Source organism: Ambystoma mexicanum, chromosome 7q, assembly GCF_040938575.1.
Source record: "Ambystoma mexicanum isolate Mex_15411 chromosome 7q, UKY_AmexF1_1, whole genome shotgun sequence".
Classification (NCBI taxonomy): Eukaryota; Metazoa; Chordata; class Amphibia; order Caudata; family Ambystomatidae; genus Ambystoma; species Ambystoma mexicanum.
The window spans coordinates 307355197-307499375 of record NC_090941.1 but is presented as its reverse complement, the minus strand read 5'-3'; positions in this window follow the sequence as shown (position 1 = coordinate 307499375).

Genomic DNA, 144179 nt, shown 5'->3' with positions numbered 1-144179 from the left:
AGAAACCCAAATTTGAATGTGCAGACTAGTTGTTTGGTTGAATCACAAGTGTGCGGGACATTTAAAGATGGAATCCGCACTTCAAAAGGAAGCAGAAGGGGAGAGGACTGTGCTGAAAGAAGTTGAGAGAACAGGTACATCTATGCGCCAGCTCGTAAACGCAGGAATCACATACCGACTTGGTGAAAAGGAATGAGAGACACAGCAGGCACCTTTGGAGGACCGTTGGAGTACCAAGAGAAGCAGAAGATCTCTCACAGATACGGCCATGCTGAAAAGCAGCAGTCCCCAATCCAGGTCATGATGAGAAGCCGGAGGGAGAGCGCAGACCTGAAAGGAACACTAAGCGAAGGTCCGCAATGCACAGGTGGAAGCTTCCTCACAGAGAAACGCCACGGGTCGGGAATGCTGCAAAGTACCGATGAGACTGCCCAGAGGCATTGGGGACCCGGGGCGTACCTACAGGGATATGCACAAGCAAATGAATTAAGAGTATTTGAATACCGACAAGATAAAGTGCAATGGCAAAACTTGACAAGTCTCCATGTATGAGATGTCAATGTTGGGAAAGTTGGAACAAGTATTACCTTAAGCAAACAAACAGAAACACAGCAAAGTGAAACAACTGTGGCAATCTTAAAGGACAGTGACATTGAAAATAAGTCCTTTTGAAAGAAGTATACCAGGCAGTTGACATTTGGGGGGATACCTGGCAAAGAAGTGTACCAGGGGATCTTCAGGACCTCCCAGAAGGATTCCTGACAGGGGAGTATAGCAGGCAATCCACCAAAAGTATACAAAGTTGTAAGAAATTGTGGCAACATACCTGTCAGGGGGGCATACCAGGGGATATAAGAAAGCCATAAAGAAAGTCCTGGCAATCAAACATAACTGGCAGTTTGGAACTGAATACAACCTTTAGAATTGTGGGAAGATACATGGCAGGAGAGTACACCAGGGGATCTGACAAGCCCACCAAATGATTCCTGGCAGGGGTGCACCCCAGGAAATCTTAAGAGCCGTTGCAGAGTCAAAGCAGTCTCTGCAGCGAACACTCCTTCAGCTCTACTCCTGCTCTACTCTACAGTGACAGAGTATTTTCTTGCTTTCTATCAAGGGAAGGACTTTAAAACCCCTTCCTAGCCAAGGACCGGCCGCGGAGCCATCGCAGAGTCAAAGCAGTCTCTGCAGTGAACACTCCTTCAGCTCTACTCCTGCTTTACTCTACAGTGACAGAGTCTTTTCTTGCTTTCTATCAAGGGGAGGTCTTTAAAACCCCTTCCTGGCCGTGGAGCGGCCGCGGAGCCGTCGCAGAGTGAAAGCAGTCTCTGCAGTCTATGGCAGCGCCGGCAGGATGAAAGGCAAGTGCTGCAGACGCAGGAGACTTTGGCGCCGGAAGACTACTGCAAAGTTCAAAGGTACGTCCCCATGAGCCTTTCTCTTTGCCACCTCCATCTATGTGCCCTATTGCAACTCTTGGCCCTGAGTCATCACATTGTGCACCCGGCGAACAGTTGCCAAAAATACTCACAAGCCCGCCCCTACTTCCCCAATGACCGTGAATCACCAGCTAGCTGCTCATTCACCTCCTACTGAACAACCACCCGGTGCTGTAACACCACCCTTTCCAGCCAAATCACCAGCACCAGGTACTGGCCGGGAAACAGAGACGGGCAGTGATATGGACAAACTTGCTGCCCCCACAGGCCGCTCGCTGACAGCCGCACACAGTATCCAGTGCGGCCTACCGTTGGAGAGAGAAGGAACTCAGGAACAAGTACAAGGGGTGGATGTGCCATCCGCGCAGGAAAAGGAGCCTGCCGCAGATGCACCGCCTTTACTGTGGCCCCCCCCAAAGCACGACTCTCCCCAAATAGAAACCATGAGTGAACATTCCCACAATCAGGCGGACCCTCATCTCTCGTTTGCTAACGAGGTACCCCACCCTTCCATCTTGATTCAAGCCCAAGTGCACCTCAACAAAGACGCAGGCGTCTCCGTGCCTCCCGCGGAAGAGATTGCTATACTAGAGCCACAGCCACCAACCAGCTTACCTTTGAAATGCCTGGGAGGCGACGGTGGAGATCCAGCCCTCGCCGGGGTCTTCCTTACCCAGGCGCCGGCAGACGAAGCGTCTCTCTCCCCGCGGCTGATCGTAGGCGGTGGCCCCTCCCCTCTGGAAGTGTGCTCTCCTTCTGGTGAGCAGGCCGACTCAGGCGCGTTGGAGGGGACTCCCCCTGCTGGCCGGAACACGCACCAGCAGGAGGAAGACAGTGACAAATGCACAAAACCACCAGGCAAATTGCCGCACTCAAAGTAATAAAAAATGACTTTTAAAAGAAAAGTACGCCAAAATGCCCCCTACAAGAGAGGGCCTAAGACCTTAAAGTGTCCTCAGTCTCTCAATCCTCCACTATATAAGAAAAAAAAGTGGGATGGCCCCCGCCAAAAGACTTTACAGACGCTGAACTTTTGGCAATAATGGAAGATATAGCTATCCACTTGACCAACATTCAGACATCTTTGAGGGAGCCCTCTATTTCTATAAACCCGGCGCTGCCCATTCTGCTACCAACGCCGAATTCTGGCCAGGGTAAATGGCACATTGGCAGGCCCCCGGGGATACAAGATCAATCATCCGGACCACCGTTCATAGATGACCATAAGAACAAGAATGCTAAAAGCCCAACACCAGTTCCTCTGACTCCCCCCCCTCCATCCACCCAAGCCTCAGCCGAGTGTCAATTCTCCTGGAATGACAAGTGAGAATAAGGAACTTGTCCTTCTTATCACAACCCCTCCAAACAAGCCTGCAAAAGAGCAAACTCTGCGCATGAGAACATCAGAGAAGAGAGATATGATACCCTCGCCCGAATACCAAAATTCCACACTTCTCGCACTTAACTACAAAATCTGATGTGGTTCTGACAGACTTTGATGTGCTCTGCTTTCAAGAAACATGGTTAGTGACGCAACCACTTCTCGACGGCTTCGATTTAGCCCACTCACCTGCACTACAAGGCCTTAAAGGCAGACCCAGATCTGGGCTAATAACAGCAATAAAAATGGGCAGTGGGCTGTCCTTAAAGCAAGTATTACTGGTGTCAGAATTCATTCTGGCCACGATCATCGATTGGACTAGATATCCCACCCAGGATCAATCTATTCTGCCAGAGGAGATCTTACTACTCAACGTGTACTGGAACCCAGCAAGAGTAAAGACAACAACACTACTGAACTGCATTGACGCTCTGATTGACAGCACAATGGCTAGTAAGAAGCCCTCGAACATCATCATTATGGGTGACTTAAACGTGGATCTTTCTCTGCGTGCAAACTGTTCCACTGGGCGGGCACATGCATGGAATAGTCTAATGGACACAAGAGACCTACACAATCTCCAGTCAGCGGTCGCGGGAACCACCCCCCAGATACCTTCTTGGGAAAGAAATGGTGTCGAAGCAACCGTTGACTATATCCACACCTCTCAAAGCCTCTTGGCACTATTAGACTCTTTGCAGTGATTCACCCTAAATTCAGCGACCACAACATCTTGGCTGCGGTCTGGCATGCGAAAAAAACACTGGTGAGACATCTGAACGCAGTGTTAGAGCTAAACACTTCTGGCAATAGGATAAGGTTGTCAGACACCGCCATACTGCAGGTCACGAAAAGTTACACTGCCCAGGCGAGCACTGACAGGGCAACGCCTCCCGCAAATGCAGATTACTCCACTTTCTTGACGGTTCTTGTTTCCACAAAAGAAAAGGATTTCTAAGTACACAAAACCCACCGTACATGTCTATAATGCACTACTAGTGTAGAAAAGAAAAGACTTAAGGAAACTGCGATGCATAGCAGAAAAGTCACAAAGTGCCGGCTTATGGGAAGCAGTAAAACTTTCTAAGATCAACTACAAAGCCTGGTTACGGAACACCAAATATCAACAATATCAACATGATGCTGAACACATGCTACGTGTTATATGCAGCAAGAATTCTAGAGATTTTTGGCAGTTAATTAAGGATAACAACAATATCCCCACGTTACCTTTGATAAACACTGTGGGTGATGCGGCCTGGATAAATCACTTTGAAACTTTGTACAGCCCTTGCAGCAGATACGAAAGCCTGACCGTGGATCTCTCATCTACCAGATGGGATATCTCAGCTGACCAGGACACTATTCTAATGAAAATTAGAAAGCTTAACAACTCGCGGGCCGCCGGTCCCGATGGAATAACCAACTACGAAATAAAGCAACACACTGTTCCTTGGAGTCTTTTAATTCTGGAAGTATTTAAAAAATGTGAGGAAACAAGATCTATTCCCTTATCGTGGAAGCAGGCAATTGTGGTTCAAATTTTCAAAAAAGGGCCCAGGGATAACCCGAGCAACTACCGGCCCATTGCCCTTCTCAATTCCATAGGGAAATTATTCGGCTCCCTGTTACTGGACAAGTTTCTACATTGGACAATATCCGCGAAAACGGCTGACCCACTTCAAGCTGGCTTCGTAAAGAACCTGGGCACGTCAGTGAACATCCTGGCCCTGACTATACTTAAAGCAAAGGTCCTTGAAGGTCGGCCTAAAATTTACATCGCCTTTATCCATCTGGTTCAAGCATTTGACCAGATCGAACGATCAGTGCTTTGGGAAAAACTTGAACATCAGTCTTGAACGCTTCAAATCTTGAATCCCATCAAGGCGTTATATACAGGCACTTCGATGTGTGTGCGGCTAAATCAAACTGGTCTGCTCTCCCCATGGATTAAAACAGGCCGTGGTGTCAAACAAGGCTGACCACTGGCCGCGGCACTGTACAATGCTTATATCGCAGATTATGAGGGATGCGACAATAGAGTGAAGTCTTTCCCCCCGATATCTCGTCTACTTTACGCAACAATATAATACTCTTGGACCACATGCTGATAGGTCTCCAGAGGCAATTTGCCAACCTGGTCGTTTACCTGAAGAACAACTTCTTACAGATGAACAGAGAAAAAACTAAAATCATGGTACTAGATAAACATAAAACCACAAAGAAGACATTTACGTGGTCAATTGCCAACCAGCCGTTGGAGCTTGTGGAAACCTTTAAATACCTTGGAGTGACTTTGAATAAAAGCACCACCGAAGCTCCGATGCAGGACTGTCTACGGTCAAAGACACGCCTCCTAACAACCCAATCTGTTGCCATCAACAGAAAACATGGTTGTTTCACAATATACCCGCTTCTAACGTTTTACAGGTCGAAAGTTGTCCGTAGCCTCACATATGGAATTGAGGCAATGCTCTACCTCCCAGGAACACTATGGCAAAAGTTAAAGGGTCAATACTGGAAGAACGTCTTGAACCTTCCAGCTTCTCTGCCAATTTCTTTAATCAGGGGGAAGCTAATTCTTCCATCTTTAAGCTTTATTGTAGCAAGGAATGAGCTGATGTTATGTAGAAAAACCTTGTTACCAACACTGCCTCTCATCCTAAAGGCGATCAATAAGGAAATTCAAGCCGGGCATTGCAAAAGGTTGGGAATCTGGACTAGTAAGAACAAACTCCTGCTGGCTAAGATCGACAGCTCAGAAGCTGAACTCATCCAGAATCCAGAAAAGGTAAAGAAAAAGATTCTGTAAAATGACTGGATTCAAACTCTGGACGAAACAAGTCACCTCAAATCATCACTGGAGCTCCCCCTGGATGTAAGAAAGATCAATGAAACCAGCAGTTATCTGATAGAAAGCCCGGATAGGGAACTGCGAGAATACTTTATGAGGATTCGCTTAAACATCATGCATACCAACGAAACATTGATAAGATGGAAATTGACCGATTCAGCAATGTGCCGTTTCTGTACACAAAAGGAAAATATAGAAACCACTCGTCATCTCCTTATGAACTGCCGTGGGCTGACAGCCACTCATTCTTGTCACTTGGGCCCATTACTCAAACACTTGCAGTTCTATGACGAAGAGGAATGGTGGCATCGGCTGATGAGCGGGGAAAAAACTTCCTGGGTGATTGCTGTAGTCAGCTTCTTCCAAGAGTCAGGTCTGCTCACTAGAGTCAAAATCGAAAAGACTGTGGCCCAGATTGATAAATAACAACTTAAGCTCTGTGGAATAAAATGGAGATTCAGGTTCCTGAAGAACCTGTACTTGAAATTAGAAGATTGGGATCTATATGGATTTGGAACCTATTGGAAAGACGCACAGTGAAAATCCTTGTAAAAATTGTTTAAAATTCAATTGAAATAAGAATAAAAAATAAGAAGTCTTGTAACTCCTACATAAAGAAACCAAGGAGAAGCTGAAAGTTATGACACGCATTTGTCAATCCAGTACAAAGAATAAAGAAAGAGTTGAATATTATGCCATGTATTTTTTGCACAAGAACTTTCTGAACCTAATTTAAAGAGGCAAAGACATTGTTGTTTGAAATAGACTATTTTACCATCCTACCTGAACATCAAAAAACTGTTGTTTGAAAGAGGCACTTTTTCAAGCCTACCTGAACTTCAGGAAATTGTTATTTGAAAGAGATACTTTTGCCATTTCACCTAAAAATCCAGGGGAATGGAACCACCCTCTGGATCCAGGGGTTCCTCCTTGGAAAATACTTTTCTGATGGATTTACTCATTTATTTTGATTATAAACATTGTGTATTGCCAACTCTGAGTCAGAGACGTTTCCTTACACTCTTAGTTGTTCATTTCTAGTGTGAGGGTCAGATTAGAATGTTTTGGACACAAGGACAGTTTTAGAAGTTTAATGACGTGACACAGACTGATCTTTAGTTTTAGTTTCGTAGGCTGGGAAACTCTCCTTATGATAGGGATAGAGAGGCGTTCATCCAACCCATTTCTGTTTAAAAAACATGTCTGAAACTAAGAAAACTATACCTTTTTGTCCACCTCTCATTTCTGATCCCTCACACAGACCATCTGAAAAAGAGGGAAAATTGAGAGGAGGTTGGAGGCGGATTGATCCCATATACAGATTGTGTGGCAATGTTGTTGGAGATATTAAGTTAGATAGGAAGGAGGAAAATACTGAGAAAGCATCTTGGACACGGAAGTGAGAGATATTAACTAGGAGAGCAATAAGGGAGACAGCCATTTAAAGAGACTAGAGGAGAGGGAGGCAGAATTGAAATGTTGCCTTGGGGAGGTGAAGAAGAGTCCAGATATAGGGACAGTGTATTGCTGTTGAAAGGAGGAAGAAGTCGACTTGGAGTTAAGGGATGATTACAGTGTGAAAGAGAGACACCATCAGAGGAGGAAGTATTGGCTGGAGACTGCAAAGATATAACATCTGTAGACAGAGAAATACACCAAATCACTAGTGTACCTAGTGTTGTGTCTAGGTTTTAGACATGAACACACATGTTCAAAGAGGTGTCAGTTGTGATTGAATCTCTGGATGCTTAGATAGATATTTGGTGTTTTGATCTGTCTCTTTTTACATTGTTGTATTAAACCTACCATGAGGCATAGTAAGGCGGCTGTTCATCTGTTTCAATGTAATCTTACATATGGATGCACATGGGAGTTTGCTGTTCTAAGGGACGTCTCTATTCTAGTTGAGTCTGGATCCCCTCAACCCTCATATCTTACTTGTGGAACTTTATTCTCTCAGACTGGGCCAATTTTCTTTGATGTATCTCTAGTTGTTGTTTTTTTTCTGCTCATGATAAATGTTTTGTGGAAATAATTATCTGTTTTGCTCTCCCATCACAGTTTATCTATGCAACTGTAAGACATCTCCTAGAAGGTAATATCTAGATTTCATTGGCACTTGAATTTGGAGCCCTTGTTTTTCTCTTATTGCATTCCAACATCATTCCTTTATTTTATGGGCACTTAACTCCCCAAATAACTGTGTGCATCTTTTACTATCGTTAAGTCGAGAAAGAGCTGATGTAATTTGCTTATGATAATACATTTAATGATAAAAGACACTATTCGTTTGTCATTTAAGACATTTCCAGTTCAGTTGTTTGCCTCAGCTAAAGATGAAAAGAAAAGGGTGGCAATTTTTTTTAGTGCCAATGTTTGCTTCGTGGCTATGGGTAGCAGAGCAGACAAAGATGGTATATACCTTTTTCTCTCAGTGTGGGTCTGAATGCAGGGTATAATTTGGCTTCAAATGAATTGAAGCAGGCTACAAGATGGGAGTCTATTTGATGTCTGATGCCTGGAAGCACTACAATGCTGAAGATAACGAATGCACTTTCTCTTCAAACTTGCATAGATCATATTCTAGGTTTGATTATTTTTTACTGGACTCCCAAATAAAAATTGTAACACATGATGTCGACATAGAAAACATTACCTGGTCAGTTCACGGCCCTACCTCTTGCTGATTAGATTTATCCTCCACTGAAAAAGGACCCAGATACAGCAAAAAGAACATAGGATTGCTCATTAGGGAGGAAAGAGTATTGAGAAGTAAGGGGTGATCGACAGTGTGGAATGCACCAGAGAGGTCAAGGAGGATGAGGATAGAGGATTGCTTAGAATAGCGAGCAGTAAGGAGAGAGATAAGGACATAGGTAAGAGCAGACTCAGTGGAGTGTTTGGGGCGGAAGCCAGATTGAGAAGGGGGAAGGAGAGAGTGGGTAGTGACAAAAGTTGAGAGTTGAAAATAGGCTAAGTGTTCGAGTATTTTAGACAGAAAAGGTAGAAGTGATATTGGGCGAAAGTTAGAAGTGAGAAGAGGATTAGCAGAAGGCTTCTTCAATATCGGGCTGATAGTGGCATGCTTGAAGGAAGATGGGAAGTGGGCCGTAGAGAGATAAGTATTGAAGAAGGAGGTTCCATAGGGTTTGAGAGGGGCGTAAATCTCAGGAATAAGAAGGGTTAGGATAGGATCGGAAGGAGAGGCGGTGGGGTGAGATTTAGTTAAGGGGATAGAGACATCAGAACGAGTGATAGGAGAAAATGTAGACATGCGAGCCGAAGGGGGGTGTATGGAGGGGAGAGGAAAGGAATAAGGAGAACAGACAATTTTTTGGCGAAGAGAAATAATTTTTTCAGATAAGAATTTAGCAAAGTCAGAAGGAGAAGTGGAAGAGATGTCAGGAGGGGAGAGGACAGGAGAGAGGGTTTGAAAGATACAACGAGGATAAGAGACTTGGGAGTGAAGGAGGTTAGAAAAGTATGTGCGTTTGGCAGAGTTAAGGCAGGAATCATGGAGCAGGAGCAGATGAGTATGTAGAGTACATCAGTATGGAAGCGCGGAGAGTGTGTAGATCACTGGAGCAGATGAATGCACAGACCTACCGAATGTATAGAGCGTATGAGGGTATAGAGCGGAGGTGTGTATAGAGCGGAGGTGTGTATGAAGCGGAGGTGTGTATGGAGCAGAGGTGTGTATGGAGTGGAGGAGTGTATGGAGCGGAGGAGTGTATGGAGCGGAGGAGTGTATATACACTGAGTGTATAGAGCGGATGAGCGTATAGAGCGGATGAGCGGATAGAGCGGATAGACCGGATGTGTGGATAGAGTGGATAGAGTGGATAGAGTGGATGGAGCGGATGAGTGGATGGAGCAGATGAGTGGATAGAGTGGATAGAGTGGATAGAACGGATGAGTGGATGAGTGGATAAGTGTACAGAATCGATGAAGATATAGAACAGATGAGTGTAGAGAGGAATATATAGCAAGGATATTGCTGTTGATTGCGTGAAAAGCACGAGTGCTTAAAGCAGATGAGTATGTGGAGCAGATGAGTGCGTGGAGCAGATGAGTGCGTAGAGGGGATGAGTGTGTAGAGGGGATGAGTGCATAGAGGGGATGAGTGTCTAGAGGGGATGAGTGCGCAGAGGGGGTGTGTGCACAGAGGGGGTGTGTGCGCGGAGGGTGTGTGTGCGAAGAGGGTGTGTGTGCCCAGAGGAGGTGCGTGCGTAGAGGAGGCGCATGTGTAGAGGGAGTGAGTGCGTAGAGGGGGTGGGTGCGTAGAAGGGGTGGGTGCGTAGAAGGGGTGGGTGCCTAGAGGGGGTGGGTGCGTAGAGGGGGTGAGTGCGTAGTACATGTGAGAGCATAAAGCGGATGAATGCCAAGCGAACGAGTGCCTGGAGCGAACGAGTGCCCAGAGTGAACGGACGTGTTGCGTAAAGCAGACGAGTACGTAGAACGAACAAGCACAGATTGCATCCAATACTGATGAGTGCGTAGAATGGATGAATACGTAGAGATACCGAATGCATAGAGCATGGGGCAGACAGACTTAGGGTAATCGTTGGGTATATTTTATTGGCATGGGAGGTGAGGGGATCTGTGCCCCTACGCCTGGTTTCGGTATACTTCGGGGCAGACAGGTGCGCATGCGTGGGGAAGACAGGTGTGCATGCGTGGGACAGACAGGAGTATATACTTGGGGCAGACAAGAACGCATGCTTGGAGCAGACAAGAGTACACGCGTGGGGCAGACAAGAGTGGATAGGAGGGCATGGAATGGACTGGAGTGCATAGAATTGCGTGACATATATAGTATGGTTTGGAATACAGAGAACGCTCGAAAGAGCATATAACCCGTCTTGACTAGAGTACGCATAACAAACTGGAGCGCGCGGAGCGACTCGAACGCACGCGGCAATCCAGAATGCATGAATGCGTGGAACGGACCAGAGTGTATGGAGCAGACTGGGATGCATGGAGTGGATATGAGTGCATGGAACGGACTGGAGCGCATATAGTAAGATTTGGTGAGGTATATAGTAAGGTTTGGAATGCAGAGAACGTCGGAAAGAACATATAGCCCATCATAGCTCACCAGCATGCTTACTCTGTCCTTACATCACCACTCAACTAGAACACAGAGATACTATGACACCATTCGGTATAACTGTTCTCATACCAACATCCGCTGCTCACTCCACATCATTCTAAGTAATCACTGCTGGTTACACACCCCCAGCCAGTCGTTCTCCTCAGGCCTAACGCAGCCACATCCGGTCTGGATAAATCCCGCCAGAACGAACACATACTCCTGATCTCTCAACCATCACACCTACCGCTAAAAGCAGCTATTACACGGATACCGCACAAGCTGCGCACATACCCAGTGCTCACACGCACCTTTTGACTCTCTCTACTCTCTCTACTGATCTGAACTTTGGTTCCTGAGGGCGTTCAACCTACCAGTGCCTTCAGACCATACCAATGGTATATACGGCGCTATATAAATGCAAAATAACAATAAAAACAATAACAATTAACCCCATCCTAGGGAAAGAAATAGTGGCAAACATCAGTTGCTTCTTTGAAGGGAAGGCCGGCTTGGAGGGCAAGATGGCCTCACTATGGGAAGCCTTGAAATCCTTCACCAAAGGTCATCTAATATGAAATGTGTCTAGATCACAAATGATAAGAGCAAACGTATTTGTGGAGCAAACCCATGACCCAGCTATACTTAAAAGGAAATATTGCCATACAGGTTCTAGGCAAGACTTGTGAAGTCTTCAATTCATTAAAAAAAAAAATTATCTTTACTAATAAAACAGAACTTTCCCTGATCAAAACCAAACAAGGGTACTATGAATGTGGAAATGAAGTAAACAAGCTAGAATGGATAATTAAAAGGAAGCATATTAAATGAATCCAAAGGAAAAACAGTTCCATTGCTCACAAAGGTAGCCACAAACTCTTAGAGTTTAGGGATTTGTATGGCCTGTTGTACACCTAAAAGGTAGATAACAGTCAAGAACTCTCTCATTTTTTTAGGAATTGCTCTCTACTGTGCATACAAGAAGGCGACAGACTTTAAATATGCCACCATATTTTAAGAAAAGACAGTATTTTGGCTGTGAAGACACTTAACATCAATAAGGATCTAAGCCTGAATCGGTTCCCAGCTGTCTTAACTGAGGGAGTGGTAGAGCCTACAGTGAGTTCTTATGGGATATCAGGATGAGCGCAGATGTTTTTAGCACTTAAGGGGTTAAGGCCTTTTCAAAATAATTTCTACTCTTTTGTGAACCATATTCGGTCTGTAAGAGCCGCCTCTAAAACAATGGCAGAACAAAAAAATAAAGTCCATAGTGCATACACCATGCATAGTGTTAAGATGGATTTCCAACGTCAGCCCTTGAAGGAATATTTTGGGAATCCACCATAATATGGTGAGCAGTGAAGACACTGAGAGGTTAGCCAAACCCAGGCAAAGTCGGTAGCAGAGTGGTAAAGCTTAGTTTTAGGGAGAGGGGGTGATTTAAGGCTACCATGAGTCCACAGAAAGCAACACCAGTAGTTCCGATAAGACAGGTAATTATATGAATATACAAATTTGTTTTGGGCCTTCAGTTTACACACCAACCAAATAAAAATATGAGGGCAATTATGTCACACAAATACCTTATAAAACAGATACATATATTCACCCTTAGGAGAGATAGATTAGCATTTCACCACCACAACACATGAGTAGTTCAGATGCATAAAGAGAGTTAGAACTCTTGGAATCAACAAAAAACAGCTTCCCCACTTCTTGATATAGTCCAACCCTAAGATGGTTTTGGGCATTGTGCCCAAAAGTACCCAGTTCCAAAGCATGTACTTCTTCAAGTATGTTTCTACCTCCTCACCTCTGAGTTACCCCCTTAAACAGCCTCTCAACTGCCTTCTAGCTAGCATTTCCCCCTGCCTCTAGTCTGCCTCTGTCCCTCACTGTCTCTGCCTCCACTCGAGCACTTCATCCATCATAGTCACATCCCTAACACAACTGGCTGCACTGCCTACCTGCACCTAAACATGTCTAATGTTGATTGTCCTTAATCTGTGTAAGTCCACCCATGTATTGTTCCCGATGACTTTTCCATTTACTCACCTCCGCTACCTGGTCAGAATATCACTTGAAATCACCCCATTGTAAGAAGCTCAGTGCTTCCCGTCAAATCTGATTCCTTACCTATTGTATGTTCTTTTGTGATCAAAAGAGCATTGTCCTTCCTATTTATATAAACAAATAAAATGAATAAATAAATAGAATATAAATGCCGGTGGTTATGATTAACAAAAGAGCTTCAACGTTAGATCAAAGTTCCAGTAAAGTTCAAGTAAGTACTCAACTCAATCACACCCTAGGATAGGCCTAGAGAAGGATCCTTAAACCAGGTTCCACCACAAAAATACAGGTAAGAGTGAGTTAGAGCCAGGACTTTACACACAATATAACCCTATGGAGGATAGGCAGGAGGTTACATTTAGGGGGTACTTTTCTAATCCCTGAGTGCAAAGGTAAAGCATACCTGTAACAGCGCCTTAAAAATGTAAAATAAATTTTAAAAAAATACAAGCAAGGTGACAGTCGTTTATGCCTCACTATTGCACTTTAGTAGATTTTGATGGTATTTGGAGATGGCGTATGGGCACAAAATGGAGGTCTCATTTTCTCTGGGCCTTCCATTACAAATGCTTCCGGACTTTATGCCAGAATAGGATTTCTGTGCTGTTGAATGGCTTCTTGAGTTAGTAACTGCTAAAAGCAGGTGTATTGGATAGGAGGCCATTGTAAATTCAGTCTGTCATGCATTAATGACAGGCAGCATTTACACTTACTTGCAAAACGGAGTGTAAAATCGAGGTTTAAGTGCGATTTTTGCTTTTTCCCTCAATTTTTCAAACGTGGAAAATTTCACAGAGGTGCCAACGAGCTCATAAGTACTAACATTGGCAGTCTCCTCAATGCATTTACCACATCTTACAAAATTACCCCTCATGTGTCTTTATCTAAGTATCTTCACATTATTTTTGTCAACATAAAGCCGTAGGAATTGATCTTCCAAAGAAAGGTTTTACAATTTGTGTATGCCGATGAAAAGTTTTAGAAATCTTTTTAGGAAAGAGAGTGCATTCAGTTGCTGTAATTGAAAATGTTGCCATGATTGAAATCATTTTCCCAATGAAAGTTCTTAGAAATGTTTATAGGAAACCAAATGCATTCCGTGGATGTTACTAAGAGTGTTTTTGTTTTGTGGCTAGTCCACACACTTCCATAGAAAGGTTTTTGAAGTCTTTGGTGGCAGGAGTAGATCATTTTATAACCATCATGTGTGCAAACAGGTGTGGGACACCTCAATATTCAAAGGGAAGCCACGTGGCTAGATGGCATTGTACATAAACCACTGCAGTCTCCACTGCTGTGATCAGTGTTCTCATGGAAAATTAAAAGCATACATGTTGCATCTGCTGCACATCTGCTGCACAAGAGATAGTAGTAGATGCTTAGGTATGGCAGTCAGAGGATAAGGAAGAGGTTCAGTGCACTGTGTCTGGGGCAGTGGTGGTGGCGGGGGGTACAGATACCAATGAACCAGGATAAACTCTGGACAGAGTAGAGCAGAATAATGAGCTAGTACAAACAAAGCGAAACTCTAAAGGAGTTTGATGATCCAGGAGACAAATCACACAGTGTAGATAAATACAATGAACAGCCCCCCACAAACCAATCACTAATTTACCCCTAGCCCTTACTGTCATCAAATAAATTATAGATGAAGTACCAACTTTGTTCCTGACACCACGCCGCAACTCTGCACCCCTCAGCGACATTATTACATTATCTCTAATCTCCATCTTAGTGTGGTGAAGAAAATCAATGTGTTGTGGACAAAAACATAACAGGGCACTGTGAGAAACCTGAAGGTGTCTCCCTAACTAGTTCCTGGGGATCTGTCATCCAGGTGGCCAGGACACAGCCATCACTATTGGATCCAGTTGCTGGGGGTGGATCAGTGAGAGAGGATTACCTGGATGGGGGTCCTTGGGGAGTGGAAGTGGGACACTGTCATGGGTTTTGACCCATGTTGAATCAATAGACTGGGTAGATGTGGGGATGAGCTGTCGCCGCCCATTATTCTATGCCAGAACAAACTAAATCAATAGACTGGGTGGATGTGGGGATGAGCTTTCGCCGCCCACATTCACGCCAGAATAGGAGAACTGCGCAGTTGGCACGAGACCACTCCAAAGATACAAACTTCTTGTGGGGAATTCATTTTCTTAATCCCAAAAATGGTTGCATTACCAGTACTCACCACTATCAGAAAGCCGGCGTTTTAAAACCACCAGACTTTTGTGTAAAACTGAACAAATGAAACAAAACCAGACCAAGGAAAGACTTGCTAAGAGGTGGATACAATGTAAAACTATATTCTGAAATGACTTGAAGGGAGTAATTATTTAATGTATAGGTAAAAATTGTCAGTTTGATTTGAATGTAGAAAACTGGGAACAAAAAGTGACATTTAGCTGAAACCTGGCTTAATGAAACTGAATTCTTCCTGACAACTACCCCCGACAGGAGTTGATACTGGATCAACAGCTGTGTTCCCAGGCCTGGCTGCCAGGCCTGGCTGCATCCTGAGGTCACAAAGCCCTGTTGATTAGATTAGGGGTGGAGCAGCTGGGGACTACAACGAGTTGAACAAAGGCCTGTCCTGGACTATATTGGGGGGCCATAAAGTGGCTTCCTCTTAGGGGAAACTGGGAGGGGCAGTGCCTCTGCTAGCAGCTGAGCTTGGGGGAAGTGGATAAACCAGTTATTCCACCCTGTGATGTGGGAAGCCACACCCCTTTTTGACCAGGGCATAATTTTAAAAAGATAGATAACTCATAGTGCGGACTTGTCAGAATTATATAAGTAATATCGGCTTATAGTGATAATTTCGACAACAAAAATGTCGAAAGTCAAAATTTCGAAAAAAAAATGTCGAAAAAAAAAATGTCGACTTTTTTTTTCAATGCATTTTTTTTTTTTAATGGGGGGGTTCCCCCCCCAACCCCCTTTTTTTTTTATTTTTTTTTATTTTTCCCTTTTTTTTAACTCCCGAACCCCTAAAATGAATATATAATTTAAAAAAACGAAAGTCGACATTTTTTTTTCGACATTTTTTTGTCGACGTTTTTGTCTGTCGACATTTTTTTTCAAAATTATGACTGCCCACCGTAATATCATTATTTTTGTGATTTTTCTCTGAACATTTTGAGATGCGTTAGGACCCTGTGATGTATTCTGGGGGGTTGCTAGCGGAAAATAGGGTCTCACTCCAAATGTCTGCATGTTAAAAATCTGACACTTCATCAATTAATGTCCATACTCCTTGCGCACATGTGTGTAATTTTGGGTAAATGTCCGATATTGCAAAACCAGTTAAAAAGCGCAAAATGTTGTCATTTTTGAATGCAAGGCCCCAGGAAGATCAGAGGCGGACAAGCATGGACCATAAGGAATATATAATGTGCACATGTAATTTCAACAAATTGTATATCTGGGAAGGATGTATTTGAATCAAATATAGATTTGTGTGCAATCTGACCAGGGGAGGTTCCTCTGACCATAAAACCTACAGCATCACTCTGACTCACATTTCCTTCCCCCAATCATGGGAGAGGGGAGAATTGGGCCAATGACAAGTAGAGAGGGGCAGGCTTAGCTAGGCCCAGGCACACACCCATTTTCAAAACACATAAAAAGAGACTGCTGGGACAGGTAGGGACATTCAATTCCATTTGCTGCGGAGCATGCTGACCGACGACTTCACATCCAGAGATCCAGACTGCAAATCCATCAATCTCCAGAACCTGTAGCAGTACCCAGAAAGCAGTGTTACATCCAGAATCCAGAGAGGTTAGACCAGCAGAGCAGAGCTGACCCAGATCACTGTGAAGTGCCGAGACCAGAACCGGAGTCCAGTCCAAAACCTGACCAGATCCGTGGCGAGGCCTATTTCAAATTTATATTGTGAGTACCTAGCAGAACTGTGCAGAACCAATCTCTTAGTTAAAATAATCTGATCCAAACTATTTTAACCTAAGTAGAACTGCCTCCTAGAAATCGTATCATCTGTCATTTTTAAAGCTGCACAACTGTCACCTGTCAATTCTGCAGCTGCAAGCTGTCACCTGTCATTTTGAGTTTACTTTAAATCCGAAAAACTACCTTTATTTAATCGTCCGTATCTCTGGAACCGTTTGGGCTAGGAACGAAATTCAAGTTTCATCTGAAAGCCTAGAATCTAGGCTTTCCAACGAACCGACTTCCTACTCCCTATACTTTTTCCACAATCGCGAGACACGCACTAGCGAAATTTACAGCGATTTGCGATTTTGGCTCAATTTCTCCACTTGTCAAAATAGCAGCTCCATTCTTTCTTTTGTTAAAATCCGTTTGCAACTTGGTAATAACTCATAGAGCATTGCTAAAGGGAGCCTGAGCTCATCCCAAGTATCTCTCACTCACCCTGAACCTCCTAAAGGGAATTAAAAGCATTTTCAGCATATTTCTCACTTCATTGCCACCACATTCAAGGCACTTGGGCCTGTGTTTAAAACTCATACCTGTTTTCTCTAAGCTTGCTGGGGTGGGTATTGAATTTCGTATTGTCTTTGATTGCATTCCTGAGAACTGTGTGCTCCTCTTTCCATCTCCTTCCATTTATTACATTGCATAGGGGAGGGGGGTGAATTGCCAGAGAAAAAGTGATTATCTTATCTTTTGCTAAAATCATATCAAGTATTTCTGTACTGCATTTTATTCCTCATTGCTTTTCCCTTGAAACCATAAAAGTATTTTTGCTACTTTATCCATCCTATACTAACTCCTCATTGATTGTAAAGAAGTGTGCTAGTGCCAGAGTACCCATTGTTGATCAACATCATATGTCTAAGTGTACTGTCAGATATTAATTTATTATAAAGTGTGATATACATATATTGTTTAAATTCTCAAATAAACCTTTTAAACTTTCAAAACAGAACTACTTCTTGGCTCAGTCTTGTCAGGGGAATTCTAAGAGAGGGGTGTTATATAGGGGTAGTCATCCAGAACTCATGAACTGGACGTAAAGATATATCAATAAGGGTTTCCATTCAGTATCCCAGACTAGGCATTGACTTAGCGGTAGTGTTGAATTGAATCCTCTTACAACACTAACGGGTGAGATGCGGTATCCCTCTTCTTCTAACACCTTTTCCCCATCCTGCCACATAGGATACTCAGATACTCTACCCCCACCCTTTTCCGACATGAACACTTTCGCACACACACCCCCCAGGGAGATTGTCTAAGATTGTCTAAGACCGGAGCATGGTTGCCGAGGGGGGGGCAAGACCATGATAGGGCTTTATTTCTAGATTAACACACGAAAGACAATGGACTAATACCAGAGCCATTTACCTGACATGTCCCAACACAAGGGTCAGGCAAAGTCAGGCAATTGACCAGAATCACACACACCTGAAGGCCCTTTCCTTTCCCCACATGGATAAAAGGTGGAGCACAAAAGCACCCTATGAGCAAGGCAAACCGCACAACGAGACATCTATCCCAGGGCAACAGTTCAAGAGGTGGAGGAGAAAGGCGGCAAGAACCGAAAGGGTGACAAGGAGGGAAGCAACCTTGGCCTTTTCAAACCAGACCCGCGAAGCCTCCGTGGAGGAAATTGTAAGACCGCGCGCGAACAATAGCCAGCGTGTGTTGCAGCAGATGTCAACGGTACACAGATCACACCTACACTGATAATCATGACGGGGAGAGACGCTTGCTACAGGTGGTACCATCCTTCACTCCAGAGACAAGAAAAGCCAAGTGGTTCATCACAGCCGGTGAGTCGAAGGGAGAACTGATAAGAAACCGAACTGTGTTGAACAAAAGATGAAAATGGTAAATTAAAGGGAAATCAAAGAACTGTTAACTCTTCAGGGGAAAACCAGCTGCACAGGGGTCCGGCACCACGTGGGTGCTCACTTGGGATACTCTGGTTAATTCCCCTACTGTTGAAACTACCGAAACCAGAAGACCATAGGAGAGCCACAAGGAAAAGGTCAAAGTGGTCAGACAGGGTCTAGCAAAACCCCTTCTACAGTAGAATGTCTTTGACTGACACGCAATTGGAGAGATGAATCCTGCATAGTGAGAAAGAAAAAGAACTGTGTGATTGGCAAGAGTGAACCCGACGGAGGGATGCCGATAGAAAGGGGCAAAGCCTGATCCCCAATGAACATTGTGTTGACAAAAGTGAACCCGACAGAGGGATGTTCACAGTGAACTGTTTAAAAAGACCTTAAGGCTTATGAATGCCATAGGTGAAATTGATCTGGGAAAAGCCATAGTGAACCCGACGGAGAGAGGTAAACATCCCAGAAGGGTCTAAGCCCGAAGAAGGGTATCCAGGGGCGAAAAGCCATCACCCACCGGCACATGAATGTAACAGATAAAATTGTTTAAATACAGGCCGTTGTGAACCGGACAGAGGGAGGTTGATATTCTTGAGGGGTCTGAGCCTGGAAGAGTGGGACCCAGAGGTGAAGAAAATAAAAGCCATAGTGAACCCGACAGAGGGAGGCTGATATTTGAGAGGGGTCTGGGCCCGGAAGAGGGTGACCTAGGGGTGAAGAATCCTCACCCCCAGGTACCATCAAATACAAGCCATAGTGAACTTGATGGAGGGAGGCTGATATTTGAGAGGGGTCTGAACCAGGAAGAGGGGGACCCAGGGGTGAAGAATCATTACCCCAAGTGCAATCAGAAAGGAACTTTTGTTTATTATTTTGAATAAAATAATCAGGCCCTCAGAAGCAAGAAACGTAACCACTGAAGGTCTTGAGATTGCTAGAAATTTCTGTGGATCTGAGCCTGAAATAGCAGGATCCAGTGGGTGAAAAATCATCACCCAATGTACATGTGGAAAGGAACCTTTTGTGTGTTATTTTGAACACATCAGGTCCTCAGAGGCAAGAGACTTTTTGTAGAAAAGAGACTTAACCACCGGAGGTCCTGATACCAGAGAACAGAACTGTAGTCTCGTGCTGGGAAAGCTTGAGAGTGTGCTGTGCTCGTTGGCCCCGCCTTGTCCTGTGCTCAAAACGCGGGGAAGGTAGACCCCCAGCTACCACATCCTGACTTATCATTTGTGAACATCTCTTTCTTTCTTGTGAATCTTATGCCACACTCTTTTTGTATTTAGTTATAAGGATTGGCAATATTTATTTTTTAGTATAAGCCCTTTTATTTGACAAGACGCCACTAGGACTGTCTTATTATTATTTCATGGTCGTAGCTTGATCCCTTCTTAGATTTAGGTTTAGATTAGGCGTTCTTCCATCCTACTAAATACCCTTGAACTGTGATCACTTGTGTCTGTCTTTACTGTTGCCACCATGAGTTCCTTACAGCACATGGCAGAGTGAGGTACCATGCTGCTAACATGGTGATGATGTTAGCTAGTGACCTTTAGCTACAATCCTGGTTTCTGGTAGCTCATGGGTAAAGTCAACAATCCCTGGCAATTTCCCAATTGACATTACCTCTCCTGCAAGGCTGTACTAGAATTGCACAATGAGGTAGTTTATCCAATGGGTTAGGCACCAGATCAGTCGGAGAGACAAAAGTTCAAGTTAATCAAGAACTCTAGTGGGTGGCTGGGCCCTCTAAAAGAGCATGAGAACCCCAGTGGGTGGCTAGGTCCCGTGAAAGAGCCAGAAACCCTCAGTGGCTTGATGCACCCTTTGAAAGAGCCAGAGAACCCTAGTGGGTGGCTGCACCCTGTGAAAAAGTGAGAGAGTTTATTTGGTGGGAGGGCACTGGGAAAGAGTGCTTAGTGGTTTCCTGCACCATGTGAAAGAGACTGAAAACCTAAGTGGGGGGCTGCACCATGTGAAAGAGACTGCAAACCTTAGTATGTGGCTACACCCTGTGAAAAAGCCTTAGAAACCTAGTTGCCAGCTGTGCCTTTTGAAAGAGCAGAGAATCCTAATGAGTGGCCATACCTGTGGGAAAACATGCGAACATTTAACAAGTGTGTGATCAGGATTCGAAAACATTACTATAGTCAACTCAACCGGATGTGTAAAACAACAATGGGCCAGGGCCTCTCACTCACAGTCAGTAGTACTACATCTAACAGTTTCCCAAACACTTGCACCACAAAACAACCGAGCTTCACTTTTCAGTTACTGCCATCTAATGGGTAACAAATCATCATTATCATCTTTGGAGCTGCTGTGTTGGCTATGGGTAGGTGATGTGCAACCGCAATTAAGTGCTTGCTCATTTTTTCTAATACACATTTTCATTATTCAGCAATGCAAGGCCCCTCCTGCAGTTAGAGACAATAGCCCCAGTTGTACTTTAAAATCTCTTGGACATCACACTGGTGGGGGCGGCTTAATGATTCTAAAGCAACTTGTACAGGTGTTGCTGCCCAGATGGATCTCTTGCTGTACCAACACTGTATTGTGTTATCACCTTTTCCGATGGGTGAATAGTCCAGTGGACAGGTATCAAGTATCTTTGTGGCTGATTTTACATGTCTGGTGTTGATGACCCATACGTATTCAAGATGTCCAAGGAGGGTAACCCACATATTGTCCCACTGTTTGCTGTGCTTGCACTTCTTCAAAAGCTTTCAATAGAAACAAGGGATGTAATGCCAATTAATGTCACTGTCATCCATGAGCTTGGCATGCCAAATGCAGTTGGCACATTTTGAGCGGTTGGTGTTCTTCCTGCTCCTGAATTCTTTCTCCAATTGATGTTACAAGCAATGCAGCCAAGCATTCTTGCACATTTGCATAGTATCTCTTCCTTGTGATGTTTGCTGTGAGACCCCATACCTGAGACATGCAGGTGACAAGCAGACACTTTTAATTTGAAACGTGACTCCACAAAGAATTCAGACGGTTCTCAATGTACCTTTAAATCCATCTACGCATGGATCATCATGCAAAGTTGAAAGCAGGTGCCTCATTAGCTGTGCCACATCCACAATACTTGCCAAGGCACAGACCCTCACCATGATGGTCAGATTTAGCTCTATCAGGTGCATGAGATGGAGAACCTCATTCAGGCATGCATGTTGATGGCTAACCAGTTCAGACATAGAAAGATTGCAGGACAGAGCAGACATTAGGCAGCCGTCTCCACTGACACAGTGTTCAGAATAACACATCGAGAGCTCTGCTGTGAGTGTTCCACTATCTGTGATAGCATTGCACTGTGAATAAGCCTGTCTAACATATGTGATGTAGAGTTCCAAAAGGTGGCCACTGAGGTCCACAGGTTGTGCAGTGATAACTTGAGGCACACTTAAAGTTGGTGGAATGGATTTTTGTTATGGTAAGTCTGGCTGAAATAGGAGCTGATCTTTTGGGTCGCTGAGACCATTTATTTCACAAGCTCACAATTGCTGATAGGCATGTGACCATGAGGTGATGGATATGCGTTGAGCAGGGGATGTTCATCGTCTGCCAATTCATAAGGTGACAAGGACATTTGACCCATTGTATGCTCTTCAAATACCAAATGCGAACTACAAGGCTTTAGCCACTCTCCTTCCTCCTCCATATATCCTGTTGTTTCTGCCCTAAAACCTTTGCATGCACAACTTTTCCTGGCATTGAATTGTCTACATCAGCTCCCCCATCAAAATACTCTTGGACCTCCCTTGGCCATCGTAGGAAGGAAATGCCACCCAATGTGCTCTGACAAACATGTAGTCAATGCTCCGAGCACTGGTCCACTTGTCCACAGTAAAGATGACTTCATGCCCCATGAACTGCTGTAGTATATGCCCCACTTTATCCATAACCTCATGGTACAATTTGTGTAACACTTTGCAGGAAGAAACCTCAGTCAGGAACTACCAACTGGTAACTGACTATTCCCACTAAGCACCAGAATCAAAGGTTATCCAGAGATGAGTAGGACTTGAGATCTAATACCAACATCAAAGTCATGTTAGCATTGAGCAGGTGCTGACTGTCATGGGACTTGGGATATTTTTGGCCACACTCAAACATTTCCATGTACCTGCTCTGATGCTGTGGGATATCATTGCTATGCACCACTGGTGTACAGTGGGTAGCACTTGATGTCCTACTACCAAGCAGCGATATAGCTAAAGTCTTTGCAGGAGTAGTTGTGGAGCCTGGTGGAGGTATGCTGTTTGTCCGATGTCTGAAAGTATGGGGGAGATGCAACTTAGATCTTTAGACTTTTTCCCTGTCTGTCCATGTTGTCACTGTTCCTGGTGCCGCATAGATGTGGTATCAAAATTGGTCACGGCCTTCCCTTGGCGCACCATTTTCTGCAAGAGGGAGTAAGTGCACACATTTTGTTGCATTTATTATCTGCGAAGAACTGTCACACCTTTGACTTTTCTGTTGGGCTAGCACATACGCTGGGTTTATGTAGGTGTTATGGTGATGCTGATGGTGGTACTGATGGTGGTACTGATGGTGCTCTGGATGCCATGGAAAAAGGTGATGTGCTTTCTAATCTGCAATGCTAATGCTGTTTCTTAAACACACAGTATACAGGTGGGGTTAAGCTTCTATTAATAACAGCGGGTAATAAGAGCGGATAAGCCCTTCCTCTCTAACGACAGCTGCTTGATTCTGGCTAGAGCTCTAATTCTATCCAGACTCGATTACTGTAATGCCCTTCACAGTGGTGCTAGCAAAGCTACCATCCAGAGGATACAAATCCTACAAAATAATGCCCTAAGAGCCGCGCTTGGCATAAATAAGAGTATGTATCTCTTCCATCAGACGCCAACATAAATGGCTCTCCACTGACAATAAAATACAGTAAAAAATGATCTCCTTGACACACAAAGCTCTTAATAACGCTGCCCCTAGCTACCTCATGGATAAATTAACTAGAAGAACCTCCACCAGACCGGCAAGAACGGCAAACACCAACTGCCTTGTAGTACCAAGATTCAGACTAACTAAGATTGGAGGTAACAACTTTCCTGTGAAGGTTGCTAAACTGTGGAATGCCTTGCCTTATAAGTTAAGAGTAGACCAACCTTGCCTACTCCTTACAAAGAACTACATTAACTATATCAATGCCAATGATCCCTAGACACCTCCTCCACGCCCAGCACCAACGCTGTTTTAGACTACTAGTCAAAGCTTCAATTGTATATTTCTTGTATAGTTTGTATATTTCCTGTATAGCTTGAATTTGCATAGTAGCACTGCTACACTGCCCTGTAATAGTATTGTAATATCAACGTTGACTGTAAATTAATTTGTATTGCTGTGCATTATTCTGTAACGTGTACAAATTTGCAACTTGCAAACCTTGCATCTTCTTACTGCTGAGCCCTCATACCTCCGGGTTTGGTGCGCATTAAAAAATAAATAAACAAACAAACAACCTCTGCATCTGTGGTGCCCTTCACCTCTTGCTCCTCTGTCTCACTGCTTTCCAATAGCAATGATTGTTTCTATCTAAAGTGTAATCTTTGTTTTGATCATCATACATCTTGTCATCATTACCATTTGACCCAGTGAATGGTGGTGGTGGAGATAGGGAGCCAGGATTTTCAAACTCCTCCAGATGCTCAAGCATACGGTCTGTTGTACTTTCCATATGTTCAGTTGATTAGGCGTGCACAACTCGGAGTTCTGCCCCCTGAGATATTAGACAGAACTCAAAGTTTATTCTCCTCTGTTGGTCTCGATGAATGTTCATTGTCATGATGCAAAACCTGTGCATTTTCTTGTATTTATGCATGTACCCCAGAGTGACTTGTGATGGGGCATGTGGATAAAAAGTTGGATGATGCCTTCAATTGACAAATTGCAATTCTGGCCTCCCGACTGCAGACAGCAAAAGGTACTGCAGGAGAGAAATTACCAGCAGTAGCTTATCTCCCCTGCCTCTCACTCTTTTAAGTGTTGACATGTTGTTACAACTACATCCAATTGTGTATCATCTACCTCTGTTAATCTCTGCTGCTCCCTCCTTGCAAAATCAGGTGAGCATGTCTTTCCCAGAAGCTATCCTAATGGTTTCTTGGCTACTCCGACTCTTCATCCCAGATATCCCCAATGGAACATGCCCCATTGACTTCCTTCAACACACGGACACTGACTAGTGTGTCACCAGACTCCCCAAATCTCTGTTGCTCTCTTCTAGAAGCATCAGATGATTGTGCTCCTACCACAAGATGCTCTCAAGGCTTCCTGATTCTGCACATGTCTAATCTCAGGTGTTACCCAATTGTGCATTTCTTGTCCACTCGCTTCAAGAGATGGACACTGACTAGTGTGTCACCTACCTTCCGTGATCTCTGCTGCTTCCTCACTGCAAAATAAGATGAGCATGCCTCCCCCTCTAGCTGCCATTGTTTTATTAAAGCTCCTCCCACTCCACTGGAAAATGTCTCGTACACTCACTGCAAGATACGGACAGTGACTTGTGTGTCAACCATCTCCCCGAATGTTTGCTGCTCCCACCCAGCAGAATCAAGCGAGCATGCCTCAACCACAAGCTGCCATCACGGTTCTGGGGCTCCTTCCACTCCTCCTCCCATGTGTTATCCCGATGACACAACTCTCATCCACTGTATTAAATAGAAGGGCACTGATTGGTTGGCCACCCACCACACTGACTCTGTGATACTCCCTCCCAGAAAAATCAGGTGACTGTGTCTCTGCTTCAAACTTCCCCCAGGGACTACCAGCTCCACCCACTCCTCCCCCCAGGTGCCCCGCAACGGTCCTGTCCAGTGGCTACAATAGGTGGACACTGTCTTGGGTGTCACCAACCATTCCAAATCTCTATTGATGGTACTTGTATTGTTCACCCAGTCTAAGTAATTCAATGTGTCAGATAGCACTGGATAAGCAAAAGCACCTCCAAATATTACTCTCCGACTGGGTCCTAGTCACACACCACCTCTCTATATCCTTTTCCTACAACTAATCTAAATGCACTCCAATTTATGGAGCCTTCCCTATATATCCAAATCCTCCCTCAAGCAATGACTTACTGCCTCTCTGAAAGTTACCTCAGACTGAATAGTGCCCCTTTGAACCATGTGCCCCTATTCAAGCCCTGTGGTTGAACTTCCGGAGACATTTTCTAAACATTTGTCCAATGTTCACTCTTGACGAATAGCCCAAAATGTGGTTGATTCAACTGTATTGTGGGAAAGTTCATCCATGCCTACTCATAAGTCACTTGCATGAAACGTGCTTCAGTGGAAAGCTTGTAACCCCATTAGAATGAGAGTTTTAGTACAAGTTTTTGCAAAAGATATTCCCACTAGAAAGCACATTACATGCTCTTGAGAATTACATGTGGTCATGGCATGCAAAGAATTACATTTTGAATTGTTTAAAAGAAAGAGAAACACCATGAACAACTCAGTGCCCACTACATACAGTTTAAAGGCGTGAGGCCTGTCTTCGCCGACATCACCTGCACTACTTTTCGAATGTGTACTTTCATTTCTCATGTCAAGTTTTGAAAGAATTCTTCTCAATTATTCATTAACTATGCACAGAGGGGTGTAACTGCCACGACCTTACAACACAGTGGGGATACTCTCATGGACAAACCACAGGGGTTCAGGATGCAGTTTTGAAGAAATTGCTTTCATCGAAAGAAGAGGCGGCGGCATACCAAGTGGCTGGTGCAGTTTGGTTGATGACACATCCACCGAGAACCTCACAACGTCCCTTGTTCACAATGGCAGCTATGCAATGAAACCAAAAACTAAAGTATTGTGCAGTTAAGATAGATAAATGGACACCCTTGAATTCGCATTTAAGACTAACATAATAATAATAGATATATTGATCTATCTTTATTGTACTTTTTTGATGTAGCACTACACACACTCACATATATGATAATGTGAGTATAAAATACTCGAAAATAATAATAAAGCGCAAGGTTACAAACCAATCATGCTGGAAAGAGAATTATACCACTAGCCTAATAAAAATTAGGTAAATTCTCCAGCACGTCAATTCTTTTCGATCAATTCACATTAATCCAAACTATTCACTTGCTACCGGTACTTTAGTGTATTTCAATTAGCCCAGTTTGGGGTCACAACCAGTGCACTTAATCACAGGCTCATTTGCTAAATGAATTCCCATTTTCCTGAATGGATGATAGAGTTCTAAGTCAGCATCACAAGGCTAGTGATAGATTGCACAACCTGTTTTTCTCATCTCTACAGAGAAAGTCTGAAAAGCAAACTCTATTCGAAGCACGAATGTTCTATTATACATACATGTCACTTTCTCCCTGAGAACTCAGTGCCATGAGCGTGATATAGACACTCTCAGAAGTGGATGCATGCATTCATTCCTTTTAATTCTTTACCAATGTCGATCCATCGGCTGGCCCTAACGTCATCTAATTTGACTAATGCTTGGCGCTCTGAAATCTCAAACCATCCTCGATAGACTGTTAGGGGCAGGAGAGGTATGAGACGCAGATGGATTGTTTAACGGCGTGTTGCGGGATGGATTGCGGGGGATGAGAGATGCATGATACGTGGATGGGCTGTTGGTGACCTGAAGTGTATCGCACTTGGATGGGGTGTTGAGGGTGGGAAGAGTGTCTCACTTGGATGGACGGTTAGGGGCCGGAGATGTATCACACTCAGATGGACTGCCAGGAGTGAAAAATGCATTACATTTAGAGGGATTGGCTTGGGGCAAAAACCGTGCAGCACTTGGATGGAATGTTGGAGACAAGGAATGTTTCTCACCTGGATGTACTGCTTGGGGTAGTAAATGCATCACACTAGAATAAACGGTTGGGTGTAGGAAATGTGTTGCCACTTACTAACCGTACTAAAAACTCACCTTTCTGCATACACACCCTCAAATTCTAAACTAAAACACAACCATACCTCTACTGGACCACAAACCACATGCACTACACAACACTGAATATGGAAGCAAACCATACACAATCACACCTCAACACCACATGACAGCTACCAACAAAAAATGCTCCAAAGATCAGCAACTGGTTTCTCCGAACTGAAGCTGCTAACAGCACATCAAAGCTCCCTTACTCTTCACCCTCTCAATCCCCCTAACAAACCTTGCAACCATCCTTCCTTTGCAGATCCACCAGAGCACCAAGTGACCACGCAAGTGGCAACACTGTGCAGTACAAAACCCATTAATAGTAACATTAACCTATCAGTCCACTTCCCCCCTGTGCTACCTCTCGCTTTTGCTTCTTCACACTACATTCTACGCACGACTGTAACTCCCTAACCATGACATCAAATCATCAAATGCGTTGCCAGTATATCTGACTTCAAGCTAGAATGTCTTGAAAAAGCACCTCCTTTCCCTGAAAGGAGCACCTGGGCTGGACATTGTGCCTCTCTATCCAAATAAATACAAAACGCTGAGCAAGGGCAGAAACATTGGTTTATCTCCAATAGGTAATTTATATATATATATTTTATATCCTGCTCTATGGATTACAAAGCTTGCCTTCCATTTTCAGTTTTGACTATTGTATGTTGCTGCAGCACTACCTAGAAACCAAAATTATTGCCACAGAGGTACCACAAGGAGAGCAAATGGATGTGGGTTTTGTTGACATTTTTACCCACCCATTGCTATGCCAATCCCTATGGCCGTTTACAACCACTGCATAATGATATATTTTGTTCATGTAAATTCCACACTCTGACGTGTTCCATGAGATTGTTCCATTCGTTCTGGTTTTTAAAGTCTTTTTTTCTGTGGCATGCAAATTCTTGCTTCAACTCCACCCTTGCCTTTTCTTCCTCTGTCACCTCCAATTTCTTATTTCTGCCCTCCTTCCTCTACCCTCTCAACTTCTGTCTCTTTCTTTCAAACTACACCTCCCACCCATTTATTCCTGTTTGCCACCCAGGGTTGAGATTGGTAGAACAATATTTTTCTGGTTAATAAAGCGTAATTCTTGAATTCTTGATGTATTTACATAAGTTGGTGTTTCCATAGGAAGAGCACTTTTTGGGCGGCTTATAACTTCGCTCCCCCTGGACGAATCCTCATCAAACTTTGCAAAAGTGCTTGGCCCACTCTGAATTTTTTTGCAAAGTTTGGTGAGGATTCGTCCAGGGGGGAAAAAGTTATGGGGGGGTCCCAAAACATTTGTTTTTTCCCATAGACTGAATGGGAAAACATTTTTGCTCGCGCCTACAGCCCAAACCGCTGGACGGATTTTCACCAAATTTGGACCAGGAGCAGCGGCTTGGTCCCGAAAGCGTGCTTTTGCAAATTTGGTGAAAATCCGTCCAGTAGTTTTTTTTTAAAATGACCAAAAAGTAGGTTAAAAAAAATTAGTGATATCTGTGTTCGGTCCGCGGACGGACTTCCCTGTTCGCTCCGCGGATGGTGTCCTGATTGACCGAGCGGCCTACGTCATGTCCGCGGATATGCGGTGTGTTCGCTGATTGAACGGTGTGAAGTGTGAAGTGCGTCAGATTTTCGGTAGCACCCGCCATCTTGGATTCACGGACGTCCGCGGACAGCGCGGTGAAAGTTTGTTCAAAATGTGTATTTAGTAGAGTGTGTTGGTGTGTAGAAGTGTTTGGGGAGGATCGGAGGGTATGAGATAGGTTAAATGTTGTGCTTTTTTATGTGGTAGACGCTTTTTTGTGTTCGATTTGTCTGCGGACATCACGGGTGTTCTGAAATGTTCTAAAGTGAATGGGGGTGTTCTGAGGACTCACTATGTGTCCATTTTGTTCGCAAGCAAGCTGAAACTGTTCTAAGAACACAATTGCTGTCCTGAAATGTTCGTAAATAAACGAAAATGGAGGTGTCCTGAAGAACTCTCTACCTGTCCGTACTGTTCGCTAGCAAGTTGAATGTGTTCTAAGAACACAAGCAGTGTCCTGAAATTTTCGTTTGCCGTGTGACGCACATTTAATTATTTCAGGACCCAAACAGTGTCTGTAGAACATCAACGCGCATGCGCAACCCAATGTCTGTTCTGGGGACGCTGTCCGTATTGGTATGTGGCAAGTTGAATGTGTTCTAAGAACACTCGAGGTGTCCTGAAATGTTCGCAAATAAACAAAATGGGGGTGTGTTCTAAGAACACAGGCGTTGTCCTGAAATGTTCGTAGGGGGTGTCCTGAGGATGCTGTCCGTATTGTTCGTTGTCGAGTTGAAAGTGTTCTAAGAACTCTCGCGTTGTCCTGAAATGTTCGCACGGGGTGTCCTGAAGACGCTGTCCGTATTGTTCGATGGCAAGTTAAAACTGTTCTAAGAACACAATTGGTGTCCTGAAATGTTCGTAAATAAACGAAAATGCAGGTGTCCTAAAGAACACTCTACCTGTCCGTACTGTTCGCTAGCAAGTTGAATCTGTTCTAAGAACACAATTGCTGTTCTGAAATGTTCGTTCGCTGTGTGACGCACTTTTAATTACTTCAGGACCCGAACAGTGTCCGTAGAACATCAATGGGCATGCGCAAACCAATGTCTGTGCATTTGGTGTCCTGCGAACAGGTGCTTCCTTCGCAGACATGTTCGTGAAGGTGTCATGTGACCGCGCCCACGCTGATCGTTCGTATTTCTTGAAAGTCCACGGACAGTTCGCGAACATAAAAAAAATTGGGGTGCTGCCCTATTGTAGCCATTGCATTTTTCTCTGGGAGGTAGTGGTGGCTCCGAAAAGAGCCTTTGGGAGGTGTTTGTATGTCAAAAATTATAAATACTTAACACCTACTTCAAAATGGATGCTGTATTTCTAAAAAAGGTTGCAATACATTTTGTACGTTTCTCAGAAAAATCTGATTGCCAGCATAAATAGGATGGACTACATCTCTGCGAAAAATGTATGTAGTACGAAACATAATATTTTCATTGTGAAAAGAGGACATGCCAAAATCTCTTAGAAATGCACAAACAGCCTTATTAACATTGCGCCTTGCTTTTTCCATTTGTGGACCACATGAAGAAGAACAAAGCCACATTTGTCTCTGCGCAATCCGTGAAAATATTACTTGAGAATTAGGAAACATGTCCATGACTTTCCCAAGTACTTCTTTCATAGCAAATTGCAAAGAAATTCCAGACACATGTCCTAAACTGTTCCCTCCACAATGAATTACAATTATGTCTGGATGTTGCTCTGTTTCCAAAGTAGCATAGAGAGGTAGCAAGTCCAACCACTTCATTCCACGTATTCCATGCCAGTGTACTTCCACATGTGGAAATCCAAGATCTATAGCTACTCCACAGCTTTGTGCATATGCACCTTCAACCAATGTATCCACGAATCTCCCAAAATCCAAACAATCTGTTTTCTGAAAGACACAGCCATAGCTATCTGTTGTTCTCTCAGCAAAAAGAGTATCTGAGAAACTCTCTCCTGGCACAACACACCCACTAAACTTTCTTGACCAATCCCTTTCAGTGCTCATTCTCATTTGCATGACTTCTGAACCCAAAAATCCCCGGATGTAACTCCCGATGTCTGCGAACTACCGCCATGTCCGCAGACATATCGTAACATGAACAGCCCTTCTACCATTTCCACTTCACTCTCTGTGCCATTCCCTTATTGGATGTAGCTAAGAAATCACATGACCATGCACCAATCACATTCAAGACCTCTACATCTAACTGCATCATCATAGATGAGCACTGCAAATGTACTGTGAATCTCTCTGAGTACAAGTGTCATATCATTGAAAAAGCACCATCTACAAGAAATACTGTACAAGTCTCCAAGATTTCTACTTGCAGCTCCATGCATATCCATATGCATGAACCCAAACTACAGGTATGCATATTTTCTGTACAGTACATGAACACATTTTTAAACTGACTTTTAGCTTGTGTAATCTGTAAAATGAATGTACTGTATTTTTTCCAATTTCCTAAAATCAACTATCACATATAAACCTTTATACTATTTACTTTCTTTATATACACACTATGAAATCATGGTAAACTAACATTTTTGAAATGAGATTTATAAACTACATATATTCAAACAAAATTGCATGCATGCACACTCTATGTTCAAATCTCAAAAAATAATACTTATACAATTACATATTTTTATTTGTTTATTTATTTGATTACATTAATTTAAGCATGACATTAAGGCACTATTACCTAGAACAGCTTAGTTACAGAAATAGTGGTATTCAGTGGTACATTATGAATTTCATAAGACATACTAAAGATATTTTGTTTGTTACAGCTACTCATTGCAATACAATTTGTTCATTAAGAACATATCATATGTATTGAAATGGTGCAACGTATTTTATGTGAATAAGATAGTTTTAATGGTTTTGAGGAAGGCGCTGAGGATTTCAATTAAAAAAATTAATATCTAAATTAAAAACAATGCTATATACAAACGAAATTACTAATTTGTTTCTTTTACAATTGCAGTGAAGACCATTCTCCTGAAAAGAAACAGACGAATTTGAAGAACAAAGAAGAACTAAGAATTACCCTGTTCATTTTAGAAAAAAAGTAAGTAGAATATCACCATAATATTTGTATTATTACTGAAACATAATGTAAAGGTAATTCATGCTATTTCTGTGCCTAACAATAGAGATTGTGAACCATTCTGTCCAAAAATCCCCATGTCTTAAACAGCGATTTACAGTCAGAATGATGCAAAAATTTGTACTTTTGGACACACAAATTACCCAACTCAATCGCTAGAATTTTCATGTTATAGAACAAACAACTGTTTTAATTGTATACATTAGATTTACTATTTGTACTTCTCCACACCACTAGCTTATTTTTTTCTGTCATCTGAACCTGGGTTTAGTAACATATTAATTGAAGAATACACATCCCTACTAGTTGTAGTTCCCAATGTACAACCAGACACCATTACATACATCATCTTACTCAAACACTCATGCACACAGCACACATACATTGCAGAACACCCCAACCCATATCTTGTTTATTTTTTCAACAGAACCTAAAGAATGCCTACCAAAAATCAAGTACGTAGAAAGCAACGTAGAAGTAGAGGAAATGAAAATAGAAGTGGCCAACATAAGCATCCATCTCTAGCAGAATTTGTAAAAAAAAGTTCAAACAAAACAGCTAATACAGTCATTTAGTGAAACACAAGAAGTTTCAAGTACAAAAACTTTGCCTCCTCTATCGAAATGTAAAACGAACCAGAAAACAATTAACAAAAAATCAACTACCACTACAGATAAAACTGCTTCTATAAATCTTGATATAGTACAAAGTAAGCATACCAAGAAAAGTATTTTAGCCAAAATGTTCCGTCACAAAGTCCTTCAAAATCTTATAAAAACAGGAGAGAAACCAGGTTCAACACTTCAAACCTATCGTAGGAAAGTAATCTTAGAAGTGTTAATAGACAGTGCACTTCTTCTCAAAACAAAGTTATTTATTTTAGTGTTAAACAAAATGAAACCACTAACAAAACTAATAACTAAATTACAAAAAAGATTTTGCAATAAACGAAATGTCAACAGAAAGAACTTCTTAAGTATCTGTGGAGGTCAATGGAATCACACTACGAGCACAGAACCATACTTTAATGAAGAAGCGTACAAACAAAACCAAACAAATACAATAGCCATACATAGCAGTGGTCGAGGTTATGAAAAAATTAATAATACCATAATGGAACAAGAAGTACTCGTTACAAAAATATGCCCTGAAAACTTAGAATTACCCCTCCATTCAACTGAATCAGAACATCTAGTGTACAAATGGCCATGCACGTCAATGTGTAACATTCCCAAAAAAATGTTCAAGTCTCTACGGAAATTCCTCAATCAATATGTGAAAAGCAAAGACTAAATCAAAATTAAACTACTGCAAAATATGGATACTTGTCCAGTACGCAAGTACACAGGACTACAAGGGCATTCATTGGCCTGCATTACAGGACCTACTTGCAAAACAACCTTCAATGATATCAAAAGGATATCAACACATCATGCAACTATAAGAAATCTAGTTTATAAACTGTACTATGCTAAAAGTCCTGCTTTAGCACTAGCCAATTTAAATAACATTCTTCTACATGGTACAGCAAAAGACCTACTAGAAGAAATCGACTATATCCAGACAAAATATTTTGGAAGTGAAACCCAGTTACAGAATGAATTAGTTGTAAACCAAATTAGTAACAATTCTACACATGGCAACCTTTTGCTAAACACATACAAAAAAGAAATACTAAAATTTGGAAGTACTTCAGCTGAAGTACCAAACCATGTGTGTGTATGTTGCCGCAGAACTTTTTATAAAAGTAACACAAAAACTGTAGACCTATCATACAAAATAGAAGACAATGAAGATTCTAAATGGTTTGAATTAGCTTTATACCTTATAGCAGAAAACAAATACGAAATAACTGACCCCATAATACTTTGCAGTTACTGCACTACAAAACTTGACAACAACCAAACTCCTTCACGTGCTATCACAAATAATTTGGAATTATATCCACTACCAAAACCCCTTCAACAACTTAATTTATATGAGAGCATCATAATTCAAACAGTGCACCCATTTCAAGCAATAATACGCCTTCAACCAAAAACTGCAAAATTACCGCCCTCTGAATTAGTGAAAGGTATTTGTGGAAAAGTATTGTATTTACCATTAGATCTAAAAGAAAATGTGCACACTCTAGGAGTGCAACGTCCAATGCAACAATCTTTAATTATCTTGGTAAATGGAGTACCTACAAAAGATTAAAAAAATTGGCAACAGCTGGTAGATTTCCATAAAGTTAGAGAAGCCTTGCAATATCTTAAAGAGAATAATGAATATTACAAAGAAATTAATATTGAAGAAAACTTGAAAGATACAACTGAAATAATTCAAGAGACACAAGAAGCTGGTCAATTTGAGCTCCTAGATCATGCTACAATATCAAACACTTTAGACCATTATACAATTCATCCATTGCACTCTAATGACACCATAGAAGATGCACTGGAAACGTACCAAATGCGTCAAACAAAAGGATCACCAATCAGCATATGGGAAAAAAGTATAGAAGCACGTGCTTTTCCAGTACTCTTTCCTACTGGCAAAGGAGGAAGGTACGATGATAGACCTATTCAAATATCAGCATCAGAATACCGGTCATTACGGATGTATTCTGAAGATCCCAGATTTAGACAAAATGTGGAATACATATTCCACCTACTCTATGAAAGTGAACTAGCAACTTTATGTTACGGAGTTGCACACATATTAAAATCAGGATCACACTTTCAAAATATGACAGCTACACAATTATTACATAAAGTTCAACAAAAAGATGAGGTTTTAGAATCAAATATTACAAATCTATTAGCAAATATGCGTGGTACTAAAGAGTACTGGTTTCGACGTCATGGAGATGTACGTTTTATGATCAGAAACCTTGGCCCACCCACTTGGTTTGTTACATTAAGTTGTGCAGAATATGCATGGGAAGATTTACATGATTTCCTACGCATATCAAACAAAAACAAAACAAACATAGATATACTAACACCTGGAGGACTTTGTTCTCAGGATCCGGTTAATGTTTCAAGTTAATGTTTCAAGATATTTTCACCATTGCTTCATTGCTATGCTACATTTTATTTGTAATAAAAATGTTCCTCCCATTGGAGAAGTACAACACTTCTTTTGGAGAAAAGAATGCCAAGCCAGAGGAGCACCACATATCCACATGCTTTTATGGATGCTCCTAAATTTGTGGCATTTGTGATGTCATCTTTGATGACCTGAGTGTTAGTCTTAGCCGTGCACAGTGGTGGCGCGAGTTATGGTTGCTTAGCTTACCATAACTGGCGAATTCCAGGGGTTTTCGGTTTTACTTGGAACCATAACGTCCCTTTAACAAAGTTTTTTTACTGAATCTGATAGGTTTTTAGTAGCACAACTTAACCATAACGTCCCTTTAAGAACGTTTTTTTTACTGAAAAAATATCTATATATATTCAGTGAAAAAACTTTGTTAAAGGGACGTTATGGATAAGTTGCGCTACTAAAAACCTATGAAATTCAGTGAAAAAACTTTGTTAAAGGGACGTTATGGTTCAAAGTAAAACCGAAAAACCCTTGAAATTCGGCAGTTATGGTAAAATAAGCAACCATAACTCGCGCCACCGTGCAATGCTAACACCAACACCCAGGACATCAAAGATGACATCACAAATGTCATTGATGACATCACTGATGACATCACATGTGCATTTACTTTTCATGAAAACTCTGTACAAGGGATTCTTATAAAGCTGACCAAAAACTGTCAAGGATCATTGGGATAAATATCATGAGCTAATTAGTGCATTAAGCAATGCATTGATATAAATAGCATTCTATTATGAAGTTCTATGCAGTATACTAAGCTACTCATGCAGAAACATAGGCGTGTGTGCAGCATACATGATGAAGGTGCAATATTCATAATCTTGCCATGTTGAATAGTGAAATGATAATTGCTTTCTTATTAGAGTTTTGCGTACTGTGAAACATGTAATAAGTAGATAATAAAACCCACTTAATACATAATTGCATTATTACAGACAAAACACAAAGAGACAACAACACATAGAAATATGAGTATATACAGGGACAGTGAAGTAAACAAAAAAGCAGAAGTAGTAGCAGAAAGAGTTCATAACCTAACTGATTGTCTTTATGCAGAGAAATAATTGCTCTGTTTGAAAGCTGCTACTTACCATATGTATGTGTATCACATGATGTGACTGCACCCTAAGGAAAGGAGTGTGAGTACAATGTATACAAATATGAGCATATACAGGGAAGGTAGAGTAATAAAAATAAAACTATGAGAAAGTGCTGATAACCCTAATGATTATCTTCATGCACAGAAAGGATTGCTCTCTTTCAAGCCTGTGTCTTCCGCTATGTATATGTTTCATATGATGTGACTTGTCTCTAAGTCTACAAATATAGTACCTTTTCAATTTTTACTTCCTGACTTTTACTAAAGAAAACTATGTGGCCTAGATATGTCAGTAAAGTTAAAAAAGGGAGAGCCAGACATGTGATGTCATCAGTGATGTCATCAATGACATTTGTGATGTCCTGGGTGTTAGTGTTAGCATTGCACGGTGGCGCGAGTTATGGTTGCTTATCTTACCATAACTGCCGAATTTCAGGGGTTTTCCGGTTTTACTTTGAACCATAACGTCCCTTTAACAAAGTTTTTTCACTGAATTTCATAGGTTTTTAGTAGCGCAACTTATCCATAACGTCCCTTTAACAAAGTTTTTTCACTGAATATATATATATATTTCCCTATATCTCTGACTAAATCATTAAAGAAGATAAGACTCTCTGTGCATTGCACAAGCCAACATAAAAGTCAAAACTGTTGCCATGGCCAACAACCAGCGCCTCAGTCTTCTTCCCTTGGCACATCTGAAAATTTATTTTCTTTCTTCTACATAAAACTGGATATAATTTTTTTTGCATTCAATTTGTACTGTTTTTAATTTGTTAGTTCACAGCTTTGCCAATAAGCACAAATAAATACAAAAATGCATATACAAATTGCAATGCAGGTTTTTTTAGGTAGTTCTTCCCTTGAGCAATTAGGACAGTGGTATTCAAACTTTTTGATGCTGAGCCCCCCTTGAGTTAAAATATTGTTGAGCCCCCTCTCCCTCCTCGAGCATAAATAGTGTTGCTGGGACCCTGCAGATGCCATATCTGTTTATATTTTCTATTGAAATCAGACACTGTACTCCTATTTTGAAGAGCGTTGCAACCCCCCTGGCCATCCTTCGGGCCCCGCTAGGGGGGTCAGCACCACAGTTTGAAGACCACTGATTAGGTGGTATTGTTGGTACTTCAGAAATGCTCAGATTTTACAGAAATATGTACCAGTAGTACATGCAATATTCACTGCATGTGCTATGCCAGAAGTAATTGTAATTGGTTATTTAATACCCAGAGGTTTCTAAGCACAGACCCGGGGATCGAACCTGTGTTGCTCCACGTTGCATTGCTTCCAAGGCGAGCATGTTGCCCCTGAGCTATCCTCCCTAGATGAAGTGGTAATTGTGACCTTTTACTTTTAGCCAGCTCCCCCATCACTTGGAGAGGGACATGGGGCTATGGGAAGGGAGGGGTGGGATAAGGGAAGTTTAGTTTCATGTTGGAGTGAGAGGATTAAAGAAGTGTTTGTATCCTCCTCCCGTCCACGTCTCCTCATTCCTGCGTGTGACTGAGGGAGACCGTGTGGGTGATCGTATAGACCGAAGGCGGTCTGGAACATTACATTGGCGATGAGTCGGGTGACAGGACCTGAGGTGCCGGAGCTCTCCTCGCAGCGGTGCGAGTCGGCAAGGGACAGCACAGAATGCCATTGGTGCGGAGGCATCGGGCCCCACCCCCAAGCGCAAGGCGTGTGAGGAGTCCTGGGTGACAAAGGCCCATGCGCTGCTACCTCCACCTGCCTGCAATGAAAAAGAAAATAAAAACACAAAGCGGAAGCATTTTCCCGCTCACCCCTACCCGTAAGCTCGCTAAGGTGCGTGAGGAGCGGCGGGTGACAAAGGCCTGTGCGCTGCTGCCTCCGCCTACCCAGAGCGAGCTTCCGACAAACGTGGCCCCACGTGGCTCGGAGAGACACAGACAGTGAAAGTGGTGAGGGAGAAACGGAGGCCAGGTACAGACACACCAGAGACAGTCTGGTCTGGAAACAAGACTGTTTGGAAGCGCACATTTGCGCAAATACACGGCACACCACGAGGACAGTAGAGGGTGCTTTTCGCACACGAACAGGAGGATCACAGGCATCAGAGCAGCATGTTCTCCCACACAACATGACTCCAAGGACTGCAAACAATGACGCATGTCCACTAGAGAGATTAGTCAACACCATTAATGCAAAGAATACCATTAAGCTGTTTGGGAGGCCCCAAACAGTTCCAAGAGAAAGATATCCTGAATTCTCCATACCCAGGCTTTTTGACCAAGTAAAAGAACTCATCAAGCAAGATGTCAGGAGATGACACTCTCACTGTGCCTCTCAACCCAGCTCCAGTACTTCCTGTCAGAATCCAGGACAGCCCTATCACTCAACTATCGACACATTTTGATTTTACCAAATCCAGCAGTCTAGGGCCTCAATGGAAAAGATGGGTGAGGGACTTTGAAGTATGCATCAAGGCCATTGGACCTTTGGATGATGAAAAAAAGCACAGCCTCCTTACATTGTCCATAGGACCCAATGTCAGAAACATTGTGGATGAGCTGCCCACGGACACAACAGACACATATGCAAATCTCAAATCAGCGTTATCAGACTATTTCACCCCACATACAAATGTGGATTATGAAAGGCACATATACCACACAACCAAACAAACAAACAGGGAATCAATGGACACAATTGTCATGCGCGTGAGAGTGAAATTGAAGCACTGCGACTTCAACAACTATTCTAACGATGAAGCACTGCTTTCGCAAATCATTGTAGGGTGTGAATGCGCAGATTTCATAAAAAGGCTATTACAAAAACCTCGCACCCTAGAAGAAATCCTGGATCTCACGCGTGGCCCTAGCATCCCAAATTGAGGGATTAAGTGGCACTAAAATCTCTCATGGCAGAGGTGAGAGCATCAACAAGCTGAAAATGACAAACAGAGGGAATGGTGAACCGTTCTGCTATAGATGCGGATATGAATTCCCACATGAAGGCCCGTGCCCCGCCATCGGGCAACAGTGTTCGGCCTGTGGAGGAGACAATTATTTCAAAGCGTTATGCTACCTGTACCGTAGTCAGCTCAGAGGGGAAGGTACTGGGGCGATGAACACCACAGGGCAAGGTGAGGCAGATGCAAAGAACTCCCAGAACATCAAGTCATTCATACAAGTCACCCCAGCGCAGACCCCAAGAGGATAGGGCAGACAAGAGGTTGCAAGACAGGACGTCCGGAGACTGACAAGACCACAAATCAACGTCATCTAGAAACAGGAGAAGACCGAGAAGATATGTGCGGTACCTCATCGAACACTCAAAAACTGACAGCATATGGAGTGCATCGTCTGAAGAGAATACCAGAAGAAAGGAGAGACATCGAGAAGAACCAAAAGAGAGGGGGTGTCTATATGCACTAGGCAACCAGACAGCAAAGGAGCATAGCCCAACCCTACTCGAATTCTTAGTGGACACAGGAGCGACCGTGAACGTCATACGCGAAGAAGTATATGACAAACTGCTCCATGCCCCATGACTTTGATCTGTAGAAGTCCACATTTATCCCTACGGGTCGGAAATGCCACTACCATGCAAAGGACATTTCATGGCATCTTGCAGCTACAAAGGACAAACAAAGAAGATTCCGATGCATGTTGTGAAAGCAGCCACCAAGAGTGGGTGCATCCTGAGTTACAAAGCCGCCATCTACATGGGCCTCATTCACGTACTGTATCGGCTCATGGCTCACAAATACCTCGACCCAGCCGCAAAGATCGAACAACTATTCCCTTGATTATTCCAAGGACTGGGAAAGCTAAAAGGCCGGCAGATCAAACTCCACATTGACCCTCAAGTGCCCCCCAAAGCGCAGCAATATCGAGGAATACCAATAAACTTTCAGAAGCAAGTAGAGGAAGAACTTCTCAAACTCCTTGACGCAGACATCATAGAGCTTGCGGAAGGTCCCACACTGTGAGTGTCCCCCACAGTCCCCGTACCAAAAAAGTACTTCACAGACATCTGCATATGTGTGGACACGAGACGGCCAAATGAGGCCATCCTGAAGGAACGCCACCAAGCCCCACACATTACTGATATGGTGTACCTGCTTAATGAAGCCACTGTGTTTTCCAAGCTGGACCTCAACAAGGGATACCACCAGCTGGAATTAAATAAAGACTCTTGATATATCACCACATTTGTCACCTATCTAGGGCTATATAGATATAAGCGCCTCAGTTTTGTCGTCTCGTCGGCTGCCGAAATATTTCAGTCGGAAATACACAACATTATAAAGCACATACCCGACTGCCTGAAATACAGCGATGACATTTTAATTTTCGACCAAGATCATGAACAGCATGACAACAAACTCACTCGGGTATGTATGGCTCTGGAGGAAGCCCAACTCACCCTCACCAAAGAGAAATGTGAATTCAGGAAGCAAACCCTAAGTTTCTTTGGACACTTATTTTCTTCGCAAGACATGACCCCATATCCTGTAAAGGTAACGGCGCTCACTGATGCAGAGCCGCTTCAGAACCTCTCGGACCTGCTCTCGTTTCTTGGGTTTGCCAGCTATTGCAGCCGTTACATAAAATACTTTGCATCAGTAAATGAGCCCCTCGGAGCACTCACAATAGCACACGGAATTCATGTGGACCAAGGAATGCCAACAAGCGTTCCAGACAATTATACAATGGATATCGGACGCCAAAAACATGGCCTATTTCAACTCCAAGAGAGCGACAGAACTGATTGTCGATGCCAGCTCAGTGGGCCTGGGTGCCATCCTGGCACAGATTGACGCACAAGACAACTCCACGAGACAAATTGTGGCATACGCCAGCAGGAGCCTCTCAAAGACCAAACAGGCATACTTACAGGCCAAAAAGGAAGGACTCGCAGTGGTATGGGCCTGTGAGCATTTCCACCTCTTCCTATACGGAAAACCGTTCACAATAGTGACGGACCACCAGGCACTGTTCTTCATATATATGGAAATCCCCAAGCAAAGATGCCGCCAAGAATCGCCAGATGGGCACTGAGCCTGGAAGACTACAGCTTTAACATCATTCACAGACCAGGAAAAGACCGTAACCCAGCAGACTTTCTTTCACATCACCCTTGCAAGGAATCACCATCCACCCACTCTATCGCGGATCAATACATCCACTATATCGTACACATGAATACACCAAAAGGTCTGAACCCGCACCAGATCGCTCAAAAGACAGAAAATGACCAAGGCCTAGAGGTCATCCTCAGAAGTCTGGAGACAGGCCGCTGGAAGTAAGCAAAACAAGCGTGAAATGGCGACTGTGAGGAAACCAAGCAAGACATCAGCTGCTTGGTAGCTGTGGAAGAGGAATTGGCCAAAACAGAGGGAGGTCTCCTATTAAAAGGAACAAAAATAGTGATTCCACGAACACTACGAAAGAAAGTACAGGAACTGGCTCATGAAGGTCATAGATGCATTGTATCCACAAAGAGAATGCTCAAACCAAAGGTGTTGTTTCCCCAGCTAGATTCCCAAGTGGAAGAATTACTCAAACACTGTCCCAGATGCGCAGTCATCAATCCACATACATGACCAGAGCCTCTACCAATGACAGTCCTCCCAGAAAAAGCATGGGACAAAATGGCCATAGATTTCATCGGACCACTGGAAGGGGGTGACTACATAATAGTGGCTGTGGACGAGTACTCTTGTTTCCCTGATCTGCAGCTAGTGCCATCCACCTCTGCATTCCACACCATAGCCACACTTGACACCGAAGAATCACACCGTTATGGCCTCAAGCCAATGGCACGGTAGAACATTTTATGAGTAATGTCAAAAGGAATGTGCAAATCGCCCAGGTGACAGGGGAACCTGTAGAGAAGATTTTATACCAACTGCTGCAAGACTATCGCAACACCCTACACAGCACGACTGGAAAGAAGCCATCAGAGATAATGTTCGGCAGGAACATACGGACGAGACTGCCGCATGCCACCAGCCTGGAAGAGAGATATCAAGGAGATGCTGAAATGAGGGACCATGACACCAGACAGATGGAGAGCATGAAGAAGCGAGTGGATGCAATTAGGAGAGGAAGACAGAATGACCTGGAACCAAGTGATGTAGTAGCGCCTCAACCGCAAGTCAGAAAGAACGTGGCTGCTTTCAGCAAGGAACCCTTCACTGTGACACACGTAAAGGGATCTCTCATCTCCACAGAAGGTGAATGGAGGAACATCACCCGAAATTCTTCACACTTCAAAAGAATGCCAGGAATTGTCCCATCAGGATCTTACACCGCAGAATCTCCAACTCAAGGGTGGGATCTGTCCTATGAGGGTTATGGTGAAGACTTGTTTGAAGACCAGGACCACTCACCTTAGAAGGACACTGAGAATGGTTTATTACCGAGAGTGACAGCTCGGCCCCAGAGGGCTCGCAACCGGCCTCAGAGACTCATTGAGGAATTGAACTAAGGTACATTGTTGTGTTTAGAACGGGCGGGGGTGAAGTTGTTGCATTTAGCCAGCTCCCATATCACGTGGAGAGGGACATGGGGCTATGGGAAGGGGAGGGGCGGGATAAGGGAAGTTTTGTCTCATGTTGGAGTGAGGGGATTAAAGAAGTGTTTGTATCCTTCTCCCTTCTCCGTCTCCTCATTCCTGTGTGTGACTGAGGGATAATGTGTGGGTGATCGTATAGACAGAAGGTGGTCTGGAACATTACATTGGCGACGAGTCAGGTGAAAGGACTCGCGGTGCCGGAGCCCTCCTCGCAGCGGTGCAAGTCGGCGAGGAATAGCACAGAAAACCATTGGCGCGCAGGCGGCGGTCTGGAACATTACAGTAATTAGTGCACGATTGTAAGTCTGAATATTTTCTAAAAAAATAACCCATATTTTTATCTTCACCCAGAATGAGAAAATAAATATATTGTTCGTTGTAAAACAATGGCAGCAGCTCAAAAAATGATTGTCCCCACAGGTGAAGGGAAGGACCTGAGAATGTGTGCACGAAAATGCACATTCTGATTTCCAATCTCTAGCATTTGCAAAGCACAGAAGAGTCATTAATGAACCATCTTCACAGTTTCTTTTTTTTACCTTGCCGAAGTGCTGCCAGTTATTTAATTAGCCAGAGTGGTGCAAATATCATGCAGCGTGACTGGCAGGATGTGAGGGAATGGCCTGCATGAGTGCCCCCTGCTGTCACTTTAGTCTGATTATTATTATAAAGTATTATTACTATTATTATTAATGGATAATGGATATCAAGCACAGCAGTGCCTGCGTGGCTCATCAGGTTCATGAATAACAAGGAACTGGTCCAGGATAAAGTGGCACATGGCCCGTGCACACTGTTGTTGCTTATTGTGTAGCTATGACTGAAAATAATTGAGTTGCCAAAGCACCTCTTTGTAATCAAACTGAATCTGAGGCCATAAGTGCTGGTGCTCAGAAGAAAAAGGTGCTGGGGTTCATCCTTGGCAAACATCCCCCCCAAATTAAGCACATATCTCTGAAATACTGCAAGCAGCATTTGAGAAATACCACTTGTGCAGAATGATTTTACTGCCCTGCTTACAGAAAGCATTAATTCAGCCGAACCCCACAGGTTAACACCTGCTGGCGGGAAAGCGAGCAGCCACCCACTGACCCTTGCAGCAGCCTAGCTCTTCTGAAGACTGCCTGGGAGAGTAACTAATGGGTATGTTTGGTAATGCCAGCCAAAACCGAATGCCATATCAATTAACCATCAGAAGGAATTTCATATAAGCTTCTACAATGTGGAGTGTGTCAAGGATACACTGTAGTTCACATATTTTACATGAAGCAGCTGTTGACGCTCATCAAGAAGTCATGTAAATTGACCCCCCCTCTTCAGTGCTGACATCATTATGTGACTGCTAAATGGGGATATTCCCTCTGAAGCATTGAGCCACATACACGTATGCAAATCTTTCTAGTTCAGACTTCTGCATCTTTGTGTAGTTCCATAGAGCTGGAAGCTTGCTTAGTTTCCAAAATGGAGTGTGCAGCTCCTGAGAATAGAAAGGCGGCTTTTTGAGCGTGTATTTGTCCAATGGTCTGTTGGTACAGATGCCTGCAAGGAGGAATTAATGGATGCCTGGAGGGGACAAACTACCTCTGCTCCAGCCATGCCAGATATGACAGTAGCATGACTAGTGTGTGATGATGAAAGAGCAGATCCTCTAGCGCAAATATTTCAAAACCATAATAACTGGTGATAAATTAGTGACATCTCGTAGCAAGCACCTGGTTTTCGGCATGTTTCTTCCTTCTCACAAAACAGGCGGGCCCGATTCATGGAATACTTGGCTGGGAAATTAGGGATTTGCAGGCCATTCTACGTGCAAAATCCTGCTTCGTTGATTAATGGAATCGACTAAACTGGACTTTTCTGGAACTTGCAGGGCTCCGTGATGGTCTGACATGTGTCTGCACACAGTCGAGCGCATTGCGTGAGACTCCTTGCAGAGCATGGGTGGGGCCTTCACAGAGATAAAAATAGGGTGCAGAATATGCATATGCCCCATTTTCCTCACCGAATGATGAATAATGTAGGCGTGTTGGGGGACGGGACACACGAAGCAATGGCACACCCAATCCACCACAAACCCAAACTAATTCATGTATTCCAACGCTCAACCTTACGTCAGGAAAAGTCACACGCAAACCCTGTGATCCAACAGCCACATGATAGCAGGCGTAAAGTTCAACACGCAAGGTATCCAATGCTTATAAAGCACGCAATGCACACTATATGAACATCGCACAGCCACGATGAATGCTGCAATCACAGGAGCCATAGTCCATGGACAAAGAAGGAGGAGGAGGATGCCCAGGCCCTGCATTTTTGCTACATGCACCACTCTGTTTGGTATGCCTGATGACCAGGTGTATGCCAGGTAATGGTTCTCACCCCATATCATCCTAGACCTTGTCAGGGAGTGGGAGCAAGACCTAAAATCACCCACTATCTGCTCCCAGGCCCTTGCCCCCTTGAAAAGGTGCTGACAGCACTACATTTCATTGCCACTGCTCATTCCAGCGTACCACTGCAATAGTTGGTGGGATCTCACAGGCCACACATTCCCATTGTCTCCACCAGATCTTGGCGTGTATCACATCACATGCATGTTTGCCCAGGCACATATATGTATGCCAATAATATTTGAAGAAATGCAGAGAGTGGGCCAGGATTTCTACGCGGTAGTACACTTTCCATGTGTACTTGGAGCCATAGACTGTACACATGTTGCCCTATGGCCCCCTGCTGAATGACAGAGCACATATACCACAATCACAAGCACATGCAGGTTGTCTGTGATGCAAATGGAGTGATCATGTAAGTAAATACCAATTTACCTGGCAGCATGCATGACAGCTACATTTACTCCCAGCCAACACCCCACCATGCCCTGGCATCAGGAAAATATGGCAAAACCTGCCAAACCAGTCGAGGTAAGATACAATGCAGCACATTTGGCCACAAGTGGTATAGAGGAGCACACATTTGGGGTGCTTAAGTCACGTTTACGCTCCCTAGACCACTCTCATGGGGTATTCCTATATGCTATTATCAAACGGTCTACACCGTGTAATGGGGGATCATACGCTTCTTACCACACGGTTAAGCTATATTTTCTTCAAAGAAGAAGGTATGTTGATATGTGTCTGAAACCCGACGAATTCCTATGACAAAGGGTATATCTGTTACTCCAAAATTCTCTTATAAACCTTAAAACATCTTTTTATTAAACACGTAGATAATACTACTCATAAAATGATCACATCACATAAAAAAGCTCACCACCATAGAACACAAGCAACAAAATACCCCTGATGAATGTCCTACATCTATTGTGTGTTTAGGGACAGAAACTTGTGCAAGTTGGGTCTAGGTAACAATCAAAATATCAGTGTGTAAAAAAGGAAATACAACTCCAATGTGAAGTTTCACATGGTGTTGATCGAGTGATCAAGAGATTTAACCCACAACATGTATATATTCTTGTGTCTTTGTTTTGTGTAAAATTTGTTTTACATGGTTTTTCATGGTGTTTTTTCATGGAGCTTTTTTATGTGATGTGATCATTTTATGAGTAGTATTATCTACGTGTTTAATAAAAAGATGTTTTAAGGTTTATAAGAGAATTTTGGAGTAACAGATATACCCTTTGTCATAGGAATTCGTCGGGTTTCAGACACATATCAACATACCTTCTTCTTTGAAGAAAATATATGTATTCCTATATGCCCCACCAGTATTCTGTAAAATCATTGTTGCAGCATGTGTACTGCATAATGTAGCCACACGGCTTGGTGTCCAAGTCAAAATGCAGATGGGATATCGCCCTCACCCACAGACACCACCCTGGTCCTTGGTGGGCCAATGAGCACAGGGAGAGTCTGCACGCAACCAGCTGGTGCAATCATACTTTACGTGAAACCCTGTGCCTGTGGAGCACACACAGTGAGGGCAGTGCCCTTGTGCCATTCAATGATAAATTGGGGCATATCCTCTGTGCTCATAACAATACCCTGAGAATGTGTGTCTGCACAAGGCAAACTGTGTGTGCCCACTAGACATAATATAACATGCACCAAACAACAACACAGTCATAGCAAATGGAAGCAACAGAATACATTTTGTTGTCGGGAAGCACTTTCAGATCCCAGCCCCACCCAAAATAAATCGTGGAATTAACACAAGCATGTCTGGAATGCACATGGATGGACAATATGGGGGAGGTGGAATCATGTGGGTAGAGGTGACTGATGGGAAATTTGGATTGTAGAAGCGCATACATATTTAGGTGAAACAAACCTCTTGCTATGCAGAAGTGTCACAATATATTGCATGTGGATGACATACAGAATACGAACTAACGCTGTATCAAACAGTAGGCCTCAACCCTTGCAGGCTGTGTATGAAAAACAGAACAACGAGGCCTCTTCTCTCATGGGCGTAGGACATAGGGGGAACAGGGGGGACAAATCCCCCCCACAATTGTAAGTGGAGGGGATGTAATGTCTTTTATCCCCCCCAGAATATGTTTGGTGTGTTGTGCAGGGATCTGTTTTTGAAGTGAGGGGAGGGGGCTGCTTACTGTTTAGTTTAGTTTAGTTTAGTTTATTTATTTGTATAGCGCGCCAAACCCTGGAGTATCAGGGCGCAAACAGATAAGGATATGCTCAACTTAGTTACAGGTACATAGAAATCAGATGAAGGTACAGAGATGCGCCGAGCTTGGTTACAGATATGCTCGGCTAATTGCACGTACAGGAAGAGGCAGGAAGAGTAGACAGACATCAGCAATATTACAGCAAGCAGATATGAACAAGTAGAGATCAAGGACAGGGGAACAAGGAGTTTGCTCCTGTTTGCGTAATATATAATTATATACAGTAATGTACAATGTGACAAGTGGAGTAGTTAGCTGTCGTTGGCTCTCAGCCACCTGGTGAGTTTTTGTCTAAATTTTGCGAAAGGCTGAGGTTCTCTAACGTCATGGGGGAGGGAATTCCATAACTGCGCAGCCTTGACCGGGAAGCTATTTCCTCCTATAGTGGCAAGTTTGAAACGCGGGACTTGGAGGCAGTTTGCGTTGGCTATTCTGGTAGGTCTAGAAGAAGTCCTTTTACGTAATCTATCCATGGGGTAAGGTGGAGCTTTGTTGTTGATACATTTGTGGGTGAGGGAGGCGATTTTGAGATGAATTTTGTCTGCGGTGGCGAGCCATTTGTATTCTCTTCTTGTAGAGGATATATGCTCATTTCTATTAATCTTGAGTGCTGCTCTCAAGGCATTGTTCTGGAGCACTTGAATTTTGTGGATGGTCTGTTTATTAGCTCCAATGTAAAGTCCATTACAATAATCTAATTTGGATAGTATCAAGGCTCTGGCTAGTGTGATGCAACTATCTGTGGAGAGGAATTGTTTGCTCGCTCTGATAAGTTTGCATGTATATGCTGTGGCAGAAGCTAGAGAGTTAACTTGTTTAGTAAAGTTCATGGTGGCGTCTAGGTAAAATCCTAAGGTTTTTACTTCATGAGCTACTTTTATGTTGTTCCCATCAATAATGAAGTTGTCGTAATCAGGGCTGAGTTTGGATATATAGGTAGTGGTGCCCAGGATGATAAGCTCAGTTTTATCATCGTTCAGGCATAGGCCGTGTGTGGCCATCCATGCCTGGACGATGCTATAGATCCTGTTCACTAGGGCCAGGTCCTTGGCGTAGTCTCCTGAGAGCGGGAGGAGGATCTGGGTATCGTCTGCGTAGTTAGTATAAGCGATGCCCAGATGATCCATTTCATCAAAGAGAGGCTTTGTGAAGACATTATAGAGGGTGGGTGACACACAAGATCCTTGTGGAACACCGCATGTTATAGGGATTGGGTCTGCTGAGGCTGATGGAGCGAAGACTCTCATGGTCCGATTACTCAGGAATGACTGGATCCAAATTATGGCCTCTTTTGAAAAGTGGGCTGCCGAGTCGAGGTGACTACAGAGGACTGTGTGGTCCACTAAGTCGAATGCCGCTGATAGGTCCAGGAGGAGAAGTAGGGCCGCTTGGCCATTGTCTCTACAATCGTCTATTTGGGCCTTAAGGTCTATTAACGCTGTTTCGGTCCCATGTTGCGGGCGGAATCCTGATTGACGGGTTCCAAGTAGGTGGTTAGACTCTAGGAAGCTTTGAATTTGCAAGTAAGCCACTTTATCTAAAATTTTTAGAAGAAAGGGCACAGTCGTGATGGGCCTGAAGTTAGTCGGGATGGCAGGGTCAAGGGTTTGCTTCTTTAGTAGTGGCAGTACCCAGGACTCTTTTAGGTTGATCGGTACTGAACCTGAGGTAAAGGAAGAGTTGATTAGTTTGGTTATAAATGGCGACAGTTCTCTCGCAGCATCCTTGATGAGTTGTGCTGGGCATTGGTCGCCTTTACAGTTGGACGGTTTGAGTCCCAGGATGACCTTTTCTACCTCTATGGTCGATACCTTAGAGAAGCAGAATCGGGCTCCTAACTTGGGCAGTGGCGGTGGCGCTGAGCTCTGAGGGATGTGTGGTGTAAGTGATGCCTTCTTGATGGCAATTTTGGTTTGTAGGCTTGCTACTTTGTTTGTTAAAGCAAGTTGTATGCTAGAGCACCATTTTTCATCCTTGGTGCAGTTTTCTTGGGGTACAACGGGTGTTTCCAGTTCTTTCAGAATGCTGAACAGTTCTTTGACACTAGATTTTGAGTTGGATATTCTAGTATTGTAGGTTTCTTGTTTGGCTAGTAGTATTTCTTTCTTGTATTGGGAGGAGGCTTTGGAGAGGTTGAGTTTATTTTTGACAGATGGGGAAAGTCTCCAAATAGTTTCAAGTTTTCTTTTGGCCAGCCTAAGATTTTTTAGGTGGGGCGTGAACCAAGAATTGAGGTGTTTTTTAGGTTTGCTATTTCTTAGTTTGAGCCGGGCTATGTGATCCAGGGCTGAGGACATGACTGCATTATAATGTTCGACTAACAGATTAGGGTCCATGCAGTCAGGTAGTGAGTTTAATTTAGGTATTATAATGGGCATCAGATTTTCCACTGTCATTAGTTTTTTATTTCTCGTTGGCAGAGGTGGGGCAAGTGAGGACGGGGCAGTGACCCGGTGGGTTGTCACTGAGAATAATAGCAGGTGGTGGTCAGTCCAGAACTGCGGTACAGAATCCGTAATATTTACTTCGCAATTATGTTCTGCTATCCAATCAAGGATGCGACCTTTGTTGTGGGTGGGTAGTTCAACTTTTTGGGAGAATCCCAGCTCTTTCAAGGTCAGAGCAATCGCTGAAGATTGGGTGTCCTTATTGTCATTATAGCCTAGATTAAAGTCTCCTAGCACTATTGTTTGGGATGTATTTTTTAGGTTATTGGACAGGGATGTCGAGATGTCCTCAGAGAAGGTTCCGATAGGACCTGGTGGTCTGTAGATGAGGATAATGTTTAGGGTTTGGGAGTTGGCGATGGCTATTTTAGCCGTGAGGCATTCACAGGATTGCATATTGGTAGTAGTGATGATCCTCATGTCCAGGCTAGTTTTAGCTATGATTGCTAGACCTCCACCTCGGGAGGTAAGTCTGTCCGCACGTAGGATTGTATAGTTGTCTGGGACTGCTAGCGATAAGGCTGGGCCAGCCGCATCATGTAGCCAGGATTCTGAGATGGCCAAAAAGTCTAAGTTGTCTGTGGCAATGATGTCCGAGATCTCTGTGGCATGTGCGACTAGCGACCTGGCGTTTATAAGTGCACCTTTGAGATATGGTTTATGGTCAGCTAAGTTAGGGCTGGTGGTGTTATGACTACCTTTAGTTATCTGTTTGGAGTTATTTAGTTTGGGTCTGTTGGGCTTAGCCTGTTTCCTAGTAGGTTCCGCAATACCCTTCAAGGGTAACTGTATTTTGTTTCGGGATTTTGATAGTTCAGCCTTCTTGGCTGGTAGCTCATGCAGTTTGGACAGGCGAGCACGTAGTCTAAGGTTTCTGTCTACAGTGTTGCATGGCCTTTGTAGGGTGGTGCTATCTGGATAGTGGGTCATTTTAAGTCCAGTATTGGGTTGTTGTGCGTTGAGCATGATATGGCAGGTGCAATGGGTGGAATAGGACGTGGTGCGAAGACTCAGAGTGTTAACATTGGTGCTTATTTTAGGTGGATGTATTTCTAATGTGATAAGGAAGGCGATATGCAATAGTAGCCAGGGTGACCTGTAGGCAAGACCCCGGGAGTACATGCTAAGTGACTGGATAATAGACCGATAGGTGGAGTTTCAAATGGCAATTGAGGTGGCTAAGACTGGGCAGGCTAAATGCAACTATCAGCGCAAGGGCACAATGCAAGTCAGGTGTGGTCTATTAGCGACCATAGGCAGTGCAGGTGTGGTCTATTACCGACCATGGGGCACAATGCAGATCAAATGTGGTCTATTAGTGACCATAGGGTGCAGTGTAAGTCAAATATGGCGACCATGGGGCACAATGCAGATCAAATGTGGTCTATTAGTGACCATAGGGTACAGTGTAAGTCAAATATGGCGACCATAAGGCACAATGCAAGACAAATGTGGTCTATTAGCGACCAATGTGCACAATGCAGATCAAATGTAGTCTATTAGTGACCATAGGGTACAGTGTAAGTTAAATATGGCGACCATAAGGCACAATGCAAGACAAATGTGGTCTATTAGCGACCAAGGTGCACAATGCAGATTAAAAGTGGTCTATTAGTGACCATAGGGTACAGTGTAAGTCAAATATGGCGATCATAAGGCACAGTACAGATCAAGTGTGGTCTATTAGCGACCAAGGTGCACAATGCAGATCAAATGTAGTCTATTAGCGACCGTAGGGCACAATGTAAGTCAAATATGGTGACCATAAGGCACAGTACAGATCAAGTGTGGTCTATTAGCGACCAAGGGGCACAATGTAGAAGTTGAGATACATGTACTGTTTCAACATGTGGCAATGGTAAACAGGCTGGATGCCGTATGCTAGAGAGGGCCCAAATGGGTGCCCAAACTCTCTAGGAAAGAGAAAATAAACAGGCAGGTGGCTGGAATCTGGAATACAACTAGGGGAGGCATATGGCCTACCTTGCGTCTGGCAAGACTCGTAACCAACGCTCCTGAAACCTGCTGCTCCTGCAATGGGTTGTGGGATCTCCTACTCCTCCGGCCTTCAGTTGTGATGTTGGCATAGAGATCATACTGCAGGTGTGAGCACGGGCAGGGTAGCGCGCTCCAGCGTGCTAACAGGGGGCAAACAGGGGCCTTAATGTGAGCCTTCGGGTGAGGCCGCCAGCGTTTCCGCCTGCCGGCGGATGCGGCCTGTTCAAAAGGCTGCTAGAAGCTAGTAGCCTAGCAACGAGGCACCAGCCTCGATATGGCGCCGCGCTGCGCCCGGCATCATAGGGTCAGGCAGAGGAGGTCAGGCAAAGCGATGTCGTGGTCCCGTGCACAGAGCCTTGTGCAAAATCGGGTGTCTTCATGTAGGCAAGGGTGCTCAGGGGCATGGGAGCCTTACCATGGTGGATGGCTCTCCGGAGCGTCGTGGTGTGGCTGGATGCCGTGGGTGGGCATCGGCGTGGGTCGGCTCGCGCTCCGAATGCGAGCTGCTGTGTGCGGAGGGAGGAGGGGCTCCTGCCCTCTCCTCGAGGTAGCTGCTGGTGTGACTGGGGTCCAGGGGGCAAACAGGGGCCTTAATGTGGGCCTTCGGGTGAGGCCGCCGGCGTTTCCGCCTGCCGGCGGATGCGGCCTGTTCAAAAGGCTGCTAGAAGCTAGTAGCCTAGCAACGAGGCACCAGCCTCGATATGGCGCCGCGCTGCGCCCGGCATCATAGGGTCAGGCAGAGGAGGTCAGGCAAAGCGATGTCGTGGTCCCGTGCACAGAGCCTTGTGCAAAATCGGGTGTCTTCATGTAGGCAAGGGTGCTCAGGGGCATGGGAGCCTTACCATGGTGGATGGCTCTCCGGAGCGTCGTGGTGTGGCTGGATGCCGTGGGTGGGCATCGGCGTGGGTCGGCTCGCGCTCCGAATGCGAGCTGCTGTGTGCGGAGGGAGGAGGGGCTCCTGCCCTCTCCTCGAGGTAGCTGCTGGTGTGACTGGGGTCCAGGGGGCAAACAGGGGCCTTAATGTGGGCCTTCGGGTGAGGCCGCCGGCGTTTCCGCCTGCCGGCGGATGCGGCCTGTTCAAAAGGCTGCTAGAAGCTAGTAGCCTAGCAACGAGGCACCAGCCTCGATATGGCGCCGCGCTGCGCCCGGCATCATAGGGTCAGGCAGAGGAGGTCAGGCAAAGCGATGTCATGGTCCCGTGCACAGAGCCTTGTGCAAAATCGGGTGTCTTCATGTAGGCAAGGGTGCTCAGGGGCATGGGAGCCTTACCATGGTGGATGGCTCTCCGGAGCGTCATGGTGTGGCTGGATGCCGTGGGTGGGCATCGGCGTGGGTCGGCTCGCGCTCCGAATGCGAGCTGCTGTGTGCGGAGGGAGGAGGGGCTCCTGCCCTCTCCTCGAGGTAGCTGCTGGTGTGACTTGACTGTGTAAGCAGCCCTCTCCCCCCCGACCTCCAAAGCATGGGGGCAATACCCTGGGGGCAGATGGGTGATCATCTGCCCCCAGGGAAGGGGGCAAACAACAAAAAAATATTTTTTTTAACGTAGTTTTGGGTGGGTGTGGGTGGGACAACTAGCTACCAGGGATTTTTGCAAAGGGATGGCCCTCTCCCCCCACCCTAAGTGTGACCATCTGCCCCTAGGGAAGGGGCAAAACAAAAAATATATTATAACTTGTTTTGGGTGGGGGTGGGAGGACCGGGGAGACCCACTACACCACCAGGAGTTTTTGTGTTTGAAAGGGGGGGTGGCCCTCTCCCCCCACCCTGAGTGGATGGGGGCACCTTACGTAGCCCTCCTTGGAGGCATATTTCTGCCCCTAGGAAGGGGTACATGAGATGCCCCCCATCCATTTGGGGTAGGGGGGAGAGGCCACTGTAAATATTGACACAACCACCATCCCAAGATTGGGGCAGTGCGTTTTGACCCCCCTGGGGGCAGATGGCCACACACATGTGCCCATTTGCCCCTAGAGAAGGGGAAAAACAAAACAAAAAACATTGTTATAACTTGTTTTGGGTGGGGTGAGGGGCCCGGCGGGGCCCACTAGAGCACCGGGATTGTGTTTGTGTTTGAAAGGAGGGGTGGCCCTCCCCCCACCCTAAGTGGATGGGGGCACCTTATTTAGCCCTCCCTGGGGGAAGATTTCTGCTGCTAGGAAGGGATACATGAGATGCCCACCATCCATTTGGGGTGGGGGTAGAGGCCACGACAAATATTGGTAGATCCAGCCTCCAAGCCTGGGGTAGTACATTTTGCCCCCCTGGGCAGATGGCCACACACATGTGCACATCTGCCCCTAGGAAAGGGGCAAAACAAAAATAAAACAAATTATAACTTGTTTTGGGTGGGTGTGGGGGGACACTGAACCATCATGGATGTTATTAGTGGAAAGGGGGTGGCCCTCTCCCCTCCACCCCAAATACATGGGGGGCATCTCATGTAGCCCTCCCTGGGGGCAGATTGCTAGATTGGGGTTATCAGTGGGTTAGCCTTTTCCCTTTGCACCCAGGTAGGTGCACCCACACATATGAGGTACCGTTTTCGTCGGGACACCTCTGGGAACGTGGGAAGGTAGGACATCTGTTGTTGGTGGCGTGTTTCGGTGGGTGGGCAGAGGGAAATGTCTCTGAAATTTGGTGGAAAAAACACAATCAGACATTTCACTCTGGACACCCACCGAAACACGCCGCCAACAACACATGTCCTACCATCCTGCGTTCACACAGGTGTCCCAACTAAAACGGTACCTCACATGTGTGGGTGCACCTACCTGGGCGCAAAGGGAAAAGGCTAACCCACTGGTAACCCCAAGCCTTTTGGCAGAGCAGATTTTGCTCATGTGGACAACATACAGATTTGGGCCTATGGTGTCAAAGCCACCAAGGAAAACAGGGAACCTCATGCATTTCCGAAAAGAGGACACCCGTGGGAATCCACAATGGTCTGACTTGCGTGAATCGCCCCAGAATGTATTACCCACAATCCCTGCCAAAGTCTGAAACATTACGACCGCCTACATTTGGGGAAAAAAGGCGCCAAATTTGGCTGAGATATCTTATGTAACAAAAAAGTTACAAGGGATTGAATGGCAACATACCGAAATCACCAAAAAAGGCCTTGGCAGAAATACCCATGGCAGTTAAGGGGTTAAGACGGTAAAGCCCCAGAAGAGATATAATTTGTAAGGTAGCTCAGTGAGTTAATGCTCCAAATGCACAGAAATATGTAACACCTGTGTTCAACACCTGGCTTAATCTTCCGGTGGGATAATATGCGGAGTCAATGCATTTAGCTTTCGATGCAACACAGCATTTTCCAGGTCAATTGGTTCAGAAAAAGTGGTGGAAAACACTATTACTGTCGCTTTTTGTAATTGGCTGGATTTCTGTGCATTTTCTGGGTGGAGTTCAGGAGCCGAGTGGACACACCAGGACCCCCTGTATTTCCCGCTCCAACAGACAAATGCGGCCTTCCTGCCAGCATGGATTCTCATGCTGGAAATAAGGAAAGGGATTCCTATGGGATCTCCTTGGAAATTAAACCTGGTAAAAGTGGGCGGAGTCCAGCGGAAGCCATTGTCAATCCCGCCAGCAATCGCTAATTGCGCGAGGTATTTACACTCTTCCACAGTGGAAAAGCAATGTGATTTCACCTGCCTTTTACGCTAAAATCTTCCATTTTGTGGCTGAAAAGTAAAAACTTGCGCCAATGGAAGTGGTCCACTCCATGCAGTTTACTTTGTGCCTTAATGCTTGTGGGTTTTGTGTGATGCTACACATGTAATAAATAAATAAATACATGTAACATGACCCCATATAAATGGCAATTTGTGATCAGAATGAGTGAGAATGGCATGTCGCTGGTAAGAGCGTGTCCTGTGCTTCTTGAGTGCATTGGCAAATGCCCTTAATTGCAATCTCACGTTAAACAGGTGCTTAAACCCATCAGTGTGGATTGCGCAATAATAAGTCGACAGAGGTATTTCAAACGGCCAATTTAGCTCTTTGTGTGACATTGTCAATGTGGGAGAATGTTGCCCAGAATGTGCCACTTTCTCTGTGGAATGAATTGTGCCCACCCTGAGGAAGAAGTGTGAAAAACCCACAAGGGCACTGTGCCCTGCTCTTTCTGTGTTTCTTCCCCACAGGGTGACAGATGCTGACTCAGACATGGGTAAGTCTCAGGTGGCAAGCCTGTACCCCATTTGATGTGGCAAAGGATTCCAGACTTCCGAGGCTGATAACATTAGTAGCATTGAGGTACATGCCATCTGACAGGTATGTGTGATAAAGTTGTAAAGCAGAGCTGTTAGTGGGCTAAAGCAGGAGGCAATGTCTGCCCACCCTCAAAGGGTACGTCTGACCAAAAGCAATAGGCCCTTCCCCCCCATCATGGCTGTAAGGGCCAGGCTCCAAACCAGGGTAAGAATGCCCTCCAATCATCCAGGCCCACGAGTAGCGTACCCCTCGTGCTCCAGGAACCCTGTTGAGCAACCTCTGTGCTTTCCAGGTGATACTAACATTATTTAAAGCCAGAAGTCTAAAAGGTAATCGCTTCGTTGCAGCTGGAAATTAGCTCCTGGAGTGATCAAAATGTCTTAACCAAGTGTGACATCATCCCCTTCATTTATGAGCAATATGTGTGTTCTCGCGTTTCTTCATCCACTGAATTACTGTTAGAAACAAAGGCAACATTTGTGTCTCTTTTGTAGGCAGTAGGTAGGCAGTTGCACGCCTCTGGCATAATATGCTCATGTTCTTCCAATATTGGCTAGCTGTTGCCCTCTTATGGTAGAACCATTATGGCAGAGACTGGCAAATGCCTTTCCCAGGCAGACAGTAAAGCGGAAATAAGAGGCCAATTCAAGACACGGAACAAATAGCAGTTAAGACAGACTGCAGCTGCCATTGCTGTGTTAGGGAGAATATGTTGAGTGTTCAAGCAAGGAGGTATGTATTACGCAAGCAAGCAGTGAGCTAAAGGAGAGGCAAAGAAACGCTATAGGGGCTCTTTGAATAGTGTAACAGGGCAGAGGAACCATGCTCTGCCGTCCTAGTAACATATGAGAGAATCAAATAGATCAGGCTTTGCAGCAAATGTTAAACGAGAAAGGAACAGAGTCCAGCTCTGCATTCAGAATAACAAAGGCAGAGAATGGCTAGGCTCTAAAGCCAGCATGAGATGGAATAAGAGGGACCAGACTCATCGTGAGAGGCTGGCCCGGCCCTCACAGGAGCGCTAGAGGGGCAGCCCACATAGCGGGCTGCCCCTCTGGCCACCCCCTTGGGTCCACATACACCCCACCTACTAGGCATCCCCCGGGTCTGACGCATCCGGCCGCGGACCTGGGGAGTGCTTATAAGGGGGTGGGCTTGCGCTCGCTCATCCTCCTTGTTTGCTGTACCCCCCACACCCTGGAGGACAGTCAAAGCAGCAACATCACACACCTGGTCCCTCTACTCCAATAACAGGGCTTACTCAGAGGTACAAGCAAGATTTCCTCTTTCTTTGAAACCCCCATCCTTCCATTGCAAGAGACACACACGTCTCCTTGCCCCACACAAAAAAGTAGCAACTTGCAGTTGGTAGAAAAGGCTGCAACTGCTTTATTTGGCAGGAATCCACATACAGGTGATCTGCCTCTTAACGAGCTGGCGTCCTAGCTGTGGCCCACTGGAAGTAATTGTGATTTCCTCTCTCTTACATGAGCTCACAGTCAGTTGACAAATCCAGAAATGCATATATAAAGACATGTTCTTTGCTGCTGCATCCTTTAATTTTATTCTGTTTTCTTTTCTTCTTTTCTCTTGTTTTATACAGTGATGATATTTGTAATTTAATACGTACTGCTATTTTAATTTTAATGTTGTGAAAAGTTGAGTTCTTTGACTAAAACACAATAAATAAATTAAAAAAGCATAGTCCCCAAGGTGTCCCCTGTCCCCCCCAGATTTTATGTGTATCCTACGGCCCTGTCTTCTCTTGCTCGACTATCACATCACAACCCCCAGGCAAGGACAGGAACATGCACGTACACCCACATATAAATATATGAAGTAACAATTTTGTACAATAACACAAGAATGCAAGCACTCAAATGGGAGTTGGGGTGTTGCACATTGAGAAAGTCATATCCATGGGAGCCAGGGCAGAGGTCCTCAGCTGCCAAAACGTGAGCTGAGATTTAGGACACCAGCACCCACAAGGATAGTGTTTATCCCATATGAATAACCAGGCGCCCAGGGAGAAAGATAATAAATACATCATGAATCAGATGGATCAATGGAACATGCAGGAGCCCTAGGCCAACCCCTTGGGAGGAGTACCAGACAAAGTAGGCTACAGAGAACAACAAGCTCCATCATTTGTACCGGCGAGAGTAAAGGGCAATGCCAACGTCAATAAGAATGCGGTTGGGAGGCCTCATGGGGGCGCCTGTGTGTCTGGGATGAGAAAACAGTCTCCTACTTTGCAAGGACCAGGCTGACCCCGAAGTAGTCTACTGAGCTCATGTTGATGGCCATGTGCACATCACGTAGTTAAAACCCAAGATAGGGTGGAGTAATTGAAAGCCTAACCAATCATTTCACAGTTACAGAAGGTGAAGAGGCTGTCATCCTTGTGTGAATAAGCTGGAGAAGATGAGATGGACAATGTGAGACTGGACATTATGTGAATATAAGCATTTAAATAGGTGGTAGACAATGAGGTGGGTGATGAAAACTGTACTTGAAATGCATCACACATGAAGAACTACATGGTCACAGCATGCTGCTTGCTAAAATAAAGACAGAGATCTCTATGGCAGTGGACTAATAATACCCTGCTGCCATTTCCACATTTTGTATACAAAACAAAGCACAAGTACTTCCCAAAAACGGGGCCCACCAAGCCCCTTTCCCTAGTGGGCTGTCATTGCAATATCTTTCTGTTGTGAGGTAACCATACATTGTCCACAACACAGGCTACAAAGTCCCTGACCACTGTAACCTGAGTGCCATGCAGCAAATGCAAATAAGAACTCCCCAGCCACCCATTGCCATGTGTCTCCACATCCATGTAGTCAGATCCACACACCTAGGTCAAATGCAATTCAAATATCCCACCAAGTGATACCTTCTCCACCCACACTCCCTACCCCCCAAAGTGCCATGCAGTGAAGTAGCAGGTGCCACTTACCCCTTGTCCTGGTCAGATGGCATTGTGAACACATTGATCTGGGCCTGAGTCAGAGCGACACTGAGAGGACTCCCAAATAGAGATCACTGAGAGATTGGAAACCCAGGATCCCTTTGGAAGCACTCCTAATGCCACAAAATGGCATCCCCTGATTAATGTGGCATTGGGGCAGTGCAGTAAACACTGCCAGACAAGCTGATGATGGAAACTCCATGACGACGGAATACAAACATCTCATCGATTGCAGTGAAGACAGGATCTGGCACAAGGCAGCTGGTCAAAGAGGCACCAGTCATACAGGAAGGCAGGGCACAGAGGCAACTGGCATAAAAGACAGGACATGAACAGCTGCGTGAATGGGAAGCCATGCAGCAGGCACACACATGCAAAAACTGCAAGCAATCACACACTCAACTCCTATCACCATGTGTCCCAACTCCCATGCAGCTAGATGTGCCACCCTCATGACAACACACCAACAAATATCGTACAGTGACAGCTGCCCTCACAACAATATCCCTGCACCCAGTGCCCCCCTGATTGACATGCAAAAACAGCAAGCACAACAACCACCAGCCAACCGACACCATGTGTACCTGCACCCATCAAGCCAGACCTGCTCACATCAGTACAAGGAAACAGAAAATACACCCCACTCAGTGCCAGACTCCCTGCCTCCAAAAACATCACAGCAAGGGCCACTATGAGTGCATCTGACTTGGTATCCACATCATCCCACCTGAAACAACATTATGAACTTGCAAAGACATGCATTGCATCAACATAAAGACACACATGTGAACTCCCGTATGGAACAAGGAATTAGCCAGGGACCATCCAGTGTCAACGTCCAGAAGTATAACAAACCAAGCATCCTCAACTGTCAACATACCACCAGCAAAAGTCACCAACCGATACTTCACTGGCAGCGAAAGAAACAGATTACTAGCACAGCACATCATGCACCCTGGTCAGTCCCTCCGGGATGCAGCCACAACTGGGGACATTGTTTGCAGGCATACAAGTCCTGCACATCCACTGTCAGGTGTCATGCGTGCCTTTGGGTCATCCATGGATACAGGGGAGGAAACGTACTCCAAGTGAGGAGGTGATGGTTTTGGGAGTGAAAGTACAAGTGTGGTAGCTGATGAGAAGGATGACAGAGGGCAAGAGTGAGACAGGACACTGTACGATGAATGTATAGCACTGGAGCATAGAGAGAGAGAGAGAGAGAGAGGGGTAGAGGCATCCCGGTACAAGGAGGAGACTGACTGGTGGAAAGATGAGGAGAGACATGTAGTTTTTTTTATTTTATTTTTTATTTTTTTTTATTTAAAATAATTTTTATATATAGTTTTACAAAAGAAAACTTTTATAAACAAATATTGTGTGAATTTACAAAAGAAAACATTTACAAGCCAAAAATATGTAGTTTTACAAAAGAAGACTTTTACAAACAAAAATTATGTAATACATGAACCTTATGAATTGTAAACATGATGATTAAAATTTCAATCGACGAGAGTTAAAAAATATTGGGTTCCTTAACCATTTCTTTAAACAAACTTTGCTACATTACAATCAACAAAACATAGATTATAGATTGAATTCATCACCCATTTCTTTGCTCAATCTTTTCGTTACCAGCATCATAATATAATCTACCAAAAAATCGTACCTGAAAAATTGTTTATACATCATTTTGGAAGAAAGATGTTCAACTAGAGTTGTTTAGATTGTCATTTATGCTTCCCAATACAGTTTCGATTTTACTCAGCAAACGCACTAATGAAATAATAAGTGCCATGCTCCCACCATACATACAGCTATCCCAAAACGAAGATTTCGAAATATCTGTGTCCTTTGGGGCAAATATCCCCAGATAGTTTTTTCTATCGTGTTCAAAGAAGGTGCAGTCAACTACTAGATGTTTTAAGGTTTCAGTAAACCCACTATCGCAAAGGCGACAAAGCTGATTAGTGGATACACCTGTACATTTACGCCAATGATGAATTCTCTCAAGTGTGTGATATTGATTCAATTTGAACCTTAGATAAGCTCGACGAGTCTTACTTGATGGGCATAACTCCAGATAAGGAGATCTTAACACTCTTTTACGTGGCCATCTAGCATATTCCAAATACGATTTGTATGAATTATTACAATCCAAGGTTGCTGACCAGTCACGATCGTAGAGATTCCTTTTGACTTTAGGAAGCTGCATAACTAGATCTTGAATCGTGCAGTCACAGTCGTCTAAGATGAAATTCATTTCATTAGCAAATATGCTGATAGATTTTATTTTTGGCAAAGCAAATAACCCATTTAGATCCATGTATAGGGAGTTTTTGTGAGGCGCCATAATATCTGCATATCGTGATAGTTTTCTCCAAGACCATCTGGCAGCTAGAGAGGATATACCAAGTTCATGTCTGATAATAGAGTTAGGGATTGATTTAGATAACCCCAACACACTTTTCCATACATTTCCCTGTATGTGATTTAATATGCCGCCCACATCAAGAAGACACATATCCAGACCATATAGAAGGATTGGTTCAACTTTCAACATATAGAAATTAATCAACGGTAGCAGCGAAAACTCACAGATAGTTCTTAACAAAACCTTCATCATAGATATTAACGGACGTACCTTCGTCTTTAAATATGATTGCCAAAATTTAAGAGAATACTGAACATTTAAGGGATACCCAAGATAACGAATTGCGTTTTCACATACAATGATGTTACCATTTAGTTGCCAGTTATATGATTTGATTTTTCTAAAATTGCGAAAAACAACAATTTGTGATTTCAGACAGTTTGGTGTTAGGTTATGAGATGCAGCATAATTAGAGAATCTGTCCAGTTTTTGTTGTAATCCACTTGGAGTTCGATCAAACAATAAAATATCGTCTGCAAAACATAACCACGATATTTTCAAATCCCCTAGTTTCACGGGATACATGCCACTTCCATTCCAAATCATATCCATATCACAGATGTATAAGTTAAATAATGTAGCGGCCATGTTACAGCCTTGTTTGACTCCTATCTTGGTCATAATAGGTACTGTAAGAACACCGTCTCTATTTATCCTTATTTGATACGTTGTGTGATTATGCAACATTGCAATTAGTTGGACCATTCTTTTTGGGAAACCAAGTTGTATGAGTTTAGTCCATAATATTTCTCTTATTACTGAGTCAAAGGCACTACTCATGTCCAAGGCTGCCATATAGACAGCCCCGTAATCTGGAATTTTGGTTTGTGCATAAATGTGTGATATAATGAGAGCATTTAACGAAGTCCCCATATACTTTCGAAACCCCGTTTGAAACTTTGAGAATATACTCTTTGTTTCTATAAAATTTTGTAAACGCTGTAGTAAAATTATAGAAAAAACCTTTTCTGATGCATCCATCAGTGCAATTGGCCTGAAGTTCTCAGGCAATTTGGGATTCCCCTTTTTGTACAAGGGAATAATTATGGCATTAAGCCATGATTTGGGGATAGAATTAGTCGAAAGAATATAGGCAAACTTTGTATAAAGAATGGCGCCCCAAAAATATGGGTCGTCTTTTAAAATACAGGCAGGCAGACCATCCGGCCCAGCCGCCTTGGAATAGTTAAGATGGTTGATTGCATCAACAATTTCATTCAGGGAAAAGAATAAATGTTCTTTACAATCGAAATCAAGAATTCCTGAGTTATATGTTGAGAATTTCAATGGCAGACTATATTTACGTTCAAAATATTCAATCCAAGTGGACAAGGCAATTGGTGAGGCCATATCATGCAGCGACACCCCCTTTTTGTTATTTAATACTGCCCAGATGTCCATGGTGTCATGTGTGATGAGATATTTCATCATTTGTTGATTCGCGACAAGCTTCATTTGGAATTTTATGGATTTTAGTTTGTGCCTGTAGTGGTTCCTAATCTTGTTTTTGGCAACATAATAGTCTATGTGTTGCTCGTGACTCTTCTTCAAAGCACGCAGACAGCGATTTTTTTCCCTCTTAGCCATTGCTATTCCAGAATTGTAACCACTTTCGACGGATAAGTTTAGGGCTGTCGCTTTTTGGGCAAGATGTTCAATATGATCTTTAATTATAATCGAATTCCATTCTTCTCTACTGCGTGCATTAATGAAGAGATCTGCGGTACTAGACACACGAATTACATCTCTTTGGACCAGAAACGATAGCTCTCTGCACATTTTCGGATGCCATCCTACAGAGGTCTGTGCTCTTTCAGGGGTCACCAATCCCAGAGCAACATCTTTATTCAAGGATGCCAAATCGCATTTTACACTTGTACTTATCGGGTAGTGATCGCTCTGGGTCTGTGTGTGGATTGAGACATTGTTTACCAAGGGCATACAATTGGAGGAGACGAAAAAATAGTCAATGTAGGAGGATTGAGACCCCCTCTTCCAAGTCCCCTTATGATCACCGATCTCATATTCCAACAATTGAATGTTCCATTGTTTGAAATAGGAGACCCAACCCTTTCCCAGAGTCACTGAGGTACTTGATAAGGACTTACACCTATCAACTGGCTTAGAAATTGGGGGTACACAAACCGCATTAAAATCGCCCCCAATAACAATCATGTAATTCGAATTTCTGATCGTTGCCTCCTCAAGTAGTTCATCCATATTATCGAATGCGGCCTCTATCGAGACATTTGTCGGATTGTAATACAGGCATACAATTAAAAATGCACAGGTCGATACACCAATGAGGATGCACTCAATTGCCAACATTCCATGTTTAGCAAAAATAACCTTCGACTTGTGGTTTATGGCATTATTTATAAGTATAGCAATACCCCCATACGGCCGACCTGTTGCACCTCTTATAGCCGGTGAGCAGTAATTGGAAAATCCCTCCATATTCAATTCATTAACACACATAGTTTCCTGTAGAAGTATTATCGTGGGAGATCCCATAATTACAAAATTGGAGGCCCAATTTTCTAAGTTCCTTTTCCCGCAACAATTCCAAGACAATATTTTAAGACACTGAGCATTTAATGCTGAAATGTTTTTTGCCTATGGTTTGCTTTGCTTATTAGAGAATTCAAGAATAGATGTCATCAGAGGAGCAAGCCAAGGAATGTTAGAAGTGGCACCCACCAGTTCTGATATTTTAGAAAATAATTCAACAGTTTGTGCAGAACCGGCTGATAAGGTGGCGTGAGTGGCCCCCATTTCTGCCTCCGGTTTTAAGACCTCGTTTAGGAATTCCTCAGCCTCTTCAATAGTCCTAAACAGGTGTAGTGTCAACCCACGGGCGTTAAAGTCATCTCTATGATCCCACAATAGCCTGAGTATCATTGGTGAGTGTGGAGCACAGATCATTCTCAGATTATTATGGTTTGCCAGTCTCAGCCACTCAATGTCATCCATGTGGAGGGTTCTCAATTGAGGACTATCCTTAAATATGTTAAACAAAAAAGATCTGTTTATCCTTTGTTTGCCATTGATTGCCTGATCACTGGACCAACCCAGAAAATACCTTATATCTCTATTGAAGACATATTTAGTTTCCTCTTTTTCATCACTACCTCGGGAAGGAGATTTGCTCTCAACAGATACTCTGACTTCTATAGCTTCCCTTGCCTCAGTAGTGGAATCCCCCTCACAATCAATTGAAGCCGCCAGATTTTCTGGAAGTGGAATGTGACTTTCAAAGTCCTCAGTGGATTGAATATTATCCATATTCCTAGAGGAGTTGGTTTTTATCTTTGCGTCACATGCCTTTTTTTGTTTAGGAACTGCATCTGGATTAATTTCAGGACTTTGATCCTTTATCTGTCCTAACACCGTGGTTTTTTTTTCAATGAGAGGATAAAATGTCAATAGGCGTCCTTGAGACAACTGTCCAGAGTCACCCTTCTCCATATTATCCGTCGGTTTCCTCATGAAGGCTCCCTTTTTTTTTGTTTGTGGGAGGGAGCCAACTGATGGAACCACATTTAAGACCACCTTTGATTCTTCATTCAGTTGTGTTAGGTCAATTTTTGATTCATTTGCAGAACCTGAAAGAGAGTTGGATGGTTGCGTCTCAACCTCATCATCAGCAATTTTCATTCTTTTCTTATTTTTATTGGAGTTTTTACTGTTATCCTGTTTCATTTTTTTTGTGACCACAGATATTTGATCATTAGTTAACTTTTTTTTCTGTTTATTTTCTCTTTTTATTGCCCTAACGTGAGCACGCTTCATTTTACGTGACATAAAGATCTGGTTTCCCTCAGATTCGTTGTCCTCACGATCACTGCTCGCAGCACCTCCTTCTTCTCTTAATTTGTCCAGATTCTCAGCGATAATAAAGTCGCTTCTAATTTGTTCTGCTTCTGCTTCGTTAATTACATTCACTAAAGGTGAAGGGCTATTGAGTGCAATCTCTTGTGGCAGAGGCATTGAACTAGTTACATCAACAAACTCCTCAAGTCTCCCCCCCCCAAATTTTAAATCCAAGTGCTGTCTTGTTAGTAAACGAGATAACTCTTCCAATCTACATGAGTTTTGCTTAACTTCATCCAATATAATAGATGACACAGGACGTTCCATAGGAGAGTTTTCCTCCTTGGGGCCATCCACAACAGCTCTCGCATAAGTACAATGCTCTGATATCACAATGTGGGTAGATGCAGTAGTTTGGGTGGATTGATTTCTACACGTCTGAACATTAGCTGACAGAGCTTTCAATAGGCATGCGTCAACAAGTGCTTGTTTCTCTGAATGAGCAACAGATTGGGAAAGCAACATACCCTCAATTTTAGATACTTTGTTGGTTAAGTCCAACACCATTTTTTTTAGTGAATTGATGTGCATGTGCGTTAGATCATGACCTTTATCTAATAAATTTAAAAGGGAAGAAATCACAGGAAAGTTGCTTAGATCATCTTCATTGTTCAGGCCTTGAGATTTAGATTGTGTGTTTTTGTCTGGAGTGGGACACGCCCCTACCTCGTAACACATTTCTTCATCGAATGTTTCATTCACCATTTGTGTCGGTGCAGGGAGAGACCCTTGGCCATTAGATATTTTGCAGAGTATGGGAGAACTACAAGAGGGTCTCTGCTTCCGTTCATGATGGTAGGGTTCAGTACTAGCACAGGAGTGCATAGAGTGACCCTCCTGAATATTATGCAAGCAGATCCGTTCAACTTCCGATGGTAAGAATACTACCGGAGAATTCGGAGTGAATGAAATTCTGCATCGTTTCTCCCATTCACCAATCAGTGCAGGAGCCAGGAAGGAGACATCAGAAATGATTTTCGGTACCACACAGGTTTTATCATCTTGATTTGCAAATGCCGCAATCCCAAGTGACTCTATTTCTTTGTTTTTTTTAATTACTACAGCCGAAGCTTTTACCTTTGTGGAAATTTTAATAAAATCTTCATCGGCAGTTATTATATTAGGTGTGCAAAGGGGAAGATGTTTGTTTGTGTCATCATTAGGTTCTATTGCCATTGATTGCAAGCTATATGGAATGTTGTTATTGTCATTTAAACCAGCATCTAATGCCGGTAAGTTAGGAGCAATTGTATTGGATTCTAGGTCAGAGTCATGTAATAATACCGGATTTGTGGCATTCATCCCTATATGAGAATTCCCTTCAGCTAGGCTCTTGCTGCTACGTAGACTGACCACCATTTTGCTATTTAAGACCTGGCAGATGCCTGCAATGGTATTTATTGAATTAACCACCTCAAATTAGCTACTAAGAGCTTATGAGTAGTAGACTTGAAAGAATAATATGGTAATATAAATGTAATAATATCAGATTGAAATACAAGCACAAGGTTGATTATACAGCAGAACGTACAGTTGATTCAGACGAGAACAGAAATTCAATCTGGAATAAAAGATTCACTGAGTTTAGTACTCAAGAGTACCTCAAGATCAATTCAAAGGTACTTCCTTCAAGAGTTTACTACCTTCTAGGCTTCTAGGGTTTTTTCCTGACGCCCTGCCGACCCGCCGAACAGCCAAACAGCCCAGCACACTTAGACACACTTCGGTGCGCGCGCGGTGCGCGTGCCAGTGTGTTTTGAAGCGGGTGTGCTCCAATCGTACGAGGCGTGGGCGGGGCCTTCGGCGGGATCAGACAGAGGCTGAAGACAAGTCCGGTTCACAAGTGAAAGTAATTCCTCAGGGCCACACAGTCCAGACGTGGTGCGACAAAACGCAATCTTCTCCTTGCCGACTGCTTGTCGGAGAGCAGCGAGTACAGCCAAACAGCCCAGCACACTTAGACACACTTCGGTGCCAGAGACATGTAGTACCTAACAGTGGGTGAGGGCAGTGAGAGGTTGGGCAAGAGAGGAAGACAGACACAGAAACACATGAATAAAAAACAGTATGGTCAGAGAGCCTGGAAACCACATAGATGGAAAACTAGCACATGTCAGTGTTGAGGAATGACAAAAATGAGTGATGGGGAAGGGCAGACTTGAACAATAAGGCCACCTGTGAAATGTCAGTCAGCATCTTCACCTCGCATATAACATGGAGAAATCATCATGCCATTAAAACCTAAAAGAGGCCCATGTCCGCATCGTACCCGCAAATAATTGCCTCCAGCCACATGCCCATACCCTGCAACACCCCCCGCCCCCTTGGGCACCACTGTAAATGGACATGAGGACAATATGCAGCTGTACAATCACCCTCCAACAGACCACACAGCCTGGATGTGACTATCCCAGTGTGTGTGAATCACAGGGTACACAGTGGATGATGCACCACATGCATGTGGACGAAAACACATCTGCACTTACACTTACCGTGACTCAAACATAACACCCCCAGGAAGAAAAGTTGTGAGAATGCATGCACATATCGTGGTGCCAACTAATGCACTTCAGACTTGAGCCAGATCTTCTTAAGTTCCGGAAACTTCTCAAGACCTTTCTTTTCTCTGCTGCATTCCATCTGCCCCTCCCTTGCTAAACCTTTCACCTCCCACTGTGACTGGGGCCTGGACCCTTCTGAGTCATAGAAGGACCAGACCACCCCCCCTACCAATCCCTCCCAGCATCCTTTGCCAGCACTTGCCCTTGGGATCCCTTTCCCAGACTATCCCTGCCCAGTCTGCCTACCCACTGCACTTTGCCTCCCCTCTTTCCCCTGGCACTTGCCACCTTGGCCTGTACAGTATTTGCCCTCCCCCTTGACCCAGGGGTCCCCCTCTATTGCACTTCTCCTTCTACCCCCGCCCCCTTGCACTTATCTCCTGAAGCACTTGAACAGTAGGATTGTCACAAGGCCGTGTTTCTGTTTTCCTGTTGCTTTTTTTTCTTATGATATCCTATGCTCCCGCCTATGCTCCCGCCCATATTCTTGTAGCGTGGTGCCTGGAAACTCTTGTGTATAGGCGCCATACAAATGTCCAATAAATAAATACAGATATAACATGAGACAGTGTGCTCACACCTGCTGACAGAGCTGCCTTGATGTAATTCCCTCATCACCTCCACCAGAAACTGTACCTCCACATTTGTGAAAGGCTGGCCAGTGCCTGTCAGACGGCATGGGGACTAGAGAGGTGAAAGGGTGCAGGGCCGACATCGATGGAGTGCAGTCACTGAACAAATCAGGATCACTACAACAGCATGGGACATGGTATGTCACCAGACATAGTACCAAATCATGCATACAGTACATGGAAAAAGTCTATCAACCCATTGTTACCTGCACATGTCATACTGTTGTACTCAAGGCAACCATGGCAGGTGACACCCCTGTGCATGGCTGCATCTCCAGTACTGCCCTCATGAATCCATTGAGAGGCCAACAGCACATCTCTCAAGGAAAACAAAATGTCCATCTCAGAAAGGGGGAAAAAAACACATGCCTTCATCCTGGGCAGGGGTAGTAAAAATCTTTAAACAATTACCCTTCCCCATCAAGGGGTCATGGAGAACAGAAATCAGAACACACAGGTCAAAGGAAAAAAATAATGTCTACCCTGGACTGGGGGCAAAGAAAATATGCACCATGGAGGGGGTAGGGGGAAGGTGCATGTCCAAATCTGCATGAGTGGACAGTAAAAAATGAAAAAGAAAAACAATCCCTCCGTGCGCTCATGCACATCACGTCAACGGTGGTTGAGGAGGCGTGGCTGTGCTGGGGTCCCATCCTGCAATTGATCTGCAGGTGGTTTTGGTGGTTGTGGTGGTGGATCCAATCCAAATAGTGCCAAGACATGGGGGGTCATTCCGAGTATGGGGGTAGGGGTTTAACGGCACCGGTAAGGATGCCAGTGCCTTTAACCCCCTACCGCCACATTCCGAGGTCCCTTAGCGGGTCCCACCAGGACCGGCTGGTCTGACCAGCCGTCCTTAGCGAGACCCGTTAAGGGACCATGGAGCTAATAACGGGCCCGCTATTTGCGGGCCCGTTTTTAGCTCCTTCCCCATTCCCACTGACCCCTATGGGGGCTCAAATGGGAATGGGAAATGGTTTTCGAAATGGGGACTTACCGGGTCCGAATTGGGCGGAATGTCCCGGTAAGTCCCCATTCCGACTGACCGGACCCGGACCCGAGTTTGGAGGCAGCCATGGTGCTAAAAGCACCATGGCTGCCTCCAAACTCGGAATGACCCCCATGATCTTCATTTACTAGAGAGAGAATGCACCTATGGTAGCACATTTTCGTGAACTTAACCATGCCCCCACAGACCTACAATGGTTGATAATTGAGAAGGTTGTGTGCCCCTGGAGAGGGGGGGGGGGATATTCAAGCATTGTTACTCAAGCGAGAAGAGAATTGGATATTCCACCTGAAAACTGACAAGCACGGTCTAAATGAAGCAATAGTGTGGCATACTTTGGCCATGCTACCATAATTAGGACAAGGCACTTCAGGCAAGCCTGTATGTGGAAAAATTGAAGACTGGCACTGCAAGAAGACAAACCAAAGATTGATGTCTTTCATCACATGACTTGCTGTGCATTGTAACTACTACTCCATGTGTTCTTGCACTTGTTTGGCTATCCTACGTGACAAATTTCGAAACCCCGAAAGCAGGTCCACACACAAGGCTGAGCAACAGAAACACTGTCACTAAGAGCACATTTAAGGGCTTTGATATGACAAATGGCTGATCTTTCGCGTCTCAGGAATTCTCCCCTTAATACGTGCATCTCAGCTATGGTGGAGATATTGAATCAACAGATAAAACCTCATTGGTAGTATTGAGCCAGGGTTCCTGTGAAGGCACCACCACAAGCTGCCTTGGAAAATTGGTTCTGTTACTGTCTGTGCTTTTTGGAGCAATTTATTTGTTCTGACAGATAGATGTGCAAATGGCTTTTTCATAGTTAATGTAGCCAGTATTGCAGCCGTATGTACACGCAATTTCCATCCAGTACATCATGCATAGTCGCACAATGAGAAAAGCGTTTTTGCCTGACTTGCCTTATCTAACGTCTTGAACATCACGTGATTTCCGCGTACTTGAGTTCACGTGATTCGCTATGAGTATCACGGCTTTAACCTGTAGGAAAACCGTCCCCGCTGTTTAACACTTGTATTATCCTTTCGTGGAACAGAGCTTATTGTTATGATGTTGTTCCCTACAGGAGAAATCTGAGTCACCCAACATAGTGAAGCTGGATGGGATGGAATGTTAAGCACCTCCAGTTCCGATGAGGTCATACAGCTGGAGATGTACCTCAGTGTTCTTAATGTGCCAGTTGATCTTTCTTGTGTCAGTGTAGGGAGTCTTGTTGTGCTGGGGGTCTTGTTTCCCATTTAACTTGAATAAATACTTGTTGGATGAACTTTCCTGTGCCATGTATGATGCTTCCCAACAATGGCGACGAGGATGGGATGTGGTAAAGACCCCCAGCAACTTTAATGAAGATACTGCCGCTCCGTGTTCCCCCCAGCGTTGCAGTGGCAGTTAAGGGCAGATTTGAAGATACGAGGTGTGCTGGCTGCTCCGCTCTGTCCCAGCGTCGAGCGGCCACCAACCAAAGGAGAATCTTCAACGGCATCTACAAAAAAAAAAAAAAGTAAGTGCGCTGCCCGCCTGGCATTGCAGCTGTTGGCTTTTGACTCGGGGGTCCCGGCCAAAGTGCGCCGGTCTTGCCGTGGGCGTGTCGCAGCTCGGGGTGGCGTTTGTAGCGCTTTCAGGTGGAGCGCGGATGCCGAGTGCAAAGCGCAAGGTACCGTGTGAGGAAGGAAACTTCCGCGCAGCGTAATGCTGTCAACCAACGCGCGGCCGCCGAGTGGGAAGTGAAGGGCGCCGTGTGAACTAGAAGAGGACCGCGCAGCGTGTAGAGAAGGCGGTGTGGAGAGGCCGAAATAAATCCCTCGCAGCGTTTTGTATACCAGCTGCGAGGCCGAAGAAATTTCTGCGACGTCTGAAGAAAGGAGATTACCACGCAGCGTGTGGTATGAGCACAGCGCGAATTGGACAGAGAAAACCAACACGCTGCGTGAATGAACTTAAATGAATTACCACGCGGCGTGTAGTGTAAGCGCGGCGTGAATTGGACAGAGAAAACTGACACGCTAGGAAATTACCACGCAGCTTATGGTAGAGGAGCATTCAGAGGTAATATTAGTGTGTTCAAGTGGAGAAGGAAGGAGCATCAGAAAAGTACTATCCAGCATATGTATTATTAGGAAGATTGAGATCAAGAGAAGACCGGATTTTGCCGCACTAAAGAAAAAGAAAACAATATTACTAAGGGTGAGAGTGGCGAAAGGTGAAGCGGTGACAGCCAATCACTAGAGAGGCACCACCAGCGAAGTGTCACACATAACAGCTGATCACAAGAGAGGCACGACCAGCGTAGCGAAGCATCATACATACAGTGAGGCATAGGTGCTACGTCTAGTTGAGAGGTGAGAAACCTGAGAACACAACATGGCAGGCTTGCCAGGGATAGCTGGGCCACCGATCTTTATGCCGATACCAGGACCCGCGAAGATACCATGGGCTCAATGGCGAAAGGGATTTGCATATTACTTAAAAGCTGCTGGGGGGACGTCTTATTCCAGTGAAAGGAAGTTGGCATTACTGTTGCATTTTTTAGGGTATGAGGGCCAAAGGATCTATGAGACTCTGCCACAGCCAACGGGAGGAGGCAGCGAGGGCGATGCTGGGAATGAGTTTGATATGGCTTTGGTGAAGCTGGACAAGCATTTTAATCCCAAAACCAGTACCATACTGGAACGATATAATTTCCGCATGAGGATGCAGGCACAGGGAGAATCAGTCGAGGAGTATGTAACGGCCCTGCGACATTTAGCATTAACGTGCAAGTTCCAAGGCACATTTGATGAACATATTCGGGACCAATTCATGACGCACTGCAGGTCAAATAAGATACGCGAAGAGTTATGGCTAAAAGATGATCCCAACCTGGATGAAGTGTTAGATTTAGCGAAGCGAGTTGAACATTCATTAGCGTGTGTTGCCAAACTATCAAAAAGTGAAAATAATGACCATAAGGAAAGCAGAGGTGAAGTTTTGAATATAGGAAATGACAAAAGCAAAAGGAGAGGAAGAAACAAGCAGTCGAACAGGATTGGGGGAGAGGAGAAGAAAAGCCAAGAGACAGTGCAGAGATTTGAAAAAAAAGAGGAGAGATTGTGCTTTCGATGTGCCAGCGGAACACATTTTGCTTCATCAATTGTGTGTCCAGGGCGTAAAGCCACATGTGCAAAGTGCAAGAGGAGAGGTCATTTTGCAAATTGTTGTAAAAATTACCAGTTTGGACAATTTAGTCAAAAGAAAGTACTATATGTAAATGAAGATGATGGGAGCAGATCGTCAGATGAAGAAGTGATGATTCCAGTGCCAAATGTCATAGTTAATATTGTTAATGCTGTGATGGACGGTGATCCAGATGATTGTGAGCGACCGTATGCAACTGTGAAAGTGAATGGTCGTGATGTGTCCATGATGGCAGATTCGGGCTCGAAAATAACTTTGGTATCTAAGAATGTGTTTGAAGAAGAGATGGGTGGAGTGATAAGCCGTTTGACTTGCCCGGATATATGTCCCGGTGGATACAATGAAGACAGAATTGATTTACTGGGGTATGAGTGGAGTGATTTTAAGTTCAAGGGAAGGAGTTGTAAGGGCAAGGTATATGTCACTAAAAAGGGCCAGTCTCTTTTAGGATGGAGAGAACAGAAGAGTCTAGGTATACGTTTGGATCCCAATCATCCTGAACAGGTGCTACATGTATCAGGGTCATGCACAGGGTCAAGCAAATATGTGTTGAAACATAAAGGAGTTTTCAAGGAAAATTTGGGGAAGGTGAAGGGATTTCAACATCAAATTGTCCTAAAGAAGGGGAGTGTGCCTGTCACGGCAAAACTTAGATCGGTACCATTCGCTTTGAGAGAAGGGGTAAGAGATGAGCTCAAGAAATTGTTACAAATGGGTGTGATTGAGAGAGCAGGAGGTGTGGAATGGGTATCGCCAGTTGTTGTGGTAAAGAAAAGTACAGGTGATTTGAGGCTGTGCATAGACATGCGGGAGCTCAATAAGTGCGTTATGGTCGACAGGCATCCTTTACCCAACATGGGTGAGATGTTAACCATGGTGGGTAAAGGGAAGATATTTTCAAAACTCGATATGGCGTCAGCGTACCATCAGGTCGAACTGACAGAAGATTGTAGGAAAGTTACAGCTTTCATAACGCACGAAGGAGTATTTCAGTTTAGAAGAATGCCGTTTGGGTTGGCGTCAGCTTCATCAGTGTTTCAGAAAATTATGGATCGGCTACTTGGATGTGTAGCAGGTGTGTTCTGTTTTCAGGATGATGTTTTGATATGCGGTGAGACGCTGGAGGAGCATGACCGAAGTCTGTATGCAGTCCTGAAGATATTCGAGGAGAGAGGTATCACTTTGAGGGAAGAGAAATGCAAATTTGCAGTGTCTAAGGTAGAATATCTGGGTCATGAGGTATCATGTGAAGGGGTGAAGCCCAAGGAAAGCATTATCAACTCTATAAAAGAGATTGAGAGACCAACGACCAAAAGTGAACTGCGTTCATTTTTAGGTATGGCAGAGTTTTACCAGAAGTTTGTAGAAAATTATGCTGCAAAGGTGGTAGAGATGAGGAAGATTCTGAGGAAAGGTGTGGACTTTATATGGAGTCGTGAATGTGAATTAGAATTTGTCAGAATCAAAGAAGAAATTGATATGGCGAAACCTTTAGGATGCTTTGATACCAGGAAGTTGACAATTATTACGGTAGATGCGAGTGAGGGCGGCCTGGGTGCTGTCTTAGCACAGAAACAAGATGATGGATCGGAAATTATAATAGCTCATGCTTCACGAGGGTTGAAAGGTGCTGAGGTACGTTATTCGGTCCTGGAAAAGGAGGCCCTTGCATGTTACTGGGCGGTAGAGAAGTTTAAGAATTTTGTCTGGGGGATGAAATTTGTGATCCGCACAGATCACAAACCTCTGAAAGTTATTTTTGAAACGAAAGGTCTGGACAAAATATCTCGAAGGGTGGCTGGATGGGTCACTCGATTGCAGGCTCACACGTTTGTTATGGAAGTAATCCCGGGAAAAGAAAACGTTCTAGCGGACAGCCTGTCGAGAGTAAAAGTTCATTCGCAGGACGGAATAGAGACAGATGAGATGGAAATGGTGTTTGTAAGTACAGAGGGTATCGTATCCAAGGAAGAGTGGTTGGAGGAAATAGGAAAGGATGTGGTATTGAGCAAAGTGATGTCATATGTTGAGTCCGCAGTTTGGCCAAACAAAGCGGCGTTAATGGAGGAAGAAAAACCCTTTTGGGAAGTCAAAGATGAATTGTCAGTTATAGACGGTATAGTGTTTAGATGGGAAAGGGCAGTGGCTCCCAAGGGGATTCGGGGAAGGATCATAGACTTGGCGCATAGTGGTCACATAGGTATTGCGAAAACCAAGGGAGTGCTAAGGACAGATTATTGGTGGCCTGGTTTCGACAGAGAGGTCGAAGTTCGGTTAGGTGAGTGCCAATTTTGTCTCCAAAGTGGTAGGGGGGTGGAAGCTAAGAAGCAACCCCTAGTGGATGTGGGAGTTCCGTCAAGAGTTTGGGAGGATATAGCCATGGACATACTGGGACCTGTTGATTTGGGATATGGTCGGGGAAGATTTGTTGTAGTGGTGGCTGATCTATTCTCTAGGTGGGCGGATTTTAGAGTTGTGAGGGAAATAACGGGAGAAAACATGGTAACGGTGCTGCAAGAAATTTTTGCGAGTGAGGGTCTTCCAAGTAGTGTCCTCACAGACAATGGAACGCAATTTGCTGGTGGGTGTTTTCCTAAGTACTTAGGAAAATGTGGTGTGAACCATAAAAGAACAGCTTTGTACCATCCGGAAACCAATGGAGTTGTTGAGAGACTCAACAGATGTGTGATGGAAAGCATTCGTATGGGGGAAGAGTGTGGATTTGACAAGTTGGCAACTATTCAGAAGAGGATGTGGGCGTTACGTATGGCACCCCATGCTACTACCGGACTATGTCCGTTCGAACTAATGAGAGGTCGAAAGCCTTATTCTATAGCGTGCCCGCCTTGGTTGGGCAGAAGCAGGGAGTCTGACGTGGTTGTTGAGGAGGTGAGAAAATCCCTTACAAAGAAGAAGAGTGAGTGGGTCATGAGGGAAAACAAGAGGAGAGGAAGGAAGGAGTTGCGTGTAGAATGTGGTGATTTGGTAAGAATAAAGAAAGGAGTAGTGAAAAGGAAGGGTGAGATGTTATATTCAGACCCGATAAGAGTGGTGGCCGTGTTGAAGGGTGCTGTGCGGGTGGCCGGTGGTCAGGTTTGGAATATGAATAGAGTTGCCACGGTGAGGAGAGGTAATGTGTGAAACATTACCACGGTAAAGAGAGATAATGTGCAAAACATTTTATTGTAAAAAGAAAGATATTTATAAAAAAAAAAAAAAAAAAAAAAAAGGGAAAGGAGATGTGTTATGATGTTGTTCCCTACAGGAGAAATCTGAGTCACCCAACATAGTGAAGCTGGATGGGATGGAATGTTAAGCACCTCCAGTTCCGATGAGGTCATACAGCTGGAGATGTACCTCAGTGTTCTTAATGTGCCAGTTGATCTTTCTTGTGTCAGTGTAGGGAGTCTTGTTGTGCTGGGGGTCTTGTTTCCCATTTAACTTGAATAAATACTTGTTGGATGAACTTTCCTGTGCCATGTATGATGCTTCCCAACACTTATTAACTACAGGTACTCTAATTTTTGTTTGCACATTGTACCTTTAGTATTGGCGAATCATGGATGCCCCATTTTAACAGACATTCCATTTTTGACTAGGGCCGTCTTAACCGTGAATGCCTGCCGAGATCAGTTTACCATCAGATGCATGGCTGACTAACAAGTTAAAAGGCTGACACAAACCTATGCTTCTGCTTCCCTCGTGGAATGAACGAGTATTGAAAACAGACAGGTAGGCGAATAGACCATTACTCAGTTCTGAGTAGGATATGGATATGTCCTCAATCTAATGACTACAGTAAAGATCTTTAATGGTTCTATTCAACACTACATGGGACAAGTACAATACACCTCACAACATCTCGAGGTGAATGATTGAACAGTCAACATGCATGTCTCTTGGAAAAACACAAATGGCGCATTGATAATACCATGAATGTGGGTTAGCCAAGGGCTCACCAATATGCACCACGTTCGGATGGAATATTGATCCTGACATGGTTCTGAATCTCAAACCTGGAGTTGCCCAAAAGATGAATAATTTTAGATACCTCGATCACCAACGTGGTATAATGAATCTTGATTGAGTGTGAAAGTAGGATATATTGTTCAGACGGTGTGTACTGTATATCATGCTATATTAAGCATAGTTTTTGATGTAAATTAATTTAGCATTGCAACACAAGAGTGACCCTGTCATTGTTTTATTCAGTACAGGGTCACCCACATGTTCACGTGCTTTATGGCAGAAATGGGAAGGAGGGTTGAAGCATCATGAGATCTGCCTTAGCCATTTCTGATACACATGTATTGATATGAAGACTGTCCTGAAGAAATTGGGTAAATTAATTTAAAAACCACTGAAACCGGTAGACTAAGAACTGACCGAAATTACACGTTCTTGCTTCTAGACTGTTTGGGCACCCCTGGCTTTCTCTGAGGGGCCGCCTTGAGTGTGAGATATCTCTTTTTGGTCTTCTTCAACATTTTTATGACAGAAATGTTAGCATGAACAAGTTGAATGTTCAAAAATCTTGGTTATCATAAAACGTTCTGATCTACTTGATAACTGATGATTATCTTTTAGAATATTAGCACACATTAGTTTGGGTTTACAGGTCCTTAAAAATTGAGTTGTTACCGTGAGTAGACTGACCTGGTGTGGGTGTTTTCTTAATACTGCTTGTGACGTCACACACTGCATTTCACATGCAGTGTGACTGATGCCCCTTTTTTAACAGGAGGCTGCCCCAGCTTCCTAAATCTTGTTATCAGTTGCATTTTAGATAAGCGGCACACCAGCGGAACCTAGCAATAGAGGGTATTTAGGTAGTTGTAGCTAGAACTTCATCCTTCATCCTATCCTTCTGTTCTCTGTTTATGCAAGCTGGGGCACCCACTGTTTGTGTTCCACACTGGTTCTCTTACGAGGGGTCTTTCGGAATAGCGTGATAGCTGTTGCAATTGTAAATATAACTTTGGGGTATTGTTCCTTGGTTGTGTTATAACTTCATTTACCAGGGCCAGCCGTGACACTGAAGCAAATACCAGCACCCAAAGGTGGTGAGGACACAATACGCTTCCTCACAAATGGCTACAGAGTCTGTATGCGCATTCACTCATGGCACCTGTAGTTGCCGGGACAGTGTCTGCCTCAGGGCATCCATCTCCTCATGGAGGTGTGTCCTTGTGTTTGAGAGTTTCTACAGCAGTGCAGTCCTCAAGCTCTCCATCTGACGGCGATTCCTTCTATGAGATGCCAACATCTCATGCCTCAGGGTCTCTCTCTGAGCCTTAGCATCTCCTGCAGACACCTCAGATCAGCCCATCGGCCCCTGATGTTGGCCCCACACCCAGTCTGTAGGAGAGGCTTGAGAACTGCATGGTCTGCAGCCGTTGCGCATCCCGGGCCGCTGGTGTGGTCACATTCTTGGCCAGTTGATCGATGCCCTCTGCAGTTCTATCCAACAAATTGCTCTGCCAGATAGTGTTACGCAGTATTTGATGCTCCCACACTGTCTTTCCAGCCTGCACATGTCCATCGCATGTGCAGGCCCCAATGGCGGCTTGATGCAATGGACCAAGGCCCGTTGCTGTGATGCCTCAGTCATTGGCTGTAGGTCTGCAAACCTCATTTGGAAATCAACCCCAGGACCTGACACCAACTCATGGGAGGGAGGCCTAGCAGCCGTAACCACTGTGCACGTGGGGCCCACCACTGACTGGCCTTGTGAAGCCAGCTGCACAGCCGCAGAACCAACAGCCCAATCTGACCTGCCCGTTGGGGAACTCGCCTTCTCCCTCAGTGACTGGTTCTGCATCCCAATCAGCAGAGTCAGAAGAATCCAAAGAGGCGGGGCACAGCTGTCAATGGCCGGTAGCACCTATGGATTTTCAGGGTGCAGTACACCACGGCCTCTTCATCCTCCTCCTCCTCCTCTGAACCCGCTGCATCATCACCTGCACATGGACCAAGATTGACATTTGGAGTCATTTGTTTCCTGACAAACATGTACATGTGCATCTGTTGATTTTGCCTCCTCCTGCCCTGCTTTGCATCACTCACTCCTCATCTGCTGCTGACTGCTTGAGTGTGAGTGCCAGCTGTCCTACCTTTGCCTGTGCTCCTGTGTTGGGCCTGTGACCACCTACTCTGTACATGGGACATCCGACTCTCCCTGCCAACACCACCACAGCTCCCCAGCACCTACCCAGGACCCTGCTAAGCCATACCTGCATCGGGGTGCCATGTCACGCCCCCACGTCGAGGCAGAGGGCTGCCAACATCATCTCCACCGAAGTTGGCATCCTGGTGGATCAGATCCTATGATGCCCTCTTCAACCCTGCAGTGCAGCTAAGCAATGATGCAAGGCTGAAGATCTGGAATGACATCATGGCTGCCATCAACGAGTAGGGGGTGGCAGACCGCAGGAAGACCACAGTCCAGGAACGTTGGATGATCTCAAGGCCCGTAGTAATTCCAAGGTGGTGGCAGCCCTCACCAAAGAACCCACTGTGGCGGTGTGCTGTTCAGGCTGCCAGCGGTTCACCCATGTAGGGCTGTGGGTCCTTCGTAGGTTCTATCTGGACCTTCATGCCCAGATCTGTGCCTGGAGACATCATCTGGAAGCTTAGTACCCATGTGGAGCTATGCTCTACAGTGTATGTGTGGCCTGCTTGTTTGCAGATGCCACATTCTGTTTGCAGCTTGTGTGTGGTGTGAGTGCAGCAGCTGGCTGCCTCATGCCAATGGTAGACATATGAGGTGTCAGAGATTATATACTGGTATATGCATGGGTATTGGCAGTTTATTAATCAGTGACTTGTTGGACTCAGGCACATGCTGTGTGAGATTATGGACCAAGTGCAGTGACAGTACGGATGTGGGCAGGCTATGTTGTGGGCATGTGAGGCACGTGCATGATGGACACATCCATGTGTGGCAAAACTGCAAGTGCATCCATGCAGTTGAATGTGCTGGGGGTGACACATGTGCATGGATGTCTGTGAATGTCAAGTTGTTGCATTTACATCTCCAGGACAGTGATGTGACGTCTCATCCCACTGCATTTGGTGCACATGTGTACATGCAATATGTGTATGCTGTGCCACACAACATGAGCAATTGATTTGCAGTACTTGTTGCTTGCTTGCAGGTCATGCAGTCACACATGCATGTTGGTAGCTGTGTTTGCGTGGGCAGGTACCCTGGTTCAGTTCCCATGATGCTGGCTGCATGTCATCCTTGTGTTGGTTGGTCATTGATATGGAAGCATTCCTTGTTTTGTGTGATTAGTTGGTGGCCATACAACAATGTTCCGTGTTGACATGTGCATGTGTCAAAACGTTGATTCAACCGCCACACTACACTCATGCAGCAGTTGACCTGCAATTTGCATGGGAACATACATGTTTGTGTGCATTGTGTGTGTGTCAATTCCTGGTTGCCACATGCTGCACAATTGGTGATGTTGATGTTGTGTATGCCACTCATGCATTTACAAAGAATACTGATTTCATTGTCTTTTGTCCCATTTTCCACAGTTGCTGCAACATGTGAAGAGGGCGGAAGCATCGCTGTGCAGCAGAAAGGAACGGACCGGACCGCTAGACCAAAACACAATCCCCAGCCAGCCAACATTGACATCACCCCATCTGAGGGAGAGTTGGCTAGGGGAGCGCATGTAACATCGGGCGGAGCAGCTGAGGGTACGTCCCAGGAGGATGTTGTGGTGGGGGACTCCTCCTTGGCTGTGGGCCAGGGTGTGGTAACAGAGGGGCCATCCAGGGAGGAATGATCTCTGGAGTCATCCAAGGAGATGGAGGGGTTGGTGGAGGAGGAGGCATGTGAAGGCCAACACACAGGGTCTGGTGGAGATATCCAGGGTGCGGGTGCTCAGGCTGCATCCCTAGTCCAGGTCCGTGAGGATGCGCAGTGCACCATGAAGGTAGCTGCAAACCCACCTGTCCCTGGTCCATCTGCTGCAGCCCTGGCCACCGTCGTGGATGCCACCACCCAGACAAAGCCCCTCCTTGTGCCTGAGGAGACCAGCCCTGATTTGATGCGCACCCTGCTTGCTGGTCTGGTGAGGCAGACAGCCACGATTTGTGATGATGTGACAGCTCCTCGTGAGGAGCTGTCACAACATCACTATTCCATTTGCCTCTACCTGGGCCAGCTGGCACACGCTCTACTCTCGGGTGGTCTCTGTGCACTGGCACATTCACTTGCTCCCTCCTCCACTGACTCCTCTGTGCCCCTGTCGTCCTCCGGGGTGCCTTCCTTGCAAGGTAACATCAAGACCCCCTGTACGCCAATCACACCCACACCACCTAGTCTAGTGCCAAGCACATCCCTGCCTTTGGTGGAAGTCCCAGCTACTACAGAAGGGGTGGTCACTGTGGCTACTCAGGCACCAACAAATGGAACAGGCATCAGTGGCACAGCTGGCAACTCAGGACAGTGCTGGCCAGTGCTTTAAGTGGGGTAAGAAATTGAGGGGGGGCCCTCATTTGGGGGCGTGGCTTTCATTGTGGGCGTGGCCTAAAAGTGCACAAATCATAGTAAGGTGCAAACAAATATATAAATGTATGTGAGCATTTATATGTTTGTATACGTACCTTACTGTGGTGTGTGTACTTTTCAAACCATATTTTATAAACATACCAATGTTACATATTTCTATGTTTATAAAAGGTGGCTTGAAAAGTGCACAAACCATAGTATTTTACGCACACTTGTGTGCTTACCTTACTATGGTTTGTGTACTTTTCAAGCCACCTTTTATAAACATAGACATTTATAACATGTTTCTAAAAGATGGCTTGACACGTAAACAATTCAAGGCATCTTTTATAAAGCGTTGATGACGGATAAAACAAACCGCAAGGTTGGCTTTGTCCGTCGACAAAGCTTTATAAAAGATGCCTTGAATTGTGCACGTTTCAAGCCGTCTTTTATAAACATAGAAATATTTCTACCTTTATAAAAGATGGCTTGAAACGTACACAGTTCAAGGCATCTTTTATAAAGCTTTGCCGACGGAGAAAGGCACCTCGGGCTCTGTGATCTCTGCTCAGAGCACATAGATCACTGAGCCCGAGGCGTCTTTCACCCTCTGTGAACCCGCGGGCTCAGTGATCTAATCTGCATATTAGATCACGGAGCCTGCGGGGGTCACTGACCTGGGGAGGGAAAACAAAGGGACAGTAACTTCCTCTGATGACCCTGATGAGGGGTCATCAAAGGGAGTTACACTAACTGACAGAAGTGCCGCCAGCCTCAGCATCGCTGTGGCTGGCTGGCCCTTCTGTCAGCTTGGCCGACATAATGACGGGCGCATCTCCCGTCGCGGCTGCGGCCGCGGAGGGATAATGCATCCCGCCAGTGTTGTGTGGGACGGGGGCCCCGGCTGGGCCCCGGCTCAGCCCCACTTTCTGGAGACTGCCGTGGCCCGGCCCCGGCAGGCCCCGGCCCACTTTAAGCACTGGTGCTGGCACTGTACCTCCCAACGTGTAACATCCAGACGGCAGGGGTACCTGCGCAGCATATGCTCAGCCAGGCCACAGCAGATAAGGAGTGCCTAGATGCAATCCTCGCAGGGCCATACAACATCGAGGAGTCAAGACAGGCTGGACAGCTCAGTCACCTGGCAGGAGGAACGGAGGAGACTCCGACAAATGGTGAGCATCAGAATGGATTTCCAAAGGCAGTTAATGGCGGATAGGCAGCGGGTTAGGATGGCAAGGGTTGCTAGGGCCAGGGCAGAGGTGGTGGATAGAAGGACTATGAGCTGGGCTGCCATCCTGGAGGAGGCTTGCTGGGATGCAGAGGATGAAGAGAGCAGGATGTTGGGGGGCCTGCCTTTTCCTTCTGGATTTTTACTTGCTCTATATGTCCCTTTTGTATTTTTCTGTCGCTCTCTTTCACTCATTCTTTGTTCACTTCTAATAGCTCATTTCTCTTTTGCTTTCTCTTTCTCTCACAAACTTATGTAAGAACGCAGATGGGGGGAAATGTCCCATGTGTGGGGCAGTTTGTGAAACCCTGATCCATTTCTTATTGATCTGCCCCAGTACAATAGCTCTGAGAAAATTCTGCTTCAGACCAGTTCTGAGGGCTGTGGGCGACCGCTCTGTAGCAGAAACAGTATAGTTTCTTAGACCGCCAGTGTCATCTTGTGTTGTTTTCGCGACCGCGTGTTATCTGCATAGAGCCTGGCTGCAAAGAAAGAGAGCCTTGAAATAGATTTTGAGGTTGAGTGCTTTTCCCTCTGTATCCAGGTATTGTAATACGAAGCCCTGATGGCCAGGGGCGGATTTAGCGGTCGCTAGGCAGACAAACGGCGACCGGGCCCCTCCCCCCATTCCCTTCCTTCCCATTTGTTTTCACAGTCAGGCAGAGGCAGCAGCGCTCATGGGGCCCCGCGTGTTCTGTGTGAACACTGACTGAGCAATGAATCCATTAAAGTGGAGGGGCTGCCAAGTTCACTATGCATAGAAGTGCCCTAACTGCTCTTAATGAATGCAGGGGGGGGGGGGTGTCTCAAGTGATGCCAAAGAAATGCATAACTAACAGGTTTGCGATGTGCCCTCTTGTGAATAGGCAGTTGGTGGTCTCCCACCATTTACAAGGGCCCATTATCTCCACCTGAGCAGCAGTTGCCTCCCCATAGCCAGGCCTTTCCCCCTGGTGAGAATTTCTACTCTGGGTGTCAATGGGTGGCGGGGCAAATACACAACCCTTCCATGCCCAGAAGGAACTTTAAACAAAAGGCATCACGTAAGATGATGGCCATTTGCTGTCCTTCCATTTCACCTCCCAGTTTATTCCAAGTAGACCAAACACATCATGGGCTAGACGTGAATAAATTAACACATTCCCGCAATAAAGCCAACATTATAAAAAATTGCTTTTGTTCCTAAAGTTTGCCATTCCGCACTCGTGATCACAATTAACTTCGCTCACCCTAAAATCTGCCTCTATGACCAACCCATCTTGGGCCCTTTATCACGTGCTGCCCACGGGGCCCTTTGTCTTAAATCTGCCACTGCTGATGGCTGACTGCAAGAATGCGGCTGAGTCTGCGAGCAAGTCCTCTCCTCTGTTCTGTTTTCTTTTTTCGTACTTTTTTAAAGTCATATGTCTTTTATTTCAGCTGTGCAAGAATCAAATGTGCAATTTCTATTGAGATGTTTTATGTGTAATGTAAATGTGTTTGTTTACTGAAGTTTTTATAAACGAATAAAGGTGAAAAGATTTCTCTTTTGCATCACTGAAAACCACTTCACTTAGACCCCGTGTTAGTCATTCACAGGAGCATCATTGGCGTTGTACACATTGGAGCATGGTGATGAATGTTCTGGTCATTATTTACATTATATTTATGTACAAATCAGATGTGGGAAGGTGGGTACACCCATTTGCAAGTTTTACTTTCTTTATATAAGCAAGAAAGGAGGTGCATGCAAGGCTGACCAAAACGCTTTCCCTTTAGTCTATAAACTGATCACAGTGACTCAAACAACAAACAGTGTCAATATTTTTTAAACGTCTTGGTGTTTCACATTTTGTGATTTTATTTAACAATAAGAATAGACTGTTCATCTTCGTGGTGAGGCATACATCTGTGCTGAAACAGAGGCCTACATACTTTAATGTCAGGTGTGTTTTGCTGGCAAATGGGGCATTTCATTTAGTATGTTGTTTTAGTTATATCCAGCTAACGGCCATCTTGTTTAGAAACGTACCCTTGATTGGTCCTTACAGTCTCATCTGCATTTCAAGTGGTCTGAAAAAAAACCTGGCATGGTGTCCGCTTTTCAAGGCAACGAGACACAGTCATCTCACCCCAGTCAGTGTTTTATTCTGCATTACGTCACTTTGTTGGTCAGAAAAGTAATATGTGGACCAGTTAGTGATTTTTAATTTGTTGGAGTGAGGTGTATTGTGAAAAAGGGACATTTTACTTGTATTTTAATGGCAGTTGCTCTCTGCCTGGCATTGAAGACAACTCATTTAGTTCAATTTCCACTTAGAGGAAGCCATCTTAAGTGGATAAATAGCTTTGATTAGTGTCTTGTTTTTGGCTGGCAGTCATAAAAAGGAAGTGGGTGGCGATCCATACACTGGACAAGCCCCCGAGGCGCACTGGCCTCAGGCCAAAAGAAAGTCTGTCTCAGTTATTCCCATTGGAGGTGTGCTCTGCCCACACCTTGTCGGTCGCCTTCAATCAGAGTATACATTATTCCCCCCTAAAAACGGGGAAACAAAGTCAAATGCACTTTTACTGCGCATTCAGCAATATAAAAAAAACAAATGCCATAATGCTGAAAAGGGGGAGCTGTGGTTGCGGGTGTTTTTCACCCGTTCCCCATGTTCGGCATTATGGGCTTTCGGGGTTGCAAGGTACAATAAAGAAAAAAAAATGAAAAAATAGAAAAAGTACCCTGCGGTACAGACTCTGACCTACGTTAGTGGGCGGGAACTGACACTGCAGGGGTACAGGAGAGTCGACGGCACACTTCTGTGTGTGCTGCCGAAAAAGGTAAGTGGGGGAGGGGTGAGATGATGCGGCATGGTGTAAAGTGATATATGTGATCAATGCGTACTGGGATTTTGCGATTCGATATATTCGGATTCACCATTTACCGATGCGCAGTAATTACGTAGATCCGAATATACACGCAGGGAGCTACAGTGTTAACTTTCCTGACTCACAATTGCCACTTGACTCAAAGGTATGAAGTCTACTCCCGACTTTGGCAGGTCACCTTGTGGACAGAAGGGAGATTTCGGCCTAGCTGGCTTCCAATAATGATGCTGAGGACCAGGCAGCGACCTGCCAGCTGGTTTAAAAGGAACGCCTCTTAATGCAAGATGATTGATTGACTTCTACTTTATCTGTGAGCTTATTGGCACGGGGGAACTTGATATGGTATGCCTCACTGAAACCTGTGGCCTGACGCCAACCAACCTAAACTGAATGACTTGCAAGTAGAGCCCTATTCATATTCAGACATCATCTCGAACAGGTAAAGAAAAACGGGGGGGAGGGGTGCTGAAGCAGTAATTTCTAGCGCCAACCTTAACTTTTATAAGTAGATAGAACAGGCCATCTTCTCAGATCTGCAACATATTCAATGAAACCTGTCAACAAACATTTGCTGGGATATACTTCCCAGCAAAGATGGGCGTTGTTCTCTCCTTTGGCTCAGTTATTGGCTAGTATGAATCCCACTTGTGTGAGATTGATAATGTTTAGGGTCTCAAATTAGCAGATTGAAAGTCTGATAGTGCAGGGTTTGGGGGTGGGAAGGGGGCAGAACTCGGGTGGGGACCCAGAGCACTGCAATATGCCACAAAAAAAAGAAAAAGAAACATCCATTTAGTTCACCCTCCACCGGCCGTTTATGTGGGCTTCATCCGGGGCTCACACCTAGATTTAAGTCAGCAGACCCACCTGATTGCCAATTGACCCACAATAGGGTCAGAGTGGCCACTGGGCCTGGCTGAAGGACAGGGTATTTGGTCACTTTGTGTGGCTGGGGCTTTAGGGGCATTGACCGAAGGCCAGGAACAGTGGCCTGTAGCCACAGATAATGAAAGTGGCCACTATGAAAAGCTGTCTTGAGTCCATGGCATGGAAGACTTCCATGTCCTCAGCAAAACTGCATCTTTCCATCTCTCCAGGGCATGGTCATAAATAAGTCATTGATAATGGTGAGTTTGGGGTAGGGACATGTTTAAAACCCCCTTCAGGGCGCTGTTGCGCACGACAAAGATGGCCGACTAGCCCGTGAGCTCCGGCTTCGATCAATCCTGAAGACTGACCATCCTTGCTCAGGGCCGCCCTAGCAGTACAATCAGCACACCGTTGTGTGGCGGACGGTCGTGGCCCCCACTCATCCAAATCTGGGGCTTGGGCACTGGACCGTGCGGTAGATATACCGCCCAGAAAATCTGGCGGCTTGGAGCCGCATCGCTGGCCGCCTGCGGGCTCCATACGTAATCCATTCGGAGCCGCGGGGGGAGGAGCCTCACGCGGCTACTCATCCTGTTTGTACGGAGCGCCGGCGCCGGCACGACAGGAGGACCTGCCGGGGCCTGACGGGGCCTGGCAGACGCGGGTGCTCCCTACTGGCGCCGAGCCTCGACCCTGCGGACGGGGGTCTGAGGCGGCGGCGGGCGCTGCTGGCGGTTTCGCGGGAAGGAGGCAACCGCGACGCCGCACGAGATAGCCCGCGGCTGTGCCGGCCGCTGGCCCTACCGGATGATTGCCTTCCCTGCCTTCCCTGAGACTGCGTGGGGCCCGGAACCCGTGGAAGGCACCCGCGGCGACATCTGCTGTCTCTGGTTGGGTGAGGGGCCCCCTCCCCAGTGGAATCCCGCCACAAGTAAGGTTGGGTGTAGTGGCTGGTGGGTGGAAGACTGTCCTTAATAAGGAACTGGCACTGGAGGGTGTGATCACTTTTGGGGAGGCCTCCCCCGGACAATAATCCTTTTGGAAATCGCGGGGCCCGGCTGCCGCCACGTACATAGCGTGACACTTTGGGGCCAGGCCTGCTCACCACAGATTGCTTCCTTGGTGCGGGCTTGAGGCCTTAGGCAGCTGGGGCACTAGACTACGCGCCACAATATTATCCGTGTGCCTGAACTTAGTGGTTGCACACAACGGCATACACTGTACTGTTGACCCTGAAGGTCTGGTCGCCTACCCACAACTCCTCCCTATAGGGGCCACTGCCACTTTGCCTAGCTGGTGCCCATTGCGGCCCCGTTGGACTCACCCTCCTGAATTGTCACACGGCAACTGAGATTAACACACTACCTACCCCATAAAGCGCCTCTACAGCACGCAGATACAGGAGACACTGGAGGTAGTAGAGATTCCGGCCCACTCTCTCTTGCATATGGGCCGCCACGATCAGAAGGGAGTACGCTCCAAGAAAACCGGCCCAATGGACTCCTTTGCAAGTGCTCAGCCCAGTGGATCTGCAGATCCACCGTCACAGCGGGCAGTTAGCTCACCCGAGCTGCCAATGGAGGAGAGGGTGGATAGACTGATGGCTATGGTCCAGGGTGGCTTCTTGGCGGTGAACACGAAATTGGATGACATTGGGGCAACAATTAGTTCCCTTAAGGCGAGGGTGGACAAGGAGAGTGCTCGCACTACTGAGGCCGAGGGTAGAATCGCTACCAACGAAGACGCAATAGCGCAACATGACCGCGATATTGCCCAACTGAAGGGGGACCTCCGAAAAACCCTTGATAAGTGTGAAGATTTGGAATCTCGTTCAAGGAGGAATAACATACAGTTGGTCGGGGTGGCCGAAACCTTTGGTAAAGGAGCTATGGAGCGCCATGTAGAAGCCCTTTTGAAAGAATTGCTGGGCCCGGATGCATTCTCGGACCACTTTCTGGTTGAGCGAGCACACCGCACATCGGCACCTCCGCCCAAACCGGGCGCTCCGCCTCGTACAATAATCGCCCGCCTTCTAAACTACAGGGACAGAGACGCTATCCTGCGAATGTCCAGGGAAAAAGGCACCTTACTACATGAGAATAACAGGATACACATATATCCGGACTTTTCCACGAATGTCCAAACACTAAGAAGATCTTATGAACCCGTCAAGAGGCAATTAAGGCTGCGCCAGGTCCCGTATTCACTTGTTTATCCGGCGAAAATGAGAATACAGCATGGTGGCCGGTCTCACTTTTTTGAGAATCCAACTGAAGCCATGTTGTATGTTGAGGCCTCCATCCCGTTGCCGGCTCGGGACCGGGCTGGGAATCACGATCTGCCGCCCCAGGGTGTAGCGGAACCCAATGTCCCCGAGGGTTGATGTGGTTCCCCTGATGTTGCGCCACTATAATGTTGCAGCTTGTTGGCCATTGGGCGGCCCTGAATGTTAATGTTTGGTTTAACGAAGCTATGCAGATCTCTTGGGCTGGAGGCCGTGTGAGTGTCGCTCATACCCCCCAGGAGTGTTCCTAGGTTATGGTTCTAAGGGTACATCGTCCAGTTGGGGTTGATGATGCGGGTGGGGGTTGGGGGTGGAAAATTGGTATGGTTAGGCCGGCGTTTATGCCGGTCCTGGTTGAGGAATGTACGTTCAGAGTTGTTATGATTAAACCTGAGAGCAGTTCTACAGCAGGGCCTCCGTTTCTCTTGCGGGGGGGACGAGAGTGTGGGCTTCCACTTGATTTGTGGTATGAACATGACACGGGGCAATAAAGGACTAGACGTCAAGCTCCTTTCTTGGAACATCTGAGGGTTAAATAACCCAATTAAGGCAAGAAAGATCTCAGCGTATGTGGTACGACACAACCCCCAAATACTGTTTATGCAGGAAACACATGCACTTGGACAGGTCAATGTTAAATTTTTGCCTGGATGGGGATCCCACAGGTATTACACTGATTATTCGACACAATCCAGGGGAGTGTTGACTCTTATACACCCTAAACTGTGTTTTAAATATCAGTCCAGCAAAATAAACCCACAAGGTAGATACGTGTTTTTATTGGGGGAGTTGGCGGGGCACCAGACGGTCCTGATAAACACATATGGCCCTAATTTAGACGATCCACAGTTCTATTGTGCCCTAACGGATATGTTAACCTCATTTGGGGAGGTGTGAGTCATCTGGGGTGGGGATTTCAATATGATACTAGACCAATCCTTAGACCACTCGTCGACGGTCCCCAGGACTCCCACCAGGGCGGCACTAGTGGTTAAACAATTGATGGAACAGATGGGCATGTTTGACGCATGGCGGGCACTACACCCGAGGGAGAAGAAATATACTTTCTACTCGTCGGTGCACGATTCTCACTCGCGCATTGATTACTGGATCATTAGTCAATCCCTAGCTGGGGCTATCTCTGGGTGTGATATACACCCCGGTACCCTTTCTGATCACTCGCCGATAACACTTGACATAAACTTGAGGGACGCTCTCCCCCCGGCGAGAAGATGGAGGATGCCATCCACAATCCTAAGAGTCCCTAATGTATGTGAGTCGCTGCATGTTGAGATCGCAGAATTTTTAGAAATAAACGAGGGTTCAGTTCCAACTTATGCGACCCTGTGGGATGCATTTAAGGTCTGGGTTAGGGGTACTATCCTGGGCAAGTCGACGGGTATGTTGAGGTCGGTGTGGGAGGAACTGGGCTCTACTGAGGTGAAGCTTGATCTACTACAGACTGAATACAGTACTACACAGAACAAGAAAACCCTTTCAGAATTGCACACAACACTGGGAGAATTCCATAAACTGGCTCACAGAGAAGTCCTGTACATGGCCGCACCGGCCAGAGCGCGACGATACGGGGAGAGTAATAAAGCTGGGAGATTCCTCGCCAACATGCTTAGAACTGACAGGCACCACAACCCGATCCCGAGTATACACGCCCCTAATGGTACACTGATGAATGGAGAATGGGATATCAACTCTGCATTCATGGAGTTTTACTCCTCTCTCTATTCTAATCACGATCAGAAAAATAAAGAGGATACGTTCCGATACCTGGACAACCTTGACCTTCCCACACTGACCACTGAGACCCGGGGGGCGCTAGATAGACCTATCACTGTGGAAGAGATTGTTGAGTCCATAAAAGCTTTATCGAATGGTCGCTCTCCTGGCTCTGATGGCCTGCCTGCGGAACTATATAAAGAATTCAGTGATGAATTGGCCCCATTGTTGTTGAAGGTCTGGGGGGAGGCGATGGACCGGCATGTGCTTCCGGAGTCAATGAGGGAGGCAATTATCACTGTCCTTTTGAAACCTTGCAGACCGGCACAAGACATGGCGTCTTACAGACCCTTATCCCTAATTAATACTGATGCAAACTTTTTTGCAAAAGTTCTGGCCACTAGACTTCTCCCGTACATGTCGATCCTTGTCCACCCCGACCAGGCGGGCTTTATTCCAGCTCGGTCTACTGCTCTCAATCTGAGGCGCCTCTTTAATGTTATGGCACAGTTAGACCCGGATGCCAAGGCGGCTGTGGTCTCATTAGATGCCGAGAAGGCGTTTGATTCAGTGTCCTGATGTTGGAGCGGTTTGGCCTGGGTCACTACTACATCAACTGTGTGCGTTTATTGTACACACAGCCGACAGCTAGGGTTTTGACTAACACCACTCTTTCCCCAGCTTTCCGCCTATACAGGGGGACTAGGCAGGGATGCCCCTTTTCACCCATACTTTTTGCTCTAACTATTGAACCAATGGCGGAATACATACGCCAACACCACGCACATAGAGGGCTTAGGATGACTGGGCCCCCTCAGATAATCTCGCTATATGCGGACGATACCCTGTTATACGTCCGAGACCCCATTGAGAACGTAAAACACATCATGGCAGACATACAGGAATTCTCGGAACATTCTGGATACAGAATTAATGTGCCCAAGTCTGAAATATTCCCCCTTACGGATAGCACAGGGGACCTAGCTGGTGTAGAGGGATTTCGTTTTGCCCCCTCCAAGGTGAGGTACCTGGGGATACCAGTGGCTAGAAATAGAGACCTGCTATACGTACACAACCATGGGGAATTGCTGTCAACTCTGGTGACTAAGCTTCAAATGTGGGCTAACCTGCCACTATCATTATACGGGAGGGTGGCGTTACTAAAGATGGTGGTTCTCCCCAAGCTCCTTTATTATTTCAATAATATCCCTCTCTGGCCTGGTAAACCTTTCTTCATTAAACTTAAATCTCTTGCTTCCTCGTTCATTTGGAATGGGAAAACAGCTAGGATGGGTTGGGATAAAATGGTGGAACCTTTTGTTAAGGGTGGCATTGCTGCACCGGACTTTGAGTTATATTATTTATGTGCACAAGCACAATTCGTAAAACACTGGTTTGATCCTGAGGACACAGCCCCACACATACTGATTGAAAGACACTTGGTCCGCCCAAACAACATACGTTCAGTCCTCCTTAACCCGCGCTATGGTGGCATATGCCCATTTGACCCAGTATATACAACCACTCAAGCATGGGCCAAGATATATGGAAGAATCGGCGTGGAATCCCCCTATGACCCGGAGGTTCCCTTATGGGACTTCTCTGGCATCTCCCCCACATTCGATCGGGCCCTTCAGCAATCCTGGGATCCTAACAAGCTTTTTACACTGGGCGATATGTTCCCTGATGGGGAGTTCTGTGATCTAACGGATTTCATTGCAGTGGTGGGCAGGGGTCAACTTAAACACCTTCAATACTATAGAATGAGGGCGGCCTTTTGGGCGAGATGGCCAACATCCCCACAAGAACCCCAATCCCATGAATGTATTAGGTCAATGGTGTCCACGGATAGTTGCGGCAAGGGGGTCTCCATGCTATACACCCTGGTTCAGGCCCACTCCCCGTCACGCAACACGATGAGAGAGGTCTGGGAACGAGACACGGGCACCCAGATAGATGAGGTCCGTTGGGCCCGGTACTGTCAATTAACCCGATCGGTGTCTATGAACTCTGGGTTACGACTAATCCAGTTTAAAGTACTGAACCAACTCCACTATTCCCCCTCCAAGGTAGCTAAATTTGTGAATACTTGCACGGGCGCCTGCCCTAAATGCGATGCCCCTGATGCAGGGCCTTATCATATGTACTGGACGTGTCCTAGGGTTACTGAATTCTGGAGGGAAGTGGCAGTACTCCTTGAGGACATCACAGCCATTCCGGCAGATCTCTCGCCCTTGAAATATCTTTTGGGTGACATGGGGAAGGTAAAGGAAACCACGAGGAGGTTATTCAATATATCATGCATCATCGCAAAACGTTGTATTCTTAAATGCTGGAAATCCCCCACTGCCCCAACCAGGGCCTCCTTCTTGAAGGAACTTTGTATGGTAAATGACGATGAGGAATTATTCATAATGTCAGTGCCATCGCCCTCTCGTCCCAAGGACATCTGGCCATTGTTGCGCTTCTATCTGTGTGACCTGGACTCAGACTCAGATGTAGCATCTGAACATACACCTTGATCTGTGATAGCTGCTTATCTTGCAAGTGATGTTTTTGTACTTACAATATGGATGCTGTGGCGTCTTATTTCTGAATGCTCCTTCTCTGTATGTTAATGGAACTGTATAAATTACTGTCGTGCTTATGAACTGCTCTCTTAATAAAAATATGTTTTAAAAAAAAAAAAAAAACCTTCAGCGGTAAATTGGCCACTGACATTCCCCAAGTTCACGCCCAGTGGCTACTGTGCAGGGCAGACTTGGGCCTGGTGTATGAAAGAAGACAATGCCTGGAGTACAATGTCCATTGGCCATGGTCACAGGCCCGCACTGGAGACCATTTTGGCCATTCACCGTGGCCATTTAGTCCCCAAATGGGTCTGTGGGCTACCATGTGGGTGCAGGGGCCAACGGCTGGGTATCTGGATTCCCAGCCATGTTCACAATCTATCTCAAGTCCACAGATTGCAGTCCTTGTAGCCAAAGCAACCATTATTATTATTATTTTTGGAGGCATATTGCTCTTCTCTGACATCCCCACACACTCTGCTTACTGTGGGAGTGACACCAAGAGGGCTGACGTATATGCCTGTTTTACATGTTATTGCAGCCCGGGTTCCTGGAAGACATTGCATAATGTACAAGTGCCACAATGGAGGCCCTTAGACATATATCAAACCCAACCAAAACAAACAGATTGGCTCTCCTCAGACTAGCCAATCTGGTTTGCCTTCACTGATAAAATATACGAATATAGAGAGCCCAATCAACTCTCTGCAAATGGTTATGTGGCCCTGCAGACATTACTGGGAGAAACCACACATCTGTAATGATTTTTCCCATTTTTCGCCAGATTTAAAGCCAATCGCTGGACTGATTTCTATCAAACCCCAGAAGGGTTGCAAGTCTGGCCAGACATAAGGTCCCTCCGGGGGTTTGTACTGCAGATGAGAGCCAAAATGGGCCAGTGGGAAATTGAATTGGAAATGCAGATTTTGGGACCCTATCGAGAACTCTGTCCTCCCATTGAAGGAAAATTCATATTTCTGTCTATATTTGGTGTGTACATTTTTTCTAGGATTTGTCAGACAGTTTCAAAGTTATGTGCATTTGGAAATAAATTCTTCTTGTTGCGCCAATCGACAAAAATGCACAAAACCTCTCAAATAATATGTGGCTGACATTGAACTTTTTGGAACTTTTCATAAAGTTCCATCCAGGAGAGACAAAGTTATCAGATGGGTCCCAAAAGTTTCATATCCATTGCAAACTCTCACAGGGAACACTTGTTCTTACCTGCAGCAAAATTGCAGGATGGAATTACACCAAGCATGTGCATGGAACTGGATTCTGGGCCAACTCACAATTTTCACTTGTTTTGGTGAACATTCATTCAGCAGTTTTTATAAAAAGAAAACCTAAACATGTGGGCCAAAATAGCTACTAATCCTCAGATCCATATGGTACAAATGCTACATTTGATTGGCTAACCTAGGTTCGTTGACTGATACACAAGCCTGGGTGATAGGAATTAAGAATTTGATTGGTTAAGAAATAGAACAATATTGATTAGTTACAAAGGATCTGAAAATGCGTGAGTGAGCTGCCATTTTGCTCCCCTTAGCCTATGGCAAAGGCCATTCTGTGTTCACAACGTCCACTAGGGTTGTCTGCCAACCATAGCCCTTATCAACAAAATTCGTTTTTCAATGTGCACAATTCCTGTTATATTTGGCATTAAATACATGGTATTTAAACACAAAGACATTCAAAATTCAACAAATGATTACACCATGAATACCTTCCATAATGAACACGCAAAATTGCAGGGCCATGAAGAGACGCACCCAGTTTTCAAGTTGAATGTCACATTTGCCAAGCTGATGCAAATCACCAATTAATTGAAACATTGTGTTGCTCAACAACACACACAGAATTCAACATAAGCCTCAATTCAGGCGCTACAAGAAGCATATCTGATATGACTCTGCATCTGAAATAGAAACAATGCCAGCATGCTTACTCTGAGCTTGTTTCTCTACTAACGCAGGGGAGATTCGCATGTGATCCAAAATAGTGGCCTATTTTCATCAGGCAATGTCAGCTAGAGTAGGCATCGTCCTCATGCTTTCTGAACCTGTCAGCCTAAAATGACATACATCCTATAAAGCATGACAGATGATCAATGTTCCCTCTAAGCTGTGCACATGTGCGCTTGCCCAGCTTCCTTCTGGGTGCCTCTCAGAAAGGTTTTAGCTGCGCACACTGACAATTCCCACCAATTCAAACATGATTTATTAAGGCACAGCCCACAGCAGGCACCTAATTTTTGCTTTCTCACAAAATAAAGCAAAATTGGTCTAACTCCACTTGATATTCTGGTCTGATTTATTTGCATTGCCCTACTATGCACCTTCCCCTTAAAAACCTAAAAATCATAAAAACAGAATGCACCCATAAGAGGTTAAAAACGAATATGAAAAAGTGGCCCCATGAACATAAGATATAGCTAAGAAATGCATACACAGATTAACCAAATAAGCTTCCCTCCCCACCCATGACTAATGTAGTTGACTCTACCACACTTACACCTTATGACTTTAACTTCCGCCTCAGGCCACATTCAGATATTAACCGACAAATGTGACTATGCCTACCTTGGCTCTGCAAAAGGTTACCAGACTTGTATCCTTCAGGAGCCCCAGTCTTTTTTGTACATGCACAAGGAGGTGCCCTATGACCCTGTGAATTACAATGAACTCAAAAATATCCTTGTTAACAATTGGCGTCCTTAGCCTGATTACGGTCCTTGTTGATTAAATAACAAATTTGGTAATATCCACAAAACTGGATTTATGTGGGGCCAATAATCTGATCTGCAAAACACCTGGTGATGAATAGAAATAACTATCTGCAGTCAAGACTTCCTTCACAGAATGGCAACAACATCTCAAATGTGCTGTATAACCTGGCCATGCCATCACAGAAAAGGAGAATTTGTATTTCAAGACAACTTGTTGTTTAAACTAGACAGATACAATGCTTACTCTTCTTTTCAAGATTTAATTACCTATTCATGATTTGACCAGGAAATCAAAACAAAAATGCAGACAAGTTTTTCAGAATCGCAGAGCCTGCGTCAACGCAAAAGCAACCTTTGTTCTTTTGCCCCCAAAATGATGTTCCTTTAACCAACAGTCACACAACTGTTCTGCAATTCTTGCTGAACATAAAAGCCAAACACCTTTGATTCAACTTTTCTACCTCCTAAATTTCTGATTGCAAAAAAAAGAAAGAAATTGCTGCACCACAGAGACAAGTTAGTGGCACAGCCCAAAGCAGGCCAAACACTCTTCTGGTTTGGTGCCATGACCAGCCAGTAGCAGGTCATCTGGTACCCATTAAAAACGGTGCATCTATTAAAAATATTCATGGGGCAGTCTCATATTTTAGAAACTGTCCTGAAACATGTTAGTAGATGTCATGCTTGTGTAAGCGATATACAATCAACACTACAGCCAAGTCAATGCCTAGTCTGGGATGCTGAGGAAAACCCTTATTAATGTATTTTTATGTCTAGTTCAGTACTCTGGATGACCACCCTTGTATAACACCCCCCTCTTAGAATCCCCCTGATCCCCCTGAGCCAGGAAGTAGGTTTGTTTTGCAAATTAAAAGGTTTATTTGAGAATTTAAACAATATATATATATCACACTTTATAATAAATTAATATCTGATAGTACACTTAGACATATGATGTTGATCAACAATGGGTAATATGGCACTAGCACACTTCTTTACAATCAATGAGGAGTTAGTATAGGATGGATAAAGTAGCAAAAATACTTTTATGATTTCAAGGGAAAAGCAATGAGGAATAAAATGCAGTACAGAAATACTTGATATGATTTTAGCAAAAGATAAGATAATCACTTTTTCTCTGGCAATTCACCCCCCTCCCCTATGCAATGTAAGAAATGGAGGGAGATGGAAAGAGGAGCACACAGTTCTCAGGAATGCAATCAAATACAATACGAAATTCAGTTCCCACCCCACCAAGCTTAGAGAAAACAGGTATGAGTTTTAAAACACAGGCCCAAGTGCTTTGAATGTGGTGGCAATGAAGTGAGAAATATGCTGAAAATGCTTTTAATTCCCTTTAGGAGGTTCAGGGTGAGTAAGAGATACTTGGGATGAGCTCAGGCTCACTTTAGCAATGATTCAGGGATGGTTATTAAGAGGCAAACAAATTTTTAGCAAAGGAAAGCAAAAAGCTGCTATCTTTTTACAGGTAAAGAAATCAGGCCAAATCGCAAATTGCGGCAGAATTTGCGAGTGCGTGTAGTATAAGGAGTAGCAAGTCGGTTCTAGGTTCGTTGGAAAGCTGATATTCTAAGCTTTCAGAGGAAAGTTAAAACGATTTCCTAGGACAAACGGTTCCAGAGATATGAACGATTTTGTAAAGGTCGTTTTTCGGATTTAAAGTAACTCAAATTGACAGGTGACAGCTTTGAAAATGACAGATGACACGATTTCTAGGAGGCATTTCTACTTAGGTTAAAATAGTTTGGATTAGATTATTTTAACTAAGAGATTGGTTCTGCACAGTTCTGCTAGGTACTCACAATATAAATTGAAATAGGCCTTGCCACGGATCTGGTCAGGTTTTGGACTGGACTCCGGTTCTGGTCTCGGCACTTCACAGTCATCTGGGTCAGCTCTCTGGTTCTGCTCACAGCGGTCTGGGTCACTCTGGATCTCTGGTCTGGTCTCTGGCAATTGTTCTTGGCAAAAGAATTCAAACAGCTCGCCCGGCTGTGGAATAGTTTGCAAATGATTTTAAGGTTGCTGGGGCCTGCTGAGAAGAGATCTCAGTTTGTGGGTTTAGGCCCTTGCTTTAAGTTCTGAAGTAAAGTTCTGGTCTTTGGAGATTGATGGATTTGAAGTCTGGATCTCTGGATGTGAAGTCGTCGGTCAGCATGCTCCGCAGCAAATGGAATTGAATCTCTCTACCTGTCCCAGCAGTCTCTTTTTATGTGTTTTGCAAAGTGGGTGTGTGCGTTGGTCATAACTAAACCTGCCACTCTCACTTATCATTGGCCAATTCCTACTCTATCCCATGATTGGGGGAAGGAAATGGATTGTCATCATGATGAGGTCTGTTTATGGGTCAGAGGATCCTCCCCTGGTCAGTTTGCCCACAAATCTATATTTGATTCAAATACATCTTTCCCAGATATACAATTTGTTGAAATTGCATGTGCACATTATATATTCCTTATGGTCCATGCTTGTCCGCCTCTGATCTTCCTGGGGGCTTGCATTCAAAAATGACAACATTTTGCGCTTTTTAACTGGTTTTGCAATATCGGACATTTACCCAAAATTACACACATGTGCGCAAGGAGTATGGACATTAATTGATGAAGTGTCAGATTTTTAACATGCAGACATTTGGAGTGAGACCATATTTTCCGCTAGCAACCCCCCAGAATACACCACAGGATCCTAACGCCTCTCAAAATGTTCACAGAAAAATCACAAAAATAATGATATTACTTATATAATTCTGACAAGTCCGCACTATGAGTTATCTATCTTTTTAAAATTATGCCCTGGTCAAAAAGGGGTGTGGCTTCCCACATCACAGGGTGGAATAACTGGTTTATCCACTTCCCCCAAGCTCAGCTGCTAGCAGAGGCACTGCCCCTCCCAGTTTCCCCTAAGAGGAAGCCACTTTACGACGCCCCCAATATAACATTTGCCTGAATCAAGGGAGTTGCATTGTTCTGTTCCTTCCAGTTCCCAGGTGCTCCACCCCTAATCTAATCAGAAAGGTGACAACTCCTTTTGGCAAGGGGCAGCAGGATGCAGCTAGGCCTGGGAAGAGTGGCTGAACAGGTTTCTCCTGTCGGGGGTAGTTGTAAGGCAGAATCCAGTTTCACTAAGCCAGGTTTCAGCTAAATGTCACTTTTTGTTCCCAGTTTTCTACATTCAAATCAAACTGACAATTTTTATGTATACATTAAATAATTACTCCCTTCAAGTCATTTCAGAATATAGTTTTACATTGTATCCACCTCTTAGCAAGTCTTTCCTTGGTCTGGTTTTGTTTCATTTGTTCAGTTTTACACAAAAGTCTGGTGGTTTTAAAACGCCGGCTTTCTGATAGTGGTGAGTACTGGTAATGCAACCATTTTTGGGATTAAGAAAATGAATTCCCCACAGTTCTGGATTGCCTTTTGGCAATCAGCATTGCCATTCCCAATGGTTTCAGGCTACTGTGTGTGTAGTCCAACGGTGGTTTTAGGCAGTGCCCTCCTGTGCTCACAACATAGGCAAAAATGGGTGGCAGCCTATTCTTCTTGTTTTCCCTGTGCACTCTCTGGGGAGTTCTGGCCATCATGATGTTTTCCATGCCAGTACTGCACAGTATTATGGTAGGGCTTGTATGCATGGGTAAAAACATCCCACAAGCCCCCCCTCTTGCGATGGCCATTCTGTCCTTTCGCTGATGGAACGCGCAAGATCTGGGATGTTCGCCTCCTCTTCTTCCAATTCCATGGATGGCACAGTTCAGCATCTTTTCCTCCCTCCAGTCGATCAATCAGTTCTCCTTGCTGGTCCTGATGGGAGGATTGGGCGGTACCCTGGGCCCCTCGGGTCTCTGCTCCCGGTCCCCGGCATCCTCCTTGGTCAGTCTCCATGGTTTCATCTCTCCTAGGATGATAAAGCAAAGCGGCAATACACATTCCTAGACATTTTTCCCCACTATTAATGGTGTGGCGAACATGTACATTTTATACATCCAAATGCATTTTGCAGTCTGATTTTAAAAACAATATATAACAGGGCACATTTGCATTACGTTACTATATTTTTGATATGTGGAATATTTTAGAGTTTGAACTGACTTACTCTGGAGCGGCCCCCTCTGGTATTGCAGAGGACTCCTCCAGTTGTTGCTGAGTGTGCCTGGGATGGCAACACTTTAGCTGATTTATATGGACCCACTTGTCTTCCTCCTCTGCCAAACCGCCTTTGGGGATGCGGATCTTGTAGGCCACAGGGGAGATTTTGTCTATAATTTCAAACGGTCCCTTCCATGTAGGCAAGAATTTTCGCTGTTTGGCCTGGTTCCTTTGGAAATTGTATAAATAGACTGATCACCCACCTTATATTCCTTTCGGGTAGTTTTTAAATCATAGTGGGTCTTCATGCTCTCGGCTGATCTTTCTAGATTCCGCTGAGCATAGGCAAAAGCATGCTGAAGGTGTTTCCTTAAATTCTCCACATACTCATGAGTTGTGGAGGCATTTATCAACGTTTGCTCCTGGGTCCTGTAGAGCAAATGCTGGGGAAGCACCATCTTGCGTCCAGTCATCAACTCAAATGGTGACATTTTGGTTGCAGATGAAGGGGTAGATCTGATGGCCATTAGGACCAGAGGTAATCGGATATCCCAACTTGGCCCAGAATCTGCCACAAACTTTTTTAAGATGCTCACAATGGTTCGGTTGTATCTCTTTACTGCCCCAGAAGAAGCTGGCCGGTAAGCAATATGTAGCTTTCTTTTGACCCCCAGTATCTTCCACATCTTTGTCATTACTTCACTGGTGAAGTGGCTACCTCTGTCTGACTCAATCCTTTGAGGTAGACCAAAACGGGAAAAGATGTGGTTAATCATCAGGGCAGCTGCTGTTTCTGCCTTGCAATTTGGGGCCGGGAGACATTCCACCCACTTGGTAAACAAGCATGTAACGGTCAACATGTACTTGTTTCCTCTAGACGAGCGGATTACAGGGCCTACAAAGTCGATTTGCAAATCTGACCATGGCAGTGTCATCCCCCTCTTTTGGAGAGGCGCACGGTGTGTGAGGGATGATGGCTGAAATTGTGCACACACAAGACCCCCTTCAAGTATTGGTCGAGGTCCTGCCCCATGTGTGGCCAGTATGCAACCTCTCTTAAGATTTCCAGTGTTGTGTGAAACCCCCTATGACCGGCGGTGGCCGCATCATGGGCGTGACTTAACATCAGGCTTCGGAATGAGGTAGGAACCACCCACTGACCATGGCCAGCTTGGGATTTCCTTACCAACAAACCGTCTTGGATTCGGAACATTTTTGGACATTTCATCAACACTCTTAGGTCCTCTTTCCCAATGTAATCGGTATCCGTCAGGGAAAAGTTCTCAGGGTCATCAAGGTGTTGGTAAAACTTACCAATAATTGGATCCCCCTTCTGAGCTGTAATTAAATCAGCATCAGGGGTCTCCTTACTCCATTGTGCAGTTGAAAGATCATTGTGAGCATTTGTCTGGGACCTAGTGATAGCAGTGACCTGGATTTCCCCCAACAGTGACTCTATTCCTATTAGATCCCCTTGGATGGCCCCGGTTTTGGCCAGCTGATCAGCTAAGTCATTTCCAGTTTTGTCTGGTCCCTCTACTTTGGAATGACCCTTGATCTTTTTCCAGTAGATGGTCATCCCATTCGATGTGACCAGATCATCAATATTTTGGATTAACTTCCCATGTTTCAGGGGTTTGTTATTAGCGCATAACATGCCTCTGGTTTTCCAGTTGACCAGGTGCTCTACGAACCCGTTCCGTACATAATCCGAATCTATGATTATGACCAGTTCGTGGAGTTGATGCTGGACAGCAGTGAGGATGGCCTGATGCACAGCCATCAATTCTGCCAACTGACTACTTCGGGGACCAATTTTGTATCCAGCGGAGGGTTCTGGGAACTCCTTCACCCATGCATTCCCTACGCCAGCCACCAGTTATTTCTCCCCGTCGTTGTCAACATGGTAAGAGCATCCATCCCCATAGACAGTGGGCATTCCCTCACACTTGTCTTCTTCAAAGACTTTGTGTGGGGAATTAAGGTATGCCTCCATGTTGTCCTTAATTTTTAGAATTTCGTCCTCGAGACAGTTTTCTCTGGCACAATCATGCAAGCCAGCCAGACCTTGCGCGAGGGGACTCTTCTTGTTTTGGCCATATCTGACCTCCACAGGAAAGCCTTGCATTGACAGAATCCAGGAAGTAATTCGGGAATTACTCACATTTCCGGCCCGGATTCTGTCACTTTGGAGATATTGCAGAGGCTGGTGTGGAGTCTCCACTATGATGTGTTCCCCCTGGATAAACGGGCGGTAATTCTTCAATGCCCACACCGTTGCCAGGAGTGCCTTCTCACAATCGTTGAATTTTTCCTCCACAGAGGATAAAGTTTAGCTTGCATAGGAGATTACTTTATTGACCTTGTCATGCTTTTGGTATAATACTGCCGTCAAGCACGTATTAGAGAACCCCGTCTCCAGGAAGAACTCCTTGTTTCTGACAGGCTAAGCTAGGTAAGGCGCTTGTGAGAGGCTTCTTTTGAGTGGTCTTACTGCCTCGGATTGTTCTGGACCCCATTCCCACTTGACCCGCCCCTCAGGAGGTGAATCAGGGGTCTAGTGATCTCTGCGTAGCTCTCAATGAACTTTCTGCTGTAATTAGTCAGTCCAAGGAGGCTCTTTAGTTCCCGCAGAGTTGTGGGATCCTTCAGTTTCTGGAGTGCTTCCACTTTCTTTTCTTGGGGACAGAGACCCTGAGGAGCAATCTCATGCCCCAAGAAATTAACCCGGGTTCTACACCACTGTGCTTTCTGGAAGGAAAGTTTTGCTCCGGCGGCCCTCAACTGTGTCAGAACATGACGGATCTCTGCTATGTGTTCCTCCACAGATGAACTTTTGATGTGGACATCATCTACATAAGCCAGGTTACCCCTCGCACCCAGGTCGAGCATGGCCTTATGTAGGAAAATGTTGAATTCATTGCCGGAGTTGAGATATCCGAAGGGAGTCCGGGTCCATGTGTACTGCTGGCCCCCAAAGGTAAAAGCCAGTTTGTATTGGTCCTCCCTACTGACAGGCACGGTCCAGTATCCATTGGTCAGGTCTATTGCTGTGAATACCTGTGACCCCTGAATCTGGGCCAGCCCTTGGTCAATGTAGGGCAGAGGCCATCGGGAAGTATGGACCCGTTTGTTGAGATCCCTAAGGTCGGCGCAGAGTCTCCACTGGCCGTTTGGCTTCAATATTCCCAGCACCGGATTATTGAAAGTGCTGTGGACTGGACGGATTATTCCCCGGGACTCAAGGTTCTTAATTATTTCAGTAAGGGACTCCATGGATGCGGGAGGCAAACAATATTGCTTCACAAACACCGGAGTCATGCCAGGGTCCGTGGGAATTGTTGTTGTGTGGATGTCAGTGCGACCACAGTCATATGAGTCTACCGCAAAGAGATCTTGGAAATCCAAGAAAACTTGTTTTAACTTTTGCTTCTGTTCCAGAGTCACACAGGCATCAGCGGTTTATAGTCAAAAAGTCGAAAACATAATGTCGAATAGCAAAAATGTCGAAAAAAAAATGTCGAATGTAAAAAAGTCGAAAAAACATACATATAATAGGAAAAGTCATAATTTCGAGAAAAAAAATGTCGAAAAAAAAATAGAAAACCCAAAACAATCTTTTTTTTTTTTTTTACCCAGATAGTAACATTTATTATGGGGGGGGGTCCCCCCCCAACCCCCCCATCCCAAACCCCTACCCCAACCCCCCCCCCTCCTCCCCATCCCCCCCACCCCCCATAGATATACCTTTAATTATTTTTAAAAAATCTTTAATATAATATTAAATAATTAATTAATTATTTAAAAAACCATCCCAAACCCCTATCCCCAACCCCCCCCATCCTCCCCATCACCCCCACCCCCCATGGAAATACCTTTAATTATTTTTTAAAAAAAGTTTAATAAAATATTTATTATTAACACATAAAATCGAAAAAAGTCGAAAAAAAGTCGACATTTTTGTTTTTCGACATTTTTGTTTTTCGACTAAATATTTTCGACATTTTTACTTTCGAATATATTGTATTCGAAATTATGACTGGATACCGGCATCAGCTAGGTTGACTCTCTCTTCCACCATCTGCCTAAAGCCTGGAAAGACTTCTGGTTTGGCTATCTCAGCGGCCTCCTCTAGCTGGGTGGAGAAGTCCCTGGTCAGAGTGCTGATTTGGACTGGAGGCTTCAGGTGGGAAAGGCAGCCCTCATGGACCTGGAAAATCACCTCATCCCTCCTGAAGTCACAAGTCACATCTTCCTTACCATAAGGGCAAGAAGTGTACACCAGGAAGTTCCCCCATGCCGGGTCAAAATCCTGTCTGGTGTTGGATTGTCCTCACTGTCACTGTCAAAACAGTCCTTGAGGATTGGTCCTAACAGTTCATTTCCTAGATCAATGGAAAAATGTCGGTCATCAACCGCCATTCCAATAATGGTGCCTGCGGCTAGAGTAATACTCTTTAAGTCGCTGTTATCCACCTCTATTGGAATGGTGTCATGTTCTATGTTGACTAATGGTGTTGGGTTTACCCCTAACCCTTGCTGTTGGAGAGAAGCATTTAGATGGATATAAGCATCAGGGTTTTTCAATTTTTGTCCTCTTTTAAATTTCACTTCCAGGGAGAATTGTCGGGTCCTTTCTGAGATGGTGACTTCCTCTTTGATCTGAATTTCAACTGCATAAGGTAGCAATTGAGCTGACCTAAATGCTTTTTCTGGATCATCAAAGCCCATGGGATTATCCGCTAATCGGGACCAAGCTTTGAAGTTTATTAGGTCCAAACTAATAGCAAAGCGATTGAGAATGTCACTGCCTAAGAAAAAGGCGGCAGTGACGTCTCGCACGACCCAACAATTATGGACTATGCTCTTGTTGCCAATGGAGATTTTGAGCATACACCTGCTTGGCAGGAGATGTTTGGAATTAGATGCTTCCAGGTCCATTTCCCATTTGTCTAGCAGTTTGAATGTGGGAATGGCCGGATCTTTTGGGAGTTGGCGGAACATGGCTTCGCTGATGAAGCTCTTACCGTTGTTCACACACACTCGAGCGAGAACAGAGTCCTTCCCATCATTTAACTGAACAGGGATGAACAACTGCTCTCCAATTTGCTGAATATCAGCCAGGCTCTGAGCTGATTTCACATCTTTCTGGACTATAGGAGTGGGAGTTTCTGATTGTGGATTAGTAAAGAATTTCAGGGTGTTTCCTTCCAGCGTGGAATACCACCTTAAACATGAAGGAAGGTTGATTTTCAAAAATAGAGAGGACCCCCATCACCAGTCTGTTGTCCTACTGCTATTACTGTCACGTCTGGAGTTTGGTTGTTCTGGAAGGGAAATTCTACTTGGTCAGATTTTTGTTCAACCATGTGGCAGGTGCCGTTTAAACTAACATGGTTGACACTCTGTTTTAATTTTATTGGTTGGCTAGTCTGGGTCCAGAGGACCTTGTTTACGCAATCTATTAGGGGTGACAACCTTCTCAGGAGGTCATTCCTTAGTAAACAAGGGGTGCCCTCTGGAGTCACTACTATGACTGGGTGTTTCACCTTGTGTCGCTCAATTTTGATGTCCAAATCTGTAGTCCCATCGACCGGAATTTCCTTCCCGTCAAAGTTCTGCAGTTGTCCAGGAAGAGAGGTGAGAGGAATACGGTAATTCTCCCCCTTCCTGCATTTAGTTCATCAAAGGCCCTTTTGGACAGAAGGGTAGCTTGGGATCCAGTGTCCACCAGTGCCAAAATTGTACCCTGCCCCTGTACTTGTACCGGGGCATGGTATCTTCCCTCCTTCTCCTCAAGGGGGCACAGATAATGCACATTTTTGGACAACTGGTGGGCTAACTTTCTGGTTTTGGACATTGCTAGCAAAGAGATTTGGGCAGAATTCTGTGGAGAGCCTTGGGAATCTGAAAGAAAAAGTTGGCAAATGGAGATCAGAGCCATTGTGGGTTCCCCTGGTTCCGGTTCTGGGCCGCCCCCCCTTTTTGGAGGCAGTCACCAGGATGGGTTTGAACCAGGGGATTTTGGTATTGTCGGTTCTGGGATGAGATGATGGGCGGCGGTAGCTCAGTCTCCACATCTCCCCAGTCTGGATTGGAATCCCTTGGGACCCATTTTTCCTTGGGAGGAGTTCCCCCATCTCTGAAGGAGAAGATCCTTTTCCCAGGATCTTCTGAGGATCCCCCTCCCTCAAATTGGAAGACCTGTACCTCCTCCACAAAGTGGGTCTGTTTGGGTCCTTTGTTTCTCCTACCTCCTTTCAGCTCCTTGGGTGACAGACTTTCAGGGGCAGGGGATTTTGTTTCCGGTTCCTGGTTTTCCAGGGGCTGTTTACAAGTTGGGAAGGAAGCTTCCTCCAAGGCTTTACACCCCCCTTCCCCTTGTGCCTCCTCCTTGGGAACCGGTGGGTTATCGGGGTGCTGCCCCCGTCATTGTTCTGGAGCACCCGGTCCAGAGTTTGGGGCATTCTGCGGTGGCATGCTCATCTGAGGGTTCTGTTGAGCCCTCAGTATGTGACCCAGATCTCGTGCCATATTTTGGACCTGACGCTCAAGTTGTGAAACCCGCTCAGGCTGATACGGGGCTCTATTTTCTCCCCTGGGCTGATCCCGGGAAGGGTAGCTATCCCTTCTCTGGTAGTACCCCTGCTTGGGAAGATTTTGGTACCCCTCCACCCTTGGCCTCCCCTCTCCCGGATTAGGTTGTCTGGGCTCAGGGAATTGGGGAAAGAAGGATGGATGATTTTGGGGCTGGAATTTGGGCGGATACCTGGGGAAAAAGTTCTGCCCAGGATTTGGAGAATTTCTGCCCTCCTGGGGGAAGTTAGGAGGGAAGTTCCCCGGGTCAGGTGCTTGGCTGGATCCCCCCTCTTGGGCTGGAGGAGTCCACACATAACCCAGGATTGGTCGGTTTCCCTTGTAGCGGGGACTTACATAGTCAGGGGAGCGGGGGACCCCATTTGTGGGACTACCTCCTCGACTCCCTGTCTGTGACTGGCCCGAGGGCCTTCTGGGCTGTGAATTATTTGGTGCAGGCAGGTTTTTAGGCCCCCCCATCTCCAAATCTAAAATGGGGGCAACCTTTACCTCTGCCACCTTGGCAGCAGCAGGGGTGCTGTTGGTTTTGGGGTTTTTCGGCACGTTATTTTTATTTTCGATAGGCTTCTGCACCTCATAGATCCAGGTAGCCTGTTCAATGACCCAGTCTAAAGATCTTTTCTCATGAAAATCTCTCACGAGCTGGGTCATTATGTATTTGGGTAAGGCATGGAAAAACGTATTGATAAATTCTCTGCTATCTGTGCGCACCCTTCTGGTGGTCTGCGCAAAAGCACGCTTTAATTCTTGCACAAACTCTTGTGGGGCCTGATCCTCCCCACATTGCAAATTGTAAGCTGCCTTGCGAGCCTCTTGAGGATTTCTGTGCACAGAAAAATGTTTCAAGATGGCCGCCCTGTATGTGGACCACCTTGAATGGTTTTGATCCTCCAGCCCCGCAAAGAAACTGGAGTATTCTGGTGAGAAGGTCCGCTTTACATATTGAATACAGCTTTGGCTGTCCTTCAAATGGAAAGTCTCCATCATTTGCTCATAGAGCTCCAAGTGTTCCCAAACAGAATACTTGGCGTTCTATGATAAGGCGTGATGACACTCCTTATTGCCTTTATTTGTTTCAATGGGTCCTTAAGCAAGGCCCTTTTTTGCCTTATTGGCCTTTTTGGTTCGGGTAACCCTGGTCCATTCATCCTCCGACTCAGAAACGCTGCTCCCAGAGGTGCCCGGCTGATCTTCCAGGTTTTCCCGGATTCTGCGAGCCTGGGAATGGCTGGCAGAATGTGGGGACCTGGTCGCCTGTGTCCTGTGACACTCAGAGGAGTCTTCAGATCCCTCCTTGCTACCAGGATTTGCTGGGTATCCCCCCCACTGACCTAACTGGGCAGAGGTTTTCAGGATGCCCTTAATGGGCTTACTCTCCTGGGGTTCCCCACTAAATTGCACTGTTCTTGGGTTCCCATACCCGGATACCCGCCCATCCATTCCTGGGAGGTACTGGCCTATGAGCCCCATACTTCTAGCTGGATAGTTATCTGCCATCCCCGTGGCCCTGGGCTCATGTGCGCGAGGGGACACGGGGGTGCCAGAGTCCAGGTACTGGTAGAGATGAAGGCCTCTGGTACTGGGGCTCCTGAGGTTATGCCCAGGAGTTTCTCTTTCCCAGCGAACCTCATCTCTATCCGCCCCTGCTTCCTGTTGCAATGCAAGAGCCTGCGCTTTCAGTTCCTCAGTTAAGGCCTTACTAGACTCTATCAGTCTCTCCTGCATCGCTACCTGTTGCTGGAGCCTATCATTGTGCTGAAAGAGAGCCTCATTTTCTCTCTGTGCCTCCTGATTGGTCCTGGAGTACTGGGCCAATTTCTGCTGCAGGAGGGTTACCTCCTGAGCTGTGTCCCTATTGGCCTGCTCCTTTCTTGCCAGAGCATCCTCCACCCTCCTGGTGTGCTCTAACAAGTTCTGGTGTTCTTTTTGGAGGTCACCCAGTCCCTGGAGGGCCAGGTGATTTTCTTCCATTTTCCTTTTTAAGTGGCAGACTTACTGGCCTAAGGTATCCCTTTCCTGACTAAGAGCCTGCATCTGTGCCGCCAGGTCGTCCCTTTGCCTTTGGAAGGCACCAGCTTTCTGGCGCTCCTGATCAAACTCTGTCTGGGTATCCAGGTCTTTCAGAATCAATGTATTGCTTTCCTCTTTCTCTCTGTCTAATCGAATTTGCAGGGTGGCTACCTGCTCTGTGCATGCCCTGTTGAAGTCCAGTTGTTGCTCCAGCTTTTTCTGGCTCTGCAGAAGGGAGTCCAAACCTTCTTGGTACTCCTTCTGCAAGGCCAGAAATCTGGTATCCTGGTCAGCCTTCTCCTGTTGCAGCCTATCCATGTCCTCTTTTATTTTAATGATATACTGCCTACTATCATTTTCTGACTCCTGGCTCCTCTGCAGCCTCTGCTCACAAGAGACCAGGTCAGATTGGGCCTTTTATAACGCCAGCTGTTGCCTACTTGCCAGATCTTGGCCTTCAGCACATTTGTCCTGCATGGCTCCCATATATAGATACAAATATGCCGCTATCCTAACCATCTTGTCGTGTTCATCTTTAACTTTAGGAGTCATGTATAATTCACTCAGTGCCACATGTAATGGACCCTGATCTCTCCATGTATCTGACCCTGTTTCAGTGACCTGTTGCGCGATTGCCTGCAGCCAGACCGTTTGGTCCTGATGAGTCCACTCACCTCTCACAAACAGCTTATGTAAGAAGTGCTCTCTGGCTATTTTCATATCTACCAAGGTCGTCATTCTGGAATTTGAGTTCCTTCCTGACTTACAGAAGTTTGTATTTTATTTTGCAAAACAGACCGTTTCCTTAGAGCGTTCCTTTGAGGGGTGCTTTCACAGTGTAAAACAGCGTGGTGATCTAACCGGATATGTGTATCTGGTCAGTTGGCACACTGTATGAATCTGCACAAATGGTAAATCTAACCCAGAATATCCCGGCTCCGAGCCCCCACTTTTGTAAGCGATATTCAATCAACACTACAGCCAAGTCAATGCCTAGTCTGGGATGCTGAGGAAAACCCTTATTAATGTAATTGTATGTCTAGTTCAGTACTCTGGATGACCACCCTTGTATAACACCCCCCTCTTAGAATCCCCCTGACCCCCCTGAGCCAAGAAGTAGGTTTGTTATGCAAATTAAATGTTTTATTTAAGAATTTAAACAATATATATATATCACACTTTATAATAAATTAATATCTGATAGTACACTTGGACATATGATGTTGATCAACAATGGGTAATCTGGCACTAGCACACTTCTTTACAATCAATGAGAAGTTAGTATAGGATGGATAAAGTAGCAAAAATAATTTTATGATTTCAAGGGAAAAGCAATGAGGAATAAAATGCAGTACAGAAATACTTGATATGATTTTAGCAAAAGATAAGATAATCACTTTTTCTCTGCCAATTCACCCCCCTCCCCTATGCAATGTAAGAAATGGAAGGAGATGGAAAGAGGAGCACACAGTTCTCAGGAATGCAATCAAATACAATACGAAATTCAGTTCCCACCCCAGCAAGCTTAGAGAAAACAGGTATGAGTTTTAAAACACAGGCCCAAGTGCTTTGAATGTGGTGGCAATGAAGTGAGAAATATGCTGAAAATGCTTTTAATTCCCTTTAGGAGATTCAGGGTGAGTGAGAGATACTTGGGATGAGCTCAGGCTCACTTTAGCAATGATTCAGGGATGGTTATTAAGAGGCAAACATATTTTTAGCAAAGGAAAGCAAAAAGCTGCTATCTTTTTACAGGTATGGAAATCAGGCCAAATCGCAAATCGCGGCAAAATTCGCGAGTGCGTGAATCGTGATTACGGCAAAAGTATGAGTAGCAAGTCGGTTCTAGGTTCGTTGGAAAGCTGATATTCTAAGCTTTCAGAGGAAAGTTAAAACAAGTTCCTAGGACAATCGGTTCCAGATATATGAACGATTTTGTAAAGGTCGTTTTTTCGGATTTAAAGTAGCTCAAATTGACAGGTGACAGCTTTGAAAATGACAGATGACACGATTTCTAGGAGGCAGTTCTACTTAGGTTAAAATAGTTTGGATTAGATTATTTTAACTAAGAGATTGGTTCTGCACAGTTCTGCTAGGTACTCACAATATAAATTTGAAATAGGCCTCGCCGCGGATCTGGTCAGGTTTTGGACTGGACTCCGGTTCTGGTCTCGGCACTTCACAGTCATCTGGGTCAGCTCTCTGGTTCTGCTCACAGCGGTCTGGGTCACTCTGGATCTCTGGTCTGGTCTCTGGCAATTGTTCTTGGCAAAAGAATTCAAACAGCTCGCCCGGCTGTAGAATAGTTTGCAAATGATTTTAAGGTTGCTGGGGCCTGCTGAGAAGAGTTCTCAGTTTGTGGGTTTAGGCCCTTGCTTTAAGTTCTGAAGTAAAGTTCTGGTCTTTGGAGATTGATGGATTTGAAGTCTGGATCTCTGGATGTGAAGTCGTCGGTCAGCATGCTCCGCAGCAAATGGAATTGAATCTTTCTACCTGTCCCAGCAGTCTCTTTTTATGTGTTTTGGAAAGTGGGTGTGTGCGTTGGTCATAACCAAACCTGCCCCTCTCACTTATCATTGGCCAATTCCTCCTCTCTCCCATGATTGGGGGAAGGAAATGGATTGTCATCATGATGAGGTCTGTTTATGGGTCAGAGGATCCTCCCCTGGTCAGTTTGCCCACAAATCTATATTTGATTCAAATACATCTTTCCCAGATATACAATTTGTTGAAATTACATGTGCACATTATATATTCCTTATGGTCCATGCTTGTCCGCCTCTGATCTTCCTGGGGGCTTGCATTCAAAAATGACAACATTTTGCGCTTTTTAACTGGTTTTGCAATATCGGACATTTACCCAAAATTACACACATGTGCGCAAGGAGTATGGACATTAATTGATGAAGTGTCAGATTTTTAACATGCAGACATTTGGAGTGAGACCCTATTTTCCGCTAGCAACCCCCCAGAATACACCACAGGGTCCTAACGCCTCTCAAAATGTTCACAGAAAAATCACAAAAATAATGATATTACTTATATAATTCTGACAAGTCTGCACTATGAGTTATCTATCTTTTTAAAATTATGCCCTGGTCAAAAAGGGGTGTGGCTTCCCACATCACAGGGTGGAATAACTGGTTTATCCACTTCCCCCAAGCTCAGCTGCTAGCAGAGGCACTGCCCCTCCCAGTTTCCCCTAAGAGGAAGCCACTTTACGACGCCCCCAATATAACATTTGCCTGAGTCAAGGGAGTTGCATTGTTCTGTTCCTTCCAGTTCCCAGGTGCTCCACCCCTAATCTAATCAGAGAGGTGACAACTCCTTTTGGCAAGGGGCAGCAGGATGCAGCTAGGCCTGGGAAGAGTGGCTGAACAGGTTTCTCCTGTCGGGGGTAGTTGTCAGGCAGAATCCAGTTTCACTAAGCCAGGTTTCAGCTAAATGTCACTTTTTGTTCCCAGTTTTCTACATTCAAATCAAACTGACAATTTTTACCTATACATTAAATAATTACTCCCTTCAAGTCATTTCAGAATATAGTTTTACATTGTATCCACCTCTTAGCAAGTTTTTCCTTGGTCTGGTTTTGTTTCATTTGTTCAGTTTTACACAAAAGTCTGGTGGTTTTAAAACGCCGGCTTTCTGATAGTGGTGAGTACTGGTAATGCAACCATTTTTGGGATTAAGAAAATGAATTCCCCACAGTTCTGGATTGCCTTTTGGCAATCAGCATTGCCATTCCCAATGGTTTCAGGCTACTGTGTGTGTAGCCCAATGGTGGTTTTAGGCAGTGCCCTCCTGTGCTCACAACATAGGCAAAAATGGGTGGCAGCCTATTCTTCATGTTTTCCCTGTGCACTCTCTGTGGAGTTCTGGCCATCATGATGTTTTCCATGCCAGTACTGCACAGTTTTATGGTAGGGCTTGTATGCATGGGTAAAAACATCCTACACTTGTCCTTTGGTGAAGGGCACTGGAAAAATCACAAACTTCTGTGGCCCTTGTCTATCACACTTGTTCAACATAGTATCTCTCTTGAGATATTAGTGCCTTCAAACTACTTCACCTGTATTTTTGATGTAGATGACACATCCACTAAGATGGCCAGTTTCATGCCATGCAGCAAAATACCAACATCTAAACAAACAGTCCTGCTTCTGCGTAATCACATATTTCACCTTCATGTCTGCCTTATTAGTCATATCTCCTAGGATCCCACAGTTCACCAGTCACTTTTGGGTGCTCTCTCACAAATATTAGGTTGTTCTCTGGCCTCTGCCTATCAGCCAGAATGGGCCGACCAGTGAAGTTTACCAATGTCTGGAACAACAGCTCTGCTGATTTCCCTGCGAACTTCAAGGCGATTAGCTTGCCTATCCGCTGCCCACAGAATTCACATACAAGAGTCACATTCAATCCTCCAACGTGAAAACCCTGTTTTTCATAACTTACAGGTCTTACCCTAAGGCTGTCCTGTAGCTCTTTTTTTGTGTGCATGTTTAAAGCACGCAAAAACTGTCGGGCATCGAGACACTGGTTGCAGGGGGGAAAGGGGTAGGTTAGTGAGGGAAGGGAAGTAAGTAAAATAAGTCAAATAGGTTTGTGGTTGCATCGATATTGTTGCTGAAAAAAGTCTGAAATGCAGTTCACTTTGTCTGATTGATGTGGTCACTGGAAAAGTCTGGATTTGAGTTGCTTCCTGAAAGGCCAGTAGGATGGTGCAACTCGTATTTGGGGAGGGAGGTTGTTCCAGAGGCGGGCAGCAACAACTGGAAAATTCGAACCCCCGGATCTTGTGCGTTTGAAACATGGTGTGGCCAGCCTATGGCTGTAGATGCATCTTGTGGGTGTAGAGGCGGTAAGCTTGATAAGTCTTTTTCAGAGGTAGGTGGGTGTAAAGACAGGAGGGGGGTCTATACTTCTGCTCTCTATCTGGTAGAGGAGAGGCACAGAGGACCCCTGCCAAGATTCTCTATTATTGGTACGGGGTCGAGCAATCAAGGCCTAGCTTCTCAGGAGGTGATGCAAGCTGGTTCTTAAGTACAGTGTAGTCCCCAAGCACACACAAAGGAATGTCCACACACTGTATCGGTTAAAACACAGTCTTTATATAATTAATATTCAAGGTCACGTACACTATCACGATAACTCACTTTGTACGCAGAAATCAACAATGGTAAATATATACAGTTCTAAAGGGGTACCACTAACGTTATCAGTTTCTCATTAAAGTGCATACGGTCAGAATGACACACAGATCAAAATAAAGAGGAAACCAGCAGTAGAGAGAGGAAGGAAAGCAAGATGGTTGAGCAATTGGCAGAATACTGGCCCCGTCTACCTAGACACAGTTCTGTGTGGAGATCCCCCCACCTGAGCAACCTGTAAAGCAAAGATGTATCACAAGCCCAGTCCATATATTGTTCCCACTAGACTTTCCAATAGTTCTGCAACCCCAAAGTACCTTGGCGTTGTAGCGTTCCTCGTCGGGGAATCGACTGCCCTTCTTGAGTGTCCTCCCTTTCAGGCAGGAGTCACGGGTCGTCGAACGTCCGACGGAGAACAGGTCGAGCTACGACGGTGAAATAGCTGCGTCGTTCCTAGCGGTGCTCATTGACGGGGAATCGTAAACTTCCTGGAAGGAAGAGGCGTGCGGGCACCTCGGTGTCGATAGTTCTGGACTGCAAAGAGTTTGAAGAACTGTGGCCCAGCAAGGGCGTCAATTCGTCGGCATCTCTGTGGTCTTTGGGTGGCGGGAAACCCACCGGTGGATGCTCCTCGGTGCGTCGACGGTCAGGCCTTCTCCAGCAGGATACAGCGGCGACGATGCGGATGAGAGCGCCCTTGGATCAATGAAGTTCTTACACAAAAACGGGAGCACGGCGGCTCCGGTCGGCGACGGCGGTCGTCGACATTGGTGGACAACAGTCCGGGCTCTTCTCCTTTGAGTTCCGCAGCAGTCCCCGTATCGGGTCGGCAGCCTGTCGAAGGTCTGTCTACCAGGGAGCTTAGGCAAAGATCAGCTGTGCACGATGGTCCCTCGTAGCTCGGGAAGAGGCCGCCTTCCAAGGTCCTCTCTGGGTCAGTCCTTGAGGCACAGCAGCTTTCAGATTGTGAAGGAGAGCAACAGCAATTCTTCTCGTCCAGCAGGGCTTCAAGTTCAAGCTTCAGTTACTCCAGTTACTCGCCGTAGTGGACTTCAGCTTCTGAATACGATTCCTAGCAGTGAGAGGTCCCCAGATATACTGTTGATCTCCCATTCATTCCGCTGGGTCACACTCAAGCATCCAATCACGACTAAGGGCATTCATGCAGGCAGGCAGCCAATCAGGCACGCGGTGCATTCAGGCCATTCACTTCTCTCCAGACACTCACAACAAGTTATGTGTATTGGGACAAGTACCGAGCCATTCAATACTCCATACTGCATTCATACCGGTTTCGGGCAGGGCTGTCTCAGGCATTGTGTCAACCACCAGATACTAGACACCCATAACATAGAATGCATAATCGTCACACACTCCATTCACCCAGGTCCCACCCACGGGCATACCCACAACATAGGGTCATTGAGAAGGCTCCAGCCAATCTGGTCGGCACTTCCCCCACACTACCATATACAGAACTTCCACCCAACAGCCAGTCAGGGGGAAGGGACAGAGGCAGGGCTTCCCGGGACTTCGGGAAGATCAGGGTAACAGGCGATGGAAGGCAAGAGGCCATGGGGTAATTTTGTCTCCATCAGGAATCTACCGATTCCAATGGCAGGGCCTGGGCATCCCAAAATGGAGGACACTCAGGGCAAAAGTCAGTTCAGCACGGAGCTGCTACCAGCCCGTACCCTGCTCTGTGGGTCACACACAGGTGCCCAAAAACATACACTAGAGGCACTGGGTCATGCCCCTACCCATGGGTGCCATAAGGGTCTCCCACGGGTCCGTTCACCAAACCAAAAGAGAGAGAGCTGCACCACCAGGAGTCCCACATGAACTCCTGCACGGAAAACACGACAAAACACACGATAAAAAGCAGTAAAGGACAAGTATACGGAGGCCCTGTCCATCCGATGAATTTCCAGCATCACAGTGGGAACAGTGTTTGATACACAATGGTGACTAATCAAAAGGATTTTAAAGTCAATGTGCTCTTTGACTGGGAGCCAGTGAGCCGCTCTTCCGGAAGCAGCAACATGATCACGTTTGGAGAGGTCCATAAATGCATGGCGAGCACTTTTCTGGATAGCCTGCAGTTTGCAAAGCTTCCTTTCCCTTGTGCCAGCTAACAGGGAGTTGCAATAGTTGAGTCGGGAGCTGATGGTGGCTCGCACAATGGTCATGCGATCATGTGAGGAGAGGAGATGTTTGATGGAGTTGAGTTTGGTTGTGTGTGCTGATGATGATGCTATGGCATTGATGTGTCGAGTCATGCTCAGGCTTGAGTCTAGATAGAGACCAACCGTTTAAACATTGGAGGAGACAGGGATGGTGCAGGGCATTGATGGTAAAGGCATGATAGGCTGGGTTGAGTGTGGCTAGACGGGATGGGGGGCCAACAATCAAGATTTCTTTCTTATCATCATTTAGACAGAGTTGGTGAGATGCCATCCAAGCTTGGATGACATCATAGATGATATTGATGCTGTTAGTGTCTTGAATGTGGGTCACTTAGAGGGGGATAAGAATCTGGGTATCATCAACACAGTTCGTGAGGTATATACCCAAGGAGTCAAGATGATCAAAGAGGGGTTTTGTGTAGATGTTATACAAGGTAGGGGAGACACAAGACCCTTGTGTGTCTCCCCAAGGGACTGGAGTCGGGTGGGCCGCTGCGTTGCCTGCATAGATACAGGCAGATCTGTCTGCGAGGAAGGAGGAGATACACTCGACATATGGTGGGGTAAAGTTGGCGGCCGTGGCAAGTTGGTGACAGAGAGTTTGCTGGTTGACCAAGTCAAAGGTGGTAGAGAGGTTGATTAGGAGGAGGAGGGCTAGGCCGCCTGTGTCACAAATGCCATCTAGTCGTTTGTTTTATGTCACGTAGGGCTGACTCAGTGTGATGGCCATGGCGGAAGCCAGATTGTCTGGGGCTGAGGATGTTCATGGAATGATTGTATTTGGGAGTAGGCAGCATGGTCCAAGATTTTTAGGAGAAAAGGTACAGTGGTGATGGGTAGGTCATTGGTAGGAGAGTTAGGATGTAGAGAAGGTTTTTTAAGGAGGGGAGCTAGTGGGGCAAAGCTGTTGCAGAATGAGGAGTTGATAAAAGTGGTGATGGATGGAACATGGGCTTAAGCACAATACTTGATGAGAGGAACAGGGCAAATCTGAAGGGAATGGTGTGATTGTCTGACCAGAGATTAGGGGAGATGATTATGTTGTCCACATTGCAATTTAGGTCAGCAATCAAATCTAGGGATCTTCCAAGTTGGTGATTTGGGCTGGACAGGAGTTGCGAGAATCCAAGAGAGGTTAAGGAGTTGGCTAGTGACAGGGTGTCCTTGTCAGTGGGGTCCAACAATCGTAGGTTAAGGTCTCCAAGGAATAAAACTTTGGAGGAGGACAAGGTGCTACTGCTGAGAAGAGATGAGAGGTCACCTTCAAAGGATTTGGTCAGACCCGGACGACGATAGATGACATGAATGGTTAAGGAGGACGTTGGCGAGATAGTGTGCACAGAGCTGAGTAGGTCACAAGTGGGAGGGGCGTTAGAGTGAAAGGTTTTGAAGAGTAGGGTGTCTCTATGGATGAGAGCAACTCCCCCACCTTTGTGTAGGAGAGGATCGCAGCGGAGGATGGTGTAACCTTTGGGATTTGCAATGACAAAAGCAGGTACAGCTGCGGGATGTAGCCAGGTTTCACTTATGGCTAAGATGTCTAAGTTGTTGTCTGTAATGAGGCTGCGAACATCAGTGGCATGGCGACGATGGAGCGTGCATTGATGAGGGCACAGGAGAGAGCCTGTTTAGGAGGTGTGGTGAGGTCAGATCTGTGGCTCGGAGGGGGGAGCTGCTAGCTCTGGATCAGGGGAGGTGGTCCGTGTTTGAAGGTGTGAGAGGCACAGTGTGAGGCTTGGGGGTGGGTCAGAGGTGTGGATGGAGCCAAAGTGCGCAAAGGAAGTCTTAGAGTTCTTGTAATGACTGTGCAGGGGAGGGAGGCAGTGAGGGTCCTTGATAGTTGGTGTTGCTGATGTGTGTGTATTTTGGAGATGGTGTGTGGCGTGCGAGCTGGAGGAACTGAGGATGGATTTTGCCTGTGTGGGCAATGCCGGGCACTTGGTTGCTCCGTGGCTGGTGGTAAGAGAGGGAGAAATGGTGTGGGTAGGGAAGGCACCATGACTCGGTGTCCAGGGGGCAGTAACATGCAACGGGGGTATCTGGCGTTCACCAGGACCATCCTGCCATCCACTATCAGGAAGGTGAGTAGTGTGGTAAAGTGGTCGATTGTACTTAGTGCGGGAGGGAGGGCGGGGTCTGGACGCGGACCTCTAAGATCGAGTGGTATGGAGACAGATTTGGCATGAGAGGCAGCACGTGGGCTGTGTTTGGCTGGGCACAACAATTACTTCAGTGGTGGCAAGAGCGTTTAATGAGGTGGACTGTGGAGCTTTTATGACAACAACACTGACCATCCTCACAACTACACAGTGTCCAGCAAAAAGTAGGAGAGCTTCTCAGCTCATGCCTTCAAAATTATTTCTCAGAGCCTTTTCCCTTTAAGCAATTTCTTAAGGGATCCAGGTGGTGCATACAATCCTCTTTGCATTTAGTGATAACTGTACTAACGCCACATTTTTCATCTCACTATTTGGTTTCTGGGTTTTTTATATAGTTACTTTTACAAATTAAATATTTTAATTGTTTCTTCATGCTTGTGTAAGTCTCGTTTTATCTGGAACTTCTCTTTATAACATACAAAGTATGGTACATAGTAACAACATACTTAACAGAAAATATATTGAAAGAAATACATAATCATCTTTGGCGGATAGAAAGTTATATATATTAGAGTGAAAACGAAGACATCCAATAAGAATGGCTGCACACAGCTAGAAGCAAATGGCATTTTAACGATTGTTGAGTCAGTATGCCATCTTATCCCCCTCTGCGCTCTATACCAAGAATTTCGGCAAAGTAAGTGCTGCTAAAGTGCTAAGATGCCTTTCAGTGTACATTTTCATACTTTTAAAACCCTAAACAAAATACCTATTAGCGAAAATGTAACAACACTCTTTGCACTGTATCCCAAGGTATAGCATACCCTCCTAAACAGAACTTGCGTCAACCTGCACTCTGAACCAATAGATATAAGGCATTCAGCAATCAAGAGTCAGCCACTTTGCATGCAATCCCTTTGTGCCTACCACAACAATGAAGAGGCTGCCTTTGTTTTCTTTCAGTCACCATTTACCACACTTGAATCATCTTCTGATTGTGAATGTGTTCTGTTGGTAATTGCGTGATCAACCTCCATGATCTGGGCTGCTTCTGTAGCTGCATTACGTTGATTGAAGTATTATCCCAATAGCATTAATTCCCATGAGCCAATTGGAGTCATTTTAATTTAAAACCTAAATTGCATTGTGGGTCCATATGTGTGTTTGCACCTAAGTGCAAAAGGTCCCCTCTTTGCAATTTTGACTTTTCCACCATACAGTGGAAAAGTAAAGAGTAAAACAAAGGTGAAACTGCCTTTACACTTTGCTATCCACTGTGTGGAAAGCGTTAAAGGATTCCTGCAATTAGTATTTTCTTAAGGCATGTACCATATATTCCCCTGGATCTGACTTATTTCATTAGGGGGTATTTTCACGTGTATTACTTTGGAATGTATCGCTTTACCACCATGCTGGTGGTAATGCTGACGCATTTGTCAGGTGGAGTGGGAACAGCAGGCAAACATGTAAAATCCATCATGCTTCGAATCTCTGCCACATTTTGGAAAATCCCACAGATTAATAAAAATGATGGTAAAAGTGTACTGCAACGTTGACCTCCATTTTTACTAGTCTGGGGGGTTCCACAAAATGACCCCTCGCGATTTTATCCTTGTATGGTGAAAGAAGAGGCAGAGAGCTGTGTGTAGCATAATTCATGCTATTTGCAACTAATTTGTTGAATACACTGGGGCTGATTTAAAAAGCGTTTTTCAATGGAATTTTCCCATTGAAAAAGATTTTGGAAATCAGGGCCACTGTATTTCAATTGGATTTTTGATATCTAGGTCTTCTGGAAAATATAGTGTTTGTACCTCGTAATGTCGTTGTAGCTGTTACAAAGGTACACTACGAGATAGCAACCTGTATACCTTTATTACAAATCAAGGCATTTTTTAACCTGACCTAGCTGAATCTGCATTTTTCACACTTGCCCACTTTGGTTCACTCGTTAATAGTTGACATATTTTAAAAAGATGCCCTGCCAATTCCAGATAAATGAATGTATGCTTGTTGATGACAATGTGGACATTTCATTAACTAAGACGGGCCTCTTTGCGTCAATGACGGCTCGGTTTGTAGAGCACGATTCTACCATGTTCATGTCAGTCGCGCAGCGGCAAGGCAGAGGAGTCATCTGTAAGCAGAGAATAGGCTACAAAACTACAAAATGGCGGAGGCGCCATTACGAATATCTTTCTCAAACACCTGAGGTTTGGAAATCATGTTTGCTTCTTTATACTTGTCTTAAATGTAATCTCCTGCTAAAAAGCCACCATAGCATTTGAAAATTAGTTTACTGAACATAAATCTCGTTATATGCTTAGTACAGAAATGAGGAACCGTGGAAAACCCCAGCAGGAAGTGGGATTGACATGCTTAATGATGCGTGTGGTGAGGCCATAGGTTCTGTTCAAAATGGGATTCAAGTAATCCAACTGTCGGCAAGGTTTAGACTGCAGCAAACATATGTGAATGGGAAATGCGCGTCCTCTTGTGTAAGCATTGCATTTCGATAAAAGTCTGTTTTGCAGAAAATTAAACAACTGCCAAAAGTCTGCTTATCAGTAACCGCACGCAGCAGAAGCATTCCTTCTAGACGCCTTCCGTCACAGCAGACATTGGAGCTCAACTAAAATTAATGAATGCATTGCATGGAGGGATCCATGACGTTTACACTTTTGTGCCAAAAAAGGTGGCACCCATGCAAAGTCATTTTTATACTTCGTTTAGCACGTCGTACTGTAAATAGTGGAAATGCCGCCTGACATGTGAATGGCAAATTGAATTTACAATGGTTTCCGCAGGAAACCAGTGCATTTTGCGGCAGCAGGAAAATGTCATGCCGGCGTAAATGGATTCCGTGTTTGATGCTGGAGTTTTGTGGGGCTGGCGGTGGTTACGCGGCCGGCCTCATTGGTGTTGGGGGGGCCCAGCACCATGCTGGGGTCACCCAGACTTAATTCTTGTTGCAGGGCAGGGACCTGGTATACTGTGGGACGCAGCCTGGGTGCCGGAGCACCGTGGATGACTGCAGCATCCAAGATAGTGGGAACCTCCGCTGGACCCAGGGCACCAGGCTGGTCTGGGAAGTCCAGACCAGCAAGGACCTGCAGGACCGTGATCACACGGTGTAGGCCTGCATGCCCACAATGAGAGACAGAGACAGTTTCATAGTTGGAGTCTGCAGTCGGTCTGCTGCACGTGCCTGCAGGGGCTCCTTTTATTAGTTTGAGCAATAAGTGCTGGGGGGCCCAGCACCATGCTGGGATGCCTTGGACACCCGGACTTAATTCTTGTTGCGAGGCAGGGCCCTGGTAGGATGTGGGGCACAGCCTGGGTGCCGAAGCACTGTGGATGACTGGAGCATCGATGATGGTGGGTGTCTGGGCTGGACCCAGGGCACCAGGCTGGTCCGGGGAGCCCCGAACAGCAAGGACCTGCAGGGCTGTGGTCACACAGTGTGGGGCCTGCAGGCTAGGGCCGCAGAACTGTGATCACATGGTGAAGGCCTAATAAAAAACATGAAATCGAAAAAGCTGTAAAAAATTGCATTCAAACCTGAATCCTAAATAAATCTAATTCTAAATCTGGTATCAAAGGATATCCTTATTTAATTGCCCTTTGGAACACAGAACACAATCAAAAGAAAGGCAGAAAAGAAGCACTGCTACTAGTATGGGAATTAATACTGTATTTCATTAAGTTTAATAACTTAAATGTATAAAAAGAAAACACAGTCAATAATGATTAACAATAATGAATTCAACAAAAATAAACATTTTTTGAATGTGAAAAAGTGCATAGATAAATAGACACAGATATTTCCATAAATGAAGATACAAAGAAAAACACAATTGGAATACAAAGTGATAAGTACATGTATTTACGCAATCATGTCTATATACAGGTCTGCCTACGTAATATTCTTCATTGACTGATATTATGAACTGATATCAGGAACGATCCAAAATGTTGTCCATTCAAGGAACAGAAAACAAATAAAGTCCCAATTAGCATGGACCTAATTACGTTTCGGCGGGCCATCTGTTGGCCTTCAGAGTCTGAAAAACGCCTTCCTCGGGGCAGAATATAGAGTGGAAGTATTTACGGGGAAGCAGACAAACAAAAAATGATTTTCCAAAGATTCGTGAAAGTAATATAATTTCTATGCACCTCTCAATGGAGTGAGTTCAGTCAACAGGGTAGAAGAATTTATTTAATCTTATTTGATCTAAAGAAAGACTACTAATTTAAAATTGTCCAGAAAGAGCCTTATCCAAAAGTACTGGGGGGATACCATGGACAAAAATGCTTGCCAGAAGCCCACGTCGTGACGGCCAAGCTTACACCAGCAGGTCAGAAGATCCAGAACAACATACAGTTGTACCATCTATGGGTGGACAAATAAGTCTTGTACTCATTAATCTGATGGTGTACATATTGAATAGGAAAGAAAATTTGGTCAAACGCCTACCTGATTATGAAAACTGTGGTGCAACCATTGCGTGATGGAATCCTAAATAGATGGATTTAACATCAAACATCCGGGATATGGGCTGTGTTCGTCAATAATCTGCCATCTATTTTGAGTCAAAAGAATTTAAAATGAATTATAGTCCTGCAGTGAGAAATTCACGGACGGGGTAAAAATAGTGTTATGCCGCCTATACTCACTTGTTTGCTTGAAGTGACGGACGGACGGGGTAAAAATAGTGTTATGCCGCCTATACTCACTTGTTTGCAAATGATTTCTTCACTATGACATACCTGGCGCCAATCCACCACATCCTTTAAATGGATTTTATTTGCAATTAATTCGAGCAAACAAGTGTTTCAAGGCACGACAAGACAAGTTAGGGAAGACAGAGGGAGGACAAGACAAACAATTTTACTAGGCCTTGTGTCATTCAGATCCTGCAAGTGCGACTGCACAAAGTGCAAGGGCCAGGGGAGAGGGGGAAGTGCCAGTGAGAAGGAAGTGGGAAGTGCAATCACGGCAGCAATTGCTCTGGGTAAGAGCAGCCAGTGCATCGCAGCTCTGGGTAAATGCAAGGAGGCGGAGGACTTTAGAGGTCACAGTTACAGCCCCTAGGTTCGCGGTAGGCCCGGAGGTGGTGTAGTGGAGACTGGTCATAGAGGAGCCTGGTACCCAATGAGGTTCTGCGGTAAGCCAGGCAACGAGTTGGTGTAGCGGACAGGTAGGCCAGCAGGGGAGGGAGAGAATGCAGAGGAAAAAAGTAAGATCTTGCGCTGCTTCCGGAACATCAGGTCATCCGGCTCAAGTTTGAGAGGGGCAGGGAGACCATTCAAGAGGGAGGCACCTGCAGAGGAAAGAGATCTACCCCTACTCTCTGCCTGGATAGGCGTCTGACCCTTAGAGAATTGGAGGTAGTTGAGTGAAGGACTCGGGAAGGAAGACATTTTGGAAGAGAGAGTTGGATGTAATGTTGGCCCCAGCCCCAGAAAGCTTTGTGGATAATACAGAGCGTCTTGAACTTGATCCTTGCAGCCACCAAGAGCCAGTGTAGAGATTTCAGTGCTGGAGAGATACAGTTCCTGGGCTTGAGGCCAAGTGTAAGTCTTGCAGTCCTGCTCTTGATTAGTTGCAGATGGCAGAGATTAGGGGCAGGCAGATTGAGAAAGAGACTGTTGCAGTTGTCCAGCCTAGAGAGAACCAGGGCTCTGCAGACAGTGAGATTCTGGGGGAAGTGGGAAAAGGAAAAATACCTCTGAGGAGAAGCAGCTGGTAGTGGGCCTTCTTGGCAGCGTCTGTGATGTGAGGAGAGAAGGAGAGAGTGGAGTCGAAGATGACACCAAGGTTTTTTGCCTCACAGGAAGGCGAAGGAAGACGGCCCAAGGAGGGCGGCCTGAGTCAGAGAGGGAAAGCGGGATCTCATTCTTACTGGCATTGAGGCAGAAATCGTTGGAGGTGCACCAATTCTGAATCGAAGATAGACAGTCAGGAATGAGCAAGAGAGGAGAGAAGGCTGAGGGGAGCCTGAAAGAGATCTGAGTGTCATCTACATAACACTGAAAGTTAGAGGAGAAGGTAGATGTCAGGTGGGCCAAGAGGGCCAAGTAGACATTGAAGCCTGGGTGAGAGGGTAGAGCCCTGGAGAACACCACATGTGGAGAGAGGTGGTGACGAGAAAGGACCCAAGGTGGACCTAGGAGGGTCGGTCCAGAAGGAAGGAGGCCAGCCTCTTCCGGGCATGATCAGTGATGCCCAAGTTCTCGCATAGTCAATTGATCAGGAAGGTGTGATTGACTGTGTCAAAAGAAGAGGACAGGTCACGTAGGATAAGGACAAAAGGAAGACTGGAGTCAAGATTAGAGAGCAGATCTTCACAGGTGTTCAGGAGAGCAGTTTCTGTGCCTCTGGCTGCTCTGAAGCCGAACTGATGGTCGTGGAGGCAACCAACAGATTTGGTGTGGAGAGCAAGTTGGGAGATGGCCAGACTTTCCAGGAGTTTGCCCAGGAAAGAAGTGATAGAGATCGGGCAGTGGATTGTTCCTGGCAGGTAGGATCGGCCAAAGGCTTTTTAAGGTTGGGTGCACAAGGGAGTGCTTGAGGGGAGAGGGGAAGATCCAGTTGCAAAAGAGTGATTGCAGAAATCGGCCTAGACTGGAGCAAGGGTGTCAATGTGGTCCTTGATGGTTCTGGAGGAGCAGGGGAGCACCTGTTTGGATGACACTTTCTTCGATCCGACTTGTCTAGAAACATCATCAGGTGTTGTCAGAAAGAAAGAGGAGACAGCAGGAGGAGAGGCAGCCAGAGGGGGGCTGAGAGAGGTAGGGGGAGTGGAGGAGGAGAGAGGACAGGATGTCCTGATTTTTAGTGTTGAAGCGGGAAGCCAGAGCCATACAGATGGCCCGGGAGTGAACAGGAGAGGTGGAGACAGCAGGGTTGACCAGCTCCTTGCAGATTTTAAAGAGTTCTTCCGTGTTGTTAGAGGTCACAAAGATGCAGGCTTGGGTGTGGACTCTCTGTTTGGACAGGATTGCCTCTGGAGCAGACGGCAGGCCAGTTTGTCAGAGGATGCGCCCAAAGCCCTCCACTTCCTCTCGGCCACCCTGCACTTGCGTTTCAAGGCAGCAAGTTCAGAGTCATACCAAGAGTTGCACTTGGAGGTAGGCTTCAGACAGATTCTCATGGCAGGATCAAGGATGTCCAGAGTGTTGGAGATAGCAAGATGCAGCTTAGAGAAGTCTGTGTCATAGTGTGAGTCAGCTGCAGGAGTAGGAGGAGCAGAGAAAGTAAAGGCAAAGGTATCCATTGACACACGCTTAATTTGCGGAATGACCAAGAAGGTAGGTGGAAGTGCTGGGGTGGGCTGAGCCTGAGGGACAGAGAGTTTCAGAATAGAGGAAAGCAGGAATTGGTCATTCCAAGAGAGAGGATTAGTAAGAGGGTTAGAGATGGGGATGTCTGAGATGAGAACATCCAAGTTGTGTCCGGCAGAGTGTGTCGGACCAGAGGGTAGAATGGAGAGAGAGAGAGAGAGAGAGAGAGAAAGAGACTGTCGCACAGGTTGCGATAGAGCCCTAAGGAGGGATTAGAAGCATCCAGGTGGACGTTGAGGTCTCTGAGGAGAAGCTGAGAGGTAGAGGCAAGGAGAGAATGGGAGAGGTCATCCCACTCTCACAGGAAGAGGCCATGGGAGATAGAGAGCCTGCAGACCAGGCATTTAAAGGAGGAGTAGACCTGCGTAAGAATGACAGCAGTAGGGACCCACTCTGGAAAGATGAGAGCTACCCCACCTCCGGGTTGGGTGATTCGGGGATCGGAGAGGATCTTGTAGTCATCAGGGAGGAGAGTGTCAAAACTTGTGACAGAGCTGGCTGTGAACCATGTCTTGTTGAGGGCGAGGACGTCTGGTTCAAGTTCTTCGAGGAGGTGGCAGATGTCAGAGGAGTGTTTGATAGCAGAGCGAGAGTTCAGCATAGCAACGTGGAGCAGGTTGCCACATTTGAAAGACTTCTGGGGTAGGATACAGGCATGAGGTAAACCCAGTGGAAGTGGTAGAGGGGCCAGAGAGTGGGCAGAGGTGGTAGCAGGAGGTGGCACAGTAGCCAGAGAGGAGGAAGAAGGTGCAGAGAGGCAGCAGAAAAAAGGAGGTGGCAGAGGGGCTTGAGAGGTGCTAGTAGGAGAAGCGGGAGAAGGAAGGACATTGATTAGACATGGGAGACACCTATCAAAAAAGAGGAGATTGGGCTAAGGGCCCTGGACCAAGACAATACCATTCAGATAGACATTAATGATGGTCTCGGAGAAGTGGAAGGAGGCCAAGAGGACCTTCCATCGAGTGCCACCATTAATAGGAGAGGAAGAGATAGGAGAGAGAGCCAAAACCATATGAGGGGTTGATAGGTTTGGAGAGGGAATGACAAAGAGGATGTCAGTGAGTCTGTCTAGAGGAAGCACTGATGTAGGGATCAACAATAGGGAGGCCAGGGTTGGAGACCAGGATGTCCCTCTTGAACGTCTTCCTTCCAGACTTAATGAGAGGGATGGGATAGGACATAGAGTAGCAGTTAGAGAAGATGGGAGAAACATAAAGCAGCATAGAGGGTGCCAGCAGGAAAGTAGGAGGAGGGAGCAAAAGAGAGAGGAGAGAATGCACTACACAGCGCCACCAATGCAAGATTCGCAGGCGGGATGGTGGAGGTTAAACAATGGGGATCACAACAGGGGATCACAACAGTACAGCAGTACCTCCAGCGGGGTGGGGACCAAAGAGTGGGAGAGAGCCTAATGGGACACTGTTCACAGTACTACAGTAACCACAATGCAAAAAACCACCCAGATTTGACTTTCCTAAAAGAGGGGAAAAATGCCTAGTTATAAACACAGCAGCAATGCAAATGTGACTTTCCTGGGGAAAAGAGAAGAATGGCTAAGCAAGAACAATGAACTGAGGTGCAGCAGGTGGCGAGGTAAGTGAAATAGGTATAATTTTAGGGGTGGGTCAGTTAGTGGAGTGCAGTGAATGCTGCCCCTGTAACCGCACATACCTGGTTCGTAGCAGCAGGAGGAAGGCTGCAGGCTCCTTGCTTCCCTGGCTGACAGGTATGCAGTAATATAATCGCGGCAAAAAAGTTGTCTGCATAAAAAATCGCAGAAAAAATGCAGTGGTTTGATCCGGTAAAGGTGTACCCTGTAATACCAGTTAAGGGAGGCGGGGGTTGCGGGGGTGTCCACGGATTGCGGTGGCAAAACCACAGCCTTTTTGCTGCGATTTTATGTGTAAACAGCAATTCTTGCAGTGATTCTAACACATGGAACCGGCTGACACCGTCAGACACCATCTGGGGCTGCTTCTGAGGAGCTGCCCTTAGCCACAGGGCCCTTTGCCGCAGGGGGCTGCAACGGGCAGAGGGCTGCCCTGGGAGAGACACTTATGAGAGGCCAAAGACCCAATCCGGGGATAGGGCGGGCTGGGAGGCGGGCATGGGGAGGGGCGATCAGGAAGAGGTCACAGGGAGGGGGGAGGAGAAGAGCGGGTAACAGCAGGCCGCAATGCAGACCCGAGATCGATTTGACCGCAAAAGTAAAGTGCCCAGAACATGAGCAGGAGCTCAGGTGTAACGCCTTACCGGTGCTGCGAGAAGGGAAATGCTGTCTTGTGTTTAGCCGTGATCATCTATAAAATCCCTTTCCTTCCCCCTATTGGGTCCATATTGACAAGCAGATAGTGGGCAGAGAGAGTAGGCATTGGGGAATCATGAACAACATATTATCGAGAAGTGGTATGTTGACACCTTCAATCCATTGCCTTACATGCCTCACTACACCTCTCAAGACCAAAAATTGATGGCCTATTTCTACATTCTTTCCAATTACCTCCCCTTCCTTAAAAGTAATTAAGACTTTGCCTGCACCCATCTTCCCTCATCTGTATCCCTGTCAGGCTTCGCCACCTCCTTCCTATACTCATACCTTTCCCACCCAATGCAGTGTTCCTTCCTGGCAGCACTGGAGCCAGAGTGGGTCACTGTAAAAGGTTCAGCCGCTCCTGCACTATCAGGGAGCATTGTCAGTCTCTCCTGTAGTCCCATCTTAGTGAGAGGTGAATCATTGAGCCCAGTGCTGATCTCTGGCAGTGCAGGAGCCACCGGCCTATAAGATCAACAGGATGAAATCCCTACTGTGTCGCATTGGGAACATGGCCTCACAGCTTCAGGCAGCTCAGAACGAAGGCTTGGATAGGTATATTCAGCCCACGTCCAAGACTCCTGATTGGCTGGCTCCCCCCCCCACAGTAGGGTGCTTACAATGATTTCTGCCTGCGCAAAGACATCCACCTTTCATACATTTCAAATAAATTACAGATGGGGCCACACTAGGCATCACTTAAAATGTATCCTAATAAAGACAGCTAGCATACCATTCATGTGAGGAGTTGTTTTTGAGGGTGCGCCTGGGGGCTGATGAGTCAGAGGAAGTAAGTCCATGCTCACCCCACTACACCTAGAGCTCAGGGTATAGATAGGTGGAGATTATAGCCTTTCATTGTATCAATACCATTACCCCGGCGTATAATCTTAGATACAAATCCTACAAATTGCTCTCTGGCACGCGCATAGTATCATGTTATATAAACAGCATAGATGGAAGTTGACCGTGCATCCACATGATTGTTGACACCAGCGGGGTGGCAGCAGGGTGCTCAGAAGAGCAAAAAAGTATTGAGGTGTGCGGTGGAAAATGATACATATGTGTGCACAAACCTGTTGGCGGAATACATGCGGTGCAAGGCTCATTTACAGAAAGTCCAAACATAATAGAGTTTGTTTCTTTACTTTTGATCGAAGTATGTGCATTAGAGTAGTAGAGTAGTGGAAGAGTTTTAGCGCATGAGTAAAAGCAGGATCACTGTTTGCACATGTTTCTGTTTGCTGCAGCATCAAATGACTAAGTCCCTGTGAAAGTCCAATATTAGAGGCATGGGCACAAATGCTGGAGCTGCCTTCCAGGAGTGTTTCCTTCTGATGTTTGGGCCCTTGTATACCCCTTCAAAATCTCTTTTAATTTAAGAGCTGGAAATGTGAGAAAAACTTGGGTAGCATCCTTAAAAGTGCCTTTCCAGTTATCACCAGCTAATTGCCATTATTGACTGGTGGCGACAAGTCAAATGAATCTGATTCCACTATGACACTGTAGAGGAGCTGTTACATGCCTCTGCAGGAAGTCCTGCCCCCTACCTCCTTTATGTTGGAAGCCTGTGATTGTGCATTGCTTAACACCAGCAGTTGCGACTATACCACAGCGAGTATTCGAAAGAAGATACCCACTGAGAAAACACTATCAAATGTATCCCCGAAGAGATGATAATCTGAGGGAGGAAATCCCCGGAGGAATATGAAAAAGAGAGAGAAGAGGAGTTTGTGAAGTCACAAAAGATGAGTGTGATGCCCTGAGAACACTGGCTGAAGAGAATGCAAGGATCTTATGGAAACTAATGACGAAGTTAAGAATCGAGTAAACTTTTATATGCGAAAATAAGATTGCACATGAGCCAAACACTGCAGAAAATGCAAGCCATTCAATAACTGTACAGATGCTGTAATGCAAGTAGACTAAGTGATCATAGAAGCTGGTTATACTTAGTGAATAGACTGCAGGCGATGCCGCCATTGTACAGAAACTGGACATCAGTGTCATGAATTTAGTAAGCCCAGACCCATGGCAAGGAAAGGTCGAGAACTGAATCGCAGCACGAATAAGCTGACAGCATGGAAACGAATGGTGAGGCTGTCCGGCCCGGTTATCTATTCTTGAAGGCAGTGAACGTGAGGAGCTGAATCATCCCTTGTTAAGGTGCAAAGAAAGAACACCAAGTATGGCAAGTGTTATTCCTTTAAGACATTTAAATTCTGAAAAATTGACCAAATGGTGGTCCCGTGTCACGTGAGCCAAGGATGGAAATAGAGTTCAGCATGGAGTTCTAGAACAATGATAGTGCGTGCTCGCAATCCTATATATTCCCAGAGACAAGAATACTTTGCAAGGCCAAGTTCAAAGACAATCTTCATGGCAGAAGGCATGGGTGACGAGAGATGATGGGCTAATTGTTTGGGGAGGTAAGGTCAAGTCCACCTCCTGGCACCTCGGTCTGAGCTTACATGCTGCTAAGTGAGCTGAATGCTCCAGACATGGCACGAGCGTGCCAACCAATTCTAGAGGGCCATATAATGAAGGGCTTTATAGTTTGAGAGCCATTGATATACTGTTTGTTTAATAGTGTTGAAGATGATATGTTGTTAGAAGTAGGCATAGGTTGTCCACCTGACAGTAGATAACCAATCACAATCCCACCCCTTATAGAAAGTATACTTAGATGTTCCCCTTGAGCTTATCACAATCCCTCATAGGTTTTTCTCATTTGCCATGCAGTATGACATCACCTCTGATGGAATTTGTGTATATAAGAGTGTTTTTATGAAAAATACACTGAGAGTTCGAGCGAACGTCTGTTGGTGTCCGTTGTAACTCGCTGTTTTAGATAATTGTTAATTAAACAGCAACCTTTGCCATCTTCCTGGGTTGGTTCGATTATTTGGTGTCAGAGTTATTCTGCATCGCCATCCATTGCATGCACAATATCCAAAGGGCCATATGCTCACGTGATTGCAGTGTGGATGGTTTAAAGATCCAAACTGGTTTGTCTCCAGAGTTACGGACAATCAGGCATCCTCCACCATTAGCTGGAAGATTGCAGGGTTTCCTGTGAAGAGCGGCCGATAGAAATAAACTTGCAAGAAGATCCAAGATGGTCGGCTGGTCCCCCTTTGATGAAATCCCTGTCAGGTTTCCACGGGCGCTCTGTGGACGAAAGGCAAAGTGGTCGGATTAAACGAGAAGTCGATACCAAAGGCCTCAGGCTGATTATCGAACAAATGGTGAGTAGACTAAGGGGAATGGCAAATGAAGGGGATGGGATTGTAATCTTTTTTAAGTAATGGGAAATATTGTGTGAAGAAAATGTAGCGCCTAGAGTCCTGTCTCAAGGGAGTTTCAGAAGGTGATGTTTCAATTCCCAAAGGGGATAGAACAGAAATATATAACGCGTAAACAGGTTTACGTAAGTTGACGTCTCAATCCCTGTATAGGATACATAGTAAAGGCGACAGCGAAAAAGAAATCACAGTGTTTATTAATGTGTAAAACAGAAGTCCAGTTTACATGAACAACAGCCATTTAAACACTGCAACCAAAAGCCGCCTGGCTTTTGCTTTTCCTGTCACATGAATGGCAGGCATTTAAAGATTGCAACAAAAACGGCCTGGCTTTTTCTTTTGTTTCATGTCAAGTTTGAGAGCCATGTGGAAAGGGACATACCTATCATTATCAATTGGCAAGCAGCAGTTAATTTGCCTAGGAAGGAGGAATCAAACAATCCTGTGACATGGAAAACAGGATTTTTAAACATTAAAAGTAAAAACGGCCTGCACATGTGTTTGCAAATAAAACGGCTTTAAAAAGCCACCATGGAAAAAGATATCACTGCTCACAGAAAAATGTCAGGAAAGCAAAACATGATGTGTAGGGTGACCAAAGCAAATGGATATTATGTTTCACCCACAGAATTCCAGTGACAATTGGAGAGACACTTTACTTCAGGAAAAACCTGTTCTGGCTGTTCTGGCTTCACAATGAAAAGCCCCACTCCAGCTGGATGTTGCACCTCCCAGCTAACAACCCCGCAATACATTTGATGCTGCTGAAGGCATCAAAATTCCCTATTCTGCAGACTGGCTGGCAGGAAAGCAGTGATTTCAAAGAAAGCCATCCTGGGCTGAAGCTTGACTAAAAAGTGTGAATCTTTGTTGCACCCACGTCAAAAGAGACCACACCGACTTCAAAGAGACTCATAAAAAACTCTGGTCACAGGGTAGCCCAGGAAGACAGATGGCTTTGGGGTATAAAGCAGCCCTTCCATTTGTTGAACAGGAAACACTCCCAATTAATTTAAAATACTATTTTCGTTTTAGGCATTTTTCGCAGCAATCAGACTGAGGATTGATTTAATTTTTATGCCATTGTTCATGAAATTTCCAAGCAGTTTTGGGGGTATATAATGTATGCCTGTGGGGCTCTGGGAACTGTACTAGCCAGTTAGATTAGGGTTCCGGCTGATCTGAACATGTGACAATTATGAGAGTTGATGAAAAGGTGGAAAATGAAATTAGAACATGCTTGATAACTTACATATTCATAACTGTTGTATATTTTGTGAAAACAACAAAAATGTGACACATGGCCATGCTACATCGTACAGATTTGGTGGTTGGCTTATCTAATTCCCCATGATCAGCTCAGACACAATATATGTTTCATGTGGCAGTGGCTAGTACAATTATGAAGTTATGATACATAACTAGTTTTGCCAAAAAGTTGTAAGGAGAATGAAAGATGATGACAAATGGAAAAAGACAGAGGTGCTCGCCTCCCCTAAACCAATCCTGAATGGGGGCGGAGAGAGAGGGATGGTAACTCTCCAATCCTAGTGGCAGGGATAATTACAGGGTACTTCCTCTAGATTTAAACATTTGTGATGTCATTTCTTCTATATAAGGGGGACTGTACTGGGACAGGGGGACAACAATTGGGAAGACAGAAAAAGGAGGACAGAGAGAAGGCTGCTGAAACTTACCATCGTTGAGAGTGCAGTTACCAGACCCCTTGCTCTGTCCTTCCAGAGTGTCTTGAGATCCAGCTGGCTTATCACTGCCAATAACCTAGACCTGCTAGTGATCTGCGAAACCTGTCTACATGCAGCCTCAGGCTGCACCCTCTCCTTAGTTCCAACCCCAAAATACTAGGTTTTTCGCAAAGATAGAGCAGATGGAAGAGGCGGCGGAGTCACTATTATAGCTAAGGACTCCCTCACCAGAAACCAACACCCACATTCTACAATCAGGAGAAATACTAACTGTTAAACTTACATTGTCACATACAGCCACTGCAGCCATCCATCTAGTCTACCGACTACCAGGCCCTCCTACCTGCTTTGAGGAGGACATTTCAGCTTTCCTGTCCGCTAACTCCAAACCTACCACTAATGTTATGTACCTAGGAGACTTAAACCTAGGCTTCAATAACAACAATGACGCCAATACTCTCCCCCTAGTGCTGGATTCTCACAACACATCACATTGTCCACTCATAATAAAGGATGAATCCTTGATTGGCTTGCTGACCTGCAGCATCTTCATCTCATCTAACTTGTATTGCCCCTGGTCAGACTAAAACATAATTTCCTTCCTAACACCCAGAACACAGGCGTATCAAACCAGGCCCACCCTCCTGCCTGCTGTACCAACAAGAAACTCAAAAAATATCATCCCAGCAACCATTATGCCCCTTATGAAAACACTCACTGAGCTATCTACTCTTATTAGTGACCCCGACATCCTGGTTGACAAGTACAACCAAACTCTGACCTTCACCATAGACACAGTAGCCCCACTGACCATTCGGAAACCTAAAACTGCTGCCCACCTCAACATCTGGTTTACCCCTGACCTAAAAATACTCTGCAGTGTAAAGTGAGTAGCTAAAACATCATGGAGAAACAACCCTAACCCGCCAAACAAAACCCAATTCACAGCCGAAACTAAAACCTATAAGCAGGCCATCAGTTATGTGATCAATGACATTTGTCATGTCATCTTTAATGTCATGGGTGTTAGTCGTAGCAGTGCACAGTGGAGGCGCGAGTTATGGTTGCTTAGCTTACCATAGCTGGCGAATTTATGGGGGTTTTGGTTTTACTTGTAACCATAATATGGATAGATTGTTGTTAGTGCAAAGGAACTATAATGTCCCTTTCAAATGGTTGTTTCACTGAATTTCATAGGTTTTTGTTAGGGCAACTGAACCATAACGTCCTTTAACAACGTTTTTGGTCAGTGAATTTCATAGGTTTTTAGTAGGGCAATTTATCCATAACGTTCCTTTTGCATAGGCTTTTCAGTAAAGGTGATAGGTTTTTAGTAGCTCAACTTAACCATAACGTCCCTTTAACAATGTTTTTTGTCCGTAAATTTCATAGGTTTTTAGTAGGACACTTTAAGCATAACGTTCCTTTAGCATAGTTTTTTCAATAAAGGTGATAGGGTTCTAGTAGCACAACGTAACGATAATGTCCCTTTAACAATGGTTTTTGCACTGAATTCCATAGGTTTTTAACGGGATACTCTTAATTTTTATAGATGTACTATAGAGCATAGTGAAACCGGTGGCTCCATAGTAATGGCCACAGTGGTTGCGAACTGTCCGTCTGTTGGTGGACATCGGGTGGCATCTAATGTGCTAAGAAAGGCAGGGGTGCTCATACATAGTGGTTGCATCCAGCAAAGAGAAGGCACATGCACAAAGAGCACCATGTATGTGCATTGCAAGGAGAAATGTACCGACAGCTAAGTAAACAGCAGAACCTTTGGATTTCAAACAATATGAGTGTTGCTTTGAAAGGAACTGTGGCCGCGTGCTGCTGCCTGAATAATTATGTTCTTGCTCAACGTAATGAAGCTGTGTTTGTCCTTGTTGAAAACATTCTTGAATTTCACAATTTACTAATCACCTTCAATGCTGGTGCTACGGCAAATGCTGTACCATCAAGTGACCATATTGCATGCAACGACACCTCAAATCGAAATACAAGGCAGCAGTGCACAGGGTACTGGCCTTCCAACAGTGCAGTAGGTTACTTTCCTGTACACCATTCTCCGCATCTGCTCCTGCCAACACCAGGGACACGCCTGTAGGGCAGCAGAGTCCTAAAGCACGGTTGCAGACCATGTGCTGTGCAGCAGACCATTACCTGTCAAAGGTCATTGTATTGTGCATGTACAGTTATGCGGTACTCTGCAGGAGGGAGCAACTTTGAAGTGCTTGGAAATGATTGGTCTCGGAGCATGACAATGACTGCCGCCTACTTAAGGGAAGGCCACCCAACATCTTCCTCTGTCTGCAGTGGCCCTATTTTATCCTTGTGGGTGGTCGTCCGTCCGTACCCTCCCTTTCCTTCCTTACCTTCTGTGGCGTATGTTAGAAGACCAAGAACCATGCAAAACAACTGAAAAAGGAAAACATTACAGAAAAAAGTCCTTTCAGAGTTAAAAATGGATATGCCAATGAAAGGATGCAGGCCGCCGTGCAGTCTATATGCTCCACACATTGTGCGGCAAATAATGGGAGGCGTGGCTCTGTGGAAAACATTGCAGTCAGTTTGGGTACAAAGAGCTGCCTGTAAAAAGAAGGTTCTTCTTGTGTTTGTTTCCGCTGCAAAGGGTTGGAGTGTGCAAGACCTACTAGAGAAATGTCTGCTGTACTTCCAAAAAGGGTAGCAATGCATTTTGCATACATAGCAGAAAAAACTGAATGCCCGGATCAGGGAGATGACCGCCATTGTTGGGAAAAGTGTCTGTGCTATGAAACGTAATATTTCCATTGTGGAAGTAGGACATTGTCACATATCGGGCAAAAAGGAACAAATAACCTTTTTCGCAATGTGCCTCGCTTTCTCCATTTGTGGACCAAATCAAGAAGAACGCAGCCACATCTGTGCCTGCGTAATGCTACAAGAAATTATAAAGCACTTTGGAGACTTACGCATGACCTGGCCAAGTTAGTCCTTCATCGCAAACTGCAGAGAAATTCCGGTAACATGTCCTAAACTTTTCCCTCCACAATAAAACATTGTATTGTGTGGAGGATCATGTATAAACAAAATGCCACAAAGAGGAACCACATGATAGAATCCAAAATGAACAGCATTCACTTTCAACCAATGTATATAGCACTCCCCCAAAATGCATACAACCATAATGTACGCTTCTGCATTCCTCTCTACAGATACACCTTCTACCACAGTCTGTGCATACACACCACACCCAAAAAACTTACTGAGCAATCCCTTAGCCTCCACAGTCCCATTTGCATGCCCGCCATCCTCAAAAGCCCCAGATGTGGCACGTGTATCCTAGACCTACCGCGATGTCCGTGGACCTTTCCTGCTGTGTGTGTGCGGTAGTGGGTGAATACATTTCAGCCAGGGTAGGGGATTTCGTTTTTAGTGGTGGCTCTGAGAAGAGCCTTTCTTATTTTTTTTAGTGCTGCCAAAGAAGCTCCTTTTTTTCTTGGTTTTTAAACAGGTTTGCTTTTTCTTCTCCTCCTCACATTCTTACAATAGCATCTTCCATGCAGCCTGTAGATTGTAAAACAAAGTAACAGTGCCAGCAATGGACAAAGAAATGCCATTTGCATTGAAAAGGTGCACATTTTGAGGACCAATTATGTAACTGTCACAGGAAAACATCCCTACAGCCCTCATTAAATCACACATGCTTCTGTTGACAAGACACCTTCCTAGCTCTGGCTGGTGACAAAATGCATTGGAATAGTCCCAAACTTTTCTTGGTGAGATGCATGAGAAAAGCACTTTTGCAGTGGGAAAAATGTGCTTCACTGCTTACATTAACTTATTCAGTTGACAGAACGCATGTGCAAAAGTCATGAAATCCAAATGGAAGGCTCCGTACTGCACCACCACTACGTCAACAGTAGCGAAAGTGGCCACTTCTCTACAACGTGTAAGCACAACGCCAAAACGGCACACGTCGACACCGGCCCACAAAGCCTCCACGCCCTCCAAATCAAAATTGCCATGAAAGACTCTTTCCGCGGCATACTTGTGCAGATCTAGCACAAAGGCATCACCCACGAACAACACTGTGCATCTCTCCATGTCTGCCAGGCCCAGTAGACAGAGTAATAAAGAAAATGTTACCACCCCTTCCAGTGTAGCACACCTGCAGCACCTGATTGGATAATCCCTGCAGTCCCATTCCCAGCATGCAGAGAAGGGCAGGATGTGACACATATCCTTCCCGAACTACTGTGAGGGCCGTGCCCAAGTAAAGCAGGAACAGTCCTTCTTCCCTTTACACTATTTTTTGTCCAACACTACCTCATTGGGTACTGTTAAATAGTCACACATGCATCCACCAATCCCATCGAAGACGTCAGCATGTAATACTGTCAGTTCTCTATAACACTTCATATGTACCGTTACACAATCAGAGTGCAAGTGGTGTGTGATACCAAAGCATCTCCAGTAGAAAGTTCTGTAAAACTATCCAAGATTTCTGCATCCACATTCATCCACATGGCCACCCATCACCACAAAGTACATGTAGAAATATCTGTACACTATTTTTACAACTCTGTTATAAGTGCCTCTGGCCAGGCTGTCTGCCACTGAACGTCCACAATGTACTTAAAAGACATACTGTTCTTTCTCCCATCACCTGCCATCAAGTGCCACTGCAATGGAATATGTTTTGAACTTTTTCATTTATCCATATTATGCATTGTAATATCCAAACAGGAACTGTCTTCTTTCCTTCCGACAATGCTACAAATTTTGTTCCGCACTTACCTATGTCCTACAAAATGTGTCAAAATATTGCACTAAAGCAGCAATCAATATTTCTTAGCAACGTACAACAAGTACATACAGTGCATGCATGCAAACAGGATGCCTGCCGTTTACCTTGCACACTTCAACCATAGGCTTCTGCATCTGTCTGTATAAATAGACCTTCTGCCACAGTTTTTGGCGTACACACCACAAGCAGAAACTTTATTGAGCAATGCCTTAGCCTCCACACTCCCATTTTCATGCCTGCCATCCTCAAAAGGCCCGGATGTGGCACGTATAATCCTGACAGTACTGCAGAGTCCGCTGAGTTATTTTGCTAGGAGCGGGAGCGAGGGAATACATTGGAAACAGGGGGGGGATTTCGTTTGTAGTGATGGCTCTAAAAATAGCCTTTTTTTTTCTTTTTTACATGCTTGCACAGAACCTTGTTTGTTTTTGCTCTTTATCTCAGTTTCTGTTTTCTTTTCCTCCTTACACTTTTGCTGGATTCTCTTTAACGCTTCTTCCACAGTGTAAAACAAAACAGAATTGCCAATGGCGCTCAAAGAAATGCCATTTGCATGAAACAAAACAGCATTGCCAATTGCAGTCAAAGAAATGCTCTTTGCATGGAACCTTGTTTGTTATACACTGAGATGATAAGTGAGAAGAAGTGTGGTAGATGTACATATGCAGAAACACAAAGTAGATGAGATATATAGAAACTTGCTACAGTAGAAAATAAAACATGTGTAAAGCAGCCATGATGAGATAATGTCATGAACCGTCGTCTGCGTCCCTTCTGGACTTCCTGGTCCCTGACCCATAGGGGATTGAATACAGTGATCCTTCCAACATGGCCGCTTGAAACGGAATGCTGCTGGCCAGTCTCTATGCTCCACGCTGTACTCTTTACAAAACAGACACGCCCCCGCGGCTCTGTGCGTCTCAATGCTACCATTTTCTGTAGTCGGAAGTGTGTTGCCAGAATTCGTTCGGGGCTCTCTTCTGATTCCTGGTTCCCGGTTCCTTGAATCCCCCTTCCTTCCTCCCATTCCTCTACCTTACCTCCGATTTTTCTGGATTTTCTTCCTCACTTGGGTCACAGCGTTCCGTGCCTCCGAGTCCGAACATCATTCCTTCGTGGTATCCACCCTGGACTTCTGAACATTCCCGGAAGTTGGATAGCGAACCTCACGCTGGAATCCGAGGACCAGCGCTTGGGTTTGTACAAATCCCAGACTGTGAGAAAGAAGACATCACAGAAGGTCGCAAGCAAACAACAAAAGCAGGTGAGAAGGGGAGAGACTTGTGACAGATTGAGACGCCTAAAAACCGATGCAGATACAGAGATGGAAGCCGCTGTTCAAGACCTCATGCGAGGCATGCAGGAACTAACCACGGTACTAACCAGGTACAGAACCTTAAGGCTGAGAATGCTGCATTAAAACAGCTAGTTTTGTCACGTGACTCTGCAACTAAGGAAAGCGTGTTATTGGGAGGAGTAGTGGACAAATATGATGGTTCTTCAAAGACTCTCCGTGCTTTCCTTGATTCATGTTTAGTGCACTTCACCTTCAAGCCCTACTACTTTTCCACTCCTAGAGCAAAGGTGGGCTTTATGATCTCACACTTCACTGGAAATGCCTTGACCTGGGCAACCCCCCCTAGTCAATTCGGGGATGATTATGATGGGTTTGTGGAAGCTCTAAAGGCCATGTTTGAACACCCAGAACAGGTGTACAGTGCTCAAGAATGACTACTCGAATTTCAACAAGGATCCCAGGATATGCTCACCTATGTGACCCATTTTAAACAACTCGTGAAGGAAGCAGATTGGTCTCAAGAAGCCAGCTTCACCCTCTTCCGAAGAGGTCTGAATGAAGAAATAAAGGATGAGTTAGCTAGGGTAGCTGGCCCAAGTTCCTTCCAGGCTCTCATGGACCTTTCCTTGCAAATAGACTTCCGAATCCAAGAAAGAAGAGCGAAGAAAAAGAAGTCTAAATAGGCTTTCCAAAAGGCTGCCACAGAACACCTGTCTAGACCTGAGCCCACAGTTTCTCCAACCCCGGACCCAGAACCCATGCAACTGGGGGCCTTCCGTGGACCCATTACCCCACAAGAAAGGATGTGACGGATTCACACTGGTCTGTGCATGTATTGCGCCTCCGATAAACACCTTGTGAGAGAATGCCCTATTGCTCCTCCGCGGCGTTCGGGAAACGCCAGCTCCCGATCCTAGAAGGGGCACAGTTTCGGGAGAGAGATGTTTGCTCCACATCAATTCCATCCTTGAACTCTCTTGGACAAAATAATCTTGTGATTCTACAGGCCTTTCTATCGCCTTCCAAGAAAGAATCTTACCCCATCCTGGCATTAGTAGATTGCGGAGCCATGGGCATATTCATAGATCATGATTCGGTCACTGCTCACAACATTCCACATGAAACTCGAGGAACTATGCAACCTGTCGAGGCTATTGATGGGAGACCTCTGTCTTCAGGACCCATAACCCTTCAGACTAAAGAGATCCTATTCTCTATAAACCACCATCAAGAGAGGATCAAATTTGACATTATAAAATCAGCCCATTATCCAATGGTTCTAGGAATGCCCTGGTTACAAAAGCATAACCCGTACATCAATTGGGCAGCAGGCTCCTTGTTCCTTGGTTCTGAACACTGTATGTCTCACTGCCTATCCCTAGATTCCTTATCAAAGTCTTCTGAAGACTCGCAAGAGAGTCAGCAAAATCCAGTCACCGTCTCTAACATCATCCGGATTCCCAGTGCCTACCAGGCCTTCACTGATGCATTTTTGACCGCTATAGTTCAAGCTCTCCCTCCTCACAGACCAGAGGATTGTGCCATCGATACTAAACCTTCAGCAGTGATTCCTTTTGAGAGGATGTTTATTTTATCAGAACCTGAAAAAAGGGCCCTCCGGGAATACCTGGATACTAACCTGGAAAATGGCACCATACGACCATCTAAATCACCAGCGGGTGCTTCGTTGTTTTTTGTTCCCAAGAAAGACACCAAGGAGCTCAGACCATGTCTAGATTACCGTGGGCTTAACCAGTGCACTCTCAAGGACCACTACCCATTGCCTCTCATCTCTTATATCCTGGAAGCAGTCAGAGGTGCAGTAGTCTTCACAAAACTAGACCTAAGGGGTGCCTACCATCTTATTCGTATAAAGGAAGGTGACGAATGGAAAACAGCCTTTAGAACCCCCTTTGGGCATTTTGAATACCTGGTTATGCCCTTTGGACTTGCTAATGCCCCAGCGGTCTTCCAACGTTCTATGGACCGAGTGTTCTCTGATATGCTGTTCATCTTCGTCATTGTATATCTGGATGACATACTGATATACTCCAAGGACCATCTAAAACATGAAGAGCACGTGAAGGCAGTCTTACAACATCTACGTGAACATAAGCTTCTGGCCAAGCCCGAGAAGAGCCTTTTCCATGTATCAACTGTTCACTACCTCAGATTCGTTCTCAGCCCAAAGGGAATTGGAATGGACTCCTCGAAGGTAGACTCCATTTTATCCTGGCCCGTTCCAACTACTGTAAAACAAATTCAATCCTTCCTGGGGCTTGCTAATTTCTATCAGAAATGTATACCAACTTTTTGATACAGCTTTCCAACGGTTGAAGTCGGAGTTCACACAAGCCCCCATCCTAGCTCAACCCGACATTGATTGACCCTTTCTTGTTGAAACTGATGCTTCCAACTATGCAATTTGGGCAGTCCTAAAACAAGAATTGGGTGACAAGTTAGAACACCCCATCGCCTATCTTTCTCGCACCTTGACTACCAGTGAAACTCATTACTCCATTCTGGAAAAGGAATTACTAGCCATCCGTCAAGCCTTCACTGACTGGCATCATCTCGTCCTGGGAGCCAAACACCCAGTGCAAGTTCGCACGGACCATCGGAATCTTCAAGTCCTACAATCTCTAGAATGTAGAAACAGTCGTCAAGCCCGTTGGGCTTTCTTTTTTGCTCAATACCAGTTTCAAATCCATCATGTCCCTGGAACACACAACATATTAGCCGATGTCTTATCCAGACGTCGTGATTACGAACCCCTTGAAGATCGGACCTTCCCAAAGATGTTTCACCACACAATATTTGTTGCCCATGCACTTACCGTCCTGGAGAATATTCAAATTCAAACTCAATCCTCTGAAACCTGGAAGGAGTTTAAGAGAAACAATCGATGGAATCTCAAAACAAAGGACGGATATCTATTCAAGGACAATCGCTTGGTCATTCCCACTCCTGGACTGAGACAAAAGATCACAAGCCTATGTCATGATACCTTTCATTCAGGACACCGTGGCATCACCAACACCCTCCATCTAATACAAAGACAGTTTTGGTGGCCGAAGATGAAGGATGATATCAGGATCCATATCCAGACATGTGCAGTCTGCAATCAGAACAAACATGATAATAAGAAACCGGCAGGTCTCCTTCTCCAACCAGCAATACCAACAAGATCCTGGGAAATCATCGCCACGGATTTTATCGTGGAACTACCATCTTCCAGGGTCTACACAACTATCATGGTTACTATTGATTTGTTTACTCATATGGCTCATTTCACACCTTTATACAAACTGCCATCCTCATCTGAACTTGCCGGAATCTTCCTGGAACACATATTCCGGCTTCATGGGCTACCCTCCAAGATCATTTCAGACCGAGGACCCCAGTACATATCTCAGTTCTGGAAGCAATTATGTCGTATACTGGGAATCCAACATGCCTTGTCCTCAGGTTATCACCCACAGACCAATGGAGCCACTGAACATGTAAACCAAACTCTGGAACAATACCTTTGTTGCTTAGCTACCAATGTCCAAGATGATTGGTCACTCTTAATACCTATGGCCGAATTCGCTTATAACAATTTGGATCATTCAGCTATCAAAACCATTCCTTTCTACTGTAGTCAAGGATTTCATCCTTCAGTTCTACCCTCCATTATCCAATACCCTACCCCAGTTCCTGCGGTAGATTCCTAGATTGAAACCTTTATTACTGTACACAAAGAAGCAAAGGAACACTTAGAAAAGGCCCGAAGAGACATTAAACATTATGCTGACTCCAAAAGAAGACCTGGACCTTCCTACTCAGTAGGCGATAAAGTCTGGTTATCCTCAAAGCTCCTTCCTTGACATCTGCGCCCAAATAAATTGGCTCCCAGGTATTACGGGCCCTTTTCTATACAAGAAATCATCAATCCAGTGGCCTTTCGACTCCGACTACCAGGATCATGTTAAAGGATCCATCCAGTCTTCCACACTTCACTGTGAAAACCAAATCTTCAGCCATCTCGAACAGCTCCAAAATCTACCCCACTTATTGTCAATGACCAACTCGAATATGAGGTTTCCAGAATCTGTCACTCTAGGTACCGATGTGGTCAACTACAGTATTTGGTCAAATGGACAGGATACCCTCCCAGTGAGCGCACCTCGGAACCCATGTCAAACATGAATGCCCCCAGGCTTGTTCGAAGATACCATCTTATCCATCCGGGCAAGGCCAGAGGAGCTGGACTTCAGAGGAGGCATACTGTCATGAACCATCGTCTGCGTCCCTTCTGGACTTCCAGGTTCCTGACCCATAGGGGATTGAATACAGTTATCCGTCCAACATGGCCGCTTGAAATGGAATGCTGCTGGCCAGTCTCTATGCTCCATGCTGTACGCTTTACAAAACAGACAGGCCCCTGCGGCTCTGCGCGTCTCAACGCTACCACTTGCTGTTTGATGGACGTGTGTTGCCGGAGTTCGTTCGGGGCTCTCTTCTGATTCCTGGTTCCCGGTTCCTTGAATCACCCTTCCTTCCTCCCATTCCTCTACCTTACCTCCGATCTTCCTGGATTTTCTTCCGCGCTGGGGCACGGCATTCCGTGCCTCCGAGTGCGAACATCATTCCTTCCAGGTATCCACCCTGGACTTCTGAACGTTCCCGGAAGTTGGATAGCGACCTCACGCTGGAATCCGAGGACCAGCACTCGGGTTTGTACAAATCCCGGACCGTGAGAAAGAAGACATCACAGAAGGTTGCAAGCAAACAACAAATGCAGGTGAGAGGGGGAGAGACATGTGACAGATAATGGACACAGACTCTGTATAAATAAGTGAGCAAAAAGCCTGGAGGAGAGAGAACAAGGCTGCAGAGCTGACTGGCACTGCAATACAGCTCTTTGTAAGAACAAAGAATATTTGTTTGGCTTGGGATCAAGGATGCAGCAGCAAGAAGCAACTGCAAGGCACAAAAGGATTCAAAGAGGATAAGCTACATTCGCTGGGCATACTTTTTCAATCAGCTCAAAAAACTCTGCCTTGCTCTTCCAGAATTCAGCATGTCTCAGTTTAATCACTCGATTGGGCTGCTCACTTTTCACTTCCTTTGTAGTCCTATATCCTTAATATTCCTATCACAATTTGCTCTGGACATCTTTTTAATCTTCAGGTTCTCTTGCTGGTTCTTCTTTCTGCCTGTGCCCAGCGAACGTGAACCTCTTTCTATTCTTGGGTCTGCTTGATGTCTGTTCTCCACCCCCTTTTCTCATCACTCACACACACCTCACTGCTATGGATCTCTGTGGCATCACTGCATCTTTTCAGTACCAGATGTTCCTCCTCTGCCTCTCTTTCTCTCATTCCCTCCCAGTGGTGCCTTGCCCTCTAGCTATTTATTTTGCTGTGCCCCGGTTTCCATCTCGCTCACAGCCCACATCAGGC